Genomic DNA, 144,179 nt, shown 5'->3' with positions numbered 1-144,179 from the left:
CAGTAACCAGCCAATTTTCCAATCCCTCCCCCTAATTTGGGTCTTCAGAAGAAGTGACAAATTGCTCTCCCCAGTACCGCAGTAAAAACTTCATCTGTCAGGAAGCCTAATCAAGTTATCATAACGACAAACATCCCGTCGGGAGTCCGACCGGGTGACATTTCTGTAAAGACTTTCAGAGGAGAAAACGCATTTCTAGCAGCGGGACACTTGGAAGGTGGTCCCGCAAGTAGGCCTGAAAGCAAATAGAGGTCCCAAGCTGGGAATGCCTCTCGTGGTGATTGCAAACTCCTGCCCTCAGGCATTGAACATTGCCAAGAGGTTAGCATGGGGAATGCGAGTTAGCGTTGCACACGCACACTCAATGGGTCTTCCGAATACAATGTGCATCTTGCAGAGAGGACAGAATTGACTGAAGGCTCACTGTGGTGGTGTGAATTGGTGAGGGTCAGGGTTTAAGGGGCTCATGTACTGTTAATAGGAGGTCGGACTCATAAATCATTGTTGACAGCACCCGAGACTGATGGATCGCTTCTGTCTTAAACATTAGTGACACCAACATCTTTTGTGCACTCAGGAATTTTCCAAATGACAGTCTACTCAAGGAAGAAAAGGGAATTTAGCAATGACGTAACTGGTGTCAATTGTATAAGGTGCTTCCTTGGCTGTGTGCATACTAATTTTTGTATATGAGCACCAAGTTTTAAATTCCCCTTGAACTTTGGTGTGGTTAATCAACCGTAGGCCAGTACTGAAGTCTTAAATCAGTATCCACTCGAAAACGAAAAAGACTTTGACTTAAAAATGTTGGTCACTACAAATCAGGAAATATTAAAAAAGAAAATAAATGGTCTTTCTTTTAATTTCCTGGCTGGCAGAAAACAGAACTGTCTTTGAGATAGAAATGCTCGCACAGTATGTCAAGGTTCAAAGATTTTAGTTTGTGATGAAAGAATTGAAAAGGCAGAACATTGAGATGTTAGTTAATTGGCATTCTTTTGAATATGTATAGTGTGTATGGTGCATTCTGTCCGACACTCTATGGTTCAATTCTGTTGTTCTACAGATGTGTTTATGCTGATGATGCATGGAGGCGTGAGGCCCAGCATTCCCTCCATGCAAGCACAAGGGTGTTAAGATAAGCAGATAGGGGTGAGGTCTATCTTTGCATAGATATCAACCTTTGACAAGCTCTTTCACCATATAAGTTATCAAACTACACAAACAGGCACACACACACACACTCGTGACTCACAAACCCGCATCAACAACGACGGCTTGTCATCAAAGCTTTCTTTGCGCTTTGACAAGATCTGATCTTCGCGCCGAAAGCTCTCGAAGCACGCAGCATTGGCTTGTGACCTGCCCTGCTTATCAGCCTCCATGTTAACTGTATCAAACATAAACGAAACTTCTCCAATTTAGCCTGCAAGGTCGCAACGAGAGGAGTCTGATTAGTAGCATTCTAATTACGTTCCTTTGTATGTGCCGCTGTGCGGATGGAAAGAGGGAAGACTGGCAAGACAGGTACGAAGCGATGCGTGACCCAATGGGGGTTCAACTTTGACCCTTGTGCCGAGAGTGGCGTGGGTCTATGGAGCAACACAATACTTCCAGCGCACAGCGCTTGCTGGCTGCCTGCTGCTACCCACAATGAAGGTCTTTGGCAAGGGCTCTGCGGGTGGAAAGGCCCCCTGGAGTGCCGACTACCATCCGGGGGTCTTTCAGCGCTTTCGTAGCTCTCCAGCTCGCAGAGCCAGGCCGGAAAAACTCAATAAGAGAGAAGCAGCAAGGGAAACAATGCGCTATAGAGAGCATCTTAACCCGCAACAAACAGTGTCAACATGTGTGAGGAGCACATGGAAAGACGGACGTAGAGTGGGCCAAGGACAGAAAGGACCGTTTCCTTGTGGGCCGGTGAACTGAAAAGGCTACAGTGTTGTTTTGTAGCATACGAGAGGGATTTGGTCTCCTTTCAACGGCAATTGAAACGCGCCGCTGCGGTCGGGAAGTTTGGGGGCCAACAGATAGAGTAAAGCGTCGAGACCGGGGTCTTTCTCCCCCTGGCCGGCTTTTTCGGAGGGGTGAAGAAGATTATTGTCGTACACGCCAAGAAATAAAGCCTTCATCAAAGTCGGCGAGGAGTGTGGCCCGAATTAAGAGAGGGAAGGCTAGATGTTAAGATGAGGGGTGAACATGAACACATGTGGCGTGTGCATCTGCGTGTGTGGCCCAGACACGTGGGAGTTTATTCGATCCTCTGACAAACAGTGGCCTTCCAGTCGAAACTTCGCTCTGTCCGGCGTGTGAGCTCCTCTCGTGTGGACATAAAGGATCTGTTCATCTTGCGTTTTCAGTTCCAGTTTGCATCGCGTCGTGAAAAGACTTCATTCACCACTTCCCTGCAGTAACCACGGCTTCAATTTACTGGTTTGCACCAATTGAGGTTAAGTGGAAGCGTGCGATTTCTACAGAGTGAACTGCCCAGCCTCTTGCACACCATACACATGCAGGTCAAGTCATTTTTACTTATATAGGTAGGAATTAAAAAAAAAAGATCACAAAGGGTTTCATAAACAAATAATTGACATTAAAATCTTAAAGACTGAGCAGCTAAAGACTAATGCACGTTTTCTCTCTTCTGAATGATTTTCTGAATTCAATCTAAACTAATATTCTTCAACTATCTTTCAGCCAAAGCACACATTCCACATAGAAAATTACTTAAACAAAAATATTAGTACCTAAATGTGGATACACAGCTTTATGCCATTCCAACTTCCAACAATAGCTATTTGTGAAAGGGCATAAATAAATGAATATAATACATATGTTGTTAGTATTGTGAAAAAAAAAGTCTATGTCATGACTTGTTGTTTTGAGGAAAACTGTTGGCTGGGATTTTATTTATTTAGTCAACCATAGCTTTGACTAATGTAACATTTGCTGGAAAATGCAATTATTGCCTTTTTTTCCAGAAGGTGTCAATTGGTCCAGGGTTTTGGTAATTTGGAGCTGGACTCATTCTCCTCCCCCTACTACACTGTAATTTTCCTTTACAACCAAATTCTGAAATCCAGTATTACATTGGCTTCTTCGTTCTGAGAGTTCTGTCATGATTATTCAGCCTTGTTGGAGGTCTAAGCTCCTCTGACTTCTCTTGTTTGACATTGGTTTCTTTTTCCAGATTATGAAAATATTGTGTTATCATTAAGGTGTTTAGCTTAGTATCTAGTTTCTGACGGCAGCACAGAAGACCAATTGCATTTGACGACATGAAAGAGAGGTCAGGGAGGATTAATGACAAACAAAGACAGTCTGTTGCCAAGTGTATCATCAAAGATGAAATTCCTCCCCAAAAACCACATCCTGAATATTTACCGCCTCGACCGACGACCACTAGCGCTTCCCGTCGGACGTTTTTTGGGGGCGAGACAAATGGACACGTTCATTACTGGTATCAAAGAAGACATTCCGTGGGTGCCGGAGCGGATGGAAGTTTCCGTTTCTACACTCAGCATCTTTACTGTCGCCCGGGACCACTTTTAACAGCTTCCACTTGAATCCACATATTGGCTTTTATATGTTTTGACCACTGCATTTTGGTAGGCTGTATAAATTGGACAAAATAATAAAACTGTTAGAAATTGTGAGGGGAAAATAGATTACAGACTTTTTAAATATGAGCTTATCCAGGAGTAAAACTAAGAAAATAAATGCAAATAGAAGGGTCTTTTGCATATCAGCGAAACGCCTTTGTAATGTTTTTAAAAAAATAAAACATTTTATATGTTTTAAAGTACTTTTTGAACTGGTGAAGGATGTGGATGACCAAACAGATACAGATGGCAAGGTCGGTATTGTTATTTATGTCGTGGGATAATAATATTACTTTATTCAGTAATGAGTCATTATCAGGCTTAACTCTTCTGAAAGAAGGACTAAAATTATTCAAGTTTGACAACTTTGTTACTTGCGTAACATTACTATTACAGGTCTTAAGAACCTCAGTGGCCATGACAAAATCCCACGACAAGAAACATAATTACTCTTCTTTCAAAAGTGCCTCCTCTTCAACTGACTGTTTTTCCTGCCCAATCAGGCTCGACCTGTCAGTATGCAACGATACAAATGCGCAGTAATGGTGATTCAGACCATCTTTGGGGCCACAGACTAACACATTTATTGGTAACAAGTGTCAATATTTGAAGGCAGGTCCTATGTGGGACTTCTGTAATTGCTGTCTATGTGGAGCTGCAGCGACATAACAGCAGCCATGGATGGTCCAGAATCGCATATCGAGACTGCAGGATTCCGATACTTTTCAGGTTATAGAGTATATTAACCATGAGGTATGGGCATGATCGATAAACAACTTAAAGTTATATAACCAGGTCTTTCTATAATTTTCACATTTTCATCTCTTGTATGTAAGTCTGGAACAAATCTATCTGTATTGGATTTGAAAACCCTCCAGAGTATGTGACATGCACACTTCCAGAGAGGAAGTCTGTATGAGTCAGCCTTCCACACACACTTAACCATACATGAAAATGTCAGACCGCATCCTGCATGAGTTCAAACCCACATCAAGCCTCTTTGAATTGGATTCTAATGTAACATAAGTGAGTCTGGGATGAGATGTCTTTATTGTTGGTTGTTTAAACAACAACAGCAGCAATTAGGTTCTCGTGTTGTAGAAGCAAATGACGGCAACGGCCTACAAGTAGGCTACATCAGAACACTTGTATCCAAAGTTAATTGTGGTACGTATTGCATTTTAGTATTTTTTTTTACCTAGGTCTACAATGTCTTGTGTCTTGTGACTATCTTGCTGAAACCAAGAAATTTCCCAAATACAGGATGAAATAAAGTTCTAACCCAAACTAATCTAACCTAATCACGTTTTTAAGGGCTTCATGTGGAGTTTGCATCTTCTCTCTCCAAGAATATGTGGGTTTTCTCTGGGAATTCTGGTTTCCTTCCACATCCCAAAACATGAATGGATGATCCAAATTGTTCCAAAGTATGAATATGAATATTTTTGGGATGTGAGAGGAGGCCAGAGTACCGAAAAGAAACCCAACCCACGTGCAGGGAGACCATGCCAACTCCACACAGGAGGGTCTCAGAACGATGAGGCCAACGTGTTAACCACTCAACCACTGGGCAGCCCTTATATATACATAGACATACACAAGGCTGCATTGTGAGTGTTTAGCAAGACTGCCTCACAGTTCTGAGATCGAGGGTTCAATTCCTGGTCGGTTCAAGGCTTGCTTTGTGGAATTTGCTTTTTCTCCCGGGTCTGCGTGGGAGTACTCTAGTTTCCTACCAAACCCGTAAAAAAACACACATGGTAGGCTGGTTGGATACTTTCCAGGCGGGGATGTTGTGTAGCATGGTTCTACATACACACACAGACGCACACACACTCACAAAATGCTTCAACATCACCAGAACCAACCTTTACGCACGTGCTCTCAGGAGGCACCAGGCGTAGCTGTTGGCCCGTAGAGCACAAACGATGTCAGGGATGACCAAGAATCCCTCATGTGCTGCCATCTTACTTCCTTGCCTGCAAAAAGAATGAACAGCATCCTTTCATTTATAGGACCTTTTCCATCCAGTCTCGGCACGCTTTTGCACATGGACACGCAGCATTAGAATGTTCTCACACACTCTCCAAACCACAAACGCACACATGCCCTCAGGTGAGTCACACACCTCTTTTTCTTCTATTTGCTTTCCCAGAGGCAGACGGCAACCATCGTGTGCATTTGTGGGGTTGGGTGTGTGTGAAAGTGTGTGGGTGTATTGAGGCCATTTATCTGGCTCAGCATCAGCACAAAGACGCTATGTTCATGCTCATCATTGTGTGGGCAGAGAAATAGTTTTTCCCCCTTGCAGGCTGCCAAAGTGTCTATTATTTTCGAGGTTACAGCTAGGATTTGAGATACAAGCCACTTTTGCGGTGTGTTTTTCAAGATACGACTCAACATTGAGTCTACTATTTGATCTACAAATATTTGACATCTGAGCGATGAATGGTGGCAGTTCAACAGAAGGATTGCTTGTCTTTAAGGTGTTTCATTCCATGCTAACAAAAACTAAAATGTTATTGATCGCAAAACGGATAACATTATTCTCACGATGCATATCGTAACACAAATGATGATGAAATCTGACCATAAATACCGTCAAGACAATGTAGCTAAAGACATTGTTTGAAAAGGTATGGATAAGATGAAGAATTATCCTGTAGTGGAAAGATATTTGATGAAGATGATTAAAGAGGTAATATGTATATTGGATATACATTTGGTAGCACACTGTGACATGTTAAACAACTTGGCCATCCACAAGTGAATGTCAGCACAATGTGAAGATGGACTGCCTTTCAGCCTCGGTCCTTGTAATGTGGGAGTGTGAGGCAGATTGAGAAAGTATGTGTTGGATTGCGAGAGTAAGTGTCAGTGACAGGGCATCTGTTTGCACACTACTACTGACTACTTACATGTATGTATTAAAATCTCCAGCTAATGCATTCCACTGCATACTAGAATGATGTTAGATCCTGAATATCCTGGCACAAAATATAGTGGACATTTTAAAGATGAATACCCTTACAGTGGTACTATTTAAAGTGAATATGACTAAATATAGCGTACAATCGGGTAAAAAAGTGGTTCAATAAAAGAAATCAACACATTACAGGATTACAGTCAATGCTCAATGGCTTCAGTTCTTTAAAAGAGTCCGAACTATGTGCAGGTGTGTTTACACATCATGCTATTACTTTACTACCACTACTTCACTCTTGCTTAAAGTCAGATGATTTGCACAAAGCGAATGCTCCACCATCCTGAAGTCTGGAAAGAAGCCATATTTCATATTATTATTCAGTTCTATGTAAAAACTTCAAAAAACAAAGAAACAAAGATTCTATGGAAATATCTATGGAAAAAAAGTACCTGTCTGGGATTCATAACACAGCTGCTGCAGGTAATCCCGACAATTGCTGGTTTAACTTTCCCCACATCATTTGTAAACCAAGAGAAAACAACAGAGAACAGAGATCTAAGATTTGCTTCCGTCTGTTATTGCTCTTATTATTTTCCCGTCACAAAGTTAATAAATGGTGCATCAAAGATTTTCTCTCATTTAGTGAAAGCTTGCAGTCTAAATGGACTAAACAAAGCGTTGTAGAACCTAGCTCAACTAAGCCAGCTGTCAACCCCTTCAAAAGTTGCTCTTTGTTAAGCCAGCGATGAATAAAGACACACAATCCTCTTACTAAGAAGCACATTTAAAAAAAGTAGCATTCAGAGGAGGAGCCAATTCCCAGCAAAATGCATTTGAACTTGAGCAGAAGAGTTGATGAGGTGCTTCTCTTTTAAAGACTCTGTTTTTTTGTGCCGTCTAAAAGAGAAGTGCACATGAAAAGGATGGAGAAATGTCCGCTAAGTGAGGTGACGGACCGAGGGAGATCTGGCGTCTGCCGCCATCCCGCACGTCAACGCAAATAAGACGATCTGACTTGCCAGCGAACAACAACATGGCCCTTTGTGCCCTCGATGGTCAGATGGATGTGTTTTGCCCGCATATCTCCTCAGCCTTTTAATTACAATAAGTTGGTGCCATAATAGGATTGTGGAGTAGCAAGGAGTGACAGCTTAAAAGGAAGGCTTTCCAGTTGAAATGTGCCTTTGAGGGCCGATTTTCCAGAGCTTTCTTGCTTCACTTTAAAGCTCCATCCAATTGAGAAGGCCTTTCAGTGTAGCCGGGATACAAATCCATTGCCAGTGCAGCTATCACAGGCCCAGAATGAGCATAAAAAAAGCTGCATTACATCTTCTCCTTGGCTTCTCATGTGCCCAATGCTTCTTTAGCTTGCGGTGGCCCACTTTGTCGTGCCAAATGGCTGTGTTACTGGGATTGGTCATAGGGAAGTCAAAGAATTGCTGGGAAGACAATGCTAACGGCTTTCCATCTTACAGTATTGGAGAAGCGGACTTGTCATGCTGCCGGCTGGGGGCCAGCTACCAATCACGCATTCACAGAGGCTTATTTTTTTCCAATGAACCGTCTTGATACTTCCCAACGCTCATTTTTGTTTTGTTTATCAGCATGTCACTCTCCATTTTGGGTCAAATGGCAGTATTTTCATAATAAATGGTTAATATGTACCGTCAGGAATGCCAAGGAGTAGATTGATTGTGATGGATAAACTGGCAAGATAAAAGATGTGCAATTTGAGAAAATATTCAAGAGCAAAAAGTGACTGTCGGCAAACAAAGGGAACAAGTAAAAAGGGAAGGAAAAAAAGTATGATTGAGTTAGTGAATGGCGCTGAAGAGCAGCCAAACCCTGCAGCCCTCACCTCAACCACATCTTCATGAGCTGCAGCACCTCCTTCTTCCCTCTCCCCAGACCAGCCTCTGGGCTTGCAATAAATACATTTTCAATTACAACCACCGGGAATCACAGGACGAAGAGGAGGAAGGAGGGAGGAAGGAAGGAAAGTTGGTGGCTTGCCCTCCAGGAGTTTGGCACAATCCTTCGATTTGGCACCTCTGATCGTATCGTCAAGTTTAGCAATGTGAATAGATGTCAAATTATTGGCTGAACATTTGCACACGCTCACATGCAACGGCCTTAGATTACCTACAGTAAGCGCCATTCTGTAAAAGACAAATGATCACTGCCTTTTAATCTAATTGTAGTCAGTGCTGATATACACTATGTCCATACATTAATGCTTACCAATTAAACCTCCATTAACACCCCCCAAAAATTATAATTTTACACTTTGTATGCATTTCTTGCTGTTGGAGTGACTAGAAAAAAATCACCAACTGTAATTTATCCTGACAGTGTACTCAAGCCATGGTCCCACTCTTTTACAACTCAGCGCCCATAGCCAAGTGATTTAGTACGCTAAAGTGATAATGTCATACGGAGATTTGTCAGTCTAATCTATTTCTTTATTTTGCCCACCTTCCCCTCCCCAAAAAAAACTGTCTTGCTTTCTTAGTAGGTGATGACAAAGCAGATAGGTAAGAGATTGCTCTTATCACTTTGGCAGTTCATCGCCACAGGCAAAAACTAGACCAGTACTACAAACTGTTTGCTGACACTCACTGTTTGCTTGTGAGAAGAAGCCAAACGACACATGACATGTCGGACGCCACATCTGAAGAAATAAACTTATCGGAAAAATATTTTTTTACGTAGCATCATGTTGCTTTGAGTTTGATCTTTGACAGGTTGTTTTTAATCTAATGTGTGATCTTTAACGCAAAAAAAAGAATGTATGTTGATCTTAATTGCAGGCTCTCAATTTGAGATGTAAACCAGACAGACGTCAGGTATATTTGTGTGCATTTGTAGTCCAGTCTGGTGTAGTGCAGATGACCAAAATAACATACCACAGTACACACCTATTGTTGTCACTCCTTAAAATTACTCAGTCCTTCCACTAGCCAAATGTCTGGCAAAGTACCAAGATAAACCTGTGAGAGGCAACATGCCACCACGAGAAAGGTGGACGGCCAAAAAATGTAAACAATGCTAGCTTATCTATTAACTCAATTTAAAGTTGTAAACCCCTCTACAAGTCCTTTTCATTCTAGCAAATGACTTGTAGATTACAAGTTAGATGTGATGACAAGGGTTGCCTTTCCTTAAAATTGTGTTTTTCCAGGATATGAAACAAAGAGTCACAAAATGTTGTAAAATAAAGAAAAAAATTCCCCAAATCATAAATACATGATCTCTATCCTGCATTTTATCCTGAAATTGGAATGATAGAGTTGATGCCAACACCTCGGTGGCCTGCCTTTCGTCCAAAATCAGCTGGGATAGGCTGTTCCAACCCCCAGAACCATTACAAGGATGCACAGTACAGAATATGAATGAATGATATTTCTGCGCAAGCCGTGGTATTGCCCCAAGCCTACTCTCAATACATTGGCTTGTAATCATTGAGGCTAATCTTTCAGACATATCTGATAACTGAGCCTCAGCTGACTTTGGTCAGAAGATGGTGCAAATTCTCTAAATGAACTCAATTGTGGGATTGTGTTAACCTCGCTCCGCCTCTGTCCAAAGAAAGAATTAAAAAAAAAAACGTGTTTATTGCATGGAAAGGTTGGCTAGTCCTGATACAACCCATAACTCAAGTCGGCAAGCAAAAACCACCAAGGACCAAAGGTGGTGTGTTTTTCCAGCACAAAGTGGAGTGCTGCCTCAATTCCTGTCACAATTGCGCCGCCCTGTTGACGCTCTCTTTTCTGAGCACCGTGACCACAGGGGTAATTACCTGAAGAAAACAAAAAGAGAGGGGGGCAGCATTCCGGGTGTGTCATTGAGTTTTGTGTGGGCTGGCCAATTCCCTGATTCTAGGGTGGAGGTGAAGGGATTTAGTGCTCTGAAAATTCCCCCACGCCTCATGCTCGCCTGTCACCCGTCCACGACTCACCCCACCCACTCCTTGATCTCCCCTCGCCTCCCAACAGGGGAATAGAAAAGGGGTGGGAGGGGATAGACGTGCTAGAGGTCAACACAAGTATGTGGCCAAGCCTCCCCGGCTGAGAAAGGTCAGTAGGTCGGGCGGGCGGAGGAACGGATGTTGTCATGACTGCCGATGCTGTAACGGGAGCAAGTGGTACAGTTTGAGGTCGTATTCAAAATCAAATCATGTGTGTGTGTGAAGGTTTCATTGTCTGGCAGTGGCGGTGCGGTGCGCTCCCCGGAGACGGCCAGTTTGCTGGCGTCATCGGCGCTAACGAGCAGCACGCTGTTACTGTTTCCACAAGGCTTGCCAAGTGCTCCCAAACAGGGCCCCATTTCACGGCCGCGTGCTCAAGGTGTGGGACCCAGCGTGGGCCCCGAGGCAGTTGAGAAAAATGATGTTTGGATTGTACGTGTGTGTGCTGGAGTGGTGGGCGCCGCTGTGAAAGCCCACGCCAGTTTTTTTGCCTCGATCCAATCAGTCCTCTCGGGGAGGCCACCAGCCTCGCCAGGCAGGGGGTTCTGGGAGATGCGGTCTGACTCCAGGAGTCGATGTGATTGAGGTCTCACTTGAAGCGAGCACGCAGCTATTTTGACAGACGCCGGGCTCCCGCTTGGGTTGAGGTCTACAATTATGCAGGACATAAACACAGTGAGTGGAGGCCAAGCTGGGGCTGGCTCCAAAAGCCCCCAGGAAAACAAAATGGAGAAATGGCCACTGAGGCTTTTGCGGGTCCCGGCAAACGGCCATTCCCTGACTGAGGGCAGACTGACCGAGACTGGAACAGTAAACGAAAGCAAGTGTCCGGGGGACACGTGTACTATCGCATTTAACGAGATGGTCATGATCATGACTTAGGTCATTTTAAATGTATTTTTCCCACACCATTCATTTTGACATAGTATGACAGTAAATAGCAGGACACAAAAAGCCCCAAAAGATATTTAGAATGACGTTTTTTCCCCTCCAGACTACACCAGTCTCTCTTTTTGATGCTTATGATTTCAAACCCAATTAGCATAATGAATGGAGCCCACCCACCTATTTATGTAACACTAGTGGCCCCCTGAGGGAAGACCATAACTGCTCTGGAAAAGGAGTTTAACCCCCACTATTTGTGCTCAAAATTATAAAACTGCAACTTTTACAATACAAAGCATTAAAGTCAAGGTAATATTCTTGAACACTGACCAACCAATGACATTTTCTTAAGTTCACCCCCTCCTCCTCCTCCTACCTTAGGAGAGGAAGCAGAACTGGCACTAAAACAATCCCCCATTTAAAGCATGTTGGATCAACGCACACTACGGAGACAATGTGGCGACTGCCACTGTTATTTACTGTAATGAAGTGGGACCCCATTGTGAGCCAAGTGGTCTTTGGAGACTTCAAATTGAGCATCGTTGAATGAAAACACCCTCTGAATGCACGTCAACTACATAAAGCTTTTTGACCGGCAGCCGCAACGTCGCCCTCCGCACTAAAGCAGAACTGAAGAGATCATATTTACCCACCATTCAGACTTCTTTATGTGCACCCATCAGCCACATCCTATTCGGATAAATCAAGGACACGGGGAGCGGCCAGCACACTGGAGTGTATTTTCCACAGTCAATACACAGCGGGACCCGACACAAGCCTGGGAAAGCAAATAACGCGGATTAGGCTTCTTCAAAGGCCCAGCCATGAGAAAAATGGAAGCAGGAGGAGTAGACAAAGGTGGGGGTTATAGCACTACATACATATCTTATCTGTTATGACACTAATGTAAACACAGAAAGCTTAGATGACGTATGGAATAACTACATAAGTGAGGGGTGTGCCTCAGGTGAATCAGGAAAGAAGACGAAAACATGCCGAGGCATCGGGATAACATGAACTGTACCGGTGTGTGCGTGTCTGTCTGCACATGGAAAGCGCTTATCTGCAGTCAAGAGTGCACAAAAAGTTCAACGGAGGATGCCTGCGTCTAATTAAAATAACCAGAGTTGTTCCGCGGAAGATAAACATGGATCAGTGAGAAGACTGCTTTACTCATAATTTGAAGGAATCCACATTGCAAAGCACACCCAGACAACAGTGGGTCGAGCGGCACACGCCACACGTGACCCCCTTAAACCGCAGCTATAATAACATTGAATTGGGCTAATTTCTAAAACGTCACACAGTTTAGACTGTCAGAAATTATGCACACGCGCTCACATTAGACAAAGTACTACTTAATTACAAAGTAGAAATGAGAAGAGGGGCTAAATACAGGAAATGGAAGAAATAACTACAATGCATGTATTCAAGCATATCGTCATGGTCCTTTCGAAACTTCCCCCTAGAAGAGCTTCAACTGTATGTAACAAAATACATTTTTGATGCTTGTTTTGAACTGAAATGAACTTTTTTTTCCTACATTATGTCTCACTCAGTCTTATTTCGTATTTGAAAGACAAAGTGGAAAACACTGGAATCAAGTGAACACAGTGCTATTATCAATGATACAAATATAGTAATATTTCATAATAGAGGCCTATTGGCTGATCAAATCGCAAAATCATATTTATCCTGTTGTGAAATGTTGTCAGCAGAGACAAAAATACTGATTATCACAAACAAAATCTATCATTCTAAACACTAATCATAATCTTGACAGGGCCATGTGGATGTCAAGATTGTTGTAATTTAAATCTTGTTATTCTTTAAATCCTATTTATATAATTGTGCCACTTTTTCATTCATTTCTATTGTTTTCTTTTTACTCATTACGTTTGTATTTTTCCCTAATTTGGGCAGGACTTGATGCTGAGCGACCTATGAATCAACATCTGGACTCAAAATATCATAATCAGCTAATTCAAGAGCAAATTCACTGCAATGGAGGAATTTAAGATATATTTTTCTCATACTGTGTTGGAATCTGTTAAGCATATGATTATTAACAACGGGGACATGTATTTTGGTACAGACAACGACATTAGTGTGAATACTTGTCTCTCAGCATTCATAAAACGACTTCCTCTTCTTTTCATCTTTCGGGGCATTTCCCCTCCTTGCTCAGCATCATTTCCCAAAAGAGCCCCCCCTCCCTCTTACCCCACTGTCCAAATGTGAGCACACACGCATGCAGACACCAGGCATAAATACACACGCTCAAAAACACTTACACATGCAGGCACAGCGTACTTTCCCTAAGGTGGTTTTGGCTGTAAGATGATACCTCATCTCAGAGCATTTCACACATGCCTTCCCGGACAGTTCCCACACTCCCGGCTGCCTCAGCCTGTCTGACCTTTGCCAAGCCCGCCGCCCCAGCCCACTCCTGTGCTGCCTGCCCCGCTCTCCCCCTTCCCTTCTCCCGAGGTCTGCGGTTTGGACAGCTGTGGCCAAGCTGGCTGAGTAGCGTGTGGAAAACATCCGCCACACATGGCGAGCTCCTCTAGGATCTTCTTGGCCTCTGTTCATTGGTTGGCTGGCTTTTCCTTTAGTGCATTTCATTATGTTATCTGACAATCTACCTCTGATACACACGTTGACAACATTTATGTGGAAAATTAACAAGTGTAGTATAAATTGTACAAGAAAAAAACACTACACTAAAATACTACACCATGACTAAAATCTATTCAATACTTCTATTGTTGTGATTTAATATAGACATTTAAAATAAAATTAAACCGAACGACACAGGTCCATTATTAAAGTTGACAAAGCATTGCACAGTCAACGTAATGTTATTAAAATACACTATGTGCATGTATTGTAACTAAAATATAAACTGGTGAAATCACCCTATCTCATCAATTCTAACACCCAGCATGTATGAAAGGTTTTGTTGTCTTATTGATATTTTTTTATGCAAAGACATTCTCACACTTTGTTACAGGTCATTGGCAAAGGACACTGTCCGCTTGGGTACATAGGGAAATACTGCACAACCCAGAATCGTAATTGGCAACTGCTATGCTGCCGCAGAGCCTGGACGCATTAATAGCATTGATGGGAAAAGGGATTCCCATCTATTTTTAAGCAAGACATTTAGCAGAACAACTTGAGAGCAAACACCCAAAGCACAGAAGTAAATCAACAAACTATGTTAGTCATTTCAACAAATACTAAGCAGAACCTGATCGACATGAAACGTTTGCCTGTAATTTTTTTTCTCATCTCATTACGAATAAACGAATTCCACATTATCATATTTTGGAGGGGTTTTCAACATGGCCCTAACTTATTTCGACAGGACTTGAGTAGTAAAAATCTTATTTATGTGCTTTCAGTAGTTCTATTTCCTTTTATTCTGTATTATTTTATACCGATTATGATGTTTTTGTTGCACACCACACACAACCAGACCTCACAAATACCCCTGCGGTTCCAAATCCCATATCCTAACAGATGAGCTACTACCACCCTGTATTCCGATTCCAGAGTTCTGAAGACTCACGGACCTGCAATAAAATAAGTTTGGTTGCAAAGTAAAGGTCTAGTTATTTTTCGCCGTGTAGTCCTAATCCCCTCCAGCATGGCTCCAATTTAAGGTACAAAAACAGGGCCAGTCACACCCAAGCAAACACACATTCACACACTGCACATTCTGTTCAGACTCTCTCTCTCTATCAGCATCAGCACCGCCAACACACTCAGCCTCCACATGTGAGATTGATTTGATTTTGGACTTTTTCCATGGCCTATCCCCTTCTTTTTCACAGACCCATACAAACACACAGTAGAATATGTACATGACCGAAGGCAATGGACTACATGAGGTGAGGAAACATCTAAATAGAGCAGACGAGATGACTCACATACTGCGTAGACTGAAATTGTGTGTCTATAGGTGTTTGCATCTCCAGCAGCCAAAACACAAAAGCAGACACAGTTTTTCTGATCCGACTCTTCCTGAGCCCTCTCTGATTGTGCCTTCTCGTTCGGATATAAACACTATGAAGTCTTTCCTCCAGTTTCCTCACTTTGGCTTCTTTACACCCTTATAGTAAAAAAAAAAAGAGTGATGAATACACAGAGCTGTGTAACATTGATGATTACACCCATGCATAGAATTGGGGAAAAGCTGTACTGTTAAGAATAAAAGTACACATAATCTTGATGATGTTGCTGACACCTTGCATCACACTGCCATGCAGTATGAGACAGAATTAAGTTAGGAAACCAAAGTCTTGGCAAGGCGCACTATACGCCTGACCTAAGAACTGGAGGATTATGTCAATGTGTTTGAATTTGCCATCGTCTCAAACACACAGTCACTACAACTTGGAACAGGGATTGAGCATACAAAGCTTTGGCAAATTCCTACAAAGCTGTAGATTTTCTCAGTTTTATTCAAATCTTCTGTTCTGTTCTAGCAGAAGAGTCTATAAACTTGACCTAGGAAAATGAAAGCTGTTTTTTTATGATGATGACCCATTATGTTTTTCTTTTTTTTTACAGTTATCACTCACCCACCTGCATCAATCAATAAGACCAAGTCAAGCTGTTAATAACAGGGCACATACTGTACATCAAAAAGACAGTCAGTCATTCACACTTCACAAAATCACTCATTGGGAACTGAACTTGCAATGCCTTCATGGAAATCAGGCAAAAAGAACCACTGCACCATCTGTGATTACCATTTATCTCCAATTAATCATTCCCAGGCAAACTGCATGACTGAAGAGCAAAATTGCATTAAGCAAAGACATAACAAACAAAAAAAAACAGGCATGTTTGAATGAGTTCAGTTTGGGAAGGAAAAAATAGGAAACACATTTGGGCAGATAATTATCAACACATATGAGCCAACTTTGGTGACCAGTAAACACAAATGTTCTCCTAGATGAAAGAAAACTCACCAGGATATTGAACAAAGTCTTCACAAAAGAGGGAAAATTATAAATTTGGGCATAGATGTTCCAAAAAGTCACGTCTTGAATGTGCATTGGCCAGCTCTACCCGTATTGCATTTCAAATGCTCTAAAAACTGACATGAAGAACAAATTAATTCATTATTAGATAGAGTGATAGGATTCTTACAACTAGGAATGACTGAATAATTCATTATCTCTTCTCTTGTTACAAATTAAAATGTTAAAATAAAATGTTGCGAGGGGCAACAAGGTATGTAAGAATTGCCAGTTATAAGAATTGCACACCCACGTTCACACTACTTCCCCACAACCACATGTACACACTCCCACACTACCACTCAAAAGTCTCCATTTGGCCTCCTCTTCACTATTCTCATCCACTCGTCTCCCACGAGGAACTGTTGCTCCAAGCCACTGGTCCAATCGTTCACAAAACAGAAAATAAAGCAGAAACCGCTCAAGCCAGTGATGGAAAAAGGACACGTCCAAAATAAGAAGGAAAGAGAGAAAAAAAAAAACGCCAGGGAAGAATCACAGCATAAAAAAAGCATTAAGTTTAACAGCACGCATTTTCTGTTTGGCTCTGAGCTTTTGGTCCATGCCCACAGTGTCCCTGGATGCCAGGCTCTTTCATCACTTGGCAGCCTGGCCCTACTGTACATTTCTACCTCCTGGCTTAAGGCAAGCAAAGCAATGAGAGAGAATAATGTTGAAACACAAAAAAAATGCACTGCTTCTGAATATAGCCATTTTGGAATGTCAGTCCTACCAACACACGTACACACTAATTCACTCAAGTAGAGGTGCATGTAATAAGTATAAATTAAAAAAAATAAGTATTTCATTGGCAGAAATAGTATCACATTGATCAAACATGTGCTTGCATTATAGACAGCCACTTCCTGGAAATATTGTATTTTAATAAAATATGTTTATTTAAGTTTTTCTCCACTATTGCAGATCAGAATGATTTAACTTTATGTTTTCAATTCAAATATGTAACTTTATGTTTTCAATTCTAATATGATTCATTCAATTGGGATGTATATGACCAGAGTATTGGCTGTCAAAGTAATGAGTAATTAATGTACATTAAACATAATTAAATAGGTGTAGTGGTTCACTCACCTATTTAATTCGGTCCGGGCAATCGTGAGATCGATTTCTACTTAGTGGTGGTTTGATTGTGAGTGTAAATTATTGTCTGTGTCTATGTAGGCCCTACGACTGACTAACGAGTCCACAAAATTGACCAGGATAAGGTATGTTGAAAATGAATGAATCTCATAAATTAAGATCACTGCATTCTTGTTGTTACCTCTAACTCTTCTGGCAATTCGAATTCTGAAAATTTTACCAGCCAAATTAAAGGGCACTTATAAAAAATCAGGGACAAATTAAGGTCCTCGGTTAACCCGAACAGCATTAACAAAACACAAATGAAGGAGCATGCCAACTCAATGCAGGAAAGCTACAGTCCAGATTCAAAGCCTGGACCAGGCAACTCCAAGTTAGACCTTATTGAATTCAAAGAAAAAAACTTCTATTTGGAATGACTAGTTTTACTGTTCCGGGGCAATAATATAGTAAAGTCACTAACAGGAAAATGAGATCATAACCTCCTGCGAGGCTAACAAACTGCACCAACTGTGCTGAACAATCTTTAATACGCTCACTGCTGAGCTTGAACACAGAGTCCCACAGGGCTTAATAAAGCACCCTGCCGTATGCATTCTTTTACCGTGGATATGCCACCATGACCAAGACACTTGGGCATGTCAGACAGGGCATGAGAGGAAGACTGATGCGTCTCGTCATTAAAAGGCTGCAGGGCTTCCCCCGCAGCGAAATGTATGTTCCTACTCTGAGAGCCCAGCGGGAATCCCCTGGCACCCTGCTATGACTTCTGGGAGCGAAGGCATCTGGTCGATGACGTCTTCCTACCACAGGAAGAAAGATGAGCAGACAGGCATTCCTTCAAGTAGAATGTAAGCTAAGAACATGGTTATGGATGACACGCTAGAATGTGCAGGCGCCAACAAAAGTCTGGAGCAAAATGGTTGCAACCTGGTCCTACGGGACCCTGCCCGCCGACTGTGGCTCCTGCTGAGTCTGCCCAGTGGGAGCTCAGCTGTTAGTGGCTAACTGCTCAGCGGGGTGTCGGGGAGATGCGGTCCGGGAGACTAAAGCCGAAGGGCGGTGTGGTGACCATCAAGGTCTTGTGCCTGAAGCAGGCCCGAAAAAAGCCAGCATTTGTCAGGCCCAGGGCATATGATCTTAGACATGGAGGATTGTGTCCATTCCTTTGCAAACGTCGTTCCCATGGCCTCAACCCAAAGGGTCCTGAGAAATGATTTCAGACAGCTTAATCATTGCATTCGACGACTAAATTGCCATGACTCAAAATTAAGGAAGAAAAGATTTCATTTCTGAGAGTAATTGTTGAATCAAATGTATTATTTGTAATTGAAGTTACGGTTAATGCTATTGAACCAGCGACAGCTGTTTCTCACTTGTTGAGTGCCAGCACATTTCAGTTGGACTGAAAACAACAAAGTCAAATGTAAAAACTCAGACTAACAAATGCCAAATAACCCAAACTACGAAAAGGTAATCCAGTACCATAATGAGTGTTCTACTTCAAGTTCATTCAATTGAAAAATGTGTTCATTTGGAGCCGTTTTCCAATGTGTTTTAACATCAGATCTTATTGATCCTTTTAAAATTGAAAGGTCAACATGAAGCTAAAAGACCAATAGGGGCTAGGGGTTGTCCATTATTGACTCTGTAACATTGAAGCACAATTTTCATTGCAAAAACAGCCAAAAAAGAACAACATTTTTAAGATCAATCCTAATCCCTAATTTGTTGCCAATACCAAAACATATGGCCAACAAAGTAAAGAGGTTGGCAAATATTGAAACTGTTGTGTTGGCTTTTAGAAAATTACTCCATAAAATAGACAAGGTGCCGAATTCCAGGTTTTTACACTCATTACACATTGGCTATAGAGTTTTGGGGATGGAAGACTGGTAACTAGAAGGCCAGTGGACATGCAATCAAGCCATCGAGCATATTATGCCAAGCTTCTATGTGCAGTCTCTATCTATTGATTGTGTCTGCCATGAAAAATGACCAATAATGGCTATCTCTGATGCCAAGACTAAAAATGAGTAAGCAAAGATTGATGATCCATCTCATAGCGGCTGCAGTTACCTGCCAAAGCTCAGAAAGGACAAAACCTCTGGGTTGAGCCAGAACTAACCTAATTCTTGTCAACCGCCCCTTTGCAAGGTATGGAAAAAATGGCTTGGACAGAAGAGTTTGAGAGATGAGAGAAGTAGAAAGTGAATGGAGCCCAACAGAAAAAAGGTCTGAAAGGAAAAGGAACTCAGTCAATGAGTAGGGGGCAGGAGAAGCTGAATGCACCACTGCGTTGTCTACAGTGTTGATATTTGCCTCAATGGTTTCTTCTAAAGTGACCGCTTTAAGCTGGCCCGACACACTAAATTTAGCCTTTGTGCATGGGGAGGCCCCTAGCTATCGTGATACAAGGTGAGGAGGCACTGGGGGCAGATGGAACCTGCTCGTCACCTCAATGGTCTCCTTTCCCCCCCTGCATGGCCTCCGTGGCCCGATCCGCCCATCGCAACCATTGACGCAGTGTTCCAGTGGGAACGTTCGGGGACCCCGCGCTTTGGGACGGCCCAATATAATGAGCCCTTCTGCATGGATTGAATGTGGCACCATTGTTCTTTGCTGGCCCATTAAACCACCTCCTGGGCAAACAAGAGCGTCCCTCTTCCTTTATGGGACCGAAGAAGGCAACAAAGAGAGGAGTCATTGAGACATAGAGGAGCCGCCCTTTGTTTGGTGTCCTTTTTGCTGCTCCTCAATGGCTGGGCTGGAAAGGGGAGGATACTGTTGGTCTTTAGCACTGCTCATATCGCCACAATCCCTTGTTTGGCCAAAGTGGAGATGTGAACTTAATTGACTTGAGTGGCCTCTGTGCACCGTGTAACCAATAACCTGGATGAAACACAGAGATGGTTTTGTACGTCCTCAAGTGTCGTTCCCCGTCCTGACCGAGGTTGCTGAAAACCTGTGAGGAGAAGGTCGACGGCCGCTAACGAGACCCTTGGTGATTTTGGATTGCCCGTGAACAGCTGTTGAAATAGCATCATTACAAGACATGAAACATCTCTGGAGAAAGATAGGACTCAGAACATGAACATTAGACTCCGGGCACTGAAGGGGGGCTAGAGTGGTGCATTGACTTTGGAATACCCCAGATTTGCAAGTTTCTTCAGTTATGAGCTTGGTCATTTTCTTAAATTAACGTTACAGCTATCTAAAGCTCAGGCAGTCTGGCGACCGAGTGGTTAGCCCATCCATCTCACAGTTCGAGGGTTCGATTCCGGGTCAGTCCTTATTGTGTGCAGTTTGCATGTCCTGCCCGGGCTACTGTAGGTTTTCTCCTGGTACTCCAGGTTCCTCCTACATCCCCAAAACATGCAGGGCAGGCTGGTTGAACACTCTAAATAACCCCTAAGTATGAGTGTCAGTGGTTGTCCAGCACCCCCCTCGACCTTTGTGAGGCCACAACTTATGCTCACATTTAGACTAACTTGGATTTTTTAGCTCAATATATCACTTAGTTATGTTTTGGGAAAAGAGCTTTTAATAATCGAATAAATCAATGTAAAAAAATACATGTAAGCGTGATGCTTTTGAGAAGGTTGGAACAAATAAAAAACAAGCCTTTCAATTCATTTGATTGGGGAAATTCAATTTGCTATATGAGTAAATGAAGTTACGCACATCGTGGTCAAGGATTTAAATTTGTACGTCAAGGTACTGTGTTAAAAATTTAACAATTAGATTGCTTCACTGAAAGCAACTGGTCAGATTCAATGAGAAACCTTGTGGTTTACATCATTGGATTGAGCATTATAACACAAGACTTTTTCTCGGCACCCAGTACAACGAGCCTGGTTGATTGAAGGGGTTAAGCGATGACCACTTTTCAGGGTGCTGCCGATGGCCACCGTGTCATCCATCTTGTCATCTAATCAAGTTATCATATCAACAAATCTCCTGCCGGGGCCCCGGCAGCTGACACTTTCCAGAAAGAAACTCCAAGGGGGATAACAAATTTTGAGCAGCAGGACACTGAGGGAAAGGCATTGGCCTGCCAGGCGTCGATAAAAGGTACCTGCGGCCTTCGGTCAAGCTCCCCTCGGGGAGCAACACTCACGCTGGGCAACACGCTGAGGGCGTTATTCAATTAGGCATCCAGTTATACGTTCAACCCTCTTCTGCAATCCGGTACCCCAGCAAGCCACCCACTGACAAAAGTGATGTGGAGAAAAGGTGGAAAACAAGAAAAGTGAAAATCTGTTTAAATTCGTTAAAGTAGGATATAAGCAGTACAATGCCGGCTAATTGAAACTGGAACATCTTTATTCATTTAAAGTGTTAAGACGAAACGGATGTTTTTAACCAAAGAAATAGAGGAAAGCGGAAGAGAAAATAAAGTAGAATGAAGGAGTCACACGTGCAAAGCTATGTTGGATAAGTACAATTGTGGAGAATCTGGCTCCCACATCCGTCGTGCCCAGTGCATTGATCGCAAGACTCAGCAGGAGTCAGTGGGAGAAAGGGGGTTTGCTAGCTTGGCCCAACAGTTGACCTGCCACTCCATCGCTACCTGCTGCTTGGCCACAAAGGAGCCCCTTGGCGAGGCGCGTCGGGAAGAAAAGCCAGCCGGAGAATGACAGTTTCGGCTCAACAGAGCAGAGGAGCCTCGTCTATCCTCCATGACCACTCTGTCAATCCATGAATACTATTTACGCCGCGGGAAGCCACTTTGCTTTTTTTTTCTCCCCCTAATAGCCCCCCTGTTTCCCCATCTTTGCCTTGCACCCTGACTACATTCCCAAGGAATTTTTCTTGGCTCTTTCCTCTTATTTAGGGTCCAAATGATGAGAGAGGTTCCCCAAGCATTGCAAATTGATTATGGCCCTAAATATTTATTACATGACAGCAGGAGGTCTCTGTGGCGCTGATGTGAAAGAGAGGGAAGCGTGCTTAGGAGAGGAATGTGGGCTCATCTTCATCGTTATTATCACACACTTTGTCAGTGTCACAGGGATGGACACACTCATATACAAATGTGAGCTAAAATGAGGACATACTATGAAGATATTTTAGTCAAGGCATTAGAAACGGAGATCTGCTTCTATCACAGTGGTCTTAACACCCAATTTGGTCATTTTCATGCTCAGAATTCATTGGGGATTACATATAATGTAATTACACGAGTCTTACAACTACACGTTCGTTTTTGACAATTGCAGGGTGATTAGATTGCATGAATATCTGATATATGACCGTTAGAAATGACTACCTAAAGGATTATAATGAATGTAATTTATTTAATCTTGGGAACTGCAGTGAAAACGACTATTATGGGCAAGGGTAAAGACAAATATTTTTTCCTCCCTATTTTATATATATATATATATATATATATATATATATATATATATATATATATATATATATATATATATATATATATATATATATATATATATATATATATATATATATATATATATATATATATATATATATATATATATATATATATATATATATATATATATATATATATATATATATATATATATATATATATATATATATATATATATATATATATATATATATATATACATAAATACATTCGACACAATGATAAAACTGCATTGGTAAAATTAAAATAACTGGTTGCTCATTTTTCTTCTGTTTGTTCCCTCGCAACAATGCCATTTTGCTGAGGCAAGACGATTTCTAACAAATCCCCACTGAGGGTGATTTAACATGACAAAATAGTGTCTTGTTGGTGCTTTGGCTTTAATCTGAAAGCTCCATCAAAGTTGGCGCGCGCTAGACCTGGCCCGTGATGCTCTTGTTACTCTGTTAATAGGCCGCATCAGCAGAAAGGCAAAGGAAACTTGTCAATTATTAGACTCCGGGTCTGTCTGCCATGAAAGGAGACGTCTACAAGGAGTCATTGTAAGCTGATAGAGAAGTTAGCGGTTGGTTGAGGTTCACATGTAGTCCAATGTCCAGCTATTGAATAATTAACTAAAAACAACCATTTATCTTGGCCAATGACAGTGTCAAAGACAAAGGCTCCTAACCAATCATTGATGGTAACGTCCACTCTTGAGACGCTGATCCACAGCTGTGGGACCCTGCCCAACACAAAGAAGGAGGGACGTAGTAGTTTAACTACGATGCGTCAACTTTACTGGGTACACTGATGAATGAGGAATGTGATTAAATGCCAAATCAAGTCATATATCAAACTAGAGTACAACTCTTGTGTTTTTGCAGATAATACACATCCTTTCTTCCCCCCAAAAAGCAGATAATAGAACGATTTGCAAAAAAATCATGAACATTGTTGTCAACTAACTCACCCAGACTCACTCAAGTGAGTTTAGTTAACAGAGTGATTAAGAGGTATTGCCTTTAAAGAAAACATGACAGAAATCATTGCAATATAATCACAATAATAATTTAAATCTCACAAGAAATGTGAGACTGTCTGAGAAAACATCTAAAGAAACCATAGCAATAGAACATGAAAAGCCACATTCTGGTTGCCCAGAACAAATGTTCAAGTTAACATTGCCATCCATCGGAACCAATACATTTACTTATCATAATGTTAAGTAAATTAAAGACACCATTGTATTAGTTAAATTGCACTAACAGCATCAACATAAAATACAACTGGGTAATGGAGGTATCCTTAGCTCTAAAATCCTACAGGAGGCAGTTACAAGGCGATGCAGTAGGGAGGGATAAGTGGCTAGGCAAAGGGGGTCTGGGGGCTGCTGTTACAGTACGTGGAATACCCCTGGCACGCACGCCACCTCCACTTTCCACGCTGCTCACTCCCAAGGCAGACACAGTTGCCCTCCTCCCTGTGCCGCTTTGTATGCCCACATAATCTCCCGGCAAAGGAGACGACGCAGGTGGTCCCATCAACTCCACCCGCCTCCCCGGAATCCTTGGTCTTTCCTTCTTTTTCTGCCTGCATCCTCTCCCTCCTCAACACAAAAAGACACCTCCCTGGCAGAGATAAACCTATTTTAGGGATGCTGGAGGGGGAACCTTAAACCCGCCAACCCTTTGCCTCTTGCTTCATCTTTCTTCTTCTTCTTCACCTTCATCTCTTGGGGACTGATGTGCTGGTTTTTGTGCAGAATTGTTGCCCAGAGTGTCTGCTGATCCTTTTGTGTGTGTGTGTGTGTGTGTGTGTGTGTGTGTGTGTGTGTTGTCATCTTTAAAGGGCTCTACCTCTTTAGTTTGCTAGTGAACCCTATCCATCCAATTCTAAAGGGATACTATAGGGGGTCAAGGGTGACATTAAGAGACAGTTTAAATGCTGGTAAAGTTTTTATTCCCAGAAAATGGGAGCTGCAAACTACTTCCAAGCAGGTGAAATCAGGCTAAGATTTACTACTGTTTGCGAAAATCGTCAAACTAAAAATAAAGAAATTGTAACAGCTCTTAAAAAAGCTTGTGCATTTGGAAGCATGACTCATAAATATGTGAAATTTAGAAAAAGTAAATTTCTCTAGTAATGCCTGTAAATTGGGGATTGCCAAAAATAATAATAAACACGAATTGTTTATGGAAAGTATCACGAGGAAACCTTTAAGTTAAGATGGTGCTATTATCATCAGTCAGTGGCTACAAATCATGATACTTCAATTCTATTATCCCACCCACTTCTTTTTAAGAGAAATCATATGGAGTAAAATTTCCAGTATCCCCCCCACCAAAGCGCTTGTCAAACATGTGACGGCAACCCAGGACAAAATGGAAGTCATTATGGCCAATTAGCTGCTGCTCCTTAAAGCAGCAGGGCAGTGAAATCCCCCTGACAGTCTCAATACTAATACAGGGAGATAGAAACGGGTATATCCTAGTGGGGGCTGCTGAGGTTTAGGTGAATTTAAAAAAACTGAAAAGTGTGCGTCCACTTACTTCTAAGAAACCATTCCTGCAAATAATGGAGGAAGTAAGCATCAGGAATAAATTGCAAGGTGGGGGTCCTTGGAAGATGAGAGTGAATGGGTCCGTATGGGTGATGAAAGGAGTGCCTTCTTTTACCGCCACATTGAAATTCTTCAAGCTTCCCCAAGTGTAACCTTGACAAAAACTCACAAACACACATACACAGCCTGACAGATTAATAAACATCACGTTTGGCCCACATCAGCTGCATCATGAAACACCTGAATGTCTGCTTACTGCCAGATTTGCAACCCTCATCTCCCCATCACTTGTCTGTCATCATACATCTTTGGTTACAACATACGTACCTACACCACACAAAGATGAAAATAGATAAGGCCATGACACACGCAAAGTTTTAACGCAGTATGATCCAGGCACCCTAGTCTGTTTTGATCTGTGAATCTATATGGGTCACTTTTTTCTATCCAATGATATTTCTGGTCTCATTGTTGTCTCAGTCTGCATCTTCTCATGATACATAATGATAATTTCCAATAAACTTCATTGACAAACTGTGTGTCTTAGTGATTACGCAGGAGCTTCTAACTATCGTAGTTTCCAGACTATCCGTCTTTTTTTTCATAGGTTGGTGGGCCTGCGACAAATACTCAAGTGCGACTCATATATGTCAAATATGTACAGCCTACTATGGTGTTGCTTTGTTAGGCTAGATCTTGGTTTCTGATAAAATACAATTCTGCCCTTCCCAAAATGCGACTTATACTCCAGTGTGACTGACTTGCAAACTTGATTGCGATCAAATACTACTAAGAAAAATAACAACAACAGAGAGATAAGACACTAAAGCAGAAAGTGAAACATCTTCAAATATTGTAGAATGACTTTAAGGACTTTCTTAACCAAAACAAAACAGGTCGTACGTGTAATAATAACTGAATGCTTTATGTGTTCGAACAGAGTCAATCATAGGGAGGGATTGAAGGTTGGGCATCATTTCACACATCCTGCAGATAAACAGAGCAAACAAACCTCTGCTCTTTATCATTGAAATCTAAAACCCTCTGTCTGATTTCACGTCTGGGAGTTGGAGTGAGGCGATGTCGAAACCTAGCGATGACCACCTGTTCTCGTTTTGTCCTTGTGCTTGCTTTTGTCAGGGCTGTCTTTCAAACCATTGCGGGCTGGGGCAAAAAAAAACTCTACCTTTATCATTTGACCCTCTCAGCCCCCATAAACTATGAGAGCCAATACATTCCTCTTTTGCTGGGATATTTCTCCGCCTGTCTCGATGTGAGAGAAATGAAAGAAGGTCTTACAGTTGCAGGATGTTACGGTGCATCAGAATGATATTGAGTGAGTGTTTTTTTTTCCGGTAACAAAAGCAGAGATTCACGAGAGGCTCCGCATTTAAATGATCCAGCTGGCGGAAGCAGTTAGTGACGAAGTTTAAGCTTTTAACAGGAGACAGTGAAAGAAACATTGCACATATAGATCCCACCAACTGGCTATAAAAGGTCTTTTCTTTTATAGGGTAACATGGTTACGTTTTACTACTCGGCGGTGCTGAGGCAACGGGAGAGAGAAGACGCGTCTTTTGTTGGTGACACGGCTGCTGCAGACAATGACGGAGGCGTGAGGGGAACAGGAATGCCCTTACAGTAGAAGCTCTCGGAAGTCAGAGTTGAGAGTGCGTCTGTCTGACGCTTTGTCCTCGTGTCAGTGTGTGTCCATTTTGGTGACAGATAGGACTGTGGGAAAAGTGCCCTTACAAACGGCATCTATTGTCTCGCCGCCATTTATTCGCACTGTGGCACATAGCGCTGATAAGTGATGGAGAGAAGCGTAGATGAAACAAATTCAATTCTCTGCAGCATTGTGGCTCGCCGACATGAATCACTTCTGATTAGCCTCAAGTAGGCATGGCCGGGGCCGTCAATGAAGCTACACGGTCACACGTAAGGCAAACCCCAGGCAGGCTCGGGTTTCAGCAATGAGGTATTCAGGCATCTCCGATATATTTTCGAAATCATCGCCTAGGCAGACGTGGGTGATTTTTTGACTATCATTAATACGGCGACTCCCGGCATGCGAGGGCTCTCCATAAAATATGTTAATCAAATCGGGCCCCTGGGGACTCCTCAAAGGGAGCTTTAACACAAATTGAATATCACTGATGGCTTCAGAGGAGGGGTCACTCTCAAAGAGGGAGGCCCTAACCCTGTTAGTCACACAGGTCGCCGCTCAATGATGCCGCATATTTCCAGTCACTGTCAATTACTCTGACATCGTGAGTGGAGGGTCAGGCACAGGCGCGGCTTTGGGGGGCCGAGCAAGACCGCTTAGCAAATTCTAGTGTGTAAGAAAAGATGCCACACGCTCATCACAATCATGTCTGCTGGATGACTTCAAGACACACAATTTAGTCTCTTTTTATACAAGACCAGGAAAGTTTTGAAGCTATCCATTCATGGGTCTATTCCAGGAACGGGCAAACTACGGCCCGCGGGCCACATTCGGCCCGCAAAGCCTTTTAATCCGGCCCGCCGACGTTGTCCAAATAATGTTCTTTTAATATATATTTTTTAAATTTTTGTAATAGTTTTATTTGTTTTACCCAAGATGGCACCGTCCACTCTTATTTGATTTTCATGTTTTACAGCCCCTCTATCTTTTTTAAATTACATTTTAATATTTCTTAATACATTCCTTTTTACTTTACTTTATACTATACTTTACACTGTATTTTTACTTTAATGATGAGTGATGATTATGTTAATACTTTAATCCTTTTTTTCTGTTAATGTTTCATATGTACTGTTAACGGATGCACTTTTTTATATGTATCGTATCTTGTGCTGACCTGGCCCATCTGTCAAATTTTTAAAGTCAATGTGGCCCCCCAGCTGAAAAGTTTGCCCACCCCTTGTCTATTCAGTACACCTGCAAATCCGAAATGTGAGCGTGAGGTTTAGTGGAAGACATAGACAAGCAGTATACAGAGGTTGAATGAATGGTGAAGGAAAGATTCATTGTTACATTTAGGAAAAAAGTGAGAAGAATTTAAATACTTTATCACACAGTTTGTGTTCTTCTGCTTTCTCTTCCCACACTTGAATGTTTTTTTTTTAAAAGCCTTGGCACTAAATTCATTGGACTCATATCCCAGGAAAACAAGACAAACACGCACACGCATGTCGCTGATGCAAGCTGGCGTTGCAAATGCAGGGTTTTGCATGCGTGTTTGGACCACAGACCACAAAGGTGAGGCAACAGCGAGTCATAGTCATGGGTGGGAGGCATAAAACAAAAAAAATAACATATAAAGCCACACTTTTTTTTGCTGAATGCTAAATAACATGGACACAGTACAGTATATTGTGTAGCCTCACACAATCTGAGCACCAACAGCTTGAATTTTTTTGTAGTGGCGACCACCTTCGTGGAGGCGCCAACAACTCAGAAAGGATTAGGCGCAGATCCACGCCACATTTTAGATAGCTTTTGTATGGATGGACCCAAGAGAGGCGGTATAATACCATTTAGATTCTGAAAATGTTGGAGTGATGCAACAAATTACTGTTTTGAACAACACAACCAAAATAGTAAACCGAAAAATGCATAAAAATAGTAATGTTGCCATTTTTAAAACTTCATTGACAGATGTTATCACATTTTAACATTATTGCTTTAAAACCATAAGCCAAAGTAATCAACATTTGGAAATCAGAAGGTATTTAAGATTTCATTTTCATGAATTATATTAATATTTGTTTCCTTAAGAGGGACTTTTTCCAAGCCATTTTTTTTGCTGAACCATAATAGTCTCTCCTCTTTTCTGGTTTTGTTTTTGTACATTTTTGTAACTCCCTAAGCTCCTTCAAGATAGTGATCTATTTAATGTCTTAACTGATAGGAAAGCAATAATTAGTGGCAAGGAAATAGTCGTATATAAAAACAAACATGGTTTGATGTATTATTACATATTTTTCAGTTCCCCAGCCAGCAAATAGTCATTTCCAAAACAAATCTTATTTTGGGATGACGTAAAGACACTCAGGAAATATTGGGCAACGCAGATTAATGTTTCTTCTTTGAATTTGATCATGCAAGACGAGATCCTGTTTCTGCGGTAGAAAAACATCTGTGTTGGAGATTTTTGGGACATACAAAATGGCTAAAACTGTTAAGACTTTTGTTTTTTTAATTTTCATGGGGTTTTTGTTGTATCTAAAAATAAACAATCCTCAGAAAACGACACAATCCGAATTATTCAATCATCACACATATGCAGATGCTTCCTAGGTGTGGGTGGTCGACATTACACATTTAAACACCACCATTGTTATTTTACAAGTCATTTGCTGATTTACTGACCTTGCTGGCTACGTTCCAGCTCATTTCCCAAAGATGAACATCAGATACTTCTGATGTATTCAAGAGTTCCCCTCCCTTTAAAAAAATGACCAAAAAAAAAAAACAACAACTTTCCTTCATCTTAGCAAAGCCCACATAGAAAAATAAAAATGGCCACGCGAGAGCAGGCCATGTAGATCATACAACCAAATGCGGCATGTTGAGTGTGATGCTCCCCTGAGCCATAGTAATTGATCTCAGCCCAGCGTGTATGCACAAACAAACACCAAACACACTTAAAACATGACTGTCAAGCCGGCGAGGAGAACATGTGACCTCGGCAGACCTTACGCACTCTTTCATGGGCCCACACTGACATGGGAAATATAGCAGAAGCTCACAATAAAAAGTTCACAGCCACAGTGCCACAGCTTCAAACAAGTCAAATCACAAATGTAGGCAAAACAGACCAAAACATACAAAGACGGCAAAGACCTGATTGTTGGCTATTTATGAGAAATTATACTGGGCGCTTATCAGCTGCGTGTGGTCAACATTGTGTTCAGCTTATCCATTAACTGCCAGAATATGACATGATTACAAATCTGTGGCAGTATTGGAAAGCAACATCGTTTACTTCTCTTGGGAACATTCGGAAAATCCATTCAGTATGCGGTACATTTCTGTTCGGTTCCTGTTAATACCTATGACAAGTAGCTCAGCACGTGGTTGGAGCCTAAAAAAAAAGATGAGAACAAACATCTTTTACAAGTGAAACTTGTGCGCCACTATACCCATTCCAACAGTTTAGAGGGGTTGGGGGTACCATCAACAATTCCTATTTTGAAATGTTATTCTATGAGAGCCATACTCATAGTCAATAGTCAAAATTCATGGAGAATGTCTTAGTAATTTTACCACTTTTAATGTACAAAAAGTCTGAATTCTTTTGACAACATTGTTACGCTGTTGCTAATCAATGAGTTCAATGAGTATCAATGAGTATCAATGAGTATCAAAGAGTATCAAAGAGTATCAAAGAGTATCATAGAGTATCAAAGAGTATCAAAGAGTATCAAAGAGTATCAAAGAGTATCAAAGAGTATCAAAGAGTATCAAAAAAACAATGCCACTGTGGTGACGAGACGTTCCTATTGGTGCGTTCGGGACTCGGCTATCTCACCACCGGTTTCCATATTTTATCTCAGAGCCATATACACCCATCAAAAGAGCCACATGTGGCTCCCGAGCCATAGGTTCCCTACCCCTGGTTTAGATGCTGGTATGGTGAGAGCTTCTTTGCCCGATTTATTTGTTGTGAATACATATATAGAAGAAACGCTATAGAAGGGACCCTCCCAATCAATTGGCTCTGAGCTGGAGAGTAGTTGTGAACCATTCATACAATGGTGCAGTTGCGGGTTGTGCCAACTTGGTTAATGACAGCTTGGTATAGCTGCAATGTCTTGGTCTGTTCAAGTTGCCTTATCCTGATCAGCATGTTTACGGACCGCTAACCTAGGGCGGGAGGAAGGAGTGTATTCTATACAGACTACTTGTAAAGGCAGCTGACTATTAAGACAGAATCTGTGGGCGTCACATGACCACCTTTGCCAAAGTACGTGTGCATGAAGGACTGGGCTGGTGAGAAAAAGTGAGAATTTACATAGTAGTGTGCGACTTCAAACGCGGCGGCTGACATTTGAATGGGCTGCTGGTGGTGGGAGCCTCTGCTGGGGTTAGTGTCGCCTTGCAGGGCGAGCCAAGGAAAATGGGCAAGCCGACTTGTGGGATTGGAGTATAGACAGCTTGCCCTGTTTACTGGCTCGACAGGTTACCATAGGAGCGTCACACAAACACTGTGTGTATGCATGTTTGTGAAACAAAGAAAGAGTTTGTGTGAGACAGGGAGTAGTGGGGAAAAAGACGCATATGGGCAATGAGTCACTGGGTCTGCTGCTAGGAGAGGAGGACGGACAGAGTACCATCGGCGTCATCCATTGAGCACCTTTGGGATGAACTACAGCAATGATTGCCAGCCAGCAGACCCTCTCTCTTTCAGTAGAGACCCCACTAATCCTTTATGGGTGAATGCACAAAAATTCCGAGAGTCCAAAAACCTGGCAGAAAGTCTTGTGTGAAGACAAATCGATATAATTATCCATCATTATGAAATACTAAAGCCAACATACTGCATAATTAAAAAGGGCTAAGTATATAATAAAGGGCTAGACGTGGTGGCGGAGTGGTTAAGGTTTTGACTGCGGCTGGGCCCAAGTTCAAGTCCACTGTCTTGCCAAGAAATAAAGAATACTATAGTGCATATGGGTTCTTTGTGCACCCCCAAAAAATAAATAAATAATTGGAAAAAATAACAGAATTTGAACATTTTTGTCAGAATAGTGAGAGTAAGGCCAAGTTCACACAATTTGATTCAAACTGCCACAGCATACATTTTCACAGCTTTATCATTCAGGTTAGAGAACATCTGATTTCATCAAGTTAACTCTGTTAATTGGAATTCAGAATGACATGTAACTGAAGAAAACTTTGAAATCTTAAATTCGCATCACTTCTTCAAACTTTGGATGAGAGAGACGCAGACCGGCGACCAATAGCAGGCCACAATCATTCGTACACTCTCACATATGCTAATCACCACAGGACTGCGATGCTGCCATAGGTTATTAACACTAATTGGTTTCAAAATCAAGTTTTTCTCCCACTTTGCAACTAAATCTACACCTTCTGCTGTAGGTCATGAAATAAAATGTCATTGACTCTTAAATTAGTTTACCACCACCTGTCAAAATGAAGCAGAGGTAGGCTGATTTATATATATATACATATATATATTTAAAAAAAAAACCTTTTCTCGCCCAGCTGCGGTTAAACATCATAGCACATCCAAGCATAACAGTGTCAACAGCACGAGGAATAAATGTTAGTCTAGCACATGGAGAGGCCAAGGGGAAAACCTTTTGCTCCTGAGAAGGAACACCTGCGTGAGTGACTGGGTGTTTGCCTTTGGGAGAGAGGGAGGAAGCCTTGTGTAAGTGAGCGCACGGGGTCATACGTGAGGCTAATGTAAACTCGACTCACGCTCCTTGCTTTCCGCGCCGTTACAGACAGGGGCCGGGATTGAAAGCCTGTACACACACACACACACACACACTGGTCCTCTCTCCTCCGCCCACGCGGCTCCGGCCCCTAACCCCCTCCCACTCCTTCAAACTTCCGCGCCGGCCGGCTTGCCGACGAACCGTGCCGTCGGCCTCGGTGGCGCTTGCCCTGCCTTTGAATCTATTCTGGGCTCGGGGCCCGGCGCGGAGGCAGCCAGTCAGTCAGGCGGTGCGGTGGACGGCGGAGGGGTTGATGCGTGTGTCAGAGAGGCGCTCTACCACATTCCCCTGGCGGCTGGCAGCAGGCCGGGCCTTGCGGAGGAGGGGTGGGGGGGTTCGCCTCTTTCTCACGACCTCTCAGGTTCCTGCGCTCATCTGGGAGCTATTCATTTCCTGCCAGAAAACAGCCTTCCTCCGCAACTGCAGGAGGAGGGAGGAAGAGAGGGGAGGGGGGGCTTGTCTTCGAAATGAGTCCAGGGCTTGGTACAGCAAGCCCAGGGCTTAAATCATAAAGCTCTCGCTTGTCTGGGCCGCAATCAAAGACAGCCCCAGTGACGGGCCAGTATAGAGTGAGAGAGAGCCTAACTGTGAGTTTGCTAGAGTAAGAGAGAGAGAGAAGCATATGGTAGCACTTAGCAGCCAAAGAGGAAGCAGAGGAGTTTTTTTCCCCCCTTCTCTCTCCCTTTGCTCCCCGCACGCACGCGGAGTGTGGGAAAAGTTAATGGACACGCATGGCGGCTAACCCCCCGGTCATGTTGTGACATGTGTGCGGTCAGCGCGGCAGTCGGCCACTCCGCCGGGTAATTGGAGAGCCTCGTAAAGCTGTTCTGTGGAGAAGAAGGAAAGAGTCGTGAAGATGTTGTGAGAGGCGGGTGGGAGGCCTCAGCAGCTGGGTGTTGTCCGCCTCGCGTCACGTGCCTCCCAGACGTCCTGTGTCCAGCTGCGGCCCCCAGGGCTCACGGGGCAGGAAGCCTGACGCTGGATTCGACCGCAGCTGGACCGCTGTGGGAACGTTTTTGGATACGAGCTCGTGCGTCAGACGCAGTTCGTGTGGGGATGCTCGCGCTTACAGGGGGGGCCCCCACACTCCTATCCCGTGTGGTAGGCCTTTACATGAACTCCCCCCTGATCCCTCACACGCACACAGTTAATTCCCTGCTGACTTTCTCACTGGGCCCTTGGGCCAGGCACATCCTCAAATGCAGTACAAGACATCAGTGTATACACATGGCAACAATCAAACAAGGATGCATGCTGCTGCCGCCCCCCCCCCCCCATAAAGGTGTGATGGAAATTCAAAATGATGGCACTTATCCACACTTTGTGCCTCTTAGTGCGTTGATAATTGCAAACACCTGCACACACATACACAAACAGCCTTCAAAGAAGAAGGGCCACACTGGGATAGCTAGAGGGGCAAAGACACCTGGGTAAAGCAGAGCGCTTCCACATGGCTTGGTGGCTGGATATTAATCATGAAACTGCTGGCAGTCGCTGACATAATTAAATACGCAGGATGATGATAGTTATACGGAGGCTGATAAATGCACCTCCGCTATGTTCTTTCAATTTGTGAACTGGCTGATTTCAGGAACCTCGAATTGGTGGCCAACCAATCGCAGGGCACAACGAGATGGACAACCATTCACAATCAGACTCATATTTTGTGGCAATTTAGAGTGTTACACCTACTGCGCATGTTTTTGGAATGTAAGAGGAAACTGAAGTACCCGGAGAAAACCCACGGGGAACATGCAAACTCCACAGATGAGGACCGACCTGGGATCAAACCCTCGGCCACAGAACTGTGAGGCTGACGCTCTAACCAGGTTATCACCAGACCACCCCCTTTACTACAATAGTCATCCATTCATGTTCCATACCGCTTATCCTCACAAGGGTTGTGAGGGGTGCTGGATCTTATCCCAGGGGGGAGAGTGGTGGGGGGTGCTTTCTCTTATTCGGTGGCCAGCCAATTGCAGGGCAGGAGAAGGAATATAAAAAGGACAGGACCCTCCCATAATGTCTCCCACAAAGGTAGAAGCCTAACATGGAACAAAATCAAATAAGTTAAAGATTACTTTTTCTCTCCCAGTCGATCCAGAAAATTGAAAGAAGTTTAGTGGTAAGCCTTGTCTTTTCTCCTTTGAAAATCTTCCACCAATATTCATAGGCTCCATTATGCTATTAGCAAAAATATATCCATCAAAATGAAAGGAAAATAATGATGTCATCTAACCATGACAACAGAATGTTATTAATACCAAGTCACGGGCCAGGATTCCACCATTTACATTAAGCATGCTTTAACCATCTATTCAAGAAAATCTGACCATTACAACTAAATGTCATAAATCATAGCACTTGCCAATACCACAATGAGTGATTTAACCATTTAAAATCAATCTATTTTCTACTTTTCTACACTACCTTTACTCAATCAAGCCATGTCTCTTCTAAGTCTGAGTGAGTGGAGAGATGCACCCTCGACTGGTCGGTTGTGGAGAACATATAAAATAGGCAACTATGGACACTTACATGCATAATTTAGACTTATGTCAAGTGAGGTTAAAAGTTATGTATTTGGAATGAGGGAGAGAGCCATAGCACCCAGAGAAAACCCACACAAGCACAGCAAGAACATGCAACCTCGCCACATACAACTACAGTACATGCTGAAACTTTAAAACTAAAGATGGAAACATGTTAGGTGAAAGGTTAATGGAAACTTACCCACTCAGTTGGATGAGAAATGCCTAAAAAGAAACACACAACCCTGAGTATACATGCATTAATGAAAATATATTCACATGATACAGCACAATTTAATGAAAGAACACATTGAGTCATTGCCTGGCATGCAATAAGCAGTGTGCACTTAGCCTTTACGCTACTAGATGGCGCAAGTGTCCACTGGAAGACACTTCAGGGGTGAAATTGACCTACTGACAAACTAACCTCTTTGGATACTTCCAAAATTCGCAAATGGCAAAGTAATGTAATTGAGCAATTATCCATTGGAGTCAGAAGTGAAATATAACCTGAAGTTAGTTCTCCAAACATGGACACTTCAGTTGTTTATTCAACAGTTTCCCTATGTTTGTCACTTATTAGGAATACAGTTTTTTACAAAAGATATACCATGGCCAACCTTCGAGTTTTTTGAGCAAAACGACATTTCCGTCATTACCAAATGTCCACCAAAGGCATTCAGGTTGTAACAAAATTTATTTGTCTTCCAAAACGAAGAACAGCATAAGCGCATTAAACATCTTTGGCTTCAAAAAAGTAAGAAAGACAACACTATAGATACTTTTCATTAAAAAAAACAAATGCAGTGAACAGACTTCCACAATACAAATCTCATTTCAATATGAACTTTAGTCGGTTTGTTAGCTGTACAAATATAGTGCATATTTTTCCATCTCAATTGTATAAAAAAAATCCTAAAATGAAGAAACAATAAAGGGGAAAAAAATATCATTTAAAAGTCTTAACGCTCCCGGGCAGTTGTTCACCAGGGCCGCCAAACTGAGTCTGTGGTTCCCGATGGTGCTCCGGGGGAGACGGCGGCCGGCACCGGTACCGGCGTCCCGGGGCTGTTGGCGTACACGGGAATGACGGGTCCCCCGGGGGCAAAGGCGGCGTTGGGTATGAGGAAAGCAAACTGTCCGTCATTGGCAGGCACAATCTGGAAGCCGCCATACACTTTGGTGGCATCCGAGTTGGGTAACGTGGAAGGAGACGGAGCTCCTTTACAAGGCACGCCGCTCATGGGCAAAACCTGCGGGGAAGAACCAGGGATCTGCACCATAGGCTGGCCGAACGGCGGGTGTGTTGGCCCGGGGGCCGGAGGGATCTGGTGTTGGCTTGGATAGTTCATGGCGTTGATCTGTGTCATGCAGCTGGCCAGATGGCCGAGAAGGCGCGTTCGGACCTCCGTGTTGACTCCCTCGCAGGTGGACAAAAAGCGGGTGACTTCGTTCATACACTCGCTGAAACCGGCACGGTACTTGCCCAACACGGTGGGGTCGGTATTGAGAGCAGCTGTAGAAAATGACGGGGTCGATTAATTCAAGGATTCTTGAGGGGTGTGAGGGGTGTTGAGGAGTTTGGATCGAGTCAGGGGGGAAACGACACTCACCGGTCATTTGAGCTCTCTGGAGATTCCGGAGGTGTTTCACTGTCATTTCCAGGATGTCTGCCTTCTCCAGTTTGGAGTGTCTGGAGCTCTACAAACGGAGATACAGTTAGGAATCCGGGCGATCCCATCCGTATTTCCTAACAGAATTCCTTTTGGGACTCCTTCTCGAGCAAACTTACATCTTTCTTGAGCGCATCCAAGATGAGTGTTTTAAGTTGTCCCAAACTTTCGTTGATTCGGGCTCTTCTTCGCTTCTCCATAATTGGCTTGGAAGACTGAAGGGAATAACCAAGCGAGGTGTCAATAAATATCAACATGTGGTTGAAAGTGTGCCACCCAAAATCGTCTCTTGGCTGGAAAAAAATGTATTTCTGTTGCCAAAAAAAAACAACAACTCACCTTTCTGTGCTCGGAGGCTGTTTTGGGTTTATCGGGGGTCGAGTTCATGCTTGCCGGGGTGGCAGCGACCGGGGAGGAGGACGACTTTTCCATGATATCGGCAGGCATGTTGACGAGCGAATGAATTATCCCTCAAAATGCAGCAAAATAGGATCCAGGATAGAAGTGGTCAATGAAATAGGTCCAACCCCGCTTGAGAGCCGCGAGTTAGAATCCGAGAAGGCGACGGGCGCGCGACTGCAAGTGGGAGTCAGTCGGTCTGTGTGAGTCGGCGCGTCTGCGTGTGGCGTGTATTTATATCTTGCCCCGCACGCGAACGGCTCGTGTGAAACTTCCCCAACTTTCTTTCCCACACTAACTTCCCACCAATCAGGGCGAGGCGCACGCGGCCCGGGGGAGGACGGCTCGTGGACGGCGCCCTGCCATTGGCTGCGTGGCGGCCCGCAGCTGGCGGCCAATGGCGCGCCGCCCGGGCTGAGCCGAGCCGAGGGCGCAGCCGGGAAACTGCCTGCCGGTCTTCAATCATCACGCGGCGGGCACCCGCACCGGGAGCAGGCGCGAGGCACCCCTTAGCTCCCGGAGCGGCAAGATAAACAATTACGGCACAGTCGCGGAAGGAACACACCCACTCGGGGCGTTCGAGCGAGTTGACATTCAGACACACGCCGACACGTTCCACTTAACATCATCGATTTTTTTGTGTGTATATTCTTTTGCAAAGATATCAAAGTGGCCATATTTCTGACTGACTTACCCAAACGGAATGCTGTCTATGTCTGATGTGAATCAGACATGGATAGTGTTGCATTTGGGTAAAGACATCATGTATTCCTATAAAATCATCGATCTTAAATGTAAATGAATCCTTGATACAACACTCATCTAACTCATTGGTTGATAATGCCTAGATCATTCTCAGCCAGGTATCAGAAGAAATATCATCTAGAATTCTATCTGAAAATCTAACTGGAAAATCATGGAGAAATCTATGGATCTATCGATGGATCTAGAAAACTATGGATCTATCAATAGATCTAGAAATGTATCATTCTATCTATAGATCTAGAAATCTATCGATCTATCTATAGATCTAGAAATCTATCGATCTATCGATCTATCTATAGTTCTAGAAATCCACCGATCTACCAATCTACCATTCTACCAATCTATTGAACGATGTGGACGCAAATAAGAAACTTGCCTTATCATGGGTTAATACATTTAATCTGCTCGGATTACATTTGCGCGTCTTTATTCCTTCTTGTACGTACGAGTAGAATCCACGCAAGTGCGTACGAGACTGTGCACCATACAGATGTTTGTCATTTATTCGCGCGTGGAGTCTTGCATGGGCTGCACGTGCCAAGCTGTTTTTACGAGCACGGTGCGTGGAGATTTGGCCGCCGGGCCGTAGACGAGGGGAGAGGTGAGGTTGGAAGTGGGAGTGGGGTGGGGTGAGGTGGAGATGGTGTGGGGTGCGTGGCTGCTGAGGCGGCGGCGGTGGCGGTGGAGTCGACCGCGGTGGTTTACATTAGAGGGGAAGGTAAATAGCAGCTGCTGTTTTAAAAGCCTGGGAAAACCACGCCTCCCAAGCGAGCTGGACCCGGGCTTCCTTATCGGAATGCGAGCCAGAGCAAGCAGAGAGATTTGTTGCTCGCAGATGCCGCCTTCCTCCCCGCCCCGTGGCCGCGGTGCAGACAGACACCCGCCAAGGCTTCCTAATAATTCCATTTGCTTATCTTTATGGCGGCCAGGACCGACCAGGAGATCTAGGGCTTTTAATTTCCTTGCTTTTGTCACTTGCCGTAGCTTTTTTTGTCTCCAAAACGCGTAGATGTCTTATCTAGAATTCGCTTTCCTTCAATTAAAAAAGAAAGAAAAAAAACATTGGAAAAATGCCAAAGCAGACGGTTCTCTCCACGCAAACACACCTCGTGCAGCCGCAGAGACCGCGACACGTGGCGCGCAGGCGACCGGGGGAAGGCGCGCCTCTTGCCGGCTTGCCGCCTCCGTCCGCGGGGCGTCGCCGGCGGTCGGCCCGCCGCCGCGTCGATTTGATCGGCAGGCGCGCACGGCGACGACTCGGTGAGGGAGGGGTAGAGGTGGCCGACTGGGATGAATGAAGCGTCGCTGCTTGTTGTGATAGCGTAAATATTGAATTGATCATCGTTCACGCGACTTTTAAAGTAGAAAAATAACTTTAAAAGCGGATTTTCAATTTAAACCTTCATGTTTTGATCTTTTTCATCTCAACTAAGCCATGATCACAGTTGAAATCACACTGCGTTTGTGTAAAACAAGGTGCTTCGGTAATAAAATAGGTTCTGTTAAATATAGCAGGAAAATGTGTACTATTTTAGAAAAGACAGCAAATTGTATTGCAGCATTACTTGAGGTGAGTCTCAGTGTTTTAGTTTAAGCCAAAATTCCAGTTCCAACTAAGCCATTGTTAAAAAATATTGCATATAAGCTTTAACTTCTACATACTTCAAACAAATCAAAGCTGAACAATTTCAGATGTTGATGCATGCATTTATAAAATAATCCACAAATGGTATCCACTTTTCATGAGCAATCTCTGCAAATTTTAAAAGCCCATGCATTGGACTTTCATGCACAGAATTGGGCTGGTTCATTCTTTGGAAAATCAAGAATCACATGGAAGTGACGAAAATCAACCCACAAAAATGACTTCACGTGCAATAGTTATTGACTCAACCACAAGGAACCAGTCACAATTCCTACATTTTCATCCATCATTTTTGTATGAACTACATTTACTTTCCCCATCTTAGAGGAAAAATGGTAACAGACCAGTAATTATTTCTCAGCAAACCTCCATTGGCCATAGCGCTTGCCATCAGAGACCAACGTCTTCATTACTAATGCAATAAAAATCCACAAAAAAATAGTTCACAAAACACTCAGCAATGACATCAACCAAAATATATGGATGTAACAGCTTAAAAGTCTGGAAAGACTATCACACGTCATTTTAAAGAACAAAAATGACAACCACACAATTTTCCAAATAGAATGCAAAAAATGCTTGCTTCCTCAAAACTCACTCCCGCTTAAAGTTTACTAAAAAAAATATCTGTTCAAAACAAGACAATCAAACATTAAAGATTCTGACAAACAAATTGTTCAAACAGACCATTCAATTCCCTCATTAGTGTACACTCGCAAGAGGGTGAATTGGTAAGAATGTGACAAGTGTTCAGCAAATGCCTAGCCCCCTATTTATTTACCAAGTAAACCATACTGTAAGTAAATATTCAGCAATATCAAGCCACATTTCTACATAATTACATAACTTAATAAACTCAAGAATCATATAGGTTCATCTTCACATACCAATCGCCAACCTTGCTATACTTTCTCTAATGGCAAATGGACAATTTCCATCTCAGCCTAGGCATACATGACTTTGAATGCATCAAACTGTCACAATGGAACATTGTTACTGTCGCTTTATATAATAATGCCAAATAAATTTCATCTGATATGATTTCGGGGCCCATTATTTTGCAGAATCTCAGTGTTAAAATAAAATAAGTTAATCAGCTATATCATAGGCCACACACACGTGTATTATAATGTGTGCTTGTAATATTTGGCGACTTATATACAGGTGTCTGAAGCAGCTGTGAAGCTGACATATCTTTCATGCACAACAATGCTACCTCTGTCAAACACATCATCAGCAGGTCTCATTGTTGGAGAGCGCACACCTGCACAAAGGCTGAGCGAGGCCCCCAAAACAAATGAAGCCATGTGGATCAGACAGAGCGCACGTTCTGAAACACTCTCTGCCTCAACGACTTTCTCACGCTCATGTTGCAAAAAAGGTCTCTGGCGGTGAACTACAACGGCCCGCCCCTTTCTGAAGTTTTTCAGCCCACACCTGGGCTGCTGTCTGGTCCCTGAAGGATTACCTGTTACTGTTGGATGACTCCTCCATCATGCTTAGACCGCAAGACTCGTCCACATCAGAAGAAGACATCTATCAATGAAAAGAACAAGAAAAAGTTAACTTAATAGAAGAGGATTTAATTTACTAAAATTCCATAAAAAACATTTGTGGATAAGAATGTTTTTTTTCTTACCAAGGAAAAAAACTTGAGGTTATGCAACGATGACAACTTAAGCATGTTACAACTGTAGTGTGAATAAATATCTGTGCTTGCTCCTGAATATTAGGTTTGTTCAGTCTTTGTCAAAAGGCTACTCTACCCGTGATTAAACCTCATTCTTCTGTAATTTACTCTCAACTCCCATGCAATCATTTAATGGTCACCCACCAATCCTCATTTTTATCAGTCTTTATTTAAAAAAAAGCCCTCTTAACCGTGCAATCACACAATTAGTCAGGAATTGCGTGTGAATGTACGAGACACTGGGCTCGCAAAACAATTTGGCGCATCCTCGTCCATGCGTTGCTCATTGCTTAATGTGTAAAGCATTAGTGAATGGGTTTCAGTGCCAAAAGGCACCCCTGGTGCCACGACAGTGACACTGCTGCGTGACTTCACAGATTATTACACTAGCATTTAAGCCTCATTAAGGCTGGCAGGAAGAGTGAGCGAAAAATGGACAGACAGGCAGTGTACGAAAGCCAACCAAGGAGTGTTGCTGTGCCCAACTGAGGGTAGCACTGTGTTAACACCATCCACCTTTCTATGGTGTCTTATCCAGCTCAAATGGGAAGATTATAGTTGCTAGAAGTTCATATATCCTGAAAAGTTGACTCAATGGACAAAAAACAAACAGATTTATGTGTATGGTTGAGAAAGCAGCCCACTTGGCCAACAGGGTTGTTATGCCTAACAGGCACTTTGCACATCATTCATACTGTACATAGAGAATCAAATGCTTTTATTTTTTTAACACAGGCGCCGTAAAAGCGGAACTTTTGAGTGGTGTGGTCGAGAGTGTGCAGTATTGCACTTTGTTCAATTTTCTATCTGCAGTTACATTCGTTATTTTGCCCCCTGCAGTCAGAACGGTGCCGTCTGTGGCAGCCAATGAGTGGAAAAGGAACCTTAAAATGTTCCAAAACCAACAGAAAGAAACCTGGAAATGCCAATAAATCAGCAGAAAGCAGCCAATGAAGAGGAAGAAGCCCAGAAATTCCCCCAAAACCAGTAGAAAATGATCCAAAAGCTACAAGAAGTGACCTGTAAGTACTCCAAAATGACAAGCAAGTGCCGCAAAATGAACTCAATTAACTCAACTAAACTGCTTGTGGAAGCTCATCTTTCAATTCCATCAACAAATTTCATTCGCCCCTCCCAGTCAAATAGGATTGGTCTTCTGGCGCTGTGAATGGCAGCCAATAAGTAAACTTTTTCAGCCCAAAAAAATACCCCGTCCACCCCACATAAGATGGAGTTGGCATGAATGTGGCCTGTGAACCAAAGTGAGGTCAATTCACAAGGAACCAAAGTTGCATGTCTTCCACAAACGATCCACAAATTACACCGCAATTGACACCATAAATCAATCCTTTCTATGTTCAAAACTGGAATTCAAATGACAACAGTGAAGCATTTTTCATACATATTGAGTCAACTGTAAATGAACCCCAGTATTGTGCAACGCCGAGGGTCTACTGCATTCCATTTAATATTCTGAAAGCCGAGATCGCCAATACAGATTCCGACTGCAGAGAAAATAGAGTATGCGTTGGTGTGCGCCAACTGTGAACAGTGTGTGTGTGTGTATTTGCACATAACATCGTAGCGCCGCTTGATTGTGTGTTATTAGTGGGAGTGGAGTTGGACCTGTGCTCCAGTGCTCTTAGCGAGGCCAGCCAAGGCTGGGAGAGCAGGATGAAAGGAGCGACAAAGAGATAGACAAGAGGAGAACTGACAGATCCTCGGAGCTGAGAGAACAGAAGGAGGAAAGAGGATAGGAGATGAGAGGGGTGTTGGGCGGGGGGCTTGCTTTGGAAGATCTCCAGATACAGCTATACACAACGCTTACCTCTCCGTGTGCACACACAAACAGAGGTGCCTGGAGCAGCCTGCAAGCGAGGAAAACAACAAGTATGGTGAACGCGCTCATGATAGCTTTCTCTCACTGAAATACAAAGGGAGATCAGCGAGGGTCACCGTAAGCCTCGCAGTCAGCGGTGCGAGGGTCTGCTTAACAGAGAAAAATGTTTTAAGGCCTCAATGCTGGGCCGTGAGCTGAAGGCTCCCCAAGTATCTGATGCTCGTCTTTCCTTTAGGGGTTCTCTTTCTCTCTCTGTCTCTCTTTCCTCTGCTTTGTTTTCCTCTCGCTCAGCCCCCACAAGACCTCACGCTGCTTCCCTCCATCCGTGTCACTCCTACATCTTTCTTCCTTCTTCCCGCCAGCTCCATCAGAGGCTCGTCTTTTCTCTGATGCCTCATAGAGGAGAAGAGCGGCATTTGCATGTGTGGGGGAGGCGGCGTAGCGTACAGGTCGGGGGTCACGGTGAATCAAACCCAGCAGCAGTAGAGAGGATGCGGTCGGGGAATGGACCCGTGTGCTGACCTGGGTCTGTGGTTTGGATGCCTGAGGCTGGACTCCACTGGGAATGCAGCTGAAGCTGGAGCTGCAGGTAGCAGAGTGTGTGTGTGGAGGGGAAGGACCACTCATGCAAATGTAGCCTAACCATCGCTTACTGGATCTTCTGGAAGTAGGGATGTTTGTATACAGAGTTCAAACTGTCAAATCGCAAAATGTAGGGAGCAACAGTGATGCTTTCCAGACACTGTTTGTATGATTCAACTCAATTATATACTTCTTGAATAAAGTAGATTCTATTCTCTCAAATCAAACTCATCTAAGGTCATTACAAATAGGCAAAAACTTCCTGATCATGTGTCAAATCTTGCAGGGACTCAGTTCGGTTGCTTGCTTTTTTTTGGATAACACTTTAACGCTTATTCCAATAGTTTTGTTGGACCCACATATTAGTTTTTTGAATGGCCATTTCCGCGTGCAATGCGGCTTTAAAACCGTCATCCTTATTCTTTTTTTTTCAATTTAAATATTTACCTTTGTTGTAAAGACCATTCCAAGATTAAAAGGAGAGATTCATTGATTTTTTTAATACATTCAGTCACCCTTTGGCCAGTGTTGTTTCTGTGTGAATACACTGCCATTTAAATTACAGGTGCATAAAACATAATTTTCTCCTGAAGAGGCTGTTTGTCAGCCATAAAAGAGACAGTATTTGAGAACAGTTCACACACACACACAAATACATGGACAGGTTGATGCTGTATATGCGTTATCCCTGATAAGTTCGTTTAGAGTAAACAAATATTCAAAGCATCTATGTCGATCTCTTCCCATACACTCACTGTGCATACATGCCACCTTAAAGGGGTGGATTTGCATAAAGGTGATGATTTTGAATACAGATCTGGTAAATGCCTTCTTTTTGCCTCTCAATTCATCTTACTAAATATTGCTTCTGTGTCAAATAGTAAGTCTGCCCTCTACTTCCAAAGTTGGCAAATATATTCAGAAATAATATTCTGCAATATAAAGGAGATTAAGAGTTTGGTAACCAAGTTATGTTGGCATAACCAGAAAGACATTAGATTGTGGTCATAGTATAAAATGAGCTAAAGCCTTTGATTGAAATCTTCATTTTGAAAAAGCTGATAAATGACTCAACACAAGAGTGTGTTTGTAAAAATGAAGTGTCTTTCAGCAAGATGTGGAAGTCAGAAAAGAGCAGCTGTTCTGTACAGCAACTAAACCCTGACCTTTGACCTCACTGGAGGGAACAATGCTAAAACATGAGTCAACATGGGAGTCGGCGAGGTATTCCTGTTATCACTCGAGTGCGATTCCACTAATTGCTCATTCAGAGAGTCGTCCTCCTGCGTTAAGCTGGCACAGGGCGGCGCGGTCTGCGAGGAAGCCCTGAGAGGCCCCGGAGCCTTTTTTTTTTTTTTTTACCTCCTCCTACCTGGGCCAAGGCCAACCTTATCAGACGATGGGGCCTGAGGATTACCCTCCCTCTGAGCATTAGCCCCTTTCCTGGAGATCTCTCCCTCCTCTCTTTCACCTCCAGCCCTCATCAAGTGCCCCCCCGATCGCGGCCCTCAGCACTCCACCTTTCCCGTGGGAGTTTGCAAAGCCAGGATAACCTTGAGACCTCAGCTGGTCGGCTGCCAGAAACATTAAAGAAATTCCCTCCTTCCCTCCTTTTGTCTTTCTATCCTCACCTCTCCGGCGCACCCCCATTCCACCACCCCTCAAGGCTTCCTCCTGATCACTGGGACATTTCTATTTTTTTTCTTTCTATCCTGGTTGCAGCAGTCCCCCCCCGCCTCACCCTCCTTTAGCCTTAGCCCGCTTTCAATTTTGGACCTTTTTTTGCCTTCTCAGCCTCCTCCAATTGTCACTAAGATTATCCCCTTTTCTTTATCTTTCCCTCCTTCGTTTCCTTCTTTTGCGTCTTCAAACAGGAGCAAGATGGCGGGGACTGAGTAAAGTGAAAGAAGGGGCTGTTTCACATGATCTCCTGCAACGATGACTGTTATTTGTAGACCGTCGAGCTGCCAATTTCAATTTAGCCTGCCCTGTTATCAGTCCAAAAATAGACGCTTTATTTGAAAAGTGGAAATCAAACTGTCCCGACAGGGGGGAGGATGACTGACATTGATTGCAAACTAACTGTTTTGGTGGCAGCCTGCACTTTGCTTGGCTTTTGTCTTCAGCCTCTCACACCCCTCCGTTTGCCCTCTCGCTATTCTCTCAGTTGCTTTCACGGCTGTCATATTCCTTTAGCGCTGCAAAGGTCAAGTGCTGCTCACTGCCTGTGAGATCTGAGGCAGCTCAGGAATATGCAGCCGCCCGCTTTGAGGCAACAAAGCACCTCACTGCGAGCTCCCCTGCACTGCCACCAGCCAGCAGGGGTGGCAGCAGCAGTAGCAGGAATGCATTTATCCCCCAGTAGTTTGCGCCCTCCTTTCATGCTCCCAGCTTCCCCCGAGTTGATCTGTTTTCAGCGTGCCGCAACGAGGGGCCCCATCTTGGTGCAGGCTAGCAGCGGGGATCAGCTCCCAATGTTTATGGTTACCAGTGATGATAAGTAATGAAGACGAGCGGGAGGCCGTGAGGAATGGATGGAAAGAACATCAAAGCTCCGTAATGATTTACATCTTGTAAAAGCGGGAGTACATTTTTCAGCCAGTAGTACTTTGACAGCCGTAATATCGTCGTGCACTGCTTTGATTTTGGGTCCCCTATATCAAAAAGCAGGCTTTTACGTGGCCCTTAGATTTTGACAAGGAAAGCGAGAACGTTTGCACACAATCGGGATGCTGTTTGTGATCCTTTCCCATGACATCACTGCATTGATGGAGCCACAGGGGAACGTGAATTGAACCCCCACACAAACACACACACAGGTATGACCTCACCACCAGCGCATTTCAGGTTTCACCTTGCTACACCCCCAACATGGCAGAGTCTCTCTTTGAGTCGCTCTTCACTCGTTCCGGTTCCCTTACAGCCACACCCATCTCCAACTTCATTGTTCGTGATCAGAGCGCATCAACTTTCAACCAGGAGAAATTAACTGCTGGAGCTTTACGAAGCTCTTTTCTCAGTTTAAGCCTCGTGCAGTTTCAACAATCACTTTGGATTAGCACAATCTAAGTGTATTCACACCTGCACTCTTTGCAGCCCTTTTGAGCTGGTGTGAATACAAACCAGCAAACTCTGCTGCGGAACAAACAGCCGGTCCGAGACGTCGCCGGAAGGGTGGTCTCTGTTTGTGTCTGCAGTGTGGTGTGAGCAATTTCTAACATCACACTTTTTTCCACATAGCAGGCTTATGTAGCCTCAGGCACTTGGGGAAATGTTGTTTGGGTAGTATTACAGCTCCAGGATGTTTTACTTCTGTATTTTACCATTTACCCGCGACTTTTGAGTGGATGATGGATGCGTGGGTTAGAAGAAAATTGACTGGTACATATAAAAATCGAATGTTGATTTTGCATCCAATGAGAACATTTTCTGCATTGAATAGTGAATAGTCAAATTCAGAATGTAACTGTTTCGGTTTAGCAGCACATGGATTTTCACTTCTTTGGCACTGTGATTGAGTGCAAAGTTTTATATATATTTAGGTTTGCCTTCTGACTTAATGGTGTGTATTCTCTCTCTCGCTCAAAGTCAGCTGTGCGTACTAAGCTCCAGCACCCTGCGACCGTGACAAGGATAAGTGGTGTTGAATATGAAGGAACGAACAAATTTACTATACAAAAAGCTGCTAAAAGCGCAACAATGATTCACTGGCAGGTGTGGGTTTTAAATGTTAGGTAAAAGATATGGCTGTATAGAACTAGCGTGCACTTTCAACCTCACATTCACAGTCTAAGGGTTTATAGTACAGACTTTAAAAGAGGTAACGTGGGTATAGAACATATGGAACGTCTCTCACGAGCCACATCGAAGGGTTAAAGGTTCAAAGAAAGGGCGTTACTGAGCAAGTTGCTCTTGTGTCCTGGAGCAAGGTGACTTAACAGGATTAAACCATCGCCTATGAGATGCAATTGGTATAACAACATCTGTCAAATGAACCGCTTCATTGCTTCGGCTGATTATCATCCTGCATACATTTATCTAAAAATCAACTCCCTTTTTGCAAACAGATCTGAAGTAACTTGAGTTGCCTTTGGCTCAGTGGATTGGTGAAGTGGAGACATCTAAAGGCTATGCAGGAAGTGAGGACAAAGTCCAGGACACGGTTTTGTCAGCCCAACTACAGTATGCTGTAAACATGGACCTTTAATAGCTCCTTTCAACTTTGTAACCCATTGGCCTATTCCTTGGAGCAGAACTGGTGTCATTCAATTCGGCTCATCTAATAGTTTTAATGTTTTGTTTGACTCGACCTAAAAGAGTTCATACTTTTCTCAAAATCTTACGAGTTATAGCTGGAAACCTCACAAGGTTTATGCTACGGTTCTTGGACTAATTGGACATTGTGCACCAAAGCACGTTCATCTCTTGGAGACCAGATACCTTATTCTCGGGTGAAATGGTTTCAACAGATGAGTGTGACAACTTTACACATCTGGAAATTGCAGCCAAGAACAAACCAGACGTGCAAGTTCACAGTTTTCGTTCTCGTATCTTGAATGATTTATAATGGCTTTCCAATATTATACAATACAGTGTTACCCAGCAAACCCATTAAAATGAGAACACAGCACATTACTACGTTACTCAACACGTTTTCCCAATAAGAAAGTGGAGCATAAACAATTACAATATCACTCGGTGAAAACGGCTTCACACACTCTCGCTTTTACATATTTCTTGATGTTCAAATTATTCTAAGAACAAACCAACCTTGACTGACCCACTTTGTCTTATTTACCACCAATGTCTCTACTTCTTCCCCCAAGTAATGTTAAATGCTTCAGTTTACCACTCATTTCAGAGGACTTTTAGTGGCCTGATCCGAGTCACCGCGACAGAAAGTATGGGACATTTAAGCTAAAACATATAGCAATTGTCAATAGTCAATTGTGTGTGTGCGCAGAATCAGTCAGAACAATTACTTTCTCCCACTTTGGGAGGATAAATCATGATTTAGTGACCTCCACCAGCTAGATCAGACATACAGGTTGTCTCTCTAAAAGACAGTGGAATGTGTGTAACAGGTTTTAACGTAACCTCTGAACACTGTTCATGTGCAAAACCCCAAGAGTCTTCCATCTTCCCGCCTGTTAATGAGTGTAGGAAGGCGGGCAAACAAGGAGGTGGAGGTGTGGAATGGATGAGCCAGAAGAGAGTTCTAGGGTGGGACAAGAACTCCTGCCAGGCCAGGTGTGAGACTGGGGGCTATGCAGGTAAAAACATGAGTCAGCAACCCACACGGAGCAAAACATAACTTCCGACTTTCTTCCTTTCAAAGTGAACACATTGGCATCACTGTTTAATGAACTCAATCACAGAAATGGACAGCGATCAACTGATGAAATTCTAATAATTTGTTGTGTTGTGATGAAGATGGAGGTGGAGGAGGGGGGCATATAAAACAACAGGCTTCTATGAGGTCCTACCCTCTAGCACTGAGACAGGATCCTAGCTGCCTGTCTTTCATCATCAGCATGCAGGATCAGAGCACGTCTCACACATCAGCTCCTCTGAGTAAATGTGTGTGCGCGTGTGTAAAGCGAGGGCACGTAAGGGCCCAGACTGCCTGCAGGGCCCCCCACGCAGATGAGCAGGGGGCACAAGAGGGTTTGGCAGAAAGCTGAGAGGAGTGTGCGGATGGGTGTGTATGCACATGTTCGTGTGCAGTCAGGGGAAAGAGAGTGAGGATCTATCCGTCCTCCAAGGAAGGGAGGAAAAGGTGCAGGCAGAAAGAGAGAGAGAGTGAGTCAGCCAGCCTGGGCCTATTTCTATCAAGCCCTTTCCGTCATTGCTCCCTTAGCTAGACTCTCATTCCTTCCATTCTTTCCCGCACACTCCTAACTGCACTCGCATCCTCCCGCCTCTCATTCTCAGACAGTAGCAGCTGGGGCTAGGAGCCTGCTGGTGGAGGAGGCATCAATCTTTTTCAGCTGTGGAGGCGGCTGCAAAATACACATGGAAGCAACATACTACACATTCCAATTTTTTTCTTCTTGTTCTACTCCCTAAATCCTAGCATCATCTTCACATCCAACACACACTTTTGTTAATTCAGCTATAATAGTTATAAAAATCCAGGCCCCAGCATTCCTGTTTTTAGTATATCTGGGTTCCAAGTAATACATATAAACTTTTTACATCCCCACCCAAAAATAAAAACTTGAGTGACTGTGTAATTGGAAAAATATTTACTAGTTTGTACTTGTGTGGATGTTAGGCATGTATCATTAAACTTAAATTAAACTAAGTTAAACTGCTCACTTTATGATGATGTATTGGATGTGATGGTGAGGGAAAGGAATGTCTCTGCAGGGCAATAGCCTTCTTCACTAGTACTGCTGGAATTTACCGCATGCTTACTTCAAAAAGCCACAGAACAAGCAAAACACACTTGTGGAATTGATTCTGAAGTCTAGGCTTGAGTGATTAAGGGTGTCATTTCAAAAAATAAACAATTATACTGTAAAGGAACTCCAGATTTGATGAAATCCCTCACATAGAGAATTTAAAATGCTAAAAAAACAGGCAATAAACTTGTTTTCTGGGCAGAATAATATGATATTAGAGTGATAGGCTGTCTCTCTATGAATCCTTGTCAATTGTCCCTCCATTGAGGTCAAGGCCATCATTTAATCCGTGCAATATGTGCTGTAAAGTTCCACCAACTCTAATACATGAGAAGAAAAGCAGACTGGTAATAGTCTGCAATTTAAGGAATTGGAGAGGGGCCGCTTTCAAAATCAAAGTGAAAAACATTGGCTGAAAGGGAAAGTTTGGTTGGCTTTTAGAGAAAGAAGAAAAAAAAACCAAGGGGGAGCAATGCGGAAAACCCAAATATGCCACATTCATAGAAAAAGGGGCCCTTGTTGCTGTGCGGAACTTCTGAACAAGAAAAAAAAAAGCTGAAAGCAAGTGTGTGCGTGGATGCGTACGCTGGTATGTGGGTGAGTGAGTGTGGTGGTAGGGGGTCACTGTAGTGAAGCACATTATGTCATGGCAGTCAAAACAGCGTAAAGTTGACAGGCCAGGACCCATAATCATAAGTCTTCCTCCCTCCCTCCTACAGCGCTCCCCTCCTGGCAATGAAGCATGCAGAGTGTGGGAAAGAGCGGTGCAGGCACGCGCCAGATAAGATCTAGCCTCTCTGGGCCTCTACACAGATGCAAACAGGACCCCAATGACACGCAGTCGCCCTCCCGCCAGCCCCAGATACCCCTGGTGCGCATAAACATACACACGCAAACACATCCTCTGTAACCAGCACCACCCCCGCTAATTCTGGATGGCCGTGCATTAGAGTGCATGTCATCTATTTCCTGTCTCGTCTCTACTTATGACATCATCCATCCGTCGGAATGCTCTTTTCAACTATTTCAGACACCCACTTAAGTAGACAATAAAATGAAGTTGGCTAAATTAAGATTAAGAATTGGAGGTTTTTTTTGTTTTGCAATGTACAGGGTAGAACCTCTTTCTGATATTGTGAATAAAGTGATTATGGAAACTTATCAAAAGGGTGAATTGATAATGTAGAAGGCTGGTCCTCACAATAAATTTCATTTTTTCTTCTTTAAGCAAATGTTTTTATTTGGTTTCTCACACAATATGGTGCCAACTTTGTTGGTTTTCACGTGAATATTAGGGTCTAAATCTGCTTCAAGATTGCTTAATACATCATAAAGCAAGTGAAAAAACCTTAATATATTGCTCGAATTGTTGCAGAGACATTTCTGTTTATGTATGCAGCCCAAAGCGACTATGTAAAATTTAGTTGATTTTTTTCTGCCTTACAAATCGATGTGCTTTATTTTCCATACTATAAGTCAAACTTTTTCATACTTTTCCTGGGCCTGCAACTTATATTCAAGTGCAATTTATGTATGTCTTTTTTTTATATGAGCGCCACCAGCTTGTTTTCTTGTGCTTATTTTGTCCATTGTTTCCTATGCTACATTACTTTAACGGTTCCTAAATTCAACTAGGATATGAAAGTACAAAAATAAAGAGTCTAGGGATGATTAGTGAGGTCATCAGAGCCTTCGCACTAGATGAAGTCTGAGTATCACAAACACGAAAGCTCTGTACCCACTGCAAAGCCCAACCCCCCTCAAGGCCCCCATACGGTAATTGGGGCCCTCACATCAAAAAAAAGTTTCGTTAGAAAGCCTCTAATCCGATGCCTTCACACACAAGCTCAGCCAACGCTTTTGTAGTGCTCGGCGTCTGCTATGCTGAACAAAACGTCTTGAGGAAACATCAAAGCACCCGCCATGCGCGTCATCAAACTAGGACTTGTGTGTGTTTCTGTGTGGTATGGCATGGCTATCTGTTCATGGAGAAAGTGGGACAGATTTTTTTTGCACTAGTGCCAAGTCATCTGGAAACACAAGACTGTTTTGTCTGCCTCGAAAAACATCCGACAATGTACTAAAAAGAAAAAAATGCACTCAAGTTAACTTGTTCATTGCCATTAACAGCTATATTAATCAAATACATTTAAATTGAATGGCTGGCATTGAATGATTAATTTAATAGAATTAACCATTATCAATTATCCATTGTCCTAGGGCTTCTAATTTTGATTAATTAAATGCTGAATTAAAATAGCTACTGTTCTGCTATTCATACATGAGGCAGAATGTATAAACTAGTGTATATGCATAGATGCATTTGTAATTATTGTTGTCAGAGCTGATAAATCACATTAATTACTTGCAAACTTATTGTTGCCCCAGGCTCTGAGTTAACCATAGAGGGAGCCGGGCAGTTGTGGCTCATTTTGTATGCGTTTTCTAGAAAATATTTAGAATTAAAACTATATGGACAAGTTGAATTGATCCTGAAAAGTTTTTTTAAACAAATGCAATGGAGTAAATATAGCATGATGTTAGCACCAAACTTTATATAGTATTCTGAGGCCACATTGGTTACAAATGTTTCTGATAAATGCGTCTGTCAATTTTATTACTATGCACCTTTTCTGAACTGTTTCCATATACTGTACAAAGCTTTCATTCAATAAATTGTCTCTATGAACACACTAAGCACTTCTGCAGCTGCCTTCCTGGGGCCTCCATTAAAGGAGAAAAACAATTGGCAGAAGATAAGAGGCTAGAGGCCGATAAACCACACCTATGACTACCATAGCATCACACACAAACACCATGTTCATTCCCACCCATCCCTTCCTCTTTCGACTGACCTGGCTCACCAGTCCGACTGACCTCTTAGGCCATCTCACCCACACCCACACGGATGTCCACTGACACAAATACACGTGTGAGGATGTGCTGACAAGGAAGTGACTGCTGACTCTTAATTAGCAGGAAGTTTCAGTGTCAAGGTGTCACAGGCATGTTGGACGGAATAACAGAGCGGTCCTCTGCCACCATCTTATCGATTCTTTCCACCAAAACTATATTTGTGTTTTTTGTTGGGTGTGTGTGTGTGTATCGGGTCTGCTTATTTTTTATACCAGCTTGGCAAGACTTTTCCCTGTCCATTAAGACACACATGGACCAACATGCAAACACTCAATCATAAGTGTGCATGGGTGGTCTAGGACCAGGATACATGCCTATCTGTCAAGGAGAACTTGACCTCAAGTTCCTTTTAAAATGCTGCCAAGCAAGACCATTTATTTAAGGAAGGATTGATGGTGAAGAGAAATAAGACAAGACTCACAGGTCATGCATCAAAGAGTCAGACAGTGATCAGAATCACAAGATCCAGTTCGGAATTCTTCGTTTTTGTGGGACATATCAGATAAAAATCACACTTTACAATGATTGAAATAAGATGATTTGATTTTTTTTAAACAATCCTTTATAAAACCTTAAAACCTCAACTTAAAAAGGTAAAATGCTTCTTAAACCCCTATGACCGTGTCAGTCTCCAACATACTGAACTGCCACCTGCCCCCGATGCTTCATCACTGTGTCAAAAGCTTTAAATTCCTTGAAAAGCAAAAGCTCTTTTAACATCTTCACCTGTCCACTCATAGTTGTGTCTGATTCCTTCTGACTTCAATTAAAATTGATGTTAAACATCCAAAAACAGATGCACAATCTATCCATAATGTTTTCAAGTGCCAAGGGTGAACCCTTTCTCGTCCTACTGTCTCTCTTTCTCTCACCCCCTCCTTCCTTTCCCTGAGAGCCTCCGCTTGGTCGGCCGCAGGACTAAGGAATGTGTGAGAGCCATGTGTCAAATCCCTCAACTGTGGGAAAGTGCTGCTCTCTGCTGAACTCCCTCCTCCCTCGCTCTGTCATTCCATTTGAGCGCTCTCCAGGCAAGCGTCCAGCCTTGCGCGAGTGTGTTTCCAGTGCCGGTTGTGTGTGTGTGTGTGTGAGTGTGTGTATTTGTATGTGTCTGCGTTTTTGTGCGTGTGCCAACCTGCCTGCCTACTTGCCTCACAGCACACAGGAAGCAAGCAGACAGCGTCTGCCAGCGGAGTGCCGCCTGAACTGCTGTTTCCTGTAGACAGTTTCTATGCCAACATTTGACTCTCCACAACACACGCACTCACTCACACTCAAAGCGCATGTCAAAAACAGCCTTAATAGACATGGAGGCGGCCCATTCCTTCTTTCCGCCACAAACACTGACATCGTCTCTGTGTAGAGGCTGTCTACTCGATTTAGACGAGACGGTTCTGCCGTTTCCAGGTGGACAGATCAAGACAAAATCAATCCATCGTAAAACAACTGCATTTTCTTAAAACTAACAGCACATGACAATGCACACAATGCAATTTTTGCCTGTCAAGCACCTAGATCGTCATGATATAAGCTTAATTGTGGGCTCAATTTAGGAATGGATGTTTGAATATGCTGTATGTTAAATATGTTGTATTTTTTTCTCTCAGTAAGTTTTGTCAAGCAAATTAGTCACCTCCCCAAACTACAAAAAAATAGATCTAAAAATACATGTACACCTGCCACGCGTCTGTCGGCCTACCCACGTCATAAAACATGTCTGCCGAGGCACGTTCAATTTTATTCTCCGTCTCACATTTGTAGTGATGACATAGGGAGCTCTTTCCATCTGTCTTCTAGCAGGAGGACAACTAGGTCTGCTGTTTCTCCTCACAGATGTCCACAGAGTCCAAAACAAAACTGACCTATGCCAAGATTCCATCTTAACGTGAGATGTTTTCACCCCTTGTTGTCTGCCCCAAAATAGCTCCGTTTCAAACTCCTGCTCTACAGCATCTGTATCTTCTCTAATATCTTCAGTTCATACCCCAAATCTTAGTGAATTTTTCAGAAATAGTACAACCTGTAAGACATGACAATATACATACTAACTTTTCTACATCAATATGCCATTCTTGTTGAAAGATGTTGTTTTCATACTTGTCAGGCTGCCAGACCTGAGCCTCACCCTCACTTGTACTCCCATAGCAAACTGCTGATTTCCTTACAAACCTATGACCCTTCTCTTTATTACTATAATCATTAGGCTTGACACTGCTGTCTCCGCTGTGATGCAACATTGCTTTGTAAGAAAGCCCTCGGCACTGCTGAAATAACACACTCCAGTGTGCGAGGAGCCTTAAATCAATGCAAATGTTAAACGTGCTATTTACTACTACTATATAGTTTTGCTAATTTCCTCATCTTCATTTTCCTTCAATTATTTCCCCTTCAGTTGATCCACAATGTACAGAAATAAATGGAGAGTAGCAATGAACACAGTTTGTAAGGATGTAGGGGTCAGTGTGCAGAAAAAAACAAACAAATCATGACTAATTCCTTTTTTCTTTGCGAGGACTGATTCCTTCATACGTGACACTTCTTCAAACAATCATCTATATAAACGTTGCACCTTAGGAGCTCCATTAAAGCAGTGGTAATGGTCCTGTCAAAAAGGCTTTGCTTTATAGCGCTATAAGGTTCAGGAGAGGTCAGATGATTTGCAGTTAGCAAAAGACAGGACATGCCCAAACACCAGTAAATATTCGGTAGAGTACAGTTTGAACTCTCTCTGGTTCCCCTGTTTCCTTTTAATTGGGCATTAAATCATGACATCATATAAATAGCTAGGATATTTCAACATTTCTATGTGGGAGTGGCAGGTGAAGTTCTCAAAGCGTATATGATAGTGAGGTCAAGGAGATATGAGATTGAAGGCTGGTGAGGTCCAATTTTATACAATTTATTTTTTCTTAGCTACATTAAATTACCAGAGTGCAATAGGTATGATTTTGGAAAATGTATTGAAGTCTCATGGTCAATCATAAGAAACATAACATTATTTAAAGGGGGAAATGTGACTGGATGAGAAAGAAGGAGGTGCTTGCGAGGGTTAAAAAAGCACACCATGGCCATCTTATCAGACGTGCACGCCGTGAGCGATCTAAGTGGGCTGAGAGACAAGAGGAGTGCCTCTGTTGTGGCCTGTGATCCAAGACGGCATTTTATGGCATACTCCAGATCGCTATCAGTGTGGGAAAACACAGCAAGGCCACAGGAACTGTGCTTAAGCATGAGTGTGTCTGTGCACGTTTGTTTGGTTTGTGTGCAGTTTCTCCCACTGAAGCAATCAAGAGGGCAAAAGATTGTATGTTTAGACGAGTGTGTGTGCGCGTGCGTGTGTATGCGTGTATACGCATGGCTGCTGTGGAGCCTGATAAGGACTATAAACATCATCCAACAGCAGGCGGGCAGGTTCACCCACACGGGACGATAAAACAGAGCTTTGACTCTAACCGACCGCTTTATTCTCACGTCGTGATGATATGGTGCCATAAAAGCACTTCTGTGTGCTGCAATTAAATCTAACGTCACTGTCATTCCATTGCTTCAAACAACACTTATCACTTGAAGCTCCGATGTTAATTCTGAATCCCACATCTCTGTCAGGCGGGCCCATTAAAAATGCCCTCTGGTCTGGGCTTCGGGCAATCCAAGATTCCTAAAAACTGCAATGAAAGATCAACAACTTTGCAGAAGTTAGACAACTAAATGTTGTCTACATCTATGTTTACTTTTTGATAAGTTGACCATTAAAATGTTAATACCCATGTGCGATAGGATAGGTTGCCTCTTTAGTACAAAATATAAATACAGTAACATAGGCACAAAAGAAAAAAATAAGAGCTGCATCGATCAGTGGGGTACAAATACAATTTGCTTCTATTGCTCTTGTTCAAGTTCTGTACTGAGTTGATAAAATACTATCAGCATTGGTGGCTATAGCGTAAAAAGCATAATGTTGAATCATAATGCTCATGCCTCAATTCTGGGTGCCGCGTTTCAAATCACTAACATTTCTTGCACACTAACCCTTCCCCATGGAATTGACCGCAATACACCACATACAGTGGTGTCAAAGAAATTTTGTGCACGCAAACCATCACAATTATTCTTGTTTAGCTAAAAAAAAAGCAACACAACATTTTTAGTTGATAATCAAACCTGTGCAAATAGAGTATTCAGTGCACAACATTGTCTTTTGATAAACTACTCATGTGAGCTTATTTACCTTCCGAATTAAAGCAACAAATTTCAAAAGCAAAAATATTTTCCATGCAGACAAAAACAAATTTTGTGCTACCTGTGTGAAAGTACTCGCTAGACTGTGTCTGTGCCAGATCCCACAAGGATGAGGTGAGAAATGACTAAAGACGTTATGTACACATCCACTTATCCCCAGAGGAGTGATGCAAATGGTGACTTCCATAAAGTTGCAGTGCGAGTGTGAGTGTGAGGTGATGAGGTCACGGCTAAATCTACAGTAGGTTTGGCTATTAGTTGAGTAAGAGATGAGTTCATAAGAGAGACGCACTACAGGGGGTCAGTGGCTAGATCACGGTCCATTTCAGCAACACTTATCTTGCCCTCGTAAATGCACCCACTGACGCCACTCACCGGCAGACTCCCCGGATGACACACTGCAAAAGGGCCACGGTGAGTCACCTGCATACCCTGAGGCAAGTCGCCAAGATTTGTGCGCGTCTGTGTATTCTGCTCGTCTGGCTCCAGTGATATCATCATAAGGAGACAGAAAGGGCAAGGCAAGCTGATAGATGGCACACTTCCCTCCAACTTGGCAATATGCACACACCCAAAGTATTGCCATCGCACGATCTTGACTGAATAATGTGGACCCCGGGAATAACAGGAGGTTTGAATGGGGGGTTTGCTATAAAACTGGCAGATGTTAAACACATTGTGAACTGGAGATGTGCCCTGTAATCGGACACTAGAACAAGAGCAAATACAGATATTAAACAGTCATTACGCGTCAGTGGTATGGATTGACCGCACCTTAGAGGCATACTTATCTGCTTTATGACAAACCATAACCACATCAGCTCTAGATCAATTTTACTTCCCCGCTATGGGCAAACACAGAAATAGAACATAGTTAAGAGCATACAGTGCTTTATACTTTTATTAGGCTACCTGTCATAAAAACAATGCACCATCCTGTATCATGAAGTGCTTTAATGTGGACTTTTATAATTTCCTACAAAATTCAAGATATAAATGACGCTATATACCCCCCAAAAAACATGTAGACCCACATTAGATCCAGAAAAATAGCCTTTGCTGTGAAATCTGTAATTAATATGGTTTCATCTCAAAGTTCCTTACAACTTAAAATTCATCCAATCACAAACCAACGGTGCTCCTGCCATCATGTAAGCCACTGCCACAACCTCTTATAATGGCCAAACGTTAAGGGCCACACAAAGAAAATGGAGAGATAGACAATAAGGAATAACATGAACAGGTAAAAGTACAGTAATCAAGTTACAATCCTCACTCTATGCTGAAAATGGACCATTCTAGTTACAATTCTTGATGGTCTGGTCGTAGGAGTGTTCCATTTTTCAGGACTTTAGCCTTTGTTTCTATTAACCCTCAAAGCCCTGTCTCAAAGCAAAAATCCGCATAACCAGAACGTATTGGTTTGAACCTTTAATAAACTAAACCAAGTGGAACGTCAAGTGGAAAGTCACAGGACTTGAGTGATCATCTTTTTTAACATAAACCTCAGCCTCTTATACTATCTTGTAATGTTTGTCACCTTATGCAACAAAACATGGAGAGAATAAATAGAATATAACATATGCATATTTAAATGTGGGTGCACTAAAGACAAAAAGGACCTACATGAGTCACGGATCTGATTTGAAACTGTAAAACCCAATTTTCTAAGGCTCAATCATTCTGATAAGGCACTAGTTGCACATCACATGTCTAGATTTGACTCATCTGAATCAGATCCAACTGTAAGATTTTTTTTTAGCTATTATGGACAAATGTTGAATAACATAAATGCCAGAAATTTGACATGTGCCCAAGTCTCTACTCCATATGGATTCATATACTCCAGCATATGTTTTCATATCAATGTACAACAAATAAACTTGTAGAATTGAGACCATAGTCAATGTTTGAAGCAGAAATGGCACACAGCTCATCAAGATCAAACAATCCTCTTTAACATTCCAACCTCCATCCATATAAGATAGTGTTTGTTCTCTATCTAAACTCATCTCAGACAAAAGAGCTCTGGTTCTTATTGAGAGAGACATTGAGTGGCGAAGAAAGCGATTTGTTTACTGAGAGGATGAGGCAGAACATGGTCAGGTCCCACAGCTGCCCATCGCACTAGCATTGCCAGTGTAGCAGATTGAATGAGGGATCGGGGTCATCCTCAAGTGGGATGAGGGCAGGCTGGAGTCTGTGACATTTAATCAGTGTGTCAATAAAGATTGGAATTAAGGGGGCAGCCCCAAGCATGAACACAGAAAGAAGTCTGTGGAACGAAGGGTGTCGAGATTAGGTGTGTCCTGAAACTGTTCCTTTCGCATTTACAGCAGTCAAAAGACCTCCATGAAAAGGGACACTGAATACTCTTTTAAAAGGTAGGAGTTTAACGGATTCTATCTATATATACATTAACATGCAAATATCTAATCTAGTACATTGTGCTCAGCCCTAAGTCTTTCAAATTAGAATAATTGGTACTACTTTTTTGTGTGGGCTGGATTTCCAGAAAGCTAGAAAAATAAGAGTTTTTTCTTTAATTAGTTTTGAGTAATATTTCAAGTTCCCACCTCATTTCAGTCAATAGCTAGCATATTCTCCAGCACCTCACAACCACCTGGTACAAAAGATCGAATGTTTATATATGTACATATATATAGGGCAAAGTTGCAAAATTTGCCACAGTTGTCCATTTACAAATCTTATACCTTTGACGATTCCATTTTATTTTCCAGCTTTGGCCCTCCAAGATGAGCCAGCCTCTCGGGCTTTGAAACTTTGTGCATTGTTTCAGTCAAGGTTCGTGGGGAGGTTATGGGTAATGAAAAAAGCTATTTTACATTTCAATCGATCGTATAATCTCCAAGTCCCCATCTTCTCAGAACAAAAACACTGATATCCCCTTAATTCATCCATTTAGATAGGATAATTAAAGGATCAGTCAACAGTTCCACTATGTTTTCTCATTTGGGCTTTAAGTTGTCTTCAACACCAATGTACAGTTCTCAGAATGAATCTTAAATTTTTGCAGCACAAACCCCAAAACATTTTTAAAAACAACAATGCTGAACTATTTTACAAGTATTTTTACTTAACATGTCTTTATTTTTAATTTGGGCCAACAAGACTTACTTTCTGCAAAACATTGAACCGGAAGCTTAAAAAGGACCATTGCCAAGCTGTATGTTTCAAAGTCAATAACCTAATGTTGGCTAAGGGTTCCTTCATCAATTCCTCTTTCATGGCTTACCATTCTTAGTAGCTTGAGTAGCCATTCTGTGACATCGTCCTTGACGTTGAAGGACCCAGAGCTCAATTGACTTTTAGTCTACCGCTTAGGTTTTATTTTATATGTGGATAATGAGCATTCTGAACTAGAGGGTTGTAATTCTGTGGTTTATTTTTTTCTGCGAACGGATGCATAAAAGCAATAACAAAGGAGAAGCAAATTAACAGAGCCACAAAAGTTCATCACCAAAGTGGCCTGCACCTCCGTACTTTAGACTCTATCAGGCTTGACCAGTGGGGCCACCGCTCCTCCTAAAACCTTAACCCTTTACATTTCTATGGAGCAACTCATTAGCTAAGTAGAATTCCCTCTTTCTTAACACATCTTGGTTCTTTGTTTGAAGGCCTGTCTTTGTCTCTCTTAAATGATCCCACACAAGGCCTATTTTCTGGTTAATACATATTTACAGCCATGTACGTTTTTTGTGGGGATCCTGTAGTTTTATTTTGCAGGCCCTCATTCTAGACACCGTAAAACCATTATCAAGCTGTTTAGGGTAATTGTTGGACGGTATACTAGTGTCATTTGTGGCTCTCAATGCCTTGCCGTCTTTAGGGTTGGCAGATGGCTAGACAACACATGCAGGACTTTCCCAGGAATTATCTTGTACTTTGAGAAACGCCAACAGAATTGTTGTTAAAAGTTCGAGTGAGCTATTGGTGCAGGTTTTTGTTCCAACCGATCCAACACAAACAGTTTAAGCAATGAGGTTTCTGCTGAAAAAAGTAGCACTTGACTGCAGTCCACTGATTGCACTTCTAAGATACCAGATTGATGGAAAGGTTTTCTCTCACAGGTTGGAACGAAAACTGTGGCCATTTCTGGAATAGATTGGGGACCACTGCTCTAATATGTTCTGCAGTATTTGGATCTGGGTGGGGCTGTTTACAGTAGCTTCCTGGGGGGTAGGGTCATCCAATGTATTTAGTGAATTACAGGGGCCAGCTGTGATACTGCCTGAAAGGAACATGGGCACAGACAAAAGGGGAGATCCCTAGGCTCCCTTCAAAACAAAAGAACCAGAGACAAGAGGCTGAAACCACACAATCATCTCACCGTCTACAATGGCCAAGCTCCTGTAACAAGCAGGATCAGGGGGATCGGCAAGGACTAAGCCAGCATTGGCAACAGGTTTCAGGAGAAGCTATTAATTCCACTCGGCTTAGCACACAATTAATTTCACTCTCATCCAGAAACTCAAAGGCTCTCAAATAAGCAAAGGAAGCAAATCTAAAACCAAGATTAAAAGGTGAGACAGCAAAAATTCTTGAACAGATGGCCATGGACCAAAGACCGGAGTTCATGACGATAACTAAAAGAAAATGGGGATGGGGTTAAAGTCAAACAGTCCTTCTCCAAATCATTCTTGTACCAACTGTTGTAGCGCTCCAATAGGACTCCCAACTGTCTGAATAACCATGCGGTGAAGCAATTTGTCAGCTAGGCATGATCCAATCTTTTTATTGACATTCCATGAAAAGATCCTTAAGACTAAGTTGGATTTGAATGCTATTACCATCCCAAACAACTACATTCAAATAATACAACAAATCAACCTGAAAAAGAATCCCTGCTGACATTTTCATTTCAGTTCATGCGAACAGAGATAATGCTCCTATGGGCTTAGTTTGACCAAACCATGAAGTTGGCTAATTGGTGGTTTACTCAGCCACCTGCTAGAATTTAAATGGAGCTCAGGAACAGCAGAACAGTTTTTTGAAAGCCAAATACATAAGTACTGAATTAGATCCCAGAGTGCAAAACATTTCCCGTGCTGCTACTACTACTACTACTACTACTACTACTACTACTACTACTACTATTATTACTACTACTATTACCACGAGCACCACTTGTGAAGATTGTCTCAAGCAAGTGAATCCTGGAAACGAATGGAGTAATAGAGAGAAAAAAATCCTTCAAAATATCTAAATTCAAATGATCCAAAAGTATTAAATTTGTATCACTAATATACTGGAAATTACCAGGAATATTGACATTCACCTCCCTCCATTAAATAGCCCATATACATGTGGGCTGGCAATGCTTTTGACCGTGAGGGATGTGGTGACTAACGGCCCACAACAAATCAATTGTCCAGTAAGGGTCAGAGATAAGAAACCACAACCGCTGGCCAGTTCCAGCCTGTGACCTCCCAACCATCCATCTCTGTCCACATCTGGTCCCGTTGCGCATTTGATGATTTGCTCCTCCATTAAGTTCCTCGAAGTTGACAAAGCAGGCAGATGCTGCCGTCAGATTGTCTGTCCAGTTTCGCCTATTAAGAAGACGATATCACGCCCACCTACCCTCTATGTTCATTTAGTTTGGGAGCTAGGAGACTTTAGAAGGCATAATGTCCACAATCCCTTTCATAGTGTCAAGACCCCCAAACTAAACTTCTCTAGAGATGAGTAATGGGATCTACTGGCCCATATTGAAAATGCTTTGAAGACAACTCTGGACCTTTCAACAAATAGCACAAAGGATAATTTGTGTGGCAAAGCTGAAGGATTGATTAGATTGCACACACTTAAGGTCAGAGGGACATTCATTTAATATTCATAAAATAATTTTAAAATGTGATCACTACATTTTTCATGAACAACACCCAGTAAACCCCTTTGAGATCATGTGTTTTCTCCAAGCTACATTATCATGGCTAAGAATAGAGAATGCACCTAAACATTATATACACAAACACTCACTGAGGAGCAAACATTGAAGTTTACCGATATAGCCAGCACTGGGTAATGTAAATGAAGGCTGTAATTAATTATGAAAAGTCAAATACGTTATTGCTTTGGGTCATTTGTTTTGGTAAATACAACAAATGTCCCCTGCTGATCTCAACGGTTCGCAGAGTTGCATGTAAATTCATACAAATTTACTGTGCAAACAAAAATAGCGCAATAAAAAAGGTGAAAATTACACTTTTTTTATTTCTTTAGCATCGACTGTTTCCACAATTCAGATGTTAGCAGGGATGAAACTGAAATTCAGCAAACTTATAGTATATATCATATCTGTAGGCTTTAGACCAGGACTCACTTATCCATGTTACATGAGTAATAAAAACAGTGTTCATTCCAAACCATTTATCACTGGTCAATTCAGGTGGGTTATGTCCAGCTGGTGCTTTTTCACATGTTTCTGTGATGCAAATGCGGCAAGCAGAAATTCACCCAGCCATCTTAAAAACCCCAACAGACTCGACCCTCTCCCCAAACAAGCCATTTGCTTAAGCTGCCTGTCAGTTAAGTGCATTTGTTTGCACGGAGAGTTTAACTCGGCAGGGCATAGTCAATGCCGATTGTGTAGCTATGGAGGGGGTCTCTCAGGTGTGTGTTTTAGATGATGTGGGGACCAGACAAGCCCTCAGTTTACACAGAACCAATCAGGGAATGACTGGCACACCTCCTTCTTGATAGATAGACAGCAGGTTAGGCTTCATGGGGTTTGCATCCCGCAGAGTTTTTCTTGGTTTGGGTTAATGTTAGGAATTATACTACCAGTGTGAACCTTGTGTCATCAACAAAGCCTAAACTTTTAGCTTAGCTAGTAAAAGCAATGACAATGTGATTGATAAGCCAGAACGTTGGTGGGAAAAAAAGAATCTTTCTCATGAAGGTTGCGGGGTGCCTGAGCAAATCATTTGATGTAAATTACAGTGTGTGATGAATTGCAATGCTACCAAAGTAAATGATGCACTTTTAACTTGAATCTCTTTTTCTACTGCAGTAACTGAAATAAATGTCAAGCCTCTTCTAAAACGTGCAGTAAACATACTTCACTTTTCTCTTGTAAATTGTCCAATGTCAGTTTTAGCATGTATGCCATTTCATGACAAACCAGAGGAATGAGATTTTTTTTTTTTGCAATGCAAACAATGATATGTACCGTTTTACTACTGTCAGATTTTATATCAGTTGAGAAAGTTGCTAACGATACACTTGGATCTCTGGTATTAAGAACATATTTTTGGTCAAACAAGTTTTTTGTCCCAATACCTAAGAAAATTCTTGAATATTTCTTCTACAATATTTTATACATCTATTCATTGTTGAAGGGCTGAAATAAAGTCAGATGTAGTGGTCAACTGCTATTGGAATGGTCACCGTGGATAATTCCTTATACTCCATCATTCTGATGGCTGTGTCCAATTGCTTTATGCTGGAGCAGCAGGTAGCCCTAGCTGCTGGGGTTGTAGTTCTGATGGTCTTGCCCCATTGGCCCAAAGGCTCTGGCCAAGGTTCATGGGTCAGGGCCTTGTTCGGACACTGGCTTGGCTCATGGCCAATGGATCAAGCTGCGTAGTGTTAGCCAGACGTATGATTTATGGAGGTGCCAGATGAAGAGAATGCAAAGAGGCTGCCCTGAAATCTGACTGAGTAGTTATAAAGTTTTCTTTCATCTGGAAACTAGTTTCAAAATAGCTTTTTGTAAGTAAAGGTAAACAAATTGGACAAAGGGATAACCAAGAGATTTTCATATTCACTGGGACTTTTCAGAACCACTCTAGCTTTCTTGATACTTATACAAAGGAAGCAATCACTTAGAAAAGTTTTTTGAGAACTAATAAAATGAAAAGGTGATTTCAGCTATTGGCCCACAACACAATTTTGAGAAAAAGATGACTTAGAATAAAGGAGTTGTTTAAAAAAAATAAAAATAAATAAAGATTGTGAAATTTTTTTCAGGGTAATAATTTGGTAATGTTATTGACTCAATGCAGCTTCTTAATATTGTTAAAAGGTTCAACCGTAGGACAACGAAACAACATAATTCCATAACGACAAACAATAGGCTGACGTTTCCTGCAGGGTGGAAAAAAAAGAAGTCATAAACAATCTCATGACTAGAAGCCTAGTATGCCTAGCATGTGGTTCATTTTGGCAGGACACGCTTGGAGGTCATGTGGATAACTAAGGAGTTCTGTCATCATATTCTCTTGGTACAATCCCCAGCTGCCATTGGCGTGTGGGTGGACAGTTTGTCTCTTTCCTCTGAAAAGTGGATGCCTATGGCCATGAAACTAGGTTGCCCTTTGAGCTAATTGTTTGTGGGTTGCTTTTAAATTTATTGACAGTCCTGGTGATATAGTGCCTCTATTGTGTGCCTAGCCTATTGTGAACATTAACTATGGCTCCTGCTTGCCCGGTCTTGTGCTCTCTGGTTGACCAGGGGCCAGAGATCAATGTGATGCCCAGCAGGAGAGCCTTGTCCGTGGGCAGAAGAGGAGACCTTTACAGGTGCCTTAGCTCTTCACTTAGCAATGCCCTGCTGCTGAAAATTTGTTGTCCCCTGTGGATGTCTTTCTCAGACTGTCAGCTGCAGCGCCCCTGATGGGAGATTTGTTGATATGATAACTCGATTAGGTCGCAGAATGGATGACATGGTGGCAAAGAGCGATTCTGTTGCCCAGGGAGCTGCTGACTCCTCTTCTTAACCTCTCCTTGGGAGATCAGCATTCTACACAAGCTGCTCATGTGACTGCAAAAACCCGTTGCTGAGCTTGTGGTAATCAGTTTCACAGCCACAATGGAGCAGTTCACTAACCAAGCCAAGAATCATAATATTTTAAATAATTGAACTATAGACATCAGACGATTTTACACCAAAGAGAAATCACCAATTAAGAGCAGTGAATGCGCAAGTCTTAATTGCCTGGGTTTTATTCGAGGATTTAATCACCCAGGCTGGCTTGTCCATCTTGCCATTATTTTCTCTAATTGGCCCTGTACCGTTTTCTACTTACCTAAAAGAAAAAAAAACCCTACTATTTGATGATATACTTAACTGGCAGTAGGTTGTAGAATACAGTTTACACCAGAGTTGAATAAAAAGTTATGGACTCTGTAAATTAGTAATTAATTACAAGCCATCAAATCCAGGCTATTCTGATCGCTGGTAAAGGGATATGGATGAATCCAAGATAGTCCAGCTGGTATTATCAAGTAAGACACCACAGAGATACTATTGTGCCCTCCACTCTACTCCATTTCCACGGAATGCTCAAGGGTGTCAGCTGGGGTATAGCTGTAAACTCTCATGATGGGTTTTAAATCAAAGGAACTGTTCTTTTGTGGGATCTGCCTCATCTGCTGAGGTGCTATGGAGCTATACAATTACCACTGGAGAGTCAATTAAAAGTTAAAAGGAACTTTAAGGCATATATCTTTATTCACATTAGAACAAGGCGTGAAGTGGTAAGATTATAATCCTGCGCAATTCTATTGATGACAGTGAAAAAAGGTCAATGGTTTTATCTTTTTTGGAATGCAGCATCACATGAACTTGAAATTCTTAATTTTCAGAATAAATTCATCGTCAAGTGTATTTTGAGGTTTATTGAAAGCACAATACAAAACTGACTGAATTAATATTCTTGACATGCCGTGCCATCCTTTCCACAGACTGTGTAATCAATCAGAAAATCTACTTTGGTGCTGTTCAGCAAAGATAAAAAACAATATGCTTAGAGAATACAGCTTTTTAAATGAATTACCAATTTGACTTTTTTCACAACTTAATTCTTGTATAATGTTTTGAATTGGGGAGATTTTTCCACGGATGTTGGCATATGCATTCATTAAAAATAAAAAATAAAAATGATATGAATACATTTCTAAATAAATCCATTATGGGCAAAACATGGATTTGCATACACCTACATAGAAGGCAGAAAGGATGTAAGTCAGTTTAACACATTTAGAATTAGAGCTACAGCTGTATCCTTTCTGCCACTGATATTTCACACAAACCACCACCCATTTCACAGCCTGAGTCACAGGTGGGAATGCCTTCACACAGACCAACAACAAGCGAGCCTGTTGTATTTTTTTTCCCCTACAGAGGCACCTCAGACAGGGGAAGCTATTTACTCTGGTCTACTAGGTCACGTTAAAGATGCAGCGGCTTGACCTAACGTGGCTCACATCAAAGCGCTTTTGACACAAACCAGGGACGGGGAGTTCAGGTGAACATTTTTCCTGCAGGTAAAAAGCGAGCCGCTCTGTGTTTTTTAATAGAAGAGAGGAAATGGACAATATCACGAGTTAATCGCCCGAGTGCTGACGGGAGGAGTCAGCTTGGCACTTGCCACCCGCCAACGGCTTTGATAATCACGGATCCAGACGACCCGTGAGAACAGAAGAGAAATTTATGAAATGTATGAGATGCGTAAATTCCAAAGTGATAACTCACAGCCAAGCTTGAAATACTAGACTTGCATGCTGGACATTTGTCAACCAACGGATAGAATTAGCTGAAAGCTTACAAACTCATGCACAATAGATGCTTTAATGCAAGCTTCTTATTCATATCTCAGCAATCAAAGCAGCCAAACCTGTTCAGTACATAAACACTTGTAATAAAGTAATTCACTCTCACCCAACATTCAGAGAAAAGACAGGCTGTAAACTAGCACCACCAGATGATTACACACCCCCTTCTGGAACAATTAGACAGTCCTGTGTGTGACGATAGTGACCGAGCAACGGAGAATATTGATCCGTTTTTTTTGTATGTTACAGGACCTTAATCTTTAAATGCAACAGGGTGTCAGACAAACATTATGCTCATTAGGGGTTGCAGATGGAGAAGTGTGGGAAACAGTCATTTAGTGAATTAAAGTTCTGAAGCTTCAGAGGAAAGGAGCATTTCCCCATACTTTTTTCAAAGCAAAATAAGTGTAAATTACACGTAGTTGAATTACATTTACACAGTCATACAAAATAAGGTCTTTCCAAGACAGTGCTATACTTTAGTAGTTTTATGCCTGCATGCAGACTTGGGTTTTCAACAGATTGTTGCATCTGCTGAAAAGCTACTTATTCATCAGTCAATATCACCACCTCCTACTACAGTACATGTTCAAACACTTGGTACTGTTGTTTTCACACCACCTCAGCACTTTGCGTCGCGAGTGACGCAAGAAAGTATGTCATCAAATAACAGTGACCTTTTGAAAGAAAAGGAGGATGACATTAAATGAAATTACTGTATTCACTCAAAGAAGCTTGACAGATGTGATTAAATAGGATCAAATCAAAAGTGGCCTAAGTGAAAAAATGAAGTGGCAGAGCTCTAATGTTTTTGAAATTATAACAAACCCTGAAATTTCTATGGGGAAATTTAATGAAAAACCAACCACATAGCAGAGAGGTGCAGTTGATTAACAGCTATTAACTTGTCAGAGCACATTAGCAGAATATTTACTTTCTTGTCTGTACACAAGTATTTGGAGTATTTGAAATTCAAATTCTACTCCTTTTTTCTTTAACCCTGTTTTGAACAAACACATTGATGGAAATATGGGTAGAAATTGTATGCATTTTAAAAATTAATTTACTTTTTCTTCAGTCCTGTGAAAGCTTCAGAACTTAACTGCAGGTAATGTCCTCTCAATTAAATGTAATTATTGAGAATCCAAAACAAATGTAATACTTTTTAAAATTTCACATGGTTTCACAGTGAAGGTATTCTTCTTTTGCGAATCCGAAAATAATTATTATTTCAACCAGAAATGATTTCTAATGACTCCCGAATGACAAAAATAAGTCTGCTTGTGAACACAGCTTTGCTGTGGTGGGTGGATGAAGGGACAAGTTGAGGCTTGTCCTCCAACAGACACATGTTCTCTATTGTTAAGCCAACTCCTTTCCTGTCCTGAGATCAATGTGACCCGTCTAAAGTCACCCACTGGCTGTCAGGCTTCAGAATGACGAGTCAGGGAAAGCCGGGTTGAGAGAGGCTGAGGCCAACAAATACTATCATGGCGCTATGAGTATTTTTTTAGTTAATTGTTAAGACTTTCCCATAGATGTTAACTCTTTGGAGCTTATAGGACTGGGGAAAATACCTGCATTTCCTAAAATCATTTTGAATCTTTCACTTGGACTTGAATAATTTTAATGAACTACTTTCATTTTTACACTCTGTTCTTAAATTTCCAAAGTGGTCGCTACACGAAATCAATCACAGAATAGATTTTGTGTAGTTTGCCAAACCAACTGTTTTCACATTGCTAAATGGCTAAAAGAATTCCACATGGGGAGAATTGAGGGTCATTTGTAGTGGTGGTGGTGGTCAGTGTTTAGGTTGAGTCAGTCTGATGGACAGCTGCCCCTCCTTTAACACTAGCAATAGCACCTGCTTTGTCTGCAAGTTCCACTGACACGTCCTCTCTTTGTGGGCCATATAGACCGAGCCACAGGGCACCAAACAGTTGGAGGTGCTGGCTAACGGACTGACAAAAAAGGAGGGTAAGGACTTGACGTTGAGGTAAAAATTGAACTCTGGCAGTGGCCAAATTGATTCAAAAGAAGAGGTTATAGCAGGTAGGACCTTGAATGCAACAAGGTTATGGCACAGTAATACAGAGAAAAAGCAAGCTGATGACTACCACGGCAGGGAGAGAGTGGGCGGGAAGGGTGTGGCCAATAAGATAAGCAAGACAACTACTCAGCTGTCAACTTTATAACCAACAACAGACGAGGAGAGAGGAGGCGGCCCTGGCAAGGCAGTTTGATTGGCGACCCGAGGGGCCGAGGGCGGGCAATTGTCACTCATGCAGCTGAGCAAGGGCCCAGGGCACACCTGTTCACCTTTGAGTCTGGTGACCTTTTAAATTAGGGGTGGCAGCAGTAGTGTGAGGACTAAAGCAGGATGGGGATATTGTTATTCTGCATATAAAAAGGACCCTTGGCCCCTCAATATAGATCACCTAAGAGATAACCAGGCAGGTGGGTAACTCTAAAACTTTGGTGTGACCCTATGCATTTTATGGGTCTTCTAATTGTGCCTTAAGGTTTGCAAGCCTTAGGTAGCTCATGTGTCTTAGGCCACTCATTAGCATCTTAGCAAATGTCTATAAAAATGCATGGATATCAAATGAACCTTCAATAGTCAAATGCACACAAGTATTAATAGATGTTATTTTTGTTCTTTATTAAAAAGGGAAAAAGTTTTTAGGATCTCTTCATTTCTCTTTGGCAGGTGAACACTGCTATGTTAAACAAAGGAACTCATTCAGTGAGTGCCGTGCAAGGGTGAAGAACTGTAAAACAGGAGTAGGTGTGGGAGCATGAATTGACCTGGTCACATGTACACTTCATTTCCTTCTCCACCAATGAGTCATGCTTGGTGAACTTTGCAGCACAGCATCCACAATCAAACATTATCACCAACATTGGAATGAAAAATGCTTGGCCGGAGCTTATTTTGGTTCGTCTTGACCAAATAAACAAGAGAGGACTTCGCAGCCGGAGCTGTGGGACTCTCCCTGCCTAGCCTCCTCCGCTCACACAGGGAGGATGAGGGAAAACAGGTACTGGCGGCAAGAAGACAACCAAACCGAGCCAAATCTTACAGAGGTTAGAAGTGGACCAAATGCTGCTTATAGTAAGTTGGGTCTTTGCCACGACTGCCGGCCTCACATGTGTGTGCAGCCGCCGGCATGTCTGCTTGCCAAAAAGGGTTCACGTCTACAGTCATCCTCCCACAGAGAGAGGTGCGGCGGGGAGGAAGTTACGCTTCTCAATTTCCATGTACAAAGGGGAGTTTATTCTGCAAGTTTGGGTGCAGAGAAAAAGGGTGAAAATATGCGATCTTAAATCCAACAATGAGGCCATGTGGGGAGAAACAACAAACAAATGAGCGCTAATTTTTCGTGGACGGATCATCTTGGATCAACATATCACTTGGATTCAACTTCAGAAGTGGAAATGTACTGTTGGTTATGTCAGTGTAATAGATTATGTTTTGGATATAGGAGTATCATCGTCACATCAAGACTCTGGTGTGTTAAGTACTAAATCTAAAGGATTTGATTCTCAACCAATAAGCAAAAGATATGTTGCCAATTTTTTTTTTGAAAGAATCTTTAGTCAGTTTCCATGATTAATGACATGACAAACGTCCATCTTCAACAGTGGTTTCTCCAGTATTTACAGTTTCTGAACAAACCAAAATGAATCAAATGCAACCTAACTTCAATAACGAACCATGAAGCTTGCTAGCCAATAAAAACTTTCTAAAAAGTTGCAAGGCTCAAAAGAAGAGAAAAAAATATCATTAAAAATATATGGTTATGTACAAAATACATGTTCGTATATCCTATGGAAAACTAGTTGTAGGGCAAGTATCATTCGCCTGACTAGGAAGTGACAGAGAATGTTAAATTCTCATATTGTAAATTCATTTTCAAAGTCTCCACCTACTCATTATAATTGTATTGTACCCTTGGTTGGCAAACACCGACCTACACCAACGCCTTCAGCCACCGACTGAATTCCTCCTCCACACACCCCCACACACATCCTCCACCTCCTACACATGTATCTGTCTGCTCACACACGCCCACATCCATCACCCCTAATGAATGCTCAATCACCCACCGACTAACTCCCACGCAAACCAACAGATGCAACAAATACAATCAACGGCAACCTACCAGCCTCCTCCACACACCCTCGCACACCCACGCACAACCCCCTGCCTTGCCCCGCTTGCACTGTCAGCCTAATGGGTAGCTGAGTCAGCAATCAGCCAGAGGCTTTCATGTGCCCGGACCTGTAGTACTTCCAGGAGCACCATGGAGAAGGGAGACAGAAAGAGAAGCTTTCCTTCAGCCTCTTAACAGGACAGATGGGATGAGAGGGAGCTCCTGGGCAGGTAGTCATCCCCAGAATGTGGGGGCTTCCTTGGGGGTCTCACCAGGGTGCGAATGGCCTTTAAATGCCTCCGACTCACACCCACAGAGAAGGTCCAGAGGGGGACCCATTGTCACAAAAGCTTCGGACAGCCTCCTCCTCGGAGTATTAATGCCGAGTGGGTGCATGGCAGGCAAAGCGCTGCCTGCAAACACACCTGCAGGAATGCAATCCAATGAATATGCATGGTGTCAGCAAATGGAGCGGCATCTGCCATGTGAACACACGCGGGCTCCCTCAGTGAATATGAATGATCGCTGCAAATTTGCAGATGAATTCACAGAATTTCAGTTAAATGCGAGCAGGAAGAACACTGACAGTCAGTCTGATGACTGACAGTCAGTCTGATGACATAATGTAAAGCAGCAACTGGACAACAAATAAAAACAATAAACAATGGTACTAAGAATACTTTTAAGAGAGCTAAAACATAAAAGTCCAATGATGTCCACATCAAACAACCCAACTCTTTCCTACTTGATGCTACTTATGTGGGAAAGTCTGCTAGATAAGGAGTGTACTACTAATAAGATAAAAAGGTAATTACCTTTGAAAATTTGTGCTTGTACTTCTTAAAACTATTCAAGCCCTATTTAAAATGACAGCAACGATAAAAACAATTTCTTTATAACAAAGTGGTTCCAAGTATAATCCCTCAAGAAATGCTTTGTTTGCAAATATTATATGATGCTCTGTCACGATGAATAGTTATTAAAAAGTGGTAGTCCAACTCAGCGAGAATGTTTTACCTCCCAAAAAGTACAGCTGAAAAATACAACTGGTACTGAAAGCAACTTGGAACTCTTACTATATTTTAATATCTCCAAGTCAATTGTACTTCTGGGAGCCTTACAGTAGTGAGCACGTTTAACAAAACAATTCGGGCATCCTCAGCCAGGTGTTTATGCTCATGCTGGTGAAAAGGGATGGATCAGAGAGGGAAAGCACGCTTCAGGAGACTAAGAGGTGGTGAAAAAGCATGATGCAGATATAAGACGAGCTGTGCTTGCCAGGGACTCCGTCTGGGCTCGGTGACGAGCCTGATGGCTCCGTGTCAGTGTCATTATGTGGGTGCGTGTTCGGGAGCTCTTTCAGCCCAGACGGACGTGAGACACACATTGTAGCGTGTGTCAGGAGGCCACCCACGTCCCACGGCAGGAGAGTGCCAGGCCGCGACACACGGAGCGTGGTGAGGTGACAAATTTGACAAGAGATGGATCGGTGCCTTCTCGCCACATGTCAGTCACGTCTCACCCTTTTTACTCAACTTGGCCGCCTGCTCTTCCTCTAGCTCAAGAGAGGAAAAACATTGCCGTTTTAAATAAATCCAACGTAACCGGATCTCCTCAGAGTATCATTTTCCATCCCTAAGCGTAGATGTCATTTTTCACGTTTAGTGTCTTGGATGTATAAACCGTGCCAGAATGCCAAGAAAACTTGATTTGTTCTTCCCTTGTTGCCTCTAAATTTGGACTGACAAACTTCACTTTAAGTCTTCATTCTAGTTAACCTTGCGGTTTCCAAGACAACGTGTAAACGCTTTATTAACTCAATTAACTAACTGTTTAGCCTAGGTGACAAAGTACATAAACACCAGACACACTCAACGCCAAGGAGTCAAACACAGCAAGTGGTAAAAAACAGAGGAGAGTGGAGGAGGGTCAAGTGTGCCAAATTTCAAAGGCAACCAATAAAAAGAGCAAATCTGTTTTTCACATTTCAGCTGAAAAAAATGGCAATGATATCATACCACTGCCGTTTCCGGGGGATTGGTGCTATCGCCGGAGCTCACTGGAACCTGATCTCACTACATGTGTGTGGATTTACTAGCCGTCTCAGAGTTCAATGTACTGTATGCGTGTGATTTATTGGATTACATGTAAAAAGCATCTTTTCTTCTCAATGACCTCAAACTGCTTTATCAGACAGCATGTTTGCTGTGCACTAGTCATGTGAATATTCATGTTATCATGGGCAGTAATCATAACTTTATTAGTGGCGCCTTGAGATATGCGTCTAATTTGGTCTGTGGCCACGTTTGTAGTCAGTCCAAATCCTAACAACACAAATTGAAATGCAGGAAAATAACCAATCTATACGAGAACATATCAATGTCATAATTACAATTTAAAGAAATTTGAATTAATGCTACAAGTCTTGCTTTAATTCATTGGACATTGTGTTGCCCCATCCTGCCAGATACAGACATTTTTAATATACCTTGCTCTTTGGAAAAACTGCAGGAATTTTGGAAATTCTTCTGAGAACAAACAGATGTATTCGCATTAGTACTGTTTTATTTTCTGCTTAAATGTCCAAATAAACCCATGTTTAAATATTAATGGTTAAAAAGGTCATAAACAGTAACACAGGTGCTTGACCAAGGCATTTCACAGTGCATATTGACATTGAGCCACTGGACTCTAATGCCTGACTCAGACCTTACGATTTCAGACACCGAGGAGAATCATTGACTATCATGGCAGACATTGGGAAGGTCACAATGCCCCATTTACATCCCACAATTTCACCTGTTGCTGAAAAATACAAATAGACATTGTCGCATAAATCCTAGACTTTTTTCTCCTTCCAAAAATATCAGATTCCACATGCCCTGCTCAAGTCATCATGAAAAAAAATCTCACATGAGTCAGTTGAAAGCAAAGATATCTGTATTTTAGCCACTTCAAGCTGTGGTCTAAATGTAGCCTACGTTTCAGAACGTGAACCTCCCCAGATATCAATCAGACCTCGACAACTCCTACAACAGGATAACCTCTTGTCAACATGTCCTGATCTATGATTGGGCTGCTTGTGGACTGTGATCTGTCCCCCTGAATCCAACCTTTCTTCATCGCCAGGTCCCAACAACGGCCTAATCCATTACCTCCTGTCAGAGAAGGGCGATCTGCAACACCCCCTCATGGGCCAGCATTAGCCTAATCCACTAGGCTGCAGCTCCATAAGAATGGAGCGCCCACGCGGATTCACCCTGGTTCTGTTTGCTTGTAACATCTGAGTCAACACCCCCCGAAAGGAAGCATGAAAAACACAGAAAAGACCAGCACACCAAGACTTCCCCGGACCACTACCGTGGTGTCAGACAGTCAACCATCAGAGACTTTTTGTGTTGTTCTTACCTTGGGTGGCGATGATGAAGACTGTGAAGGTCTGTCTGCAAGACTTCTGGTGTGGTAATGTGATCCCAGAAACAAACACAGGACATCTTAATGTAAAAAGTGTGCAAGCCATTGGATGTCACATTCAAAAGGCTTCACATCTGCAAATTAAGACAAAGGGAAGAATCATCCTTTTTGTTGACTCAGTGAAAGACAGTGAATCAGGCACAATAATAAATCACAGCAAATGTTTGTAGACTAAAAATAATACCAAATACACCATATACTTACAAATTGTAGCAAAAATCAATGCATAAATAATGAGAATAAAATAAACACACTTCCTTTCAAGTGAAAGTAAAATAAAAAGTTAATCAGGCAACATATCGAGCAGCTTTAACTCTGTCTTAAAACTAAGTATAGATGACTAACAAACAATCCATCCACCTGGCTTGTTCATTATAACCAAGTGGGGAGGCCTGGTAATATTGTTGCCACTGTAATTTGCAAATGCATCAAGCGCAATAAAGCATAAGATATGACATTCCTACACTTACATGAATGACACAGTGGCCTAAGTATGTGATAAAAAACCACCACCTCCGAAGCAGACCAAACTTAATCAATGATGTGGCTTTCCTCGTGGGTTTACTGCTCTAATCCTTCCTGCTTCTTTGGTTGTCCAATAACCTGCACATAATTCAGAGTCAACGCTGCCTCTTAGCGGCCAATATAAAAACTACAACCAGGCGTCAATGCAGTCTTCAATGCTTGTTCATGGAAAAAGGTGCACACTCAATTTTGAGGAATTCCTTATACGTTTAAGTGTACATAACATTAATTATACTCCACACTGTGAGGATCAACCTGGGATTGAACCCTCAACCCCGGAACTGTAGGGCGACACACTAACAACTTGTACATCGGGCCAACTTCAACTCATATGCAACCATCCCTGCACAGAGTGAGAGACAAGTTAGATCCTGGATTGGTCGCCAGTCAATCACAGGGGACTTGTATTCACACACACTAGTTAAGTTTATGTTCATGTTTGACTCACATCGGTGTGAGTGAGCATTTCCCCCTAAATATCAACAGTTCCTTTTGTCCCTTACCACGCATCAGTTACCATCTTCCACTTAATCTCGTACCTCCAGGTGATGAGGACATATTCTCACGGGCCCATCACCATAGAGGTTCAAATTCAACAGCAGATATGGTCTAGCCAGAGATGAAAACACAAGATATCATGGCAGCACAGGGAGTCTTTCTGCTCAAGGGAGAAGGAGCGCTCTATGGTATGGACAATGAAGGGCCTCCTGGGAATCTGACAGCATCACATCTATTGGTAATACTCAAGAAGAGTCATAGCTCAATTAAAGCTTCACCAAAAAGTGCACGAATAACAACAAACAGACAAATAAATAATTATAGAATAAGAAATTATAAAAACATAACTAATAGATAAGTAGTCAACAACATAGGTAGGGAAATGCACAAATAACGACAACAAACAAACTGAAAAATCAATAAATAATAATATTCATTCATCTTTCATACCATGAATCCTTATAAGCAATTGACTTTGGGGAGAAGGCAGACGACACCCTGGAGTGGTCGCCAGTCAGTCATAGGGCACAACGAGGGACAGACAATGACTCACTCTCACAATCACATTTCTATTGAGTGGGAATCGAACCCAGACTGCCCAGACCAAAGTCAGACAGAATAACCACAGCACCATCGAGAGTCTTAAATAATAATATAAATTAATAAAATAAATAAATACATCTGAATAAAAAACATTCCCATTCAATTAATAAGGGAAAAAAAAATGACCGCCTTGTCAATTGGGGATTTTCATTTTACCCACCTGAGGGAAAAGTGTCACCAAAAGAATGGCTTATATACTGCATAACACTGCTTTGTTTTCATTGTGTCTGTCATTGGACTCCACGTACTGCTGCACCCCGTCTGCATCCGACACTTGGGATGCTCCGAAGCTCTCCGGCTCTCAGCTGGCGTCTACCTGTCCTCGGATGTTCACACACAAACACCACCCATGTAAATCTCCTTCCCCCTGGAGCACTTTAACCTACAGTGAAAAAGCGTGCGGAATAATATAGGATCACCTTTCACGCCTGCAGCTCCACAGAAGACATTAACCGCTGTGTATGCATGTCTGTCCTCTCATCTGAAGTCCTTTTGCAGAAGAATTTTCCCATTTAGAAACCCCCTCAAATTACTTTGCAGACTACACGACCCTTGTCCTCACTTTTAATCGAGCCTTGAATCATTATTATTGCACTCAGAGGCTCAATGAAGGCAATAGAAACATAAAGCCTCTCTCAGCAAGCTAGCACAACACTCTTCGCCCCTCGCCTTTGTCCACATTGGGATTATACATTCATTTTTTCCAGGCGTGTGGTCAAACCCGGCCCTGGGAAAAGCCCCGTGTTTTCCTCTCTTTCATGTGCTCCTCATGGTCGGAGTATCTAATGGTCATAATCGTGGCAGCCATGCTGGGAGCGCATTTGAAGGAGCGGTCAAGGAGCCCCTAATCCTCTCATACACATTTTGTAGTGGCGGCCCCCGATACAAGAGCCGATTTTGTTGCGGGAACACTCAGGGGAGAAGCTGGCTGGATTTGAGTTTTTTGGTCCTGCAATCATATATAAGCACAGCAGGCAGGTGAGTTTTGGCTACCCAGAAACACTGTTAAATAGCAGGAAGACCTTCAGGAAAAAGGTAGTCGTCTGGATTAGTTCTATCTACATCAGGGGTCGGGAACCTTTTTGACAGAGAGAGCCATAAACAATTAATATTTTCTATTGTTATTTCTTGAGAGCCATTCTCAGATTTGAATGGTAAAAATACAATAAAATGTGTGATTTTTTTGTAATTTCACCACTTTTAAAGTACAAAAAGTCTCTATTTTGACAACAATGTTATGTTGTTGCTAATAAATCAGTATCAGTGATAGCATACACACAAAAGAGTAATAATAAAAAAAACAAATCATGATTGAAGAGGTGGTAGAAGTAGTGTTACAGTTTCCATATTTTACCTCACAGGTTAGTGAAGAGCCATATGCACCCTTGGAAAGAGCCACATGTGGCTCCCGAGCCATAGGTTCCCTACCCCTGATCTACATCATAGCTCAAGCATACAAAATTAATGGATTTTTTTGTTGTTGCAATAACTGCATGTCTAAAAGATGAGGATAGGAATCAATGTTTCAACATTTCCCATGACCTGGGATGGGGAAAATGCAAATTTTGCCTGGCACTTATGAAAAATCACCTTTGGAATGTTGTTTTCTGTTCAAAGGCCTTGATCGTTTTGGCATCTTTTCAACGGAGCGCCCTGTATCCCCAACTCAGCCGCACAAGATCAAACTGAGTTTTGGAGATTAACAGAGTCAAGTGTGGCGCGGTTCTCAGTGCCAATAGCCACTCCTCTCGCAGCAAGAGGTGCTCACAACACAAGTGAAGAAGATGCTTTTTTTCTCTTGAGCAGCCAGCAGTGAAAGAGTGGGGGAGCCCTCATTTATAAACGTCAGTGGGGGCCTCTCCTGACAGAGAGCAGCAGGGCGCCTGCCTACAACCGCTCCCTGCTCTCCATCAGCCATCGAATTCACCCTCTCCACAAGCACCTGGCCACTCAGGCGATTCGGCGCTTATAGATGAGAAGGGTAACACGAGCAAAAAAAAACAAAAACAAATCTACTTGTAGTAACGAGACAAACTATATATATAATGTATTTTCTGGACTATACTACATCGCACATTTTTCAAAGTTTGGCTTTGACTCGAGTGCGACATAAATATTTATTTTTCTTCTCTATCTACTGACAAGCTTCAGTTTTGTTTTTTGATTGTTTTAGTTATCTGAAAAAATGTTATATACACAGATGCCTCTTTGGCGTATTGGTTTCCATTTAGCTATTGCTTCATTAAAATATAGTTGTTCTTTGTTTCCCCCAAAAAAGCCTCCCCAAAACTGGTACAACTTTTGTCAAAGTCGTCAAAGGCAATCGCCACTGGATCAATATTTTAAATGTACTATAATTTGAAGTTCTATGTTTACCTGTGTGGGTATGTATGTTTTCTCAGCTGCCAAACGTTTGCCTTCACCTCCCTCCCTCCCTCCCTCCCTCCCTCATCCAACATTAACTTTTCTTTTCTACTCACTCTCCCTTCCACCTAAATGAAAAATGTCTTTGCAAGTCTTATTCATTTTAATGTCTTAAAAAATATAAATATATGTCTTTTGTTGGTGTTGTAATTGTGGGGGTTTTTATTGGCAACCTGGGAACGGACTGAGGAATTTACATGTAAACACCAGTTCTGGAATAAGATTTTGTAAGTAGAGGTACCTCTTTATACATATTTTTTAGGGGTGTAATCCAACTGTTTTTTTTTTAAAGAATGGTTTCATTCAAATATTACAGCAACAAACATGGTTCATTGCTTGAGGAAATATGCAACGGATTGTGTCAATTGTCTAAATAGCATCGTATTAAAGCAATCGATGGCCTTGAATCAAATCATAAAAGACTTTTTAGGAACCGGCAAATATTTTACCGCTGTCCAAAAGAAAATGTGTACCGCACCATCATTTAATTGGCTGTACGTTAAGTTAAAGGCTTAATTAACACCAGTGATGTAAAGGATACGGCTATAACTATGCTTCTTTAAGTAAACATACTTTGGAAGACATATCAGGTTAGAAATTATATTAAACTGAGCTAACTTTTACTTTGTGTGGATGCACCAACAATTTTAATTACCCGAAAAAGACATGGTAGTATGCGTAAACTTCCACGACTAGCATGGCCCCCCCTGTTCCTCCTAATCTTCGCCTGTTTCACCGACTTCCCATGTCGTCTGGTCCCACAAGGCTGCAGGTTTCTGGTCCAGCAGCCCGGGACAAGGCGGCCATTAACTGGAGGGCTGTACGGAGGACGTGAGGCACAAAAGGCCCAACACGCTGTCCCTGCCCTCAGACAAGGCCTGAAACAAATGTTACAGAGCCGGCGCAGAATGGAATCATCCGGCCGGTGTCACTGAATACATTTACCTACCTCAGAGTCCTTTCAGTCCACTGCTTTGTTTTAGCCCAGGAAGAAGGGAGGGCATGAATGGAGGGCTTGTGAGGCAGAGGAGGTGGGAACCGGGGTGGGGAGGCTAGCGGGCAATGAGAAATAACACAAGGAGAGGAGGGAGGAGAACCAAACAAGCTGATGGTATCCACAGCGACGGCCTCGGCTCCTAAAAAACCACAGGGTTCGCATGTGTATGTGTGCGTGTGAGAGCGTGCGTCCACCCCCGCATGGACAGTGGGATTGTTGTTTTTGTTTTTCTTTTTCTGGCTTTACTCGCTCCTCTTTCTGCTCCTTTTGTCTCCTCTTCTCTGAGCTGGGCTCTTTTGGAGGCTAATTGGAGACCCGGAGAGGAGAGCAAACGCCACACAAGACATCATCTAAGCTCCTCCACTCCACTTTTGGCCAAAGCATTGAAAGAGCGCAAATCACAAAGTCACATTGCAGGTTGGAGTGGATCGCTGTTGTTGTTTTTCCTCGTAAAATACTTCAGAAGTTTGCATTCTCTGTGCAGACGGCAGGAAGGACTTGAGAAGAGAGAGAGAGAGAGAGAGAGAGAGAGAGAGAGAGAGAGAGAGTCTAGGAATTAGTATCATGCACATTAAGGTAGTCAAAAGCTTGGCAATGTTTGACATTGTCACAATGGCAAAACAAAGCTGCAGATGGACATATTCAGAAAAAGTATAAGAAGGCCATTTGTTGATCTGTTTTGGGGGAAATAAAGAAAGGTCTTTCATTCCTGATAAATGCTGAATATATTTGAATAAATAAGAGTCTCCCGCCCAGCTCTGCCTCCTCCTTTCATTAAATGACAGATATATGTATTAGTGTACTACCACTATAAATTCTTGGAAACTTTCGATGTGAACATTGCCACAGTTCTACAGAAGGCAAAACAATGCTGATCAACTTTCTCACCCCATTTTACTGATTTCCGAATATGGCATATTTTGAAAATATATATATAGCAAATAAGTCATGAGAAATATTGGTGAACACCAAAATCAGTAAAGTCAGTGAAACAAAACTCAAATACAATGTTCACACTTGTTCTAAATGCACACACACACACTCCACGTAAGTATTTGTTAGTATACTTTCTTTGTAGTTTTTACATACAGTTTGCAGGCATGTTCCATCTTTCAATTATTTTCTAAAAATATTACTCTAAGAAGATATTTTCTGCATTCCTACATATTCTAACACTAACTCATTCACAGATTAAACTCTGCTATTACTATGCAACTTTCATTGCATTAAACTATGAATAATGAGTTTTAATTTAACATATACTACTTATATATAAAATTTCAAGATTTCACGTCTGTTTGTAAAAGAGCGCTAAGTGTTTCATACAAGTAACTACAGCTACTGAATATACACCCACAAAGGTTTATCCTGGATAGGATTTTCCCTTCATTATCAAATCAAATCTCATCTCGTGGCCCGACAAAAAGTAATTAGTGTGTCATTTTCTTGATAATCCCTTGGGCTAATCTCCTTCAATCCACTGCCTTTGATTCAGTCATCTTTTCTCTCATTTTCTAATCCATTTTGCATTGGATTTATTGTGTGGCTCGCGGTGTGCCCGCCTGTGCACAAAGAGTAGTCACTGAGCTATAACATTAAAAGCTATTGTTGAGTGGGTTTCAGCTGCCGACCCCCATATATGGAACCCGCATTTGCGGAGGAAATGCCTGTTTTCAACCCCGTTGCCACGACGATGAAGACGCCAATACCTCAGTCAACGTCCCTTTAGAACTATCCATTCTTTCTTCTGTCAAGTGTCACTTTGAATCATCCCTCGGATGATAGGTGCTATCATAACTGGTCCGTTCTCGAAATATGGGGCATGCAGGCAGGAAATTGATTATATTTAGAAACAAATCTCAAGCAGTATTGCCAGCTCAGAAACCCAGAAACATTTGGCTAAAGACTATTAACCTAATGCGAGTTAAACATAACTTTCTTGCATGACAATGACACAACATTCAGCCACGGCAACAAATGAATAGCTAAAAATAAAACATGAACTAATAATTCATCTCCAGGGCTCACCTGCAACTCACTTCCAAGTTACTAATATCACAACCAATACTAACTATCAGCATGTTTGTTAAAAATGAAAAAAATGAGGCCTAGAATCATTACCACTAATGGACAGCTGCTTTAAGAAAGCACAAACTTTTTTTCCTGTCTAGACTTTGCAGTTAGTGACCTTTTTTGATTGTATTCTGCTGAAGACAAAATGCTCGTAGACCATGACTTGTCCACGGCTCACTGAAACCAAGACAAGACCGAGGCTAAACCATTGAAGATTGTTCTTGTTTTACCTATTGGTTCTCATTATAAACTAATTATCTGCCTTTAAAGGCAATATATGTCCAATTAATTAGTATATAGTGGGTTGGCAGTGAACATTCACTGTCTGCACACCTGCAGAGGATGACTGCGACATCAATGGCAGTGAATGTGGTAAATAAATTAAAATGAAGTTTAGTCCCCAAAAAAAATCCCAAAAGCCCAATATCTTTGGTAGACAAGAGCAAGAATTTGAACAACATGACCGTTTTTGAATCTTACAACAGTAGTTTTTGATATAGGCACCATGGACCTTAAAAAGTAAAAGTAAATGAATTAATTAGAAAAAAATAACAATAATAAAGCTGTCATTTCCTAACAAGACACACTCAATGCCCATGAAGTCATCCATGCCAGAACCAGCTGCACAAACATTCTAAAAAGTGATCTTCTGTATAGTTAAATAATTCTACAAATGAAATAGAAGATGAGAAAATGCCTCATTATAACATGGCTCAATTTATCCCGACAATGGACAATCTTTAGTCTCATGTTTACAATTGTCTTTTGAATTAAGAAGAGAAAAATCTAAATCCAATCAAGCGGGTGAACTTCAGGCTTTCCATTATAGAGTGAAAAAGGAGACATTCCTTTGCTGGGGAGTTGATGTAAAGCTTAAGCTTAGTTTTAGCTGCTTTAAAGACTCTCTTTGTCATAGTCAAAGCAAGAATGAAATGCATATTGATGATGCTGAGTTTGGTGTGAATTTGACATCATCCACAGAGACCCTCATCCCTTTTTACAACCCTGATAGTCACATGCATCCTATACATTATTCATCGCTTTACTTTCGTGTCACATTATCTTGTCCTTTCTCACAAGTTGCTCGACATCTCTATGTGTGTGTGTGTGTGTGTGTGTGTGTGTGTGCGACTGCTTCAGACGTCCTCTTAACTGTCTGCTTCTGTCTCACCGTTAACAAAGAGATATGTTTGCCATACATTCAGCAGGGCCGTATGTCTAAAAAAGCTGAGGGGTGTCTTTTTGTTCCGAGAGACAGACGACTCCTTTAAAAGTGCACGCTGGCTAATTGAGTTTGTCCGTAAGGCGTTCATTCACTGTCAGACCTTTGACAAGAGACGAGGGCCACGTTCAAGACGGGCCAAGTTCTCCCCTCGTCAATCTTTTGCCAAAGAGTCAACAGCAAGTCAGACGTGCACAAACACGCGCACACTAGAGCGCAGCGCCGAGGGGTCTGGGACATCCCGCGAGGCGGTCTGCATCCTGTTCCTGTTGAATGGTCCTTGTGTCACAAAGGGCAATTTGGCGACGCTTGCCTGGCTACCTGCGTGGGACCTGAACGGCTCCCGGGACGACTCGCGGCCTCTGCTTTTTGTTTTTCCTCGGGCCCAGAAGTCTCTTCCTCCCTCCATCTCTCAATCTTATTCTCTTGCTCAATCTCAAGTGGTCTGCCGAGAGTGTCTTGCATGGGAACCTGGCCGGCTGCCCCGCTGAAAACCGTCCACCCCTTCACACTCCCACACACATGCTATTTTTCTACACACTGTAAATGCTCACCCCTCCAGGACAGGCCTCCTGAATTAGTGCTTATTAGCCGACTATCCGACACATGGTCTGTCTGCTCTCGGACAGTCTCTCAATTGACGTGTAAAGAATGACATATAAAACAGACAGAGTGACTCGCCAAAACACTCACTCACACAAGCACAGTGTGCTGACAAAGACAAAGTTTAACAAGCAGTGTGCCAGCCAGGGGGGGAAAAGAGGCATGGGAAGAAAGCATGTTTGCCAGTTAGCTTTGGCTAATTAATTAAAAAAAAGAAGCGGTGTGTGGGCATACAAAAGAACACTAACATTAATCACTTATTGGAGGAATACACTAAGATTCCTTAACTGTTTACAGGATGTCTACAGAATACTTTTTTTTTTCTAAAGTAGAAAGACTGTCATTGAATTCTTTGCATTGACTTTTTATTTTTGAATTTGTAAAGCCTGTTTAAGTATAGTATTTAATAAAAAGGAATTATCTTAGTACTCGCTACTACACTGTAGTAGTAAAATGAATAATAAAACATAACATAAGACACTGGCAGGTGTGGTTTTCAAAATATGCAATAAAAAGGTAAAAATGCAAATTTTGCAATTCAAAGATTGTCGGGTAGATTTCTTTTTAACTGCAATTCATAGTAGAAAATTTATACTGTGATTAAAGCTACCATTAGATAGATAAAACCAACGAAAGAGGAATTCTATTCAATTCTGTGTCTTTGTTTTCCTTGCTGTATTGTTGTGTTCAATACAACACAAGAACATAAAAGGTATTGATAATAATAAATGAGATAATTAAATATGAACTAATGAGGTCAAAGATCGCAGAAAAAAACATTTTTAGGTCAATGGATGCAGAATTAGAATGGCTGCTTTACAACTCTGAGGTTTTTGGGTTCAAATCACTGTTCCAGTTACTTTGCATGGAATTTTCATTTTATCTATCTGCCTACTTGGGAGGTATTCCAGCTTTCTGCTGCCATCCCCCCAAAAATGCTTATTATGTGACTAATCCAGGATGTTGCCTGCTTCAGTGACTGGGGCACTACTTCACCAAACCCTAATGAGACTATTTGGTATGGAAGACAGATGGTTGTTAATTCAGGGTTCTTCTTGTTCTTGTTTGCAATTCAACTTGAAAATTTTTGTCACCAACTCATCTCCCAAATGTACACGACATCAGGAGATCCTGACCCATGTACAATATACCAAGAAGTACCTGCTCCACCTCACAATGTCACATGTGATGATTCAATTCCTCGTTGATCATCTACATGTGCATGTGTTCATATTAGGAAAACATGCTGGGGGTTCACCGCCATCCTCTGGAGGGTTCCTGCTCATTACCCAGAGGTCACAGCCCCTGCCTGACCACTTCCTGCCAGAGAACCACCTACCCCACCCCCCGGAGATGCAGGCACGCTGAGCTGCGGATCTCACGTGCTGCTCAATAACAATCCTACTTCCTGCCCCAGATGGAGTGAAGACGCGTCGCGCCAGAGACTGCTGGCTTCTATCTACTCCTCGCTGTGCTCACTTCCTGCTCTCTCACGCTCTTACTCTCATTCATGACCCTCCTGACTATTCACGACAAAATACTCTCAGGGACATCTTGTTCAAAACTTCCTCCCAGCACTGTTTCATATAAAGCATGACTCATATGGGCCTCAATTAGATTGAATAAAGACCTTCTTCTATTAGGTCTTGTAAAGCTAACTGCGGGAAAGCGTGTATCATGCAAACTGCTAATAAGGGTGACAGTACTCTACGAGTTTCCCATTATCGCGGACATGTCTGGTCTACATTAACCGCGATAATCAAGGGATTACTGTAAATGACTTTGTAGTGATGTAGTGATGTGTGATTTAGACAGTCACAATCACAACAAAACAGTGTAAATGGGATGTAATATTTTAAACATCTGCATACTACCATGGAGAGCGTGGTATGACGAGCAGCTGTCAATCAGGAATGGCAACATCACTGTATACTAAAATACTGCTCTTAACGATTCAATACATCTTCTATTTGCCGTTTATGTGGTCTGAAGGAACAAGTGTAGGTGCAACACACTTCCGGAATCCGCATTCTAAGGGGAAAAAAATTCAGAGCGACAGAGCACGCTCAATCGAATGCACAGTACACCATCAACACATAGTAGGAACACATAGGAAGTGTCACACGATGGCACGATGAGCCGAAATTTTTACACGCCAGACTTCCTGCAATGTGGCAGTGAGAAGTCTTTGAATCCAGATTGGCAGTCGTTTGATATGGCACACTGCATGAGGCGTCATGACCCCTCGTAATCAAAATAGCAGCCATGACAGTCAACGATTCTCCACCAAGAGTAACCACTTCCACCATTGACTTGAGACCTGCACAACCCAATTGAGAAAAAGCAAATGTGGTTGTGAACTATGAGAACTCTGTTTTCGATTACACTAAGTAGATAAAACCTTATCAAACAGCAATCTCCTAATACTTCTCTTCCCTCAGAGAATGATGAAAATGCTAAAAAACTGCTCAAGAAAAATGCTGAAAATGAGATTGAAACCCTACACAGAACCTCTCATACGACTTCAATTTATCACACAACAAGGATCAATGAAACTCATGGGAGTAACTCAGCAAATATTTCAGGGTTCAAATGTTTTTCGGTCCTTAACAGCTATTTAGTGTAGGAATAATGTTGTAACCAGAAATTGAACAAAAAGAAGTATTTGACAATCCACGACGAAGCTTATCATTTAAAACGGTGTGCAAAACAATTTAGCATGCAAGCAGTATTTTCTATCAATAACTGGAGTGTTTTGAGAACCATCAGATATCAGAAAATAACATTCACAACTGCCCGTCATTAAAAAAAAATCTTTTTCCAACAATATTCAGCAATTCAAAAAGATTTTGCAGCATGAAAATTGTACATAATTCAAACCCAATACAAATCATTTTACAGATCAATAGCATGCGCCTCTTTCGATGTGGGAGTCAAAACTGAACATCCAATGCGGCGCTGGTCTAAAAAAAGCAGCTAAAATGAAGAGTGACGTGGATCCAAGGACATCTTATTGATGCCAGATGTGCTTTGTGAGTGCAAGATTGGCCCAAAGAAAGAGCGGTTGCGCAAACATTATTGTTTACCGGTGCACGGCCATTGTTGGAGTGGCGTCCGCCACTGACGTAACGGCATCCTGCCAAATTAGAGCACAGCGGCAGGGGTGCTTCTCGGCTTTCGCTTTCATGGTCGCCGCAGGACTCTGTAGTGCTGCGCAGGCGCTTTTGTGATTGGTCAGCCGTCATTACAATGGCCCTCCGGGAGACTGACCCCCTGACTCACCGCTGGAGGCCCAGCCTAGGCCTGCGCGGGGTCAGACGAGTAAAGACTGCTGGTCGGAGGCCGGTCCGAGGTTGTTGACTCGGGGACCTGACCCTGATTCGCTTCCCTCTCGCGAGGTCAGCTCTGGACCTCCGAAGACCTCAGTCTCCCGCTGAGGCCAGGGGATGAGCAGCTATTCAGTCCAGCTAAACTAGAAGCTTTTGTCCGGATCAGCGCTGACCAGCAGGACCTAGCAGGTCAAGAGGGCCAGGATCCCGCTGCTGGCCGCAGGGACTAAAATCAGACGCTCTCATTAGGGAAGCCATTCTACCCAGGAGAAATGTGTGAAAAGTTCCAATTAGCTGGAATTAGTGGAAGAGAAGCCCCAATTGATCATATTGATCACACTCCTGGCATTCGGTCCAATTCTTCACATTCACCAAGGCATGATGGCAGCACAAGCCATGCAGCACTAACACTAGAAGAACAACCAGATGGCCAGTCCTTATTTAGTCATCAAGTAGCTGAACCCTTGTTGAGCACAGACCTCTAATAGGCCTCTTTCAGTATCCTATGTTTTGTGAGGAGAATTGAATTGTTTGTACACAGTGTGGTTTTAAGAAATATTCTTTGGAAAGCACAGCACATGACTGGATAGCATGTGACTTCAGATGTTGTGAATTTGAATTGATTATAACAGCCGTGAAAACAGCTGAATTTGGGCGTATTAACACCTCCAATGTTTGGTGTGGACTAAAACCAAAAACTTTGTGCTGTGTTACTTTTGGGATGCTGTGAGTACAAACCAGCGACCTCAAACTAAAACAATCACACTCACTCCAACAGCAGGTCTGAGATCTCGCTGGAGAGGTGGTTTTGGTTGCGACCAAGGGACACACTCCTCAATGGATGTAAAAGACTTTGTAGCTTCAGGCATTATAAGAAATGTTTGGTTACCGTGCCTCTGTGACGTTTTAATTCCGTATTTTTCTTAGTGTTGACTCGCCCAGACCGTTTTAGCCAATGATTGAATGAATATTGCCCATGTGTAAGTTTATTGCCAAGTCTTGGGCCTCTAGCCAAAAGTTGTCATATGAAAAGGAACCACACCAAATCAAAAACGTGCATTTGTTATGTGAGGACCGCACGTGAATTGAGTACACAGATGCAGCAGTGATGACAGATTGGGCGGGTTCCCACTGACCTGGGTGGGTTACATTAACAGTGTGATTAGGCCTGGGTAAAAAAGTCTGAATCTATCATTGTTGTCATTTCCAACAGGTTGAAGTCACAACAAATAAACCCAAATGGTCAAAAAGGTGCAGAGGTGAGGAGGTGACTTGATAAGAACTCAAGACAGGCCGTGTCTTGTTCCACAAGACACCCACATGTCCATCTTCCCCTCATCCATCCATCGAGCAAACGGCACATCAATCTCCCTCTGTCAACAAGCGATGAGCAAGCTCAGGGCCGCAGAGGAAGCCCCTGTCAAGATATGCTCCTTATCACAACCCACTCTGCCCCACCTGTTCCCATCATCCATCAGATGGACAAGCCAGCCAGCTGGACGACTACTGACCCACACTACGAGCTGGATTGGATGGTAAGGCATAGAGACACACAGGATTGAAGATCATTTAGATAAGGAGTTTGCTCACATTCACCAAGTTAGGCTGTCCAATACACATTTTCCTTTTCAAATGATAACATAAATGAGAGATCAACATTGTCATTTTTAACAATGAACACACATCTGGCATCTTTTCAACCAGAAATTAAACTGTTTACCCCTATTCATGATTTCTTGGATGAGAAAATATAATTAAGTTAAATTTGCAAAAACTCCACAATTACCCCTTTTATAGCTCAAGTAGGCTCCATGTACAAATGTCATGTTTTTAATATTTGGAAATCACTCCTAATGATTGATATTTCATCAGCAATACAGAAAATGACAGCTTACCTCCCATATCTCAGTTAATACCCAAATATGTAAAGGCACAGTATAGAAATTAAATTATATTTCGCAACAATATATAGTGTATAGCTTGAATGAATACATTTACTGTCCATCCAAAATATTTAGTAACCAATTCATTTTCTCACCTCCTCCGAGTGCCGTGCACAACTTCCACTAACTTGAAACGAGTGGAATAGTGATAACATCACATGTAACACGCCTGCTCCCCATTACCCAGCAACTTCTAGTAAAACTAACAAGTCACATGACACTAGGGAGAGAAAATTGCTAATTGGGCTTAATTTGAACTTTTCCCACTTCAAGGTGAACTCACTTTTGTTGCTATGGCTTTAGATATTAATGGCTACGTGCAAGTCAACTTGGGTCGAGGAGCTCTATTCTTCCCCTTTGAGATCCCAGAATGGTACTGTTTAACGTTCATTACTTTTAAATCAAACATTAGACATATTTGGGTCCTGTTTAGTATTGGCACAGGTCCTCTTTGTATTTCTAGTTGAATTATGGAACATCTTGAGACGTCCTTTGAGATTCCCTTGTTCTTCTTCTTGTGCTTGCATTGTTTGTATTAGCAGCCTGCAGGAGTGAATTAGGGATGAAGAGAGATGCATCCATCTCCGTCCGGGTTCAGCCTCCCGCTCGTGCAAAAATAAGTGGCCAATTAAGTTGGCGGCAACCGTGCGCGCTTGTCCCCATCTGACTGCGGATTAATGACCGGCCAGAGCTTTCCCTCCCCACGCCCATTTATCAGATGCAGCAACTAGGTCAGATGATGATTAAACGTCCAGACCAGCGGGTCCTCCAGGGGCCCGGTCCTAGCATCGCCGTTGGCTCCTGGCTGGATTTAATTGCTGGTCTTTCTCTTGACGCCAAGAGGAAAAGGAGGCGATTGCATTGGCAGCTCCTATTAGCCCAAGAGTGCTGCGACGTCTCCCATCTTGAAGAGCCCACTTCATTAAAACATTCCCACTTAGGCACAATTGGAGTTTCCTCACACTCTGTGTCAACCATCCAGTGCACTTAGACACCCCAGTTGTGAGCAAGTACCACTCTAAAAGTCAAGAAATATATGAAGGATATACGCCAATGATGATTTGCTTCTGATTAGAAAAGGAAGGGTTAAGATATGCCAAGCGACTGTCTTGCACCTGCCAAATATATACCGATGATGCCTTCCTATATGTCCACGGGAGAAGACAATGATGCACAGGAACTCACATATATATATTCATTAATATGTGATGTCCCTTATCAAATCAATGAATCAATTAAGAGTAAATGGCAGTGAAAACAAGCTCTCACATGGGACACAAATTTTAGACAATAGTTTTGATATATAGCATAACTCACTGGTGATGGAGGTGATGAATGATTCCTGTCAACAATTTCAGTTCAAATGCATTGGACGAATACCGTCGCCATGGGCAGCAAAGAAGACACCTGGAAATGATTAGAAATACATTATATTTAACATGATCAGCACTGTTAACAACATGATCAAATTGATTTACTAGGCGTGTTTGAAAGAGACCAAACTATACTATATATGTAATACATCATGGAATGTCATTATTTTTCCTTTGATTGAATTGGCGGCACCAATATTGTCTTTCTGTTAAATTGTAAGGTTACATGTAATGCAGGCAGGGAGCCTATTCAAGTGGACTTTGTAGCAAAGTAAGTCTATAAACTTTGCTGGTTGCGGCCAATTAGAAGGCAAAAAAGGAAAAAAATCACATTCAAACCCCCACTGTAGAATCCACCTACATTTTCAGCACAGATTTCAGGCGGGTGAACTGTTACGCTATGTGTGACCTCTATTAAGACTACAATGTAAAGTAGAGCAATTATTCCAACGGATAAATATTAAAAATGATCATGTTATATGTAACTCACAAAGACTTATAATCAATGTGGTCTTGAGTTTGATAACATTTTAGAAATGTGTCATATGAAAGTATGACACAACACAAGCATTGTAAGGCATCTCATATTTAACATTAGCTATAATATAAGTTTAAAAGAAGTTTACCAATATAAAACCAGGATTCAACAGAGACAAAAAAAGCATGATTCACAATAAGTCGCACAACATTAGCACTTTGACTTGGGGTCAGCTTGCACGTGTGGCACTCGTGCTTCTTATAGGCCAACTCATTGATCAGTAGGACCTCCTAAAATGTGATTACTCTGTGCAAGGCAGCGAGAAAAAGAGAGACTCTTGATGAAATTAGCCTCGCAAGCACATGTAATAGAATTAACGTCTATATGTGTATAGGCATGAGGTGGAGGGCTTGGGGGCTTTTCGGCCTGAATCACATGAGTATCTGTGTCAAGAGTCTGACTATCAGCTGCTAATTGACTACTAAGTCAACAAGGACAAGTGTCACACTTCTACACGTAGTAAATCATTACTTGATTAAGACCAAAAAAAGGCAACTGAAACTATATGTGGATAAATAGTGACGCTTATTGATTAATTTTGCCTGACACTGCATGTATCGAGAAAAGATCGATTAATAAATATAATATAAATATTCCACAATATATTTGCAGCTGATAGGTTGGACCAAATAACACTTCCCTAATGACAAACCTGATGATCACCTAAAAGACACTTAAGTGTGGATAATTGCTTTACAGTCATTTTACTGCAAACTTTGAATGTAAAAATGAACTTAAAACTAATTGTATTTTTTTCGATTGAAGTCCCTTTCTTTTCAACCCTGCTTAATGACCATAGATAGTTTTAAAAAAAAGGATGATCATCTCATATGTTGAGCTCACATTTTTTTTCAGTTGCCTGTGATTAGCTCCTGTGTTCTCTCACATGCCAAAACATGTTGTGAATGTCTGTCCTTTCCCCCCAAAGTGTAGCTTTAAAGGTCTACCTGCTCACTTTGCACATAGATTAGGTATAATTCGGTTGTGCTTCACAGAAAAGTGAAAACATAGGATTACATAGTCTGCGATGGGCATCAAACCACTTCAGAATGAGGATAAATAAAATAAAAAAAGATTTAAAAAGTCTGTTGTTCACTGAAAATGTGGCTTAGTCAAAAAACATTAACTTTTACACACTCACATTTGCCCAAACAACACAAAACACAATTTACAACTACTATGCAAGCATAGTCAGTTAAGTAAGGCCTAAAAATGCTATGTTTTGTCATGTGGGTGAACGTTTCGAAACATCTTTTATAGGTGAAAATACTACCATCTTTTACTGAATTTGAAAGCTAGTTAGCAGAAAATATGAATTTCACATAACTAAACTAGAGTTGCTTCCATTTGGGTGGAAGCAGCATGAGTTGGGGTATCGTTGGCATGTGAAAGGCTTCCATCGCCAATATGACCTGGGTCATTCATCCCCAAACCTTTTCAAGCGGCGGCTGGTCGGACAATACGTGACTGCTGTCCAGACTCGGACCGGCCCCTGAGCCGATTATGATGCACTAACAACGGGCCTGCTAAGGGGGGGTGGCGAGGGGCCAAGGTCAGCGGCCGGAATGACCTGTGATCTCCCGCCATGTTTGGACACGTCCGCGCACAAAGCGCCAGATTAGAATATGCAAGGAAAGGAAGCAGGGCAAGAGGGCCGGGGACTGTTGCGAACCTTTCCATGTGTGTCTACGCATGATGTTGGCATGGCGACCTGGTCAGTGACCACCGGACCACCGGACCGTCTCCCCCCCACATGTGTCCTCTCTTGTCCGAGGTCTCATTGTTGGGGGGCCAGGGGGTGGAATTACACCAGGGATGATCCCGTATTACTGGGCCGGGCCGCCATTCAGTTTGCTCTTAGTTTTGTTGGCCTGTTCTGGTTTTTCGCCTCCTCCCTGAGTTGCACCACTGGGCCTAGCTCTTTGATGTTCCCCTTGGGTTGACCACCAGCACAGCATAGTGCTTGCAGTTGGCCAACTTTGAACGCACACCTCATTCGCAACATTAATACTTTGTTTCCTTTGAAACCATTTTCTGGATTTGTAATGACAGGGACATTGTGTTAACTTTCAACCAACATTTTTTTTTTGCTGTTTTGGCCTAGATAATCCATGTCATAATTTCCCCACCATTAATTTGGTATATAAAACTGTTGAGTTGTAGTTTTTTTATGAGTTATAAATATATACATGTACAATTATGTTGTTGGATAACTGGAATTTGAATGTTTTTAAAATAATAAGTCATATTTGTGTTCAATGGAAGTAAGCACACAAGTATAATAATTAAAAAATATACAATTGGCCTAATATAAACTTCCAGTAGGCTATTTAAAAAAAACATATTTCTTCAATGTCTCTTTTTAACAGAAATCTCATTTTTTTTGGTATGATGCTGATACCAACAGCTGTCAACACGTCAACACGTCAACACAACAACATTAAAGAGTCATTTTGCGGTGAGTGGTCCATAAAAAAATAGTCTTGCATAGCAAAGTTAAGGCCAAAAAGGCCATAACCTCCCAAATGTGGGAAAATGTGTGATGGTGAGATGAAACAAAAGTTGAAATTGATGCAATCGTAATATTACTCATCACCAAAACAACACCACACTTACGAAAGAAAATGAATTTGTGTTGGGGATTTTTTTCATCCGCCCTGACATATTTCATTACTTAGTTTTACTGGTTAAAGTTCACTTTCGTCAGAACACATTTATGTAGCATCTTTTAACAGCATAATGATGCCCAATGTGCTTCCCAGTATAAAAAAAGAACAAATAATGAACAATAAACAACATGGAAATATATGAAAGAAAGCCCCATGGCTAAGTGTAAAATTTGAGAAATAAAGAAGCGTTTAAACCACATCTAAAAATGATCAGCTAAATGACGAATTTTAAGGTGCACGGGAAGTGAGTTCCACAAGTGGGAACGAACAACTTGTATTTAGAACTGATCAAAGTGGTGCAACCATAAACATAAAAGCCAAGAAATTTGGGCTTAAAACCATTGATGTCCTTGAAAAACAAAAATCAGACAAAAACAAATTCTACACGCCACCCTAATAATGGAAAAAAATGTTTTGTCTCATCTTACAAGGTTCACTAAAACCAAGCATTTTACTTGCAGACATCCCATGAGATTAATACCATTGAAAATTGTCATTTGGTCTCAAATATTGTACGAAAGCAGCTGTTGGGCTACTTGTTTCTTTAGCGCCTCCTACATGAAACAGCTGTCGGGAGTTGAAGCAGCGACCTGCGACTAACCTCCAAAGCGATGTGTGTGTGTGTGTGTGTGTGACGCACCCAGTGGTCCGTACTGTTTTTATTACTCACGTCATACACAGCGAAAGGGTGTGTGAATGTGCGCATGTGTGCCAGAAATGGCCGGAGGTCCTGCTCTGTGTGTACTCATTCAGCGCAGAGGTCGTGTGTCAGGGGTCAAAGGGTCTACGGGGAGAGCGTGAGGAGGCTCGAGGTGCTGGCGACCTTGGGTGGGGATGGGGGTGGAGTCTGATGAGCGGGTGTAAGTGTGTTATGTGGGGGGCATGCATGCCCTGAGGTAGACAGGCTATCTTAATTGGCCTCTGGAGACTGGAAGGACTGTGTGTGTGTGTATGTGTATTTGAAAGTGTTTGAAGGCTACCCAGTGTTACTTATTGGATGTGTGTGTGTGTGGGGGGGGGGGGGGGGTGCTGACATATTGGTGCACAAGGATATTTTTTTCTAAATGTGATCATTTCCATGTTAGGTGGGATCATTCTTATGTGAAAAATGCTCGGCAAAGTCCAAAATTATATTTTGGTCCCTCTTTTAGTTTTTCTTTTGTAGTTAGTGAGGTTGTCAGATTTTAATAATTACTCCTACACATTATTGATTCATCTTTCAAACTGCCCATCCTAGAGGGTTACTGGAGCCCAACCCAGCTGTCTTCAGGCGAAAGGCAGACAACACCCAAGACTGGTCGCCAGTCAGCCGTAGGGCACAGAGAGAGACAAATGACCATCCACACCCCCAATCACACCACCAACAGCAGGAATTGAGCCCGCGCCTGCCCCCACTGAAGTCATGCAACACCACAAAATGGTACCCTACTCATTATATGGAGGATTTTTTTTTTTGTTCTACTTGATCTATTTTACTTAAAGCAACTCCAAAAGCATAATTGGTGCTGCAATTTTACATTAAATGGGACATGCAATTGTCCAACAAAAGAGCATGCAATTTTTTTTTTAAAAAACAAACATTTCTGTCATTTTCTATAGAAAAAAACTGAAAAACACATACATGCTTTACTAAGCATAGTGATGATATGTTTAATGGACATCCTCATTTGCCTAAATGGTCATCATAATAATCCTAAATGGAACTGTTATTTGTGTTGAGGTCATGTGAAAAAGCACAAATGCCAGAATTCCTGGCGCGGCCTTCCATGTAACATGGCAATTTGGTTGTCTTAATGTAAAGGGATACTTGGCATGTTTATATGAAACAATGGTGGGAAACGGTCCCTACTCCCAGCACGTAAGCCTATTTAACCATTTAGCTGGCAGAAGCCATGTAAAACAGGCCTATTTGGGAATGTAAATCAAATTAAAAGATATAAGCCTGGTGGAAATAAGATTTACCAAACAGAAAGGAGGGAAAAAAGCTGGCACAGAAAAGGCCTGTCATGTTTGTCGTGTGATTCCGCCAAGATGGCCACATGTTTACATTAGGTTTTAACACCCACTAAGGCACCATTGATGGCCAGTCAAGTAACCTCACCAGACCGTTTTTGGTTGGACACTTGGGCGATAAAAGGTGGCCCCCTCCGACTACAAGTGAGCGATCCAAGTAGCGTGGACGGATACAATGTCAACCTGGCAACGCTGCTTGGATATGGCAACTGGAATCAGTGTTTACCTAAAAGCTCAGTGCAGCTTAGGCCACACCTCACCTGCCGCCTTCACGGGTTACCCTGAATGGCCACCTAATCCTCCTTAATAATCCATGCAAAACCACACAAACTTCTTGGGCCAAAAGCTCCCCCCTACACTCGATTAAGAAACACTTTGTGCCTCCATCACTTTTTCCATGGCAACTTTGCAGAAAGAGAGTTCCCACCCACCACATTTTCACACACACACAGAGAAGTCACTTTTTAAAGATTGTGTCTCTCTTTTTGCATTGCATCACTCAATCACTCTTTAATTTACGGCTTCACATGTTGGTATATTTTTTCAGATCTATAGCGGAGATATAAAATAAAATAAATGGATAAGATGCAGTGAATACTGATTATATGGTATGAAAATTGAGATGAATACTTGAATTAGAAGCAATGTAATATAATGCAAATTTGTGTATTTTTTATATGAATAGATTTTTAATTGATTTAATTCAAGCTTTTGTTTTGTTTTATTGTAAACCAGTGTTATGTGTGTGCCTAATTAAAATAAATGAAGTAATTCATGACCTATGCCTCCATTATATTTGAATTTAATAGCTGTCATTGGAATTGATCAAGTGATTTATTATTTAGAGTGGCGTGTCTACAAAAGATGCATTTGGGGCTTGAGCTAATTTAGCAAAGTTGATTTTTCTGACGTTCGCTCATTTTAAAAATGACTGTATAATACTTTGTATTGGATGTTAAAATCCATTAAAAAAACAACCTGATTTAAACAAAAATAAACCTTGCATTTCACATCCTTGGCATTCCAGTTTAGCATGCCCCCCCCCCCCTCCCCCCATCACTCGGCGTGCGCATGAAAGCAGATTACCACAAGATGAGAAGGAAAAAGCAGACAGCGCATCAGGGGGATGTTTTACCAAGTCACAAAGGACTGATTCATTTGTGACGTCTCGTGCGGGGAGACACTGAGGTCATCTTGCGAATTCTTTAATGGATGAAATCATCTAACTACACTAACATGCACAAACATGCATGTATTAACGCTAGACCACCTAAGAATTCACGCTTCCATCAACTTGAAGTTTTAAATCTGCTCATAATTTATAGCTCTCACCCACACAAAAACAGCCCTCTAAATGTGTGTGCATGAGACAAACAAAGGTCAGTAACCTCTATGACTCGGCCAAAATCCCCACGGGCCCAATTCACCGTTGGAATGGACCCCACAGAGCAATGGGAAGAAGGCACGGACATAATGAACACAAAGGGCAATTGTGACACCGAACGCAAAAGAATGAGACCCCGGGGACAGTAGAAGTTTTGTCGGACCGAGGCGAGAAGCAAGATTTGGACTCTGCTCTCAGATAAGATTCATGCAGGAGGTGACTGTTTACATTTACATCCTTTGTGTGGTTAGAATGGCGCTTACTCAAGTGCTGACAAGAGACTAGGATTGGCTAAAAGTAGTGGCCTCTACATGGGAAAGGGTCACTTGACTTCCTGTACAGTGTGGACAATGGTTTGAAAAAGTGCTCAGTGATGTTATTCTAGCCTCACTGAAAGATCAATACAATAATGCTACTTGAAAGGGAAAAGGCTTTCTGTTTAAATACTAAGCCAAGCATCAACAGGAAAAACTGAAAAGCAATCCTACAAACCCGCCCAAAAAAAAGACAATGAGTGAAAAGCGTATCTTAAAAAGACCCAAAAGATTCTGAATTCCTATTGGCAATTTTAGATTTCTTATATCGTGATTTTTGCCCAACATTTCTTCTTTGAGACAGTATTTTTCAATGCCCATTAGTAAATTGACACACAAAAAAGTAAATAATTACACTTTCTTTCAATTTACGGACCAAGTATATCCTCAAGAGTTGTAAAGGGGGGGGGGGGGGTTATCCCAGCTAACTACGAGCACCAGGCGGGGGACACAACAAGGCAACAAATTAAATATATAAACAAAAAACGTAGATCACAACAGCAGTTTTTCTTAAGACCGCAGGCGACTTCTAAAAGTTCAAATCCCACATCACATAATAAACTGAGAGGCATCAGCTCCACTTAACCCAACACAATCGTCGTTTTTAACTACGCTCTTCTTCTTTATGATTGGTAGAGGTAATTCGACAGTGGATTTAATCTGAGGATGCCGTGGGACTCATCACAGGCTAAGTGATGACCTGCTTGCCAAATTTCTTTCTCTCCGATGAGCTCAATTAATTTCTTCATAAGAGAAAGAGAACAATGCCAGTGCTGCTAACAAGAAGGCAAACAAATGCACGCATTACTGCTTATGTCCAAAATCTGCCATCCTCACTATTTATTGCCTTTTTCCCCGGAGACCTATTCACATTTTTAATCATACACTGACCGCTGCCACGCCCTCTGCCAAAAGACAAAATGTGTCTGTGTGGTAACGTGGGGGATTTTGGAAAAAATGAACAAGACAGGCTTTTTATTGGGAAGAAAGACAAGAAATGACGCTTTGTGCGCGTCCGCCGCTGTGGCACATTTGACAGGTCTGGCCCGGCTGCTTTGTGTGTCCAACATAAAGGGGATTGAGGAGGAAACACAAACTGAACCACGATGCCGTTGTGACGCTTGCTATTAGTCAACGTGACGGCCTTTGCAGATGCTAATGGAGTCTAGTGTGTCCCCGGCGGCCTCCCTGCCTCCAGAACGTGTCGACGTGATGGCACAAAGGCATGCTTTTGGAAGGTTGACTTTCAGTACCCCCCACTTTTTCTTTTCACAGCTGCTACAAAGTCATTAGGCACTTTCCTTCACTTTTCCCCGTCTTGTACCAAGCTAAATCTACACACTGCGAGGAAAAGCATGTTTACAAACGCCTCAGGTAATAATGTAGCCACGCCCACTGAGGTGAAAGAACTCTGTTGCCAGACTTGATCATTATTCAAGGCCTCATTTGGGTCCACGCAACACGTAAGACTTGGCTGTTAAGCATTTAGTAACTGGACCTTTGGTGGAGAGGGACACAGCCAAATCCGACTGACCCAATAAAGCAGTATAAGTTGCTTGGAAACAGGTTCTAAATTTACAATATCTTCTTTGGAATTTTTTTTATTTAATCTGCAACTAATGGAACTGTTTTTTTGATTGATTGATTGTGTAAAGGAATTGTCTGGAATTGATAGCCAAACTGGTTGAACTGGAAGAGCGATCAATGAATGAATCCAAATCTATTGGATGTCCTTCACCATCAATGGCCAAAAAAAAGGTGTAAGAAATTCCATGTCCAGCTAAGGGTTTTTCCTCCACGCAGTAGTAATTCAATGACATTCTCATCTGAACAACAGATGGTCCAGTTTGACAGAAAAGGTTAAAGCTTAAGGCTCAGTATTGGCATAGGATGACGAAGATTTGGCCTCAAAGACCACATCAAAGCATCTATTGGTCTGTAACTGGCGGGCACATGGCCAATGGTCAGAAGGAGATAGCATAACAACAACATTTCACATGAAAGAGAGATAGAAAACGAGTTTAAGGGGAGTTTACCGGGAAAAACAGTCACTCGGCCTCATGTTCACACTCCTACGGACAATGCCTCGGACGACCAAGCCATTCATTGCCGTGTACTGTCACACGAGATGTGCGAGAGATGTAAATCCCTCTTAATCGCTGATTAAACAGTGGCTGAAGAAAGTCCAAACCAAGCTGGCAACGCAGCTCACATTCCCGGGCCTAACTTGCGCTCAACTTCCATGTCACCCTTGGCTAATCTGCCTTGATCTGCCTCGAGCACAAACTCAAACAAGCAGCGCTGATGAGTAAACTGACGCTTGCTGTTCTGTCCTGGTCATTTGGGTACACCCGATCTATGGGGAACTTTCAACGGATTGTTTTCCAAAAGGCTTGAACTGCCCTTTGCGGGAAGATTAATCATTGTGGTTTGGACCTCAGAGCGACACGGTCCTAAGTGTCCATTTCAGGCCAAGACAAAGGTGACAAGTATGCACGTGCTTTGCACTGAAACCAAATCTCGCTATGGATTGTGTGCAGCATCTTTGATGGAGCATGCCTGCTAAAGTATCCTTTTCCTAACAGATGAAAACCACGCGTTTGTTAGGAGAGATGTGTGTACCTTTCGCCCTCTTGAAACAGTAGCACAGATGTAGAGTACTAAATGACAAGACCTGCATCGGTACAGTTACACCCCAAGTGGGTAATAAAAACTTAGTATTATTTAGTAAAAAATACAAAGCAAGGGTCACAAACCTTCAGCCCGGGCGCCAATTGAACGCTTCAAGACACTATTTTGGGTCCCCCTCAATAAACATTAACAGTTCAAGATTGCTTGTTAGCTCACGACTGTTTACAGCATAAAAACATTTCTACAATACGATTTCATAAGCATAAAAAGATCAATGTTTACATACATATGCTACAGCTGTGTTCTACCATTATTGTATTGAGTGTGACGTAAAAACTGGGTTGTTTTTAAAAAGAAAATCAATGTAGAGACTCCAAATGATATCATAAATACTATATTGGTTGGAATCTCTTTGTGGTGGAAATAAAACAAAATCCCAACCTTTAATTCTCTGTTAACACTCAGACAAGGTGGTAGGGCATTAGAGGGAGATTACGACACCTAATGGAGGCATTAGGGAAGCCTGTGTGGGGGCACGCCGATAAGTCAAAGGAGCAGGTGTGGGCTGGAATGAAACATGACCTGAGCGCCGCCACAGCGGCAAGCGGGCCTCCACAGGCTCGGCTCAAGTGCGACTGAGAATGATCCGAGTGTGACCGCAGAACGACATAACTCAATCCGGGCCAATCAGAGCGGGATTACCAACATCTGTCCACATGGATGAAAAGGATTTTGGGGGTGTAAGAAAAGTAGGCTGCCGACTGTGGGATCGTCAAAACACGGGAAAGCCCCCAGCTCGGGCTTCAAAGCTTAACTTCTACTGATGTGGCTGACGAGAGAGGTGTTACGTCGTTTCAGTTGGCTGTTTAGAGCTGGTTAAAATTAACACATTGGTCTATTAACCATTGCCCAGAAAAGGTAATCACTTGGGGGAATAGGAAATTAGATTTGAGGGTTTGGGGTTCCAAAACTAAAATTGTTGATGCTAATGGAAGAGGATGAGAGCAAGATAATGTCTCATTTGATTAATGTGAATTCAACTGAATTGAAACAAGAGACTAATTCAGATTTGATGGTGGATACCTTCTTCTGTAGTTTACAGGATGACATAGTTGGGCCCAAAAATAACTCACATCCTGATCCTGATCTAATCCGACACCCTTCAATAAAGATGAAAAATAAATAATGACAATTTGGATGCAAAAAACTGTGCATACATTCATGAAATCATTCTAAATTTGTTCTATTCGACATTGTCAGTCTATCAGAACGCATATTAAAATCAGGGCGACGTCTTCTACCACACCCTTAGTTAACTAACTAATGTCTACTCGTCTTAAGTAATTACTAACTTGGAACTGTTGCTTGATGGCCAGCAATTATTGATTCATATACTAAAGGTGGGCAGGTAAAAATTTCATCACAGTATAATAAAAGGATGAAAATCACAAATACTAAATCTAGTCCTCATATCATTTTGTTAGGGGTGTTTAAAGACTTTAAAAAATTGCACTGGGCCACAAGTATGACGCCTAATTTTAAAAAACAGTGAAAAGTATACTTATTAGCACGACTAAGGAATAAAAAGAGTCACAAAAAGGCTTTGTTTTCACTGTTTAGTGGCAAGGGGATAAAATACCATGGACAGAGTCAGCATTGCTGTTCCTGTAGCAGTTGAGATCGAAAACTCCATTTAGACTCCTGTTTACTTAAGAGATGAGCCCCAAAACACAGTCATTCAACTGCCTGTCCCTTTATTCCGTCATGAATATTCCCATAATCCTCTAGCTTCTATCCCGGAGGCCCCGTCTTTTAAGATGCTGGGAGTTGTGTGGGCTAAGGTGGGTGGGGGTCTCCTTGCCCATTGACAAAAAGGGAGGGAAGTCCAATCCCTTCTTTCTCGCTGCTTGATCTCCACATGAAATATCTCCTTCACCCTTCTTCTGTATGGTCCGTTAAGCCCGTGATAGGCTGAACGTAGCGGAAGGCGAGCTACACCAGAAAGCTGTTAATTGACCTGTAATTGCCACAGGCGAGGAGCTAGAAATATTCATATCTGATATTTCACTTTGTTCCCTTGTCTGCAACTTTGATGAATCAACTCTTCCATTTTGGCGTGATAAACATATCAAAAACGTCATGACAGAGGACTGAGGAATCTCTATCTGATTAAATCAGATTCAATCTGAACTAAATTGGCTTGATACGCTGAGAGACAAATTGTATGATTCCAAAGGACGTTCTAGTCGGATGCAAAATAGATTTGTAGCATATCCAAGAATCATAATGCAAATGGTCATTTAACCACACCTGAGTCAAAGCAACTTATCAAAGTGCTCCAAAACAAATTCAAAATGTTACACATGTCCGTGAGTTTTTGACGTACAATAAGATCCATTCACAAGATATTTTTTGCAAAAATAGGTAAATAAATAAATGTTTTTTTTTTTTTTAAATCACAGCAATAGTATTGAACTCATCTATTGACGGAAAACCCTTTCCCAAGCATATCCGGATTGAGCATTTTTTTGTATAGTGTAATAAAAAGAGATGAAGAAAATGGTCATATTAACCAAATTTTGGTCATCTTAAACAGACAATTTTAAATGGAGAAATTCCAGACCGTAACAAACATCATAATAAGTGACACCTACTATATTAATTAAATAACTAAATGAAAGTAGTTCTCATTTACACCCAAAATGACTTCTTCAGGCAGTAGCTCAAAAGGCCCACACATCAATATAAGCCATTTAGCTTCATGTTTAAAACCAAACAAAACAGAAAAAACAACAGACAAACAAACCAAGTACTATTAAACTATGAATCCCCATTGCCCTGCTGGACAGGCATCTGATGGACAGAAAAGAATGAAGGGAAGTCGTGCTTAGAGCTTAGCCAGAGGCAAAAACTAAATAATCCTCTTTCTAGGATTGATGCCCACTTTCACTGACTGGAGGTAAAAAAAAATAATAATAATAATAAATAAATAAGGGTGCAATGCAGCAAAGAAATAGGATGATTTCAACAGTTGCACCCGTGCCAAGGTTGAGGCCTAAATTCTGACAACAACAGCAGCAGCTCACAGTATGGTCACTAAAAGGACAGTAGATAGTTCAAGTCACAGCTTGTCATCATGCACATCGAAGATTTTACATCATCCGAGTGCCAAGGTCACAGTGTAGCTGGTGACATGGAATGGTTTAAGTATTCTGCTCTTTCCATCTTTTGAAAGGAAATCTTTTAAATGTAACAAACAGAAGTCTCACATTTCTTCAACTGGCGAGGTCTGATTTGTTTTTAAATGTGGATTATCATGGTGTAAACATTTGAATTGTTATGGTGCAAAAAGCAGGTTAGGAAAGATGTGAAGAAGAAAAAAAAACTGTGATGATAGACTGAATAGCCTGTCAATGACAGAGCAATGAATCAACCCTTCTACATCCAGTTCTTATCTAGAAAACAGATTCTTCCGATAGAGCAGCCAAAGATGAGGAGACAAATGCGGTAGTAGGCCTGAAGAGTTTAAAGCTCGAGGTCAGCTATGGGGTAAAATGTGATGGGGAAAGGGTCAAAGGTTGTGTGATATATGTTAAGAATTAATTGCCTGATGATTTGCAGGGTAGGTGCAGCAGTGTTGACAGATTGGGTGGGTTTGGTTTGTGTTTGGGTTGGAGACTGACTTTCTGATCGTGAAGAAAGGTTTGAGTAGATTTTAACCATTTTGGGACATATTGTGACTTTGGGGTAATACTTTTGACAATACAAAAACACAATTAGGATAAGATAGGATATTCATGGTCTCATAAGTGAATATTTAGGATGTTCCAAGGTGAGTGGGCATCAATTAGAATGGTAAAATATGTATTTGTTGGGCATTGAATATACCTTTGTGCATATTAATAACATCAAGTTGAGATGTCATTACCAAGACTCAAATGTCCTTTTCAAATGGGTTATAATAAATAAATAAAACTGATGAGGAGGCTGTCAGGAAGGTAACAATAGTATTAAATGAGTTACACATATCCGTGCCAAGATGTTAAAGAATGTGACAAGAATCTCCCATCTTCAACAGAGGATTTTAGCTACAAGTTTAAGGTGGTAAAACAGTATCTTCATCTCACAAAGAAAATATTGAAACCTAACTACAATTTAGAGTGACACACGACAAAATGGGTTATGGCTATAATTTCAAAAGATGCATTTGCTCTAAACAACGCTTCTCTTCACCATAATCGCAAAATATTGACTAGCTTTGTGCCAAAGAAGAAACGGAGGCTATGTATCTTCTATAAAAAAACGGTACTTGGACCCAACACCTCCTTATGATACGTCATCCTAAAACGCAGATGGAAACATAGAGCCACTTCTCTTTGAGCTTCTGCTAATCACTTTGGAGGTAGCTGCTCCAAGAAGGAGGAGATGAAAGGAAAAGCACAGAAGGCATTCCAGTGTGCAAGCCCAGACAACTAGAGCGTTACTGGATTCCTCCATTCTTCCCCATTAATTTAGAGCAATGAGAAAGTCAGCAAAGTGCAGACGCACGGCATTTTCACCGCTTAGTGTCAAAATAGCCACTTTTTCCAAGTACTCGTAGAAAGTTACGGCATCTAATCCATTAAAAAATAAATAATTCCCGAATTTTATGGTCTTTTTCATCTCATCTCCATAGAAATCATTGTATAACCTTCTATTCAACTTAACAACAGACCATAAACTCACTAAAAAATGCCAATATTTCATCAAATAACCACCTGCCTTTAATACTGATGATGTAACTCATCATGCTTTACGTCTCACACTGATAAATGATCGTTATGGAAACACGTTAGCGTTATTCACTTTCATGCGTGCATTTTCTTAACACCAACATTCATCTCGATGGTGTGCATCTTAACAGCCAATGGTTCTACGAAACTGCCTGTGCTTGCACGTTCCATCCTGGGCCTTTCTCCAGCAGAGGCAAGGTGCCATACAGCTGGTCTAACACATGCTCACTATCACGTATGCACACACACATCGTGCATTGTAGTTTGTCCCACTGATTACTGCTGCTTTCACGCTCTTACTCACTAATGCTCACACCTGACCTCTATTTGTAACCTGAGATGAAGATGGCCTTCCTACAAGTAGAGGCAAATTGAGCTTAACAGCAGACTGCCCCTAAGATTCTTCTTTTTTTTGCCTTTGTTAACCATGTTTACTCTTTTTAACCCTCTTTTTCTTCCTGTGCTATTCCACCTCTTGAGCTCTAAGGAGAAGGGTGGTCAGGTGAAGGTTGAAACTGCTGTTAAAGAGGAATATGGACAAAGGGGTACGCTGGACAGAGGTAGCGAAACAGCTAAATGGAAAGTGGAAATAATGGATAGTGGAGCAGACTGGACAGAAACTAGTTTTGTCACTTTACTGTCACATCATCGTCACAAAATGTTCTATTTCTAGGGTCGTCATTATATGTTTCCTGTTTGCCATCAGACAATCTTTGTGTTGACAAGGCAAAAGTAAACAAAAGTATGGCACATATCGTGGTAATCCTTCATTTTCTGGCTGTGCTGGCATGTTAATTTTCCCAGAAAATTGTTTTCAAATTCCAAACAAGGAGTTTTTGGGTCCAATGGTTTTTCACTTCAAAGCAAATAGTCATACACAATCACTAATGAAAATACCATCTGTAATTACTGTTTAAAAGATACTGGTTCATTTGGAAGATAAGGACTTGGTCAATTAACTGAGTCTGTGGGAATTATCTAACTTTTTGGCAAGTATTTCTAACCATAAACAAGGCTACAATTCTGCTAGTGTACTTAAAAAGAATATTGCTCAAATGTTTTTGCAGACTTTAGCTGTTTGCTCCAGGAAACCATTGTGCTTTGGGCCATGTCAACGAAGCAGGCCATCCACCATCCGCAGTTGAGATTGGACTGATGGGGCCCACATATGCACAAAGACCCCCCAAACAAAAAAAGTCCTGAGCAGAAAAAGTGTCAAACATCTAATGACCCACAACTGCCACTCAACCATTACCCAGACTGACTGAAAAAGAGCATGTTTTGCTATGAATTAGAAAAAAAATAAATACATATTTTACCAAGTTAGAGCTATGGTACGATAAGTAATAATTTATATTGAGGCAGCCTAAAGCTAAAAGTAGGTTTTTGCTTGTATGCTTTGGGAAAAACTAATTTATTAAAAATAGGTGCGATTGTTGGAGTATAAACAAGTGATTTTTAATTAAAATTTTAAGGATGCAATTAAGCTTTTTAATATGATTTGATTTTTTTTCAGTGTTATTTATTTCGTCCTGCTAAAGAAAAAAGTACATACCAATTTCAATGTTATTCTTCATTTAATTGACAAATTTACTCTTTATTATAGAGCAGTTTGTTGCTTTAATTTGAGTATAGTTGTTGCCAAATTGACAGCTCTGACTCCTCGTTGAAGATTCACATGAGCTGCTTTTTTAGCCACTGCTGTCACCTACTGGCCACTTAGAATTTTCAAGTGTTTAAGATCTTCTAAAAAAGTGCCAGAACAAAAGCTGATATGTTAATGTTAATTTGCAAATTAATTAATTCATTATCTGTACTGCTTCTGGGTCGCTGGGGGTGCTGGAGCCCATCCCAGCCACCCACAGGTACCAGGCAGAGGACACCCTTAATCCAGTGGCCAGCCAATCACAGGGCACGAGGAGACAGACAACCATTTACTCCCCTACTCATACCTAGGAGCAATTTAGAGCATTCAAACAGCAGGGTAGCTGCATGTTTTTGGGATGTCGGAGTACCCAGAGAATACCCACGCAAGCCCACCGACAACATGCAAACTCCACAAAATGAGAACCAACCTGGGATCGAACCCTCAACCCCAGAAATGTGATGCCAACTCACTAAGCATTCGACCGCCGGGCTATCCCTAATTAAACAGCGATTAATAATTGAATTAAAATAAAATTTAAATGAAAACTTTGTTGGCATTTAGTGGAGGAAGTTAAAACTACTAAAGTCTTGTCATTTTATTTCTTGGATGCAATTGAATTATTCTGTAAAATTCCTATTCCATTGAAAAGAATATTATTCAGGCTGCATTGTATGGCCTTAACTAGAATGTTGATAGTGTGTTTACCAAGCAGTCCATGGCCCCCATCGTTGCACTTGTGCCTTTTGATGCTCGTGTCCTTCAGGGTCTCCTTCATCTTGTCAAAAATGTCATCTTGCTCTCTGCCTTTGTACTCAGCCGTTAAGTGAGCAAATTCCCCCTTGTAGCATCACCCAAGCAACCTAAAAACAAGACCAGTGTCATCCTTCAAAGCTCAGTCATTAACAGCCAATTTGTAAACATATTGACAAATATTCCAAAAACAAAAGCTCTATTCATCATCTTATTGATGTCTTGATTTAATTTTCTATTAATTTTGCTACATATTTGTTAGAAAAAAGTGACTTTTCATAAAATTGTCTGAGTGACACAACCTATTTAAACAGTATTGTATATGCAAGCAAAGCTTAATGACTTTAAAGCATTGCTTTTTTTTTTTAATTAAGGGCTGTGTGTGGGAAAATTATTAAAAGTTTATTGTTTGTGTTGCAGGAAGACACATTCAGGAGGATGGCTTCTATAGTGACAGGACAAACGGAAACATCCCAACTAAGGACATAGAAGCTGACATTATTGATTTATGTCTCACATCACAGCAGTTAAGATATGCTGCAGGTAAAAGCAAGGATGTTTGTAACCAAATTTAATCTGGAAAAAAAGGTATTGTCAGAGCTGTAAATTGCACTTGTATCTTCCAATAGTTTCCATATTCCTGTTCACGGTCAAGGCTTGAGAAGACTGTAATCCCCATGAGATCAAACCAGAGTTGGGACTCATTTATCACATGGATGCTCATATTTCAATATAGTTACCTTTTGTTATAGACACCTATTTTCACTGTCTATAAGCATGGTCTCCAATCCTGCAGGTTAGAGAACAGTCCCAACGCAGTCATGTCCATGGACTGTTCATCAAGAAGTCATAGAAAAGATGAAATGATGACAAAAGATTAGGGATTACACATCATGTATGCATAGATGTAACCTTAAAATCTGGGTGACTAAAAATAATTATCGTATCCTGGACTTCATACTACCTTTATAGACTCAATTTTTTAACTGCTTACCTGCTTTGTCAGTTTCTGCTTAAATTGATCAATTTCAGGGTGTGAAATGCTACTTTCTCCATGTTTTCATTCAACATTTAGATCTCTTTTTGCAATGCAACCTTCCAAAAATCAAATAACTAAATATTTTAGTTGAATCTTGAATAGAACAATTACAACTCCGAGAAACCAGGGTATACTCATTGTCACACCCATCCAAAGTTAGTGTACTGTAGTCTTTTTTTCTACTCAAAGAAAATTCATTTGGTACTAGGAAAAAAATCCATACTGTCCCATGAACCCAAGGCGGAATAATTCATTCGGGCTGTGCATCTTCCATCCCAAAAAATGCCAGGTGTGGTATAATTTCACCTTTACTATTCATGATTGCATGATGGAGAAAGTTCCAATTCTAACGGAGTAACCCACGAAATAGCTGTTTCCAAATCACCAATCATGAATGATAGTCATGCCATAACCCGGTGTCTTTTAACCCAATGATGTAACAGCAACTCCCAGACTGTTAATGGCTCCAGTATAACTAAAACAGGTGATGATTAATACGCTTTACGACAATTAATTACCCCCAAAAGACAAGAGGGGTTGGGGACCATTGCTCAGGCTTGTAAATCCAGTGGTTAAGTTCTCATTTATAAGAACTCTTCTTCAATATGAATACAGTCACATGCACACACAAGCCACTGCACCCTATTCACAGTGGCGATTAAGATAATTGCCGGGTTGGGAGGCCAGAATGGCGCCAAACAGCGATGGAGGCTGGCGGGGTTTGATTTGAGAGCTGTGGATCGATGAAGCAGACAATGGGCCAATGGGACTTGTCGGAGCAGAGCCATAAATCTCTGGTACTCTTGCCCTCTGATTGTCTCAACTAATTGCTGAAGTAGAGCAAGGCTAACATTGGAAAAAGGCTTTGGAGGAAATGGAAGTCCAGTCACTTGGGAAGGATGGGGAATTGGGAAAGTAGCACCTGTCCAGTTAAAGGAAAATGACTTACTTGCTCATGGCCACATGCATTACTGATGCCTGCATGTCAGATAAAATACTGTGAATGTACTTTCTTTGCAGTATGATCACAGAATTTTACACACTAATTAAATAAAATATTCTCAAAGAGTATATAAGTCACACAGATGCATAACTTTTGGCATGAATGTATGTTTATAGATCTGACATGAAGAAAACCTAATCTGGTCTTGGATCGAATACCAAAAAATGTCTGTTGCTATGGTTGCAGCGTTGCAATATATTAACAATATCTCTGGTAGCTCATGATTTATTGCACTCCACCACATTAAACTACAACCACAAAGGATAGCATAATGTCCTGAACATTCTTACAATGTAAGTGAACCTCTTTTTGAGTTGGCATCTTTTTGCCAGTGCTATTATTACTACTTTTCAACTTAGACCAGCAAGAAATGCAGTACTTTCCTCATTAATTTACAGCTTTTATGACTGAATTTGTCCCAAGTCTGCACTGACATGCACACTCTTTATTATATTCACCAATTGTATGTACACACAATTAAATAAAGTCAACTATTTTAGTAAAATCTGTTGCAACAAATACCTAGCATTAAAAGGTGAAGTCGTTCAAGAAAACGACGTGACAGTGCCGCCCACACAAACACAAACACTTTTACAAAATATGCAACATGAGTGTATATTGCAGGGTCTTTATAGACAGAAATAAATGACTCATAGGTGCTTTCTTATATTCCAATGCAGCAGAAATGATCCTTTGAAAAACATTGCATCCAGGTCCAGATTTGAATCTGTCCTAACGGTGCAATTGTGATGTAAGATCCAAAGTGTCACAAAGCGTGAAGAAAGACAGAAGAGAGAAAGCACAAGTACTTTGGATCTTTAGTGCAACTAAACAAGACAGATGCTCAAATGGGGGGGCAAACAGCAACACACATTAAGCCTTCCTGTCCTTTTAAGGGTTCAATGTCATCCTCTAGATTGAACTATGAGATGTCTTGTCCAGAAATCCTATTCTTGATAGGCCCATTTCTCTCAGCCAAAAAAGAAAAAAAAAGTATATTCCAAGAGAAAAATCTGACATTTTTTTTCTTCTTTTAAGTTCCAGCTTTTCATTTCCGATCAGGAAGCAAGAATATTAAAATATGGTAGAGTGCGTTGCGTTGACGTGTGACACCCAGGAATCCAGGATGACCAATTTCTATTCTTCAGTGCGTTATATATTTCTTGGAGGAAAAAAAAACATAAACGTGAACTCAACATGTCTTTAAAACAGAGTAGCCAATTAGACGTGATATTGTATATTGTATAAAGTCACTTTTGGCTTTACATCTAGCTGACAAAAATACCTGGCTCCTTTATTTCTCCTTGTGTAGAGCTTCTATGAAGGCTTCAAGCTTCTCCTGGATCTCCCGAACTTTCTCTGCAAAATCACAAAATAAGATTTTCTTTTAACCTTCACCAATCCTACCTTAGAAAAACTCATGTATGTATTTACCAAAAGCATTCTCAATAAACAAACCCTCGCTCTATACATGGGAAGGTGACATTCAGATCCCATAAATCCATTAAACCCATTGTCATCGTTAACATGTGCAATTGTGAATGAACAAACTTCACCACCTCAATGAGATTCTTAAAGCCAGTAAAAATGAACATATATTTGTCTTAACCTAAAGAGTGCTGCCACCCATTGGCCATTTTGTTAGCTCCTGAAAATTGTTGTAAAATGAGACACGACTGGATGTTCAATTAACTTCAAATGATATCTTACTAAGATCCTCAGCTAGTTGTACTCGGCGGCCAGTGATGAGCTGGCATTTCTTCTCCGAATCCTCTCCAAAGTCATCCAACACCTCCTTCACGTTTTTCTCCAATCGGCGTACTGTGCGGAATAAATATTAAGGACCGAGACCAAGAAGTAAAAACCATGGGATACTGCTAAGGACTGGTTGTTACCTTCCGTGTTGGTGAGCTGCTGTCGTAATGTGTTGCCTGTGATGACCAGCATCCTTTGAATTCTCCAAAACAGAACCACATCATTGCACTCCAACTGGGGCAAAATGTGCAAAATCAAAATGTGAATACAGCTAAACAAAAAAGACAACAATGACCACCATAAAGTACTTTTCTTTTTTTTTTTTCGTTACCTCAGAGTCAACAAAGTGCCTCTGGTAGTAGTAGAAGCCCCTTTTGCAGAGGTTACAGTGGGAGAGAGCTTTTTGCAAAAAGTGCCGTCTATATAATTGATGCCATGTGTCTTTGATCTGGAATGAACACCAAGAGGTTATTTGCTGGACCACAAATTGTAGATAGAAAAAAAAAATCATGGTGGACTCACAAGCATGGGATCTACTTCGACCGATCGTCCCTCCAAGTTCTTTCTGACTGTGGTGACCTCGTCATTGGCCAGGTAAGCCGTGTGTTCGTCATGCAGCTTCAGCAAGCGCTCAAGTTCCGTTTTGGTTTCGTTACGGATGTGCTACGAGGCGAGTGGTAAGAGTTAATCAACTAATCTGCTCGTATTTAGAAACCTGATGAGATCAAATGGATATATCGCCCATTCGCTAGTTGAAACATTACCTGATCTGCTGTTCGGTTCTTCCAACTCAACCACCTTTCCTTCCAGTCTGGACCCACCATGTCTTTGATTACAGCTTCAGCTGTAAAATACAAAAAATAAATAAATAAATAAACTATTTGACTAAATAAAATAAAAAGGGAAGCTTCAGATACGTAACTTTTAAGTACAAATTAAGCAGTCCATTAGACTCTGAGTTAATAGCACTCAGGAATAAAACGTACAAATACGTATAAGTATACCAGATCATATCCATTTATTGTTGTAGGTGTAAACTTTGTCTCGACCAAGTAAATATTTTGAATTTCTAATGAAATGACTTAATTTGGACATGAATGTTTCTGCTTGACCCCTGAGGTATATTTAGAGTGCCAATTAAAAATAATATTTTTTTTAAAAAAGCCTTCAATATGAAGTACAGCACATACTGTCTTTGAGGCGTGACTGCAGGGTTTGTTCCATGAACTGAATTGCTGCATCCCATTGAGGCTTGTCTGTGATGGAGCGGTCTTCTAAAGCATTGTGCTGGATCACTCTCTGATTCAAACCACAATCAGAACATTGTGAGAGTGCTATAAAAGGCCAGCTGACAACACATCTGGCCTTATTATATTCAGTAAGGCAGAATCTGCTGACAGTGCATTTACCAGGCTGTCCATGGCCCTCTCGTTCCACTTGTGCCTTTTGATGCTCTCATCCTTTACGGCCTCCTTCAGCTTGTCAAATATGTCATCCTGGTCTTTGCCTTTGTACTCAGCCATGAAGCGAGCAAATTCCTCCTGCAGTGTCTCCCAAGCAACCTAAAAAAAACAGGCCTGCCTTGTCAATCAAAGCTCAAATTGAACAGAGAAAGGGCTTTGCTTTAACGGGTAGATTTGATTAGTCACGGAACATGAAATTAGGGAAATGCATGCATGCATTTGTACAAGTCATTTGTCTTTACTTTATATATCAAAACAGAAACATCCCAAATAAAGAGGTGAGTGCTAAGATTGGTAAATTGTGAAGGAATTTAAGGAGTTTTTACTTCAAGGGCTTTGTGTGGAAGCTGTTTGTCAGTCCACTGTTTCAACTTAATGTCAACAGTGGTGTTAAAGGTCCCAGAGTCCATTGTTTGAGCAGCAGGCAGGTAGATGTTCTCAATTACGTGTGTGGAAACGCGTTCCCACAGCTTCTTTTGCAGGATAGCTTCCCTGTGAAGGTACAAAATGTCAACTTCCAAAGGCTGGATAAAAAAGAAATGTTGAATTTTCTTCTTACCAGTGTTGTGGGGTCACTTGACTCAAACTGATGACTTCATCCAATATTTCATTCTTGGCCTTTTCATACAGCTCATTCTGCAAAAAGGCATCTACTTGATTAACCCAATTTTAAATAACCAAGTTTATTTCTAAACTATTATTGTATTTTGGACAGTTCCATCCATATATTTACATGTTGGGGATTGCTTGTCATCAAGTTATATTTTAGTGGAATGTGTTTTCATATTTAACATTGACAGTGTGTTTTTGTCTTACCCGGTCCAGTTCCCTCAATCGAGGGTAGTTGTTTTTCCACTCTGTTTCAAGGTTAAATCGGGATGCTACAAAAAAAAAAAAAAAAACATTTGTACTTTAATCACGTCCTCATGATATTACAGCTTGTGTTGAGTTGCTTCAAGAAGAACATTGTGAAGCCCTGAACAGACAAGTAATATTATCGATAAATTATCAAATGTTCTGGCGGCCTGCGAACTAGCACATTGGCCTCACTTTTGTGGACATGAGTCTGATCTCAGGTCAGTCTTCACTATATGGAGTTTGCATGTTCTTCCTGGGCTTTTGTGGGTCATTATAATTATCATTTTTTATTAACAATTACCTATACTAATCCAATTGCTAACACTCTTATCACTGCCAGACAGAGATCCTACCTTTAAAGACATCAGCTTGTTGCTCAACAGACTCTCTGACCATTTTCCAGAAGCAGTCTGAGACAGCTAGACTCAAGTTCTTTGTGGTCACCTGGTGGGCCTTTAACATGCCATCCCTATGAAACACAGGACAAGTGAATGCAAGCCACACATAAAAACGTCACAAAATATGGCATCCTAATTTCTAACTCTGCATTGTATGGCTTACCGCAACAACCTGGAGCCCTGGAAGAATTCCTCTTCATAGTCTTTAATCGAGTCAATGCTCTCTCCACTGCTTCCTATAAAAGGATTAGCAACAGGAGAAATTTTGTCATTCTGAGAAATCATGACTATATTATTTCATTTTTGTTCAAATATTAGATGGTTTAAGGGTAATAACCTTTTCCTGTCACGACTGCAAAATACCCCAGAGCCTTCATGGGAAACAGCTTGCCCTCCACTATCTGCTGGATCTGATGGAGGGTAAAAAAAAGTAGCTTTTTTTTCCTTAAACTAATCTTTGAGCTTCAAATTAAATTTGGGACATACGCTCTTTTTGTAAAGATGCCACATCCAAGTGTTATTTCCTGACTAAATATTTCTATATCTTACTCTATTTGGGCTGGCAAGGTTCTTCTCAGCCAAGTCGACTTTAGTCAACACAAAGATGGTCCTTTTTCCTTGGGGGTCCATTTGACTAACTAGATCAGTGACAATGCTCCGCTCAGCATCCACGCTGCCATCTGGATGGAATGACTAGCATTAGGATTTACAATGCCGCTCACTGTTATACGGTGGCTTCAATACAGCCATTTGAATTGTAATGCATGATAACACCTCACCCTGAATGCAGAGTATGATTGCATTGGGGTTCTGCATGTAAGCCTTGCTAATACTGAAGATGGTCTCTTTCGTGTCTGAAGCCATGCCTGCCGTCACCGTCTGGGAATGATGCATAAAAAGAAAACTTTAATGACTGCATTTAAATAAAGTTTAATCATTGATAAATGATGCAATTATAATGCATTACTTACACTGATGACACCCGGTAAATCAACAAGGACCATTCTTTGGATTCCTGGGCCTTTAACACTCAAGGATATTGTCTGTTAATAAAAAAAAAAATAAAAAAAAATGTAAAAAAAATCAGCTTAAATCAACACATTTACATGGTGAACCAACCATTGGTATTTTTAGTTTAAATAAAAAAACTTCAGTACCAACCTCAGAGCTGACGGTTTGTCCGTCTTTTACACTTTTCCTCATCCTCAGCTCAATTTCATGCCTTAGAGCAGCCAGCTGCGAAGAATAAAAAAAAATTAAAGCTTAGTTTTTGTTTATATTTCTGCTAGATGTACAAATATAGTTCCTACATCTTCTTCCTTGGTCAGGTCGAACTCACGGCCACTGTCCTTAAACAAAGCCACATGGTGGGGGCCTTCACTGAGAGTCACCTGCAGATAGGAAATAAGAAATACAAACTACATTCTCCCAAAATTGGGCAGTGCGGCTCATTTACAGCTGGGGTAATATGGAAAATTGTAATAGGTAAGACATACATTTCCTCACGGTATAACTTTTTTTTGTTTACATTACATATCTATTAAAAATCCATAACAGCCTAACAAACATAGTATTCCTGCCTACCTTAACAGGAGAACGTGTCATCATCTCGCCAGAACCCCTGGGAAAAATCCGAGCCTGTGCGATCATCTCCAGCACACTTGTCTTCCCAGCACTCTGATCTCCCACTACAACCACCTATAAGAATAGTATGAGATAAAAGATTAGAAAAATATTCCATCTCTTGCTAAGAAAACAAAAGCAGCTAAAACTTCCAATTAAATGCATGAGAAATAATACATAGAACAAATGTTTTCCATACACATTCTATATTCCCATAGCACAATAAATGATTAGGCCACACCCACCCAAACTCTAAAGCAATGTGTAGCAAGTTTATGATTCTTACCCTGGGTAAATGATCCTGTGTGTTGTAGTTGGCGTCATAGTCAGACAGAATGTCCAAAACTTCAGAATACAGATCAATAAGGGATTTCTATGAAAAGGACAAGGCAGGAAGACATTTAACATTCCGGTAATGTGACATAATAAAAAGTATAAGCTATATTAGTGAAATTATTATTATTTTTATATTGAATGAAATGGCTGGGGCTTTAATGGTGTGCTATGCAGAGCAACTAACCTTCACTTTCCTTTGGTGGATGCCTTTATCATCTTTTTGCAAAACCACTTTCCTCAGCTCTTTGTTTTCCTTCTCGAGTCTTTCCAGCATACGCTGATACTTAAGCTAAATGTAACAGATAGAAGAAAACAAAAGGCATTAGCAGTCAAATGACACATCAATTGGTGCAAAATAATTTACATTACAAATTTATAGAGGAATAGCGATATAATTTAATTGCATTTATATTGTTTTGTCATCAATCCCCTACACTTTTTAAATACGCCACAATCGATCAACAACCATTATAATCATATTAAACAACCTTAACAACCTTAAACAAAATGTTTTAAGTGGGAACCTACCTGGGTACGCAGTAGGTCCTCTTGAAGCTGATCAATCCTTTCCTTTTCTGAAGACTAATATAATTAATAAAAAAACACATCAAACAAAGAAAGAAAGAACAATAACAAATTGAGTTAGCACATCTTTATGGTAGAACTCTGGACCACATTCACAATAAATATATTATTCCCAACACAGCAATCACTTATTTCATGCAAAATTTGATACTAGAAGACTTAGAAGTAAATCAAAGAATAGAGAAACAGTGGGAGAGAAAAAACTGAGATTGATAGTCCTCATTCTGCTAGATTTCTGTTCTTGTGATTTGATTTGAATTGATTCAGATATCCCAAAATCATTTAGAGGCTATTAAAGATTGAGAGTTCATTCTAATCAGATTTGGGTACAAATTTGGTACATGTGCAGCAGATTTGTTTAAATGATCACAAACAAAACAGGAGAGAGCGTTCACACAAAAGAAAGGGATTGGACGTAAAGAGACGAGGAAAGAGCGATCGGAAGTGTGTTATGCTTGATGAAGAGCATTTGAAATGTTAATAAATATGAATTATATTTGCATTAATAAGTGAGAATCCCTCACACTTGACACCAAAGCACCTCAACCATGTTCATTGCGCAAGTGAAAAATAATGTATCGATCACACCATGCTGCGGCTTTCCATTGTTTTCCCACATGCTGCCATACTTATTGCGCAATATCAATACATGACGAAAAAATCAAAAATGACTATTTCAGTGTTTTCCGTCGAATAATGCAGTTAACCACGAGGAACAACATTTTCTAGCTAAGAACCTTCAACACAGGATTTTTTTTTTCATGGGCAGATCCAAACATGGTGGGACCTTCACCTTGCGAGTGTGATGAGGGGGGCTGTTGTTCGGAGGCGGATTGGGAGCAGGCTCTGGCGGTGGGGGGCGCGCATAATTGGCTGCAGCTGACCGCCGGACCTCCTCCTCGTGCTGCTGGATCTGCTGCTGAATAAGAATGAGTTCGCCCAGCAGACCCTGCTGGGGTACGTCATGATGAGAGGAGACACGCAAGAGCAGCAATATATAGACAGCAAGGAGGCCACGAGGCCATTGCTGTTTCCCCAACGTGAGGCTTAAGGCAACACTTCCCAATCACTAGCACCAAACGCTGTTCTAGTTTGGGAGAATGAGTGTATTGTCAAGGACTCAGCACTGGGAATCGTCCTTTATAACCCATGCCACAAAACAAAGTCTGAGGCCAATCTTTGCAAGATTGCCAGCTAAAGAGGCCACTAGTTATTACCACAATTCAGCATCTCTCAGCAAGTGAAATCAATCTGATCTCATTTATCAAAATGCTTGCCCATCGCGACAAAGGAGTAAGAATCATTCTGGTTGGTTGCTTGAGATACAACATAACGTGTAAAAAAGGAAGCTGGTGCTAATGTTGAAGATGCCAACGGTCAAGTGCACAATGCCATGATTCAATGAACAGTGAAAGACATAATTGTCTACTTCTCACAAAGCTCTATCCCCAAAATGGCAACATATTTGTGCAACCTTCAGACATTTATAGACAATACTTGATCAATTCCGCTGTCACTTTTATGACCAGTCTTAAAGTGCAGACCATAATGCTTAATTTGACTATGATATTCCAAAAACAACAAGCGTTAAGTTATGTGTGTGGTTGAGTTTATTGGGGAAGAACTCAACCAAACAGGTTAAGGGCGACTTGAACACCCCAACCAGGCCATCTAATTCTAATAAGAAAAGAGAGCACGGCATGATAAAACAGAGCACCCCAATATTATCTATGAATGAAATGTTGAGTGTGTTATTCTTTGTGTCATATTGGAGATGTTGGCAGACAAAGTTAAAGGACATCAAGGGAAAAACAAGTAAGAATCGACAATAGAATATATACTTAACACACACCTAGAAAAAAAAGGGTCAAAGAAGAGGAAAAATAAGGTAAATGGGATGAAGCAAAGATAACCTGGTAGATGAAAAAAAAAAATTCAGCAGTGTACATAAACAAATACTGCCGCACAGGAAGTACAACTACACGGGTTGCTTGGTTTATAACAAGGTTTAAATCCTCCAGAGTGCTGGTTATTTATTTAGACACATTCAAGCATAGCTTAGGCATGTAAACATTGTGTGCCCTTCAAGGATGACAACTTTGTTCCCCAAACAATCCTCCCACCTAATTTGTCTTTTTTTTTTAAATCCATTTTGGTTGGGCCCCTTGAATATCCTTCTCTAAACTTCATTGACGCTTGCTGAGTGCATTCATTTCAATGCAAAAATTATGCACATATCTAGATAAAAACTCGATTGTATGGCTAAGTAGACACATCCATATTTAGAAGCTACAACAAATCATTATCACAAATAATATTATTGTATTATTATATCTTTCTACTTTGCAATAAGAACCAAATCATCTGAAACTGAGGGGTGGCAAACTTACCTTTTTGTACTGCTTGTCATCTTGCAAAGCTGATGTAGAAGTGTCTGTGGCCTTCAATGGTGGCTCACCGGAAGTTTCTAACAGAAATAACGTAGGCATGAGATTTGTGGGGGAAATATATATATATTTTTTTACAAAATGCATGAAATTCCCAGGTGACTATTTAGCTGGATAAATTAATGTCTGATGTTTGGGAAATGTAGGCTGTTGGAAAATGAACCAAGACAGATTTAGTACAAACATAATTTCAAAATATAGAAAGTATACATAGTATTCAAACAAACAACTCTTGGAGGTGATAAAAGACTTCCAACATAGCAAGGCAGTATTGGTAAAGTAAAATTGCCGATAGAATGTTAATAATTAATTATTAATTCTGTTAGTAGTAACCATAAAGACAAGTCACACCATATTCACGTGTGTCACCACAACTGACAGAAAATGGACTGACAATTTTGCGTTTTTATATCATAATGAAAATGATAGGAATGATAGAAAAGTGCATTTGCCATGGATCTGAGGGTCAACTAAAAGCAGAGGAAGATCAAACAACTTTAAGAGTACATTTGGAACAAGGTATAAAGAGGGTGGAAGTCAAAGGAGGCATGAACACAAGCAGTCTAAAAAGTCTAAAAAGAGGAAATATAAAAGGGAAAGCATTTTTGAATTGCATTGGAATTATTTTGAATTTAATAAATAGAAGCCAACCATGTTCTATTAGAACTTGAATCAGGTGATAACTAGGTCTAAAAAATGTAAAATGCTTGCGAATTTAGACATGTAATGATGATATGTGCAATCAGGAAAAATACTGCAAATTTAAAAAAAATCTGCGAAAACTGCCGATTGCGCCAAAAAAGAAATCAATATATGACCACGGCCAAAAAAAGGCTAAAAAAAAACATAGCGAGATGCTCCCCCAAATAGAAGGGGGGAAAAAAACAAAACAAAAGGAAAAGAGTTAGGTGGGTAGCGCTAATGAGATTTTGGTGTACACACCTAACAACAGAAGCAGACCAGAAGCTCCTTTGACTTCACTACCCAAACTCACACCTGTGAATAATGTGGAGAGGGGACAGCAGGGTAGGGGGGAGGGAGAGAGGAGGAGGTACAGCACAAGAAACAAAATAATCATGAAAGACAGAAGCAGAGGGCTGATGATCAATGCAAGGGTCACATTAAGATGATGTGCAAAACATAAACATGCTTCAGCAACTGTTAAATTGTTAAAATACTATCGGCAAATGAAGCCCAATGGAATGATTGTCCTCTATCAAAAATGGTGTCACAGTTAAACAGTAGTAACGTATTTGTTGTTAAAAGGAATGTTTACAAAAATATTTAAAATATTAACCTTATATGGATTATGATTTTTATTCAACTTAAATGAGCCCAAGCTCCGCCCAGTCATAGCAACTCCCATATTTTCGCTTGTAAAACTCTGTAATAGTCATACACAATTTGGTCTGTGGCAATGTTTGAACTAGATTTTGCCAAACTAGTTTTTCCATTTTCTAGTTATTGTTATTCCAAACTAGTTTTTCCATTTTCTAGTTATTGTTTTAGCCAAACTAGTTTTTCCATTGGTGATAATAATAATAATCCATTCAAAGTCATGTTGTATGACTGTTCAACCTCCAAGTTTTGTTAGATGTTTTAGAATAGTAAAGGGTGTGTTTGAAGCTCACCAGAGGATAGGATGCTTTTAATGAAGGTAAAGTTCTCTCCTATCTTGTCAATGTCAGGCAGTAGTTTGGCTATTTCCTCCATCTCGGGTAAAGCTTTGGCCAATTTTTCTGAGGATAAAAGGATTGGCAATGAAGAATATAAACATAGCATCACCGTCAATATTATATTGTCACACAGGATGACCAGATTAGCAAACGCTATCTGTTGACTTTAGGACACAACAATGAAATGACTTACCAAGATCTATTTGTTGTCCAATTTCCCACACAAAGTCTGGAATGACCCAGTTGTATTCGCTAAAATCAGGAAGCATATCCTTCCATTCATCATAGGTCTGCATGTAAATAAACACAAGTGATCAAGTATCATTTTGACTTATCAATGTATGCAAAATAATGAATAATAATAGCATTTATGATTAAACACATCACATTTTCTTTGAGCGATTCAGCAACTTTGAACTGAATATAAATTATAGAAAACATTTCACCATATAGACTGCATACCTTCTTAGCGGTGTATCCTCCTCCTACCGCGCTACCAAGCAGAATGTATCGCAACTTCAGTAGCCTGGCAGCGAGTCGGGCCACCCAGAAATTGCGCTTTTGCTGGTAGCCACGGCCCCCCGCCCCTGGGGGTACCTTTGGTGGTCGCATGGGCAGGCGTGACATGGAGGTGAAATAGCGGGCCGCTGTGCGATGTGGTGGGTGCTGGCAATTGATATTTCCATAGTAACGGTGGTGGATGGCACGGTACAGGGGGTGCAGCTTCTGAAGTGGGATGCGGAATTTTACCCCCGTCGTTGTGGGGACCAGATGTCTGCACACCGTGCTGACAAAACAGATCAATTTGACATCATTCAATGTCATTCATTTAAATAATAGTAATCCAAAAATTGTCATTAAGGATGTATTTCATAGCAACACAATACTAGATATTTATTGCCATACCTAACCATCACAAATAACTCGAAGCACACAAAATAAGAGTGAGGAAAAAGGTGCTTGTTTTCACTCTTTTTAGGCAGTTTTTTTTCTATGAAGCATTTTTTAAAGTTAAAACTTGATTTTATTGAGGGAAGAAATAATGGTTTTCTATGATAAAAATCGCCATTACTTTTAAATAAATAAATAAAGGACACAAATCAAATGATCATGCAATTTGGCGATTGCATGTAATGACGTATTCCATTTTTCTAATGACATCAATTGATAATGCAGGTATAGCATCGTATTCATAATTGTGTTGCTATGACAACCAACGTTTAATGAGCGTCAATTACCGAACCTCGGATGATTGAGGTATACCGAAACAAAAACATAATCGATCAAGTATAAACGCATTGACGTATGCATTCTCGTGTTCAAAATGTATGGATCTTAAAATAACGCATTAAACGTCATAGTATATATTCAGTCAATATAGTAATCCAAACATTCGTTATCAAGCTAACTGGTATTGATTAAGCTAACGTCTAAATCTACCCAGAAAAGGCCAGGCAGCGATCTAAAGATGAACATGTAACAGATTTATTGGAGATTATGAACATATACCTTGTCCTGAAATACATAAAAAACATCGATCGCCAATAATTTAACATGGATTTTCTAAAACTGTCATCGCTAGGCTAGTTCTGAACGCATTCTACCTGATGGTGGACGACTGGGTGATTACGAGTACTGCCTGCTTGTTTATTAAATGTAAACTTACCATATAACCTTGCTCCGAACACGCAACATGGTAGCATTAGCAGCCAGATGACACAGATCTATTTAAATGTCAGACATTAAGCATAGCCCAATGCATCTTTTTACAAGATAAGCACTGGTGTGTCTTGTTGGCTAAAGGACACCGACGTCTAGAATGACAGCCCACTTCTGGTATTCTGGTCCGAGCAACAAATCGAAACTGACGAAACACACGCATGCAAAAACACCACAACAATTGTTCCGCTATAATCGCGGTCTATACGCGCACATTGTATTACGTGCGCAAAAGTGTTATAAAAAAATTAAGTTAATTTTGGAATAAATAAATAAATGCACACCAACTTTCAATAATTTGAAATGGTTTTAATAAAACAATGAAACGTTGTTTTGCATTTTGCAGCATTTGTTCAGTTAAGGGTTTTGAATGTTTTATTTAAAAAATAGGCTAATTGAATTAGAAAAGAAAAAAAATCAACATAGGAATAATTAAAATACTTCAATTGAAAGAAAACCTATTGGAACAATACCGATAAAACACATATCCATGTCCTTGTGCCCTGCGATCGGCTGTCAACCAATTCAGGGTGTCCTTCACCTCTGGCCCCAAGCTGGGTTAGGCTCCAGCACCCCCTGCGACCCTAATAAGGATAAAGCGGTTCAGAAAATGAATGAATTATAGTAATGTGTATCATATGGTTAGAAAAGTTGTCATGCATTTCATATCCAATAAGACTGAATGACAAAGTACAATTGACAAATGTTTAAAAACATTTATTGAACAAAAAAAGTCTAAAATACAATTGTCAGAGGGGAAAAAACATAAATAAACAATAAATTATTAAGTAGAAACATTTCAACCTAATGTACATTTCTGCTGTTGAAAAAATATATATCCAAATGAGTCAATTGATGTGCAGAAACTGTCAAAACAAGAACAACTGATCCAATTGGCTGTACAGATATAGGAATATTAATAGTTAATGCCTCTTTTTGAGGATTTTTAGTATCAACTATGACCTTGTTCTCTGTTCGCTATACACGCAATAACCCTGAGGAAAAAACATCCACTTGAGCCTACATATAAACTCAGTGGTAAATGCCAATTAACAGTTCATCAACAAAACACAAGTAGGAGACGAAACCTACCAGTCAACATATTATTGTACCGCTGTTTAAATGAAATCTCTACTTAAAGCCATTGATTTGATACAGTTCTCACAATAAAAACCCAATTTGTCACATAGACTACTAATATTTACACTGAACAATATCATAACATTCAGTATAGGAATTTAAATGTTCATCATGAAGGTGCAGTCAGAATAAATTGTTACAGAGAAGTGAGTCTCTTCGATTGATCACTTTTCCACTTTCTTAAACATTTACAGTATACATTTTCTTTAATCATCTAAGTCATAGACCCAAGACATGATAAATATTGATCCAAGCATCAGCAGGACTTAAATTCTAAATTTAACAATACGTCAACCAAACACATAAAAGAAAATGCCCATGATTCATTCAGTGAGAATAAACCACAAATGAATCCATCTTGATATTAGATTGAACATACAAATAAATACAAAAAGGATTTATAAATTAATCACACTTGATTGCAAAAAAGAACAAAGTACCACGACACCAGCCCTTAATATTCCAAAAAAAGCTCCACATTTTTCGATTATACATTCAGATTTTCATGAAGAGACAGAAAATAGAGATCTCAAACTATTAAAACTTTTTTTTGTATATTTAGTTCATATTTAGTTCATTTCAAATGGAGTTACCATATACACTAGGCCGATATGTCTTTTTCTGGTTATCAAAACATCAATAAAAACGCATTTTGGAAGAATAAAATGACAGTTTTGCATTGGTATTGTCTTTGATGACTCAATACCAATACATTTGTACCTCAGGTGGTCTGTCTGTTAAACAAATATAAAAAGCTTGGGCACAATTGGGTCCCCCCGGCAAATGTTTGCATTTTATTTCCGGCAAGCAATAATAAAAAGAACTGTGGTAATGCATATAAAAGAAAATCTACCCGTTAGTGAAAGAGAGTAGCTTACACTTTGAATATCTCAAAAAGTAGGACACATTGCAAAATGAAAAATGGCTTTTAAAAGAAATATTGGCACTTTGAACGCTTTGCAAAATTGCTCTTACTGGACAAAAATTGTGTCAAGAAGCTACATGTGAACGTTCTATGGTCGAATCGAAAATATAGGCATTTTTATTTTTATATTTTGTATTTTATTTGGGACATTAGAAAACACAGAATCTATTTATTTTATTTTTATTTTTGGGAGACAGACCTCGAGAATACATTTGGCCATGAACCTCGGAATGAACTTTTTAGCCCACAGTTTAATGTGCTTTATTATCTTTTTATTTTTATTTTTTAAGAGTAATACTTGAGCCTAAAAAATATATATACCATCCTCTTACATTGCTTAGATTTAACAGGTTGAAATGGACAGTCTAAAACGTTTCTTCGCTAACAGTTTGCATATATAATTTTGACTTTACCACATTGGCAACAATGGCTTTTCTCTTTGGGCTTAAAAAAGCCAAATTTGAACCTTCATGAATGTATTTTTATAACCAGTTTCTAAATTGACAAACCAGTTTGCCACTGGGATGATTGCGTAGTTTAATCTCTCAATTACTATACAGAAAAAAATCTTTTTTTTTTCTTTTACACCCGAGGCCAGTAGATAAAAAGGGTTCAGGAAGTAAGGAGCAGCAAAGCAAAAGCCATGTTGCAAAATTTAGCTTACTAATTCTGTCAATGCATCCAATTGTTGGCCATTTTCAAGAAACTGTTCAGCAAGTGAATAGACTTCAGTGTTTGCTGTTCTGAATGAGGGTTGATGAACAAATAATTTGCAAGCGGTAATTTCTTACCACTGCATTACTATTAACCAGATTGGAGAGCAGCTTTTAAACTCAAATGGTGTCCCAAAAAGCAACTTATTTTAATTTAGTGCCAGGTTATTCAAATAGATGTGAGGCAATCACTATTTGGCATCCTAGACTTTAACTTCTTGACATTTGCATGTTACCTAAATGGCCAACAAACATGTTACCATTTTTCCAAGCTTGCAAAAATGCAAAGCCTAAAATGTCAAAAGTTAATAATGTCACATCTGTCGGGAAAAAAATGCCGAAAAGTAGATGAGAAATCCAATTAAAAATAATCCAATACATGGTGTTTTCAGACCTTGGTTAAACAATTAAAACATGCAAAATAGTATGTGTAACAACATTGTTGTCTAAGGCACGCCCCTGACACAATATTAAGTGTTTACACCAGCAGTGTATGGTGGGGGTAAAGTATTTTCCAATGTACTCATGACAAGGGGCCTGTACCTCAAATTTGGTTGAGTGTAATTGGAGGATTAGATCCAAATTTTCAAGTGTCCAATTTAGTGTTGGGCTCCATCACAGTTTGATTCTTATTATAGCAGTTAGAGGTCATCTTGAAAACTAAAAATGGCCTCTATGAAACAAAAAGCACTTGTTACCTCACACATGGCTAGCCCTCAAGTGATTGAACTACACTGTTGCGTTCAAATGTTTGCTTCAAGGGTCTGAATTGTGGGCGCTACGGTAATGTACAATCATCAAAGCCAGTGACAAGTGGAGAGACGGCGAGTGCTTGGGTGGATGTGCAAATATACTCTTCTTCTCTTTGATAGTTCTTGGATTAAAAGTCAATGTTAATGGAAGGGTTTTGGGATGCTAGGAAACGCACATGATTTGATGAGTGGAGCCATTTTCAGGATAGGCTTTGGCCTCAGTAGTAGTGGTGGGTTTGGGGGGCCAATCTGGGTCCACGCTGAGCTCCTGCGCCAGGTGCATATAGCGAGCTTTGTGGTTCACCTTGCTTGGGCAGGACAGACACTTTTCGGCCATCATCTCAATGCCGTTCTGAAAATGTCCAGAATCCCACACAAATAAAAGTCATTTTAGAAAATAGAATGAAATTGTTAGACTTGACTAATGTCACGTAATGTGCTGTTTTTCCTAAAAATGCCAATCAGAGGAGACAAAGGAATACTCATTTGCATGCAACATGAAACTCGAAGAAATGTGCTATTCTTCATACAAATATTGCCCAAAACGGAAATGTACCATTTAAAATAAAGCTTTTTCATTTGTTTCAGTACTTCAGTTAAGAAAAGGGGAACAGTTCGATAAAGAGTAAAACTATTGTTTCTCCAAATTTCCAATCTAAATAAACTACAATATTTAAAACAAAATATTGACCTAAAATTAGGACGTTTTTTAGTTTTCTTTTCACCCTTTGCATTGTACTGAAAGATAATGAACTTTTATACAAGATCTGATTTTATTGAGATGCACCGTTAGCCAATTGGTGACATACGTGGGTTTCAAAGGAACAATAATAGAACATTTTTCCATCTTACATATTTTGAAGACCTTCAAGAGTCATCAACCACAACTCTGCTGCAGTTGTAGTAACATATGATCTGTTCAATCATATTTTTTGTTAATGGAAGCATTATGGATACAAATTGGAGATTGTTTAGCTTTTCTTAATTTCAAATAAATACATTTCAAACGCTTTAGGCAATACGAGTCGTGTTGTTTCACTACAACAATTCTGCATGCAGTTCCCAATGGTTAAACATGACATTATGTTAAAGAAACTGACTGTGAAACTGTCCAAAACAACCCATAAAAAGAATAAAAAATAATAAAAAAGTGGATGTATTGAATAATAAATAAAACCAACTATTTTCACAGCAGATCTTTAAATTAAGCCAAGAAGTTGATACACTGTGTACCTAGAGATTTCACTAAGGACAATGATCAGCTTTAAGAAAAAAAAAAAAAAAAAACATTTCACTGAAGGTGAAGAGATTGGTTATTAAGTGATGGAGATAAACAGATGAGCACTCATAACAAGGAGTAGGAGTGAGGAGGCAAAAGGCAGCCAATAGAGCTTTTGGGACAGCAAGTTGCAAAAGGAGAGCCATTGGGGTATGCAATCATAAGTTCCGGAAGAAAAAGCTTTGGCCGCTTAAACAACTAAGTTATAACTATTGCTCATGATGTGGCAAAATAAGGGGGAGGGAACACCACACAAACGGAAAATGAAAGGGCTGGAAAAAGGAAGAGAGGTCATTTAGTCCCAACCTGTGGTGGTGGGGCAGCAGGCGTGATGCCCTGCTTGTCTCTCCCGAACACAAACTTCCGTAAGATGAAGTCAGTGATGAAGGTCTGTGGCGCAGTGGGTAGGGGACAGAATTTTAAGAAAATAAAATAAAATAAAAAAACAAAACAAAAAAAGGCTATTTTTATTTCATGTTTTGAAATTTGACTTTCAGGGACTAATTTTAGTTTGGATTATTTGTATTTTTTTTTAACATGTACTGTCAAGTCATAATTTGGAAAAGAGCACAAGAGGAAAATGCATGGGTGTGTTATTTCACAAAAAAATGACAATTACCACAACTCTTACCAAAAGATCAAATGATTGAGTCTGATTTTAGTTCAAATTTGGTGCAGCTAGCAAACCAGCACCTTCTTGGGTGTGTGCTAAGCATGGCGTGGATGCAAAAGCAGCAAAGTGTTAAAAAGCTCAGTTAAGACTGCTCCACTCGGTGAAGCGAGAATACGTCGACTAGCCACTCTCATGCACTTGAACATTGAGAACAAATATTTCTACACAAGAAAATCTTTCTGATACAGTAGTAGGAGCCTAAAAAGAAAGTGTAATTTTATCATTTTTAAGCAATTCTGCTTCAAGGGAACTAAACAAAGATGAAGACGCTGCATGAAAAACAAAAACTTAAAAAGAAAAAAATATCCCAACAAAAACAACCACTTTTTACCATAAATTTCTTACCTCGACCACAACACAGACAGCAGCATTGACCACAATTATAAGCAGCAGTTTCAATCTCCAATCAAGTGGAATACAAACAATCTGTAGAGAACAATAAAAACAAATGTTCAGAAGAAGAAAGTCATTTTTTAGTATCATCTGATATTTTTTTATGCTTTCACCTGTAAAAATTCATCAATGTCTTCAGCAGGGTAGAACATGTTGGTCAAGAGGAAAACGTACAAAATTACAGTAGTTGCGACAAAAGGCCCTGAGAGAAGCAAGAAAAAAATGCATTATGACAATTTCAACATTTGTTGTTTGGAATATTGGGGAAGACGTGATCGTACAATTTTTGTAACTTGGTTGCCTAAAAGGTTTTCCCTTTGAGAAGACAACGGCAACAATAAGGTATTGGAAGCAGGACACGTAGAAAAGGCTGGTGTTTTGATAGTTTTGGATGTTGTGGTCATCCACATTAGTGTCGTTGAGGACAGAAATATTTTTCTGTGATGACACGTTGCAGGCACTGAAAGCAAGAGAAAATATGAAAAATTTATTTCGATAAGTAATGATTTCCATCCCCATCCATTCTATATGGACAGAGCTCTTTAAACATGTGCACCCTGTGAATAGATTTTGGTCCTGGTTGATGACCTAGATCTTATTTGTGACCGGAAAATGTATTAAACTGCTCCAACAACGTGATCAAAACTCACTTTCAGAGTTTATCAAAACAATGTAACATATAATAAATAAATTAAAAAATAAAAATGTTAAAAAATAAAGTACATTGATGTACCAATGCACTTAAATTAGAATCAGGTCCACCGCCTACATGAAAATGAACTTGTTCATTGGGGAGCATCTTATTAAAAAAAATAAATAAATCCAGTGTGCTTTATAAATCGGACAAATACAATATTTAGTTTTTATAGCAGATTTAAAAAGTGTGTTAATGTTCACATTTGTACAAATTCTAATTTATATGTCATGTACTCACTCTGAAAGAGGTGTCCAAACAGTGTACCAGGGCTGGTATTGAACCCAAATAAATGCAAAAATCTGGAAACCAAAGCAAATGAGGATCTGGCTCAACACTGAGAAGAGCAGAGGTGCTGAAATCAGGCCTGATGGAGGAGGTTGTGAAACTAGCTCTTTCCATGCTGGGTTCAGACTCACTAAAAAGGGAGAAATCACTCATCAATGACTATATTGCTTCTTTTCTTAGATCCATAAAAAATCTTCAAAACTTACTAGTGAAGACAACGACAAGGATGATGGCTATGTCGATAAAAAGGAACTGGAAATCCCCAAGGTTACTCATAATCTAAGATGAAAGAGATCATTTCATTTGTATGAAGGAACTCACTGATTTTTCCATAGGTGGAACTGCATTACATACAGAGTAGAGGAGAGTGACACTTATGTACTGGATGATACTGTAGAGGGCCATGAACTTGAACACACAAAAAGATGTGACGAGAGCAGCACGACCCTCTCTGCAGGGAAAAATAAAAACAAAACAAACAGATCTTATTTCACCATCCTGGACAAAATAGAGAAACAGGGTAATCAATCTAAAAATGAAGTTGAAACAAACCGAATGAGACTTGGGACACAAGATATATTCGGCGTTCTGGAAGTGAATGGAGAAGCTACAGAAGCTTCAAGCTCCGACAACGAGATGCCACTATGGGCCCTTTTTAAAGCCTTTGAGGGGGTAGCAGAAGGGGAAAATGTCACTTTATGAAAATGTATATTATTGTGACTGTTGTATTTGCTGATTATAGAGTCAGTGACATACCCCACAATCATTTGCTCCATCCCCACACATCCCCACATAGTAGCTGCAAGAAAATGACATTGGAATAATGACAGGGTTTTCGAAACGGTTCATTTCACATTGCATGACGGCTTTTCTTTTTTTTGAACGTGTACTCACTCCACATCCTGTAGAGCCTCAATGAGCTGGGTTTTCTGATCTGGTGCCATTCTAGCAAACACAGTCCCATGCAGCACCAACTGCCATATAAACAAAGCAAATCTAAGCAGTTGATTCTTTGAAACAATTGTCTTTTTGGCTTGGGCTTCATACCTTTGGAAGCATGTCTGGGAAATGCTCCAAGATGACCGCAAATGACTTTCCATTCATGGCAAAATGGTACCGCTCTTGCTCTTTGGGCTTCTCTTCATGACAGATGTTCACAAGGCTAATGTTTACATCCTTAAAAAAAGTAGTAATGGAATGGGAAATACATATAGCATTATTGGATCATAAAAACATGTTTATGATTACTTTAAGGTCATTTTTCTGTGTGGTTTTTGCAAATGCTTCACCTCAAGATCTGCTACCACATTTTGCTTGTCGGCACACCTCCAAGTGATTCTGGCAGTTTGTCCATCATGTGGGGGGAAGGCATCTGAAATTATGACTGTGTCCTGTGGAAGGATCATTCCGCAATCCCGAGCCACAGAGATGGCTGTCAGCATGTTATCGCCTAAAAAATGCAAAGAGTAAAACATTTATTTAAAAAAAGAAATCCAGGTAACAATTGCATCACTACAGCATGCGTTGGTTCCAAGAGTTCCATGTTTCATTGAAAACGTCTAAATTATTAATGATCTTGCACCATACAGGATAAAAAAAACAATAAATACTACATAATGCACTGTTATTGTCCTTATTCCAAAGGATAATGAAATGTGTAAAGTTTATTCTTACCCGTAACCATGACAGTACGGATGTTAGCTTCGTGGAGATCTTGGAGAACTGCTGGTGTTTCTTTTTTCAATTTATTCTGCATGATTATTAAACCCAGAAGCTCCATGTTGATCTCGATGTTATCTCTAGTTCATGAAAGATATTTCCAATTTCAATGAGTCCCAAAAAGTGTCGTTTGAATTGAACAAAAGAGAAGAAAATGAAGATCCTTTGAAGATTTTATAAACCCAAGTAAAAAGGCACTATACCTGCTTACATTCTGGACCTTGTGCCAGGTGAGTTTAGATTCAAGACGACGGTGGGCTAGAGCAATGACTCTAAAACCTTGCTTGGTGTAGCCCTCCAACACATCCGAAAAATTATCTGGCACTAAAAAAACAATTGATTTAGTGATGCAGAGTATTGCAGTTTCAATTTGTCCGAAAACATACAAAGGAGGTGGTTAAGTTTATAATGACAATCATAGAAAATGGCACTGTAAACTTGCGTTCAAACTAATCAATTGGGTAACTGATCACTGACAAAAGCAAACCAATATATCTCACCTGTCTCCGCCTTGCAGTGGCGCGCTACCACCTCTGGTGCTCCCTTCATGTAGGCATCCATACGTTTCTCCCCTAGCAGACGAGCAACCACACTCATCCTCTGGAGTGCAGAGGAGAATGGAAACTGCCTCACTATACCTATCTCATACTGGGACTATAAAAAGAACAAAATATGCAGTCAGTCTTAGAATTGTCTAGGACATAGCAAGGAGAGGTAAAGCGCTTTTACAGGGATTAGCAATTAAATGTGCAGAACTGATCTAGTTTAGGAATTTTACTTTTACAAATTATGTCAACTCCCTGAATCTGCTGAATTCATATAATCTAAGAAAAGGTGAATTCAAAGTAAATTAAATGTGATACTTCGACATTATTAGAATCACATTTACTGGAAATTACTGGAAATATTGTATAAAATGTAAAAAATAATATTTAAAACTTCCAAAAAGTTCATGTTTGTTATTTTCTTTCTAATGAAAAGAGGATTTTACTTACAGGCAGGTCATAAAGTTCCTAGAATGTGAAAAAGAGGGAACAATCGTTAGGGAAAAAGAATAAACAATCTGATGCTGAAAATGTGGGTCATACTGGGTGAGTAAAATAGTGATTTGGTTCTGGTTTTCACCCAATATTTTGTGGGTTGGAGAGCATTTTTTTCGAGGAAAATCATTCCTAAATGAGAGAGTTGCCTGAATTAATTACCATGTCCTGCTCTGGGGATATGGGTTGTGGGGGCAGCAGCTGCTTTGTGGGTCTAACAACAGTCGGCATGATGTTCTTGTGCAAAGCAGTTTCTTCTTCAGTGGCTTCTTCAAGGATCTGATATTCAAAATAAAAATGAAAACTGTTTTAATATGTTATTACCTCTTTGAAGAAGCATCATGCACTGATAAACAAAACTGAAGAACACAATATACTTCCTACGTTTGTGTTACAGTAATTGGCGTCAGTATGAGTAACAACAAATTATCACTGTGAGGTCTTCATTGTAAAACTTTAGATTGGGATCAAGTTGATCATGTGAACAGGCAATATTAATTCCACTGAAATTAATTTATTCCTAAGGAGAAAAATAAGATATTTTACTGTATTCTGTGGGTAGGGATATAACTTACCCAGCCTGTAGCCTCAAACATTTTGAGGTCCAGTGGGTCTCCAGACAACTGGCCCTCAATTTTGGTAAGAGAATGGCAGGTGGCCATGCAAGCAACAAACTGGGACTTGACGAGACTTCCCTTGGAGGCTTTTTCATCAGTTTGCTGGAAACTAAAACGGTCAACAACAAGGAGGATAACTTGTCACGGGTAATCCATTGGGTGTTTGTATAGCGCAAACACTCACAGTTGAACAATTTCTGGAATAAAACAACGGTATACCAACATAGTTCAGCTATGAACTATTCTGAACTAATGAAATTATTAATATAGTTCATTAGAAAAGTTCCATGTTTAAATACATTTGTATAAAGAGTAAGGAGAGAATATATATTTGTATAGCACAATTTAACACTAGGTAATTCACACTGCTTTACATCACATTAAAAGCAGAGTGTAAGAAAAACAGTTAATTACAGTATATAATTTCAAACAAGAAAAATAAAAACTTGCATATAAAAGCTACATACAAAGGCTAACAGGTAATATGACCTTACCTGCCATGCTCTATTCTTTGGACTCCCCATAGGTCTAAACCATCTTCAGTAAGTGTTCCGGTCTGGCAAAAGATTGAGGTACAAATCATGGATATTCAGCATTTTAATAACCCAAAGGAAGAGATAGTGAAAATGATAAATTAAATATTTTTTCTGCCTGGCAGATTACAGAGTTTAAATATTTACAGACTACCATTCAAAGGGTTGGAGTCACAGAAAATTGTGTATTCCATGAAATGTCAAATGTCACACTCTTAAAAAAATAAATAAATAATTAAAAAAATACAACTACATATATATATATAAATTTGAGTAAACCTAAAATAAGATCAAGAATTGTTTTTTGTTCGCTTGGCTTGATACCCACCTTATCAAAGCAAACCAAATTGATCTGACCACAAATATTAATCCTTTGAGGGCTGATGCAAAAAATGCCAATATTTTTGAGGCGTCGTTGAGCATACACAATACCAGCTGTCATAGCTGCGGGGAGTGCTGGGGGAACTGTGATGGTGATGATGTCCAGTGATTCGATGATGATGGTCTTGGCTGACACCTGGAAAGCCAGAATATATCCATGTTTAATATCTAACTTGCACTTGGTACATAAATATGGTAACTGTAGGAAGTGCTATTCAAGTTAAAGGAAACAACAACAAATTGAATGTAGTCTAATAATCAAACATTAAGAAATGCTAAGAAATAATCAGTGAGATGTCACTATGGTTTGAAAACTTGTACTTATGTCAACATGAAACCCCCAAAATCTGCAACTTAAATGTTCATCTTTAGAGAAGAGACTCCTGATTTGACCGCTTTCACTGCGTTCACAAACATTACCTTGTTCATGATGCTTAGAACGATGGAGTAGATGAAGCCAATCCCAGCCACACCCACGAGACACAACAGAAAAAGGTAGGCATCATGGTAGAGCTTGAAATCCGTGGGTTTGGGGTAAAGGATAGAGCGTACCAACTGGCCTTTAGCTGTGCTGAAGCCTAGGTGAGATTATGTTCATAATGTGTTAAACATGACGATATTCATTTGAATTAAATCAAGTAAAACAATTTAGGTTTGTCAGTAGTTAGATGTCTATATAGAAAAACTTGATATAACAAGTGAAACATTTGTTTAAAAGCCATAGTGGGTGAAAGCAACAAAAAAAAGTAGCACTAGCAACATGTTACCTGTGCGGACAACTACAGCTTTGACCAGTTCGCCAGTGTAAAATCGAGTCTGGATGACATTGGTGCCACAGAAGAGTGTGTGTCTCTTGTGCTCATCTATGCTATAAGCAATATTGGCCTCATCGCCACTCTCCCCTAGCAACTGGTTTGGAAGGTTGGTCTTTGTCACTGGAACACTTTCACCTGTTAAAGACAAACCAAAATGAGCAGACAGCATTGGCTTTTTGCATGTTTCCTTACTCAGCAGCCGTGTCTTTTATAATGCCTGATTTTTTTTTTGCTGACCTGTAAGCATGCTCTCATTGACAATGCAAGTGCCGCTGACCAGCACGGCATCACATGGCATAATGGTCCCATTGCTGGGGATCACTATTACGTCCCCAGGCACCAGATCAGTAGACATAACCTCTTCGATATCTGCCATAAAAGAAAACAAAAGGCATTTAGGAGTTGCCTAAGGTGTAGCAAAAGACAACTGGCACTTATGTATGCAACACACTACATTTTCTCCAACTAATTTCCCACTCAAGCAAAGTAAAAAGAATAACTGGTGATATCGAAGAAAAAACACAAACCATTGTTGGCTCGGCAAACAGATACACGAACAATACTGTGTGCGGCCACCATATCATGAAGCATGACATATTGCTAGAGAACAGGAGGAGAAAACAAGAAATTACACACTATTGATGATTCACCAAACTTGTGACAAAAAAAACAAACACTGTCAATAGGCCAACAAGTAACTATCAATGGGGGGCCAGATTAAAACCTCGTTGGTCACCAATTAGGAAGTGATGAATGATGTGGGGAAAAAATAGTCGGGGAATTTTTGTTTTCTAATGCTAATTGCAATTTTACAAGCTTTTTTTAGCATGATTCGCTGAATGGGAGAAACGTTTGTTTGCTATAAAATATGTAAAACCAACAATAAGGGTCTGTTCCTTTTTATAAATACTGTTACACCAAATGTTAGTCTTTTTATGCGTGTATAATAAATTAAAATGACAGTATACTTTCCACGCAAAAGACCAGGTTACCTTTAGAAATGGCATGCAAAGACTGCAATATGCAATTGTAAAGAGTGCTCAGTTTATAACCAAGGTCCATGCAAATTAAATTTGTATACCTTAGAACGCATCTTTCCTAACCTATACTGACATGAACATATAATTATTAACTTACAGTAAATTCTGATTTTGTATAGATATACAAAAAAAATCTCAAGAAAAACCCTAAACCTATTTCTGACCATTTTTTTTGCCAATTCTATCACTTTACACAATTGTAGTTTTAAAAAAGTCCAGTATTTCATAACATGAACTTAGTACATTTTTCTCTTGTATTGAGCTTGATACAATGGTCAAGATTTCAAAATGTTCATGTGCTTACCTTTTTGATGGTATAAAGAGAGGTAGCTATGGATATAAATGACATTATGAGAATGGCAGCAGCATAATAGTAATATTCATCGGCACTCCACAAAATAATGCTGAAGAGCTGGAAGATATAGAAAGGGTTTAGGACCTGTAAAAGAAAAAGGGGTAGCAGAACCATGAACATAAAATGTGACATCTTAACAAGAGGAAATGTTTTAAAAACATCCGCAAGGGCCTTACCTCTTTGATAAGCAGCTTGAAAACAGAAGGCACTTTCACTTCAATTTCATTCGTTCCAAAAAACAGTCTCCTAAAAATACAAAAGGAAAAAAAAACTCAGAAAAACATTTTAATAACCATGTTTTAATCAATCCAAAATCATGGTAATGAGATTAAACTGGTGAATTGGAGAAGGACACAAACTCTTCTACTGTTTGCAGTCATAGACATTTTGTAAGCAGACAAGTATGATTGGCTAATTAAAAAAACATTGTAAAAAGCACGGGTGATAAATAAAATTCAATGAAGTCTGTCTATGATATCCCTCAGAAAACTAAACTTGATGTCATCTAGATTTTACCTGTACTCCTGCTGGTTCCTGGTTAGGCCTTTGCTGTGCACTGAATGGAGAGTGGCAGCGGTGACATGGATATCATCCAGCCCACTATCAGACAAAATTGCAGCAATATATCAAATTTACTGACAGTTGACTCTCACGATACGATCACCTTGCAGGTTTTTATTTTCAAATTTTAGATTCGAGCATCCCCAAAAGAGAAAATGAGTCTCATCATTCAACAGACGAACGCCAGAAAGGCTTCCCTCTCACTTGGCATGTTCGAAGGCCTTGGCATTCTGCCATGTGGCTTTCACTTTTGCTTTGATGACCCAAGTGTCTGGGCATCCCGCTAGGTGGCATACGAGCAACTCATAACAACAAAATTCCCATCTGCTGCTTATCCTTGTTGTCTACCGTGATAGAACTTTGCATCAAAGTGGATCCGAATCATTTGTGCTTACAATTGAACATTAAAGTTATAGTGTAGGTACAGTAGCTTTCTGTTCTCTCTTTCCTCTGGCTCGGTTAACTCGCACTTTTGTAATGTCGCTAGACTTCAGGACTCATGATATGAGCGCATTCACATTATGAGCCTGGTCATAAAACAGATTTTGCTCATATCATGAGGTTCACTGTACAAAAAAGGTTTACTTTAAAAGCAAATTAAGAAGTAACTTCATGATTTAACAGAGACAAATATTGCATTTTTAAACAACAAGTCTACAAGTATGGAATATGGGGGTCAGACAATATTGCAGTATACATTTCACAACAACAGAAAGACAAAGCATACTTACGTTAAAACTTCAAAATTCTGAACTCTGTCATTCCAATAATATTTTGTGCTATGGAGGGTAAAATAACGAATCTGTAAGACAAAGAAGGGAGGAGTAAAATTGACTGCTTGGATGAGGCGATTAACCAAAGGTGTATTGATTATATGCATATTATGAATGCATTGCACCAAAACAACAACAGTTCCTACCTTTGTGGGCTGGTAGTCGACATACCTTCTGATGAGTTCCCGACCGGGGACCCCATCAGAAGGATTGTGTGCGTCTCCATTGGCCATAGATGTGGAGGAGAAGGAAGAGGATTGGGCATAGGGAGAAGGGGGGGAGGTGGTCTGGGTCTCCAGGTTGTCGAAGGGGTTGCTTCCTGGGGCTAGAATCACACGAACCTTAGCCAGGAACCAGCGCCGGAACTCATCCTGGTAAAACAAAACAAAAAAACATTTCAATGCCAAATTGAACACCAACCTCAAGTTATATTGGTGTTGGATTTAGTTTAACAACTAGTACAAGGTTTTAAGCTGGGGCAGGTGTAGGATTACATTTATTTCAAATGATAACATTGGTCAAGCTTTAATCCATATCTGTACCAACTGTTTTTTTTCTAAGAAAAAACAGTCTCACCTTACAAAGATTATTGGAACAAGTTAGGTCAGTTTTATATAATGCAGTACATGAATTACATTTCATTACCCCTTGAGAAGCTCATGATATCTCAGTGTTTCAATGTGATACTAATAATACGTCTGTTGTATCCATTCTCTGAGGGAAAAGTTATCCATTGTTAATATATAGTTCTGTAAATGATCAATTACCGTACTTTCCGGAGTATAAACCACACTTTTTATCATTTGGCCTGTGACTTTTTTTTCACTCTGACCCAAACGGCTTAGTTTGTGCTTTTCTATTATTGGTATAGACAAATATTTTAAAAACCTACATACCCGCACAAAGTACATTAAATGAAAATGTAACCACACTGGACTGTCTGTGTGAGTGATCACATAACATTTGATTCTAATGTTTTGAGTCTTACAGTGACTTCTTAACAATGGCTACAAACCGTAGAACGCAGCAACACCACTTCAGCATCAGAGGCTGTGGTAGGGATGCAGGTGGCCTTGATACACCACTCTGGCATCCAGTAGAGCAGCAGGAGTAGGAAGCCCCCTGAACAAAGTACCCCAAGGCCCACCAGTGCCAGTCTCCAGCGGCACAAGCGGTAGCCTTGCATTTCCTTGGAAATAAAAGTAGAAAGTCGATTATAAAATTCATAACACAAACATTTGCATGTACGGTACGAGTTTGAATTTCTAACCAGCTCTTCATCTTCACCCTTGTTGAGGATCTTCATGTATTCCTTCTCCATGATGAAAGGCACCTTCTTCTGTCACTGCACACAAAAACAACAACAATATTATACTTCATTATAATGTATTACTTTATATTACTTCTACTTGGTGAATTTATAAAAATATAATGTATACAGAGGTGAATTGCAAAAATTATAGGTAAATCTCTTTTTTCCCAAACATGTATTTATGGTTAGCAATTACACAACAAATGGATACAGCCACACTCCAACACCACATTCAGAGCAAAGAGTTAAATATAAAATACTAGTCTTTTAAGTTATTTAGTGCAGTGTTTGTTATGGGATGGAAGTTTTCCTTTGAATAAGGAAAAACTAAAAAAAACGTGTCACAAGGCCTGACATGATAAATTAAATGGGCCAATTTTGCAGTTCCCACCCACAGACTGATCTTATCAACAACACTATAGATGGGTGGGAGGGTTGGCATCCAGCGGAATATTTTGCTTTGGACCAAACCCTTCCTAGTATTGGACAATAGCAGTTCACCAGCATGAACAAGGCAAAACATACCTTCCCTTATCTTTTCTTTATCATCTATTATTATATTATATACTACAAATCATCCTAACTAATAGTAAAGCTACAACTATTAAAAAAGGGCAGTTAAGTGCAAAGAACTCAAATTAATACTGAATTACTAAATACTGGTTTACTACTTACTGTTATTATGGTTAACAAGTCATTTATTTTGTCAAAAAAAAGCAAAGGGGAGTGCACACCTATTTTAATCTCAATGACAATTATTCCAATTCATTTTTATCCATAGTTAAGTGATACTTTGGTAAAAGTAGGTAAAAGGTTTTTTGTCATTTAAAATGGGTTGTAATACGCATTTTTATTTTATTCAGAAGTTGAAAGTTAAGATTAGCAAGCTGGTACCTTGAGAACCTAGGACGACCTGCTCCAGGTGGTCTCCTGCAGTTACTTTGCTCTTACCACACCAACCTGGAACCCTGCAGGAACAGATAAGGTCACAGAAACTTAACTGACTGGCATATTGATGATGAATTTTACCATCAAGTGGTTAAAAATATAAGAAAATATAGAAGTTATAAGAGGAATTTAACCTTTCAGAAATTATGATATAGTTTTATATGGTACATGGAAAAAAGAAAAAAACTGGAAATATTGGCGAAGGCGTTACCCATCTAACTGACTAATCAGACAGCAACCAATATTTGAGCAGGGCAAGATGATATTCATTCATTCATTTCCGGAAACACTTATCCTCAAAGGGTCGTGGGAGCCTATCTCAGCTGACTTCCATTTCTACGCAACTAAATTTATTACAAGTGGAGGTGTGGGTGAAATAAAAGAGAAACATTTTTACAAGCTGTTCATATCATTTCTCTCTGGCACACATTTTGGCATCGATGATGACCACAAGCATTGTTACACCAGTTAAAGTTAATATCTTACCTACAGTTATGTATTATTGTAAACCATAAAAAGCAGTAGTTTGCATTTACATAGCCTGTATTAGAATGGTTTGGTCACTGTCACTTTAACCCTGGAAATCGACTTATAGTACTGGTGTTAAGGTTTCCCTGTGAAAAATGTGCCCAAACACAGAACAATTGTGGTTTCCAAATACTTAGAAATTCATCAAAACAATAAATTGAAACCTTGACCCAACAAATTGATTGAGCGATTTAAATTACCTTGGGGACACTAAAACAATATTAAAAAATGTGAATCATGTGCCATTTTTTAACATCGTCACATGAAGCAGTTATTTTGACCCACTCCTCCTTATGGAACTTGTGTAATCACGTTTGTAGGCCGCCTTGCTCCCACGTGCCCTTTTAGATCCACCCACAAGTATGCAACATGACTGAGGGCACTCAGGGTTTTGGGATGACCCATTCGAAGAACTGGCTTTGTTATCGTTAAGACACTCCGTAACCTGACAGTGTTTTTCGGGTTATTTTTTAAGCTTGGGTAATGTCTTGAGAGGTTGCACATTAAATTTATTCATCGTCATAAAGGTAGCGGGGGTTGCTGGAGCCTATCACATCTGACTTATACCGACACCAGCGGGAATCAAGCCAATTCTGATTTTTAATCTTAAACATCGGTTGTCAAAACACTTCTGCAGTATGAAACCACATTTGTATGAATGCAACCCATATGTTATCAGCAAGTGGTATATCTCACCACTGTTCAAGACCACAGTTGCAACAGAGGTGCAGAACATAGGTACCTTTTTGAGAACACACATGAAACAATCAGGTTTTAAAAAAAAATTTAAATGTGGATAGCGGAGACTTTGACCTAAAACTGCTTAATTGTAATAGTGCTCGGTATAATTTTGTCTACAATTTTACAAAAATGACCTCTACCTTTCTGCACTGTTCTTAAGCAGAGATACAAAAAGGAAAGGGTGAACAATGAGGCATGACCTAATGACAAAGTCCATAATTCATGGAAGCATTTGGAGGAAAATGCGTTTTGTTATCATCATGCTGTAGACTCAATGTGCTTTCTTTATCACTTCCCCTCCTATTCTTGGGCCATAATAGCACAGCTTTACTCCCTTCAAGGACCAATTATGTTATTTATCACAAGAGGCCTAACCAAAAAATCCATGAGCGCCTACCCTTCCTCGTCTGCCAGAGAAAATCCATATGACAGCAATTAGTTAACCAAATTCTGCGTTGTATACATTAATGGGTGGTGGTGGGTGGCAAGGTAGCTTAACATAGATGGTTTATTCTATGTAATTGTAAATGACTTAAAATTTAAAGCTAAAATTGCCCATCACCTTTTCATCCAGTAAATATCAGAAAATGGGTAATTATGATCTTGAATCTCAGAAAAAATTGACATTCCTTTCTCCCTCAAATGATGTTAACATGATTGATAAAACATCAGGTTTTGAACTGGTAGGCAACTTACTGTTACAAATGAATAGAAGCAAATGTAATTTGCAAACGTTAGAACTTCAAGATGAAGTCCGAAAAACAAACTACTGGTAAATTTGGTACTTGAGCCTGGAAAAATTCAGTAATGCTACAGATATTACATTTTTAAATCCAATCACATGCTTTTGGATTACCGGTAGCAGTTCTACAAGGATGAAAGTAGGAGGTTGGCACTTTCTTTAAGTTTTGTGCCACTGAAGTAGTTAGATCAAATATCGCTTCATCAAATATGACCACAGGCGTGAGTTGTGACAAACAGGCTAAAAACAACAGTGTCTTGTACATACTACAATGGCAAAGCAAAATGAACACTTTAGCAAAAATAAAACATTAACAATGCTGCATTCCTGTCGATGACATAAATCAACTGTTGGTTCGCTAATGTTTGACATTCTTTTTTTCCGTGATGTCCTCGATTAAATTACTCAAAGGTACATTATAGCCATCAGTGTTACAAGTAAGTGTTTATTAACATGGTTTAAAGTGAGAAAAATGTTCCTGGATATCCAAGAACCGCTGTCTCAATTCAGGAGCAAGTCTCTCTTTCTTTTTGTCTGCTTGAATAGGCATCTAGGTCTCATCTCATCTCATTTTCTGAACCGCTTTATCCTCAGTAGAGTCACGGGGGGTGCTGGAGCCTATCTCAGCTGACTCCGGCCCAGAGGCATGGGACACCCTGAACTGGTGGTCAGCTGATTGCAGGGCACAAGGAGACGGCCAACCATGCACACTCACACCCATACCTAGGGGCAATTTAGAGTGTCCAATCAGCCTACCATTCATGTGTTCTGGAACGTGGAATGAAACCAGAATACCAGGAGAAAACCCACAGAGGCCCAGGGAGAACATGCAAACTCCACACAGATGGATTTTCATAAAACCTTTTGCAAGGATTGACCTGTAATGGCAGCCCCACTGTGAATCCAGACTTAGCTTAATTGACCAATAATTGAATGCATCGAGTTTTTTTTAAAAAAAAGTATAATTTTAAATGAACAAACAATAACATGCACATTGTAGCCAAAATGAGAAATCCAGCGAATGACTATGAAACTGCTAGGCAAGATACCTGGAGGATAAATATGGCAATAAATATATTGATGGTGGCACGTTTGAAAGGGGGCGGGGCGGCAGAAGCTTGGTTCATGTGGGGCACCCGACAACACCTGACAGGCGAACCCATGTGGGACAATCCAAAAGTAACACAGGTTGATTATTGTGACAGTAAATCAAAATGATTTGGACAACAACACAAGCCAACAGATCTGATAATAAAACGTCGAATCTAGATTTGGATTTGTTTACGATGAAATATAATGGTCACGTGGACAAAAAATCCAAACACCAGGAAGAAATAAATAGTGTTGGTAAGCTTAGTTTAAGGCTTTGTAGGATGGCGAAACACTAATAGTAGACAGTTAGCGAGCTAACAGGCTAACGAAGACAAACTGGGGACCCGCCTTCCCCTCAAAAACAATTCCTATCCAAAATCAATTAACATTTCAAAGCACCATTACTTTTATTCTACTAAAAATCATTCTGTAACCTTCGATCAGTCTCTTGCTCTTCAAATGAGGATCTCTCAGCAGTTAGCTTATAGCATTTAGCAAAGGCTACTCCACACTGCCACACATGTGTGATCATGACAGCAATAGCCAATCGCTAGAATAAACTCGTCGTATAACTCACCCAGAACCACCTGGACACGCTAAAGATCACCTTCGAATCATCATTAGATCAGAGCAGATGTTATCTTGGGGGAAACGTTTTTGAAGTAGAGATGGGGCTGTAAGACAGAAAATGTTGCGTGAAGGCAGTGCCAATGCAGAGGCGGAGCGGAGCAGTGTCTGTTGACAGCTCAGCTCAGCGAGACACTCCACTTTAGCGCGTTGTCAACTGGACTGAACCGGCTGTGTCTATAATAACAGGACGTGACGTCTGTTGCCTCAAAGATAACCACGCAACCACTTTACGTTGTTTTCTTTCATTCATTTTCTCAAGCACTTATCCCCACAAGGGTCACCGGGGGGTGCTGGAGCCCATACCAGCTGACTTCGGGCATCAGGCGTGGGGACAGCCTGAATTGATGGCCAGCCAATCGGAGGAGACAACCATTCACTCTCAAACTCATACCCTAGGGGCAATTTAAAGTGTTCAACCAGCATACCCTGCATGTTTTGGGTTGTGGGGGGAAACCAGAACCTCGAGAAAA

The 144,179-nt window shown here is 40.8% G+C and overlaps 3 protein-coding genes and 3 long non-coding RNA genes across 12 annotated transcripts in view; all 6 read right to left on the bottom strand.

The window, feature by feature from the left end:
* Positions 1 to 12,189, bottom strand: part of LOC144197257 (uncharacterized) — a 13,713-nt gene extending 1,524 nt beyond the window's left edge. Inside the window, exons 1-2 of the long non-coding RNA XR_013326501.1 lie at positions 12,031 to 12,189; positions 5,468 to 5,578 (exon numbers count right to left, since the gene is read on the bottom strand). This is a non-coding gene — a long non-coding RNA (uncharacterized LOC144197257). The remainder of the gene's footprint in view (positions 1 to 5,467; positions 5,579 to 12,030) is intronic.
* A 23,935-nt stretch (positions 12,190 to 36,124) lies between these two features.
* her6 (hairy-related 6) lies at positions 36,125 to 38,356 on the bottom strand. Its single transcript, XM_077716998.1, has 4 exons — positions 37,459 to 38,356; positions 37,239 to 37,334; positions 37,060 to 37,147; positions 36,125 to 36,962 (listed from the first exon to the last, which is right to left on the bottom strand). The coding sequence occupies exons 1-4, from the start codon at positions 37,564 to 37,566 to the stop codon at positions 36,430 to 36,432; spliced, it is 825 nt and encodes a 274-aa protein (XP_077573124.1). The 5' UTR covers positions 37,567 to 38,356; the 3' UTR covers positions 36,125 to 36,429.
* Positions 38,357 to 40,150: 1,794 nt separating this feature from the next.
* LOC144196852 (uncharacterized) lies at positions 40,151 to 76,543 on the bottom strand. Its single transcript, XR_013326390.1, has 3 exons — positions 76,285 to 76,543; positions 75,749 to 75,888; positions 40,151 to 41,464 (listed from the first exon to the last, which is right to left on the bottom strand). It is a non-coding gene; the product is annotated as an uncharacterized LOC144196852 (long non-coding RNA).
* A 3,884-nt stretch (positions 76,544 to 80,427) lies between these two features.
* LOC144197081 (uncharacterized) lies at positions 80,428 to 109,060 on the bottom strand. Its single transcript, XR_013326467.1, has 5 exons — positions 108,864 to 109,060; positions 108,079 to 108,233; positions 91,349 to 91,438; positions 80,814 to 81,358; positions 80,428 to 80,742 (listed from the first exon to the last, which is right to left on the bottom strand). It is a non-coding gene; the product is annotated as an uncharacterized LOC144197081 (long non-coding RNA).
* Positions 109,061 to 110,597: 1,537 nt separating this feature from the next.
* opa1 (OPA1 mitochondrial dynamin like GTPase) lies at positions 110,598 to 123,171 on the bottom strand. 6 transcript variants are annotated; one of them, XM_077717393.1, is made up of 31 exons: positions 122,973 to 123,171; positions 121,769 to 122,093; positions 121,500 to 121,596; positions 121,262 to 121,369; positions 120,573 to 120,626; positions 119,574 to 119,650; positions 117,977 to 118,135; positions 117,127 to 117,180; positions 116,783 to 116,887; positions 116,549 to 116,635; positions 116,224 to 116,337; positions 115,950 to 116,030; positions 115,801 to 115,875; positions 115,611 to 115,682; positions 115,419 to 115,518; positions 115,189 to 115,319; positions 114,977 to 115,049; positions 114,803 to 114,875; positions 114,595 to 114,710; positions 114,200 to 114,264; positions 113,943 to 114,019; positions 113,710 to 113,875; positions 113,330 to 113,482; positions 113,111 to 113,219; positions 112,685 to 112,764; positions 112,443 to 112,583; positions 112,252 to 112,368; positions 112,061 to 112,154; positions 111,876 to 111,986; positions 111,451 to 111,524; positions 110,598 to 111,327 (listed from the first exon to the last, which is right to left on the bottom strand). In XM_077717393.1, the coding sequence occupies exons 1-30, from the start codon at positions 122,999 to 123,001 to the stop codon at positions 111,460 to 111,462; spliced, it is 3,108 nt and encodes a 1,035-aa protein (XP_077573519.1). In that variant the 5' UTR covers positions 123,002 to 123,171; the 3' UTR covers positions 110,598 to 111,327; positions 111,451 to 111,459. The 6 variants fall into 6 exon arrangements, with proteins under 6 accessions (XP_077573519.1, XP_077573520.1, XP_077573521.1 ...); XM_077717394.1 differs by having other exon boundaries at positions 117,977 to 118,132; XM_077717395.1 differs by lacking the exon at positions 120,573 to 120,626.
* A 555-nt stretch (positions 123,172 to 123,726) lies between these two features.
* On the bottom strand, positions 123,727 to 143,878 carry atp13a3 (ATPase 13A3). Of its 2 annotated transcripts, XM_077716814.1 has the most exons (34): positions 143,657 to 143,878; positions 139,923 to 139,996; positions 138,987 to 139,061; positions 138,732 to 138,905; positions 137,863 to 138,087; positions 137,675 to 137,745; positions 136,899 to 136,982; positions 136,559 to 136,628; positions 136,332 to 136,466; positions 135,515 to 135,587; positions 135,225 to 135,356; positions 134,940 to 135,122; positions 134,593 to 134,750; positions 134,120 to 134,308; positions 133,753 to 133,814; positions 133,217 to 133,367; positions 132,804 to 132,920; positions 132,597 to 132,614; positions 132,102 to 132,255; positions 131,805 to 131,925; positions 131,557 to 131,681; positions 131,172 to 131,332; positions 130,930 to 131,058; positions 130,777 to 130,856; positions 130,639 to 130,681; positions 130,435 to 130,544; positions 130,237 to 130,333; positions 130,089 to 130,161; positions 129,835 to 130,012; positions 129,182 to 129,360; positions 129,014 to 129,102; positions 128,853 to 128,933; positions 128,141 to 128,224; positions 123,727 to 126,907 (listed from the first exon to the last, which is right to left on the bottom strand). In XM_077716814.1, exons 3-34 carry the CDS (start codon positions 139,035 to 139,037, stop codon positions 126,719 to 126,721), a joined length of 3,786 nt encoding a protein of 1,261 aa, XP_077572940.1. In that variant the 5' UTR covers positions 139,038 to 139,061; positions 139,923 to 139,996; positions 143,657 to 143,878; the 3' UTR covers positions 123,727 to 126,718. The 2 variants fall into 2 exon arrangements, with proteins under 2 accessions (XP_077572940.1, XP_077572941.1); XM_077716815.1 differs by lacking the exon at positions 128,141 to 128,224.
* Between the last annotated feature and the right edge of the window lie 301 nt (positions 143,879 to 144,179).

Source organism: Stigmatopora nigra, chromosome 5 (assembly GCF_051989575.1).
Source record: "Stigmatopora nigra isolate UIUO_SnigA chromosome 5, RoL_Snig_1.1, whole genome shotgun sequence".
NCBI classification, from domain to species: domain Eukaryota; kingdom Metazoa; phylum Chordata; class Actinopteri; order Syngnathiformes; family Syngnathidae; genus Stigmatopora; species Stigmatopora nigra.
This window is presented reverse-complemented; position numbering and strand designations above follow the sequence as displayed.

What these genes read in the sequence shown, in the direction of transcription:
- her6 (XM_077716998.1), bottom strand. Translation starts at nt 37,566, where the DNA reads ATGCCTGCCGATATCATGGAAAAGTCGTCCTCCTCCCCGGTCGCTGCC. An exon ending in CAGCCTCCGAGCACAGAAAG is followed by an intron (nt 37,335 to 37,458) that starts GTGAGTTGTTGT and finishes TATTCCCTTCAG; the next exon opens with TCTTCCAAGCCAATTATGGA. An exon ending in TGGATGCGCTCAAGAAAGAT is followed by an intron (nt 37,148 to 37,238) that starts GTAAGTTTGCTC and finishes CTCCGTTTGTAG; the next exon opens with AGCTCCAGACACTCCAAACT.
- opa1 (XM_077717393.1), bottom strand. Translation starts at nt 123,001, where the DNA reads ATGTTGCGTGTTCGGAGCAAGGTTATATG. An exon ending in TGCAGTCGTGACAGGAAAAG is followed by an intron (nt 114,876 to 114,976) that starts GTTATTACCCTT and finishes ATCCTTTTATAG; the next exon opens with GAAGCAGTGGAGAGAGCATT. An exon ending in GCAGCTCACCAACACGGAAG is followed by an intron (nt 111,987 to 112,060) that starts GTAACAACCAGT and finishes TATTCCGCACAG; the next exon opens with TACGCCGATTGGAGAAAAAC.
- atp13a3 (XM_077716814.1), bottom strand. Translation starts at nt 139,037, where the DNA reads ATGGAGAAGGAATACATGAAGATCCTCAACAAGGGTGAAGATGAAGAG. An exon ending in GAGGCTCTACAGGATGTGGA is followed by an intron (nt 130,682 to 130,776) that starts GTGAGTACACGT and finishes ATTTTCTTGCAG; the next exon opens with CTACTATGTGGGGATGTGTG. An exon ending in GTGTCACTCTCCTCTACTCT is followed by an intron (nt 130,162 to 130,236) that starts GTATGTAATGCA and finishes CTTTCATCTTAG; the next exon opens with ATTATGAGTAACCTTGGGGA.